Source organism: Nicotiana tomentosiformis, chromosome 1 (assembly GCF_000390325.3).
Source record: "Nicotiana tomentosiformis chromosome 1, ASM39032v3, whole genome shotgun sequence".
In the NCBI taxonomy this organism is placed as follows: Eukaryota; Viridiplantae; Streptophyta; class Magnoliopsida; order Solanales; family Solanaceae; genus Nicotiana; species Nicotiana tomentosiformis.
In genome coordinates, this window is record NC_090812.1 from 24,150,199 (window position 1) to 24,294,377 (window position 144,179).

Genomic DNA, 144,179 nt, shown 5'->3' on the forward strand with positions numbered 1-144,179 from the left:
ACAACAGCTTTATCCATAAGTGAGTAGATCTCTGTAAAAAATATGCATACACCAAATTTCAGCATTAGGCAACGAAGTAGAGACTGTGATAAATACTACTGTTAACTAGTATGCATACACCTAAAGCCCATTAACAACTCCGGAAAATAAAATAAAAAACTAATCTCAATTAACTAATATTTAATAAGACTCCAATGGTCTAAACTTAATTGAAATGGGCAGCCATCCCTTTGGTTCATTAACAAAATCATATATATATAAGTCGAATGAGCAATTTATTAAGAAAAACAGTCACATAAATGAAGATGGAACATCAGAAACAAATTCATTAATACTTGACAAATAGAGCTTGAAACAGCTGATAAAGGGCAGAAATGGAGATGAAGGAAGTTCAACTACGATTTTAATAGCAAACAGCAGAAGAACAACAATGTCAACCTCAACTTCAATCCAAAAACAAATGAGAAACCCATAAATTCTCCAAGTAACACAACAGAAATCAGAAAACCTTTTTAATCTTTTTTTTTCGTTTTTCTTCTTCAGATCCGGATATAGAAAAATGGGAATTCAGGGATTTTGTTTTAACTTTTTTCATAGGTGAGATGTGTGTGCATGATGGTGAATTCTCGGCTTCCTTTTGCGTGAAAGGGAATGGGTGAGTGAGGAAGGAGACCAGGCGGCTAGAGTTTTCAAAGGGGGATCCGTCTGTCTTTTTCTTAGGGTTTGGGAAAATGAGTGTTTTAAAGAGAGGGGAGATCCGGTTAGGCCAGGCGGGTCATGAAAATTGGGCTTCTAAAGGGGTGGGCTTGAAACAATTACAAAATTAGTCACTTCGGATTCAAATTTTAATTAAAACCAATTTGTATGGCTAAACTATTATATATATTTTTGGCGTTAGATAGAGTACTGGAAGTCGAAGAGATAGAGTGTTGGTGGCTACTGGTTGAAATTTAGGCATTAGAGTTTCTAAATGTCTAATAGTAAATTAGTAATAGAGAATAAAGATAGAGTACTGGAAGTGGAAGAAGGATTTTTGATTATTTAATATATATATATATATATATATATATATATATATATATATATATATTCTTAATGGGTTAACGGATTATCCGTTAAGAAAATTGAATAATCCGCCCCCAAACCGATAAGTCGTTAATAAAACAATTTCAATCTGTTTCCCGTCCGTAAAACCGTTAACCCGGTACCAATAAGCCATTAAGCTTCAGTTTTGGTACGGTTTTCGGTTTTGGTTCCTGGTCTGATAAGATGTACCTGGGATAAGATGTACCTGGATCTGCACAAAAAGATGTGCAGAAACGTAGTATGAGTACACCAAATTGGTGCCCAGTAAGTGCCAAGCCTAACCTCTGTAGAGTAGTGACGAGGTCAGGTCAGGCCCTACTGGAGAATAAATAATGACATGGAAAAATAATGGCAATTAATATCTCGTGGAAACAAAATAAATTTTCCTTTCAACTTCAAGAAAATCAAAACAAATAATCAAAGGCAACTGCGACCATAAAATCAATATCAACAAGGGTACTCATGAGGTACCTCCTCGTAGTCCCAAATCATAAATAAATTCAAAATATCTCATTTTCTTATCTCACCGCGGGATCCTTCATAATTTATTTTAAAAAAAATATTTTTTTCGAAATAGCATCCCGCGTTTTAGCCATCCTTTTCACACCGCATGACTTCTAGTAGTTCTCCCTACTAGCCACGCGTATCAAGCTACCCTTATCTCACCGTATGCGTTTCAATACACAGACCTTGTATCGCCGCATGCGTATCAATATAACAATATATCACAATTTGCACCTCAAGTGCTCAAATAATTTAACTTGTCAAAATAATTCAACAACAATATTTTTCCACAATAAAAAGCTCGCGGCTCATGCCAAAATAAATCATCAATAATATTTTTTCACAATAAAGAGCTCACGCCTCCATCACAATGAGTACGAAATTCTTACAAAAATATTCAAGAATAAATAATTCAGGAAAATAGTATTTCAAAATCTTTAATATGTTGCTTCAATATTAAATTTAAAAATGTCAAATACTTCATATTAATAATATTTAATTTTAAAAAAATCAACCTTCAAATAATGCACAGAATAAAAGAAACTAAGTTTCAACTAAACAGGCAAAACAATTATGAGGAAAAGGTCAAACAAATTTAAGGTATATATTTCAGATCAATGATGAAGAATATAACAAGATAAAATAATTTAATAAATGTGCAACATTGATCTACATAATTTAAAAATATAATCTTTCACAGTTAGCCCGTGTACACACTTATCACCTCGTGTACACGACTTTCAACACATTTCAATAATCACATCTATACCAATCCTAGGGAAAATTTTTTCCACACAAGGTTAGACAAGTCACTTACCTCGACTTGCTCCAATTTAACCAAGTATTATATTTTTTCCTCGATTTTCCGACTCCGATCGACTCGTATCTAATCATAATTAATTCGATACAGTCAACAAAAATTATAGGAATCAATTTCATAAACAAATACTACATTTTTCAATAAAATCCGAACTAGTTCAAAAATCGCATGTGGGTCCCACGTCTCGAAATCGGGCAAAACACACAAAATTCGATAACCCATTCAATTATGAGTTCAACCATACCAGTTTCACTCAAATCCGACTCCGGATCGACACCGAAATCTCAAAAATTCATTTCTATTAGATTTCTAAAAGTTTCTCTAAGTTTTTATCTCAAAACACTAATTAAAAAGGTGAAAACAATGATATATTCGTGTATATTGACTAAATCCGAGTTAGAATCACTTACCCCAATATTTTTCCTTAAAAATATATCATAATCGCCTCTCCTCAAGCTCTAATTCGTCAAAAATGGCAAATGGGACGAAGTCCCCTGTTTTTTTTATAACTTACAGATATGTGAGGGAGCCCGATTTTGACAGGGAGTCCGATTTTGCCAGGTAGCCAGATTTTGACAAGGAGTCCGATTTTGATAGGCAGTCCGATTTTGATAAGGAACTCGATTTTGACTGGAGTTCGATTTTGACTGGGATTCCAATTTTGACAGGCAGCCCGATTTTGACAGGCAAACCGATTTTTGACAACATTTCCACTAGAAAAATTGCAGCAACTTTTGTAGCAGCTAAGTCCCAATTTTGATCCGTTAACCATCCGGAACTCACCCGAGGCCCTCGGGACCTCAACCCAATACACCAACAAGTCCTAAAACATTATACGAACTTATTTGAAACCTCAAATCAAATCAAACAACGTTAAAATCACAAATCATACCCCAATTCAAGCTTAATGAAACTCAAGAATTTCCAACTTCTACATTCGATGTCGAAACCTATCAAATCAAGTCCTATTGACCTCAAATTTTGCACACAAGTCATAAATGACATAACGGAGCTGTGAAAATTTTCAGAACTGGATTCCGACCCCTATATCAAAAAGTCAACTCCCCGGTCAAACTTTCAAACTTAAATTCCTATTTTAGCCATTTCAAGTCTAATTTCACTACAGACTTCCAAATAAAATTCCGATCACGCTCCTAAGTCCAAAATCATCATACGGAGCTATTGAAATTATTAAAATTCTATTCCGAGGTCGTTTGCACATAATTCAATATCCGGTCACTATTTGAACTTAAACTTTTAATTTTTCATCAAAATTTCATATCTCGGGATAGGGACCTCGGAATTTGATTCCGGGCATACGCCCAAGTCCCAAATCATGATACGGACCTACCGAAACTGTCAAAACATTGATCCGAGTCCGTTTACTCAAAATGTTGACCAAAGTCAACTCATTTGAGTTTTAAAGCTCTAATTCACATTTTAATCCATTTTTCACCTAAAAACTTTCCGAAAAATTTTACAGACTGTGCACATAAGTCGAGGAATGATAAATAGTACTTTTCAAAATCTTAGAACACATAATTAATTATTAAATTTAAAGATGACATTTTGGGTCATCACAGTCGGGATCGAATCCACAGGGAGTTAATTGATTTGGAATTAGGTTTATATCTAAGTTTAGATGCGTATTTTGTTCCTAATTACGCTTCCACACATTTGGGTTTTTGATTCTACCTCTACTTATATTCTATTGTATGCAATGATTAAAGCTAAGTGCGATATTTTTTATGTTGGTTTTCAAGTGTTTAAAAGGACTAGGGTAGTGACTTCCACCTAGGTGGATATCTAACGGGTAACAAGAATCTAGGGCAAGCTTGATTGATTTGGGATCGTGATATAACTATCTCACCCAAGTACTTACTTTAAACCTCTCGATAGTTTGAGTGATTTTGCTCAATTTGGCTTTCTCAAGTTCAAATGGGTATTCATGCAAGTTCCGTGATATTAGCTCAAGTCGGGTATTACTATCTCTAGGTTTAACCCTTTAATTGGGGCTATCAATTTTTTGAGTTCACCCCAATTCCTTATTAGCCTGGTTTTCCTAGACTTAGTCCCTCTTTCTCAAGAAGAGACTAAGTCATAAAGGCATAAATCAGTGTTTGCCAACCACTAATTCTACAATTCTAGCAAGAACTAGTCTAAATATCACTCACCCATAAACTTTCAAGCCCTAAAATTCAGTACTCATTAAATACCCACCCTAGGATTTGGTCACAACTCTAGCTATGGGTTTAGCTACTCATAGAAATAGCAGAAATAACAGATAAAATGAAGATAAAATCCATAATATTAATTTGGCGAATGAAAATCTAATGTTAAAAAGTGAATCTAGTACAAAGTTGCCCAAAAAGGAAATTATAATCGTTTCACGTGTTCAACAAAATACACCATACCCTAAAAATGACAAAAAGTTCTATTTATACTAAGCTGAGATTTTCGGACAAAAATACCCATGCGGAGGTTACGCGGCCGCGTAATTCTGACCGCGGCAGTATTCTTGCTTTAGCAGCCGCGCAATTCTGATCGCGGTCTGCGTTCTTCACTTCTGGATCTGGGTTGAGCATGGTTACGCGGACCACGTAATTTCCATCACGATCGCGTAGGAGATTCCGCGGCCGCGTAATCTTGACGCGGACCGCTCTTCTTGTTTTTGCTTAAAATGTTAGCTCTCTGAACCTCAGCACCCGCGGTCCGCGTAATTCCAATCGCGGTCGCGTAGGAGATTCTGCAGCCATGTAATCTTGACGCGGACCGCACTTCCTATTTTTGCTAAAATGTAAGCTCTCTGAATCTTCTTTTTGCGGACCGCGAAATAGTGTTCGCGACCGCGTTGTAGCTTTCACGGCCGCACAATATTTGTGCGATCCGCGTTTCACATCTTTTGGCCCAGTCTTGGTGTTTGTTCAAGTTTTGACTCCTTTATGAGTTGATTATGACTCCTTTGGCTCATTTTGAACAATCCCTGCAAGCAATCATATTACATTAGTTTTCGGGAATACCTTCACGCATTTTTGGCCCTAAACACAAGTAAAAGAGAGCAAATAATAGGTTAAAATCCCTACTTATCAACTCTCCCAAACTTAAACTTTTGCTTGTCCTCGAGTAAATAAGGTAATTCCTACCTCCACAAGAAAAAGAAAAAGATATTTCAGCTGGCCTAAGGTGACTCTATTAAGTATCAATTGGGACTAACAATTACCCTCAACACAAATGAAATATCAACAACATTAAGTTATGACCTTTTGAATACTATAGTTCTAATGTAACACTAGAGCATCAAGAGTTGATTTAATTCATCAAGGAAGCTCGCTCTATCACGTAGGTCATTGTGGATCCCAAACTCCTCCTCCTCTACTCTCCATGAGAAAATCTCACTTTGTAGAATGTACCACTCAAAACAAGGTTTGTGAGGAAGTGCACTCATCACTCTCAAAAGAATGCCACAAGTCCGGCTCTAAGTACCATAAGGTTGCCCCTTATGTAAATCACCACTAATGTAAGCTCACTCAACTTGAAATTATATAGTGCTTTAATGGGATGTAATGAAGGCTTTTGGATCAAGGTAGGATTTATCGAACTATAACGGTTTTATCTTTCCTTAAGCACTCCATTTTCTCATTTCGGCACATACTTTCTTGACTCTTTGAGTCATTTTCTTCTTCCTTAGGGGATCTAGAGAGACACACCGTCACTCTTTCTTACTCATGACAATCATTTTTCTCTGTTTCTCATCATTTCATGCCTTTCATCATTGCGTTCTTTGAATCCCTTCAACCTTCACTTTTTTTTTCTTTTTTGACGTATTTCTTTTTGGCTTTTCTTTCTTTGACTTTCCTTTTCATCAACTCTTTTTCTTCTTTGAACCTTTTATCTCTTTCAAACTCCTCATTTCTCCCCAAATGTATGCTTTTGCCAATTGTTCATCATGAATACTAAGGAAAGATTGGGTGTCAAGAGAGGTTCATTATAGAACGGATAAAGGCTTGTAATGTGGCTATTTAATTAAAAAAGGCTTAGGCTCAAAGGGGTTGGATATCATATTGGTAGGCTGCGGAAGCTTTCAAAGTTCAAATTGGACAAAGAAGAGCCTACAATCATTTCTCAAGTCGAGCTACACTTAGAATTTTGCCTAGACAAATATTCAGGGAAAGTTCTAGACTTATTGGCACGTGACTTGGACTTGAAATTCAATACCTTACCTCTCAAGCTGTTGGATTGTTAAAAAGACCAGAGTTGAGGGCCCACAACAACCCTAGCTAAGATTAAAAATCACAAATGGCTCAAGGAAACCACTCGATGATTGTTTTAGTCAACTCAAGAGTCTAAAGGTCACAACTAAAGCTAATCTTTGCCAATCAACTTGTCTTTAACCATGAGGTCGAAGGTAAATGTGTTAGTACCAAGTGAAGCCTACTTGAGACACTTTTATTCATTACTACTACTATATACACCAAAACAAAAAGAAAATGGACTCGATCCCTTAAGAAGTTGTCACGCCATCCATCGTTGGGAAGATCCACCCGGTTCACACAACATCCACTTTTGGAAAGAACCGTGGCATTAAGAAAATCAAAGGATTATTATTCACACAAAATGTAAAAAAAAGCTAAAAAGAAGCTACTAGAGGAAATAAGAAGCTAAGCTATTAAGGAAAAATAATGAAAGAAGTAAACTCCAGAAAGTAAACTGAATATATACAAAATGGAGTAAACGAATATATGCATCGAAAGGTAAAATTATATGCATACCATAAGTAAACATAACGGTAACTAAACATAAAGAAAAATAGTATCATAGTTATTGCATACCAAATGTCATCACAAATCAAATCGAAATGGACCACCCCACAAATAAACAAAATAGCATTATCCTCAATGCTCATAACAAATAAGGACATGAAAAAGGGGTAGAGAGTATAGAAAACTCCCTATGTGGTGTATCCTCTAACTGGATCTCCGCATCTTCTGACTAGGGACTACAGGGTTGCTGAGCATCTGAATCAGCTCTACAACAGTGTGTGTAGTGGTAGCCGGCTCCTCAGTCTGGCCAGTTGTTGCATCTGAAGCCTCATGCTCTGTTTCCTGTGCTGCTGGGGCTGTCTCCTCCATGAGCAGGTCCAGTGGGATATCTCCAGCAGTGGCAATCTTCTCTAACTCCTTTTTCAGCATCTTCACTGACTCCTTTGATGTCTTAGTCTTCCTCATCTTCTTCACCTGCTTGCCCAGATCCTTGATAACCTTACCATGTGTATCCAAAGTCTACAGGATCTTCTTCTGGTTGTCCAGGAGCTTCTTCTGGTTGCCCAGAAGCTCATTCAATGAATCCTCCACTGATGGAGGTACTTGAAGTTGTGCTGGGGTTGACTGTGCTGCTACTGCACTGGATAGGACAGTCAGCTTTGTGGTAGTTGCCTGCATCCAGTTGTTGAGGTTGGATAGCATCTGTGAAACCCACAGTGCAGTCTGAGGGTAGGTGGAAAATGAAGGCACAGATAATGGCAATGTGATGGATGGCCCGGAGGAAGGAGGAGGCATGTCAGCTGAAGAACCTTCAGCTGAGGAAGGCTCTGACCCGGTGACTACTACCCTTGTCTCTTTAGATTGGCTAGTAGAGGTAGTGGCTTTGCCTTTGGATTTAGGGTTGTCCTCTCCTTGGAGGCTATACTGGGAGAAAGGCTTTTTAGGCCTCATCTTCGTATCAAAATGCCTCTTCTCTACCCCTTGGTTTTTGATATACTCAGTGAGGAAGTTGGGGTAGGGATAGGATCTTTCTTCTTTGTTAACCGCCTTAGAGATATGGTAGGACATCAGGTTCCCCACATTAATGAGATACCTGCCATGATGGACGCTATCAAGATTTCCCGTGTGAGTGGGATGACATTATCATGCTGGCAAGGGTCAAGCCGGTTGCATACAAATGTGGTCCACCCTTTGGCTTCAAAGCTAAGGGTGTTTCTGACTATTGGGACTCCAGTTGTGATCCATGCCAGTGTTATCCGTGGAATAGCTAATACCTCCGCTAGCCATGGATGAGCTGCTTCATCCAATGACAGCTTCTCCAAGTACCGCACTACCTCCACATCCTCAAATCTGGCATATGAGTTTAGAGTGTGGCCATCAAACCGGATCTTTAAGTTCCGGACCTTTGTCATAGTGGTACCCTTTTTGATGTGGGCAACATTCGCGTAGAACTCCTTAACAAGGTACTCATTTGCATTCACCACGTTGCCAGTGAAGTACTTCCACCCTTTTCCCTCCTCAAATTGTTTTAGGACATTTGTATTGTAGGGAAGAAGGTCTTTTGTTATGAATTGTCGCTCAAGTGTAAGCGATCTTTGGGGCCACCATTCCCGAAATTTTGCATAGGCCTTCTCACTCACGAATCGATCCGTCCACACCTCAGTTTCCTTGACCTGGCCAAACCTCCCACATTAGTATCACCTCCTCTACCGTCATCCGAGAACTCGTCATCAGCATCAACATTTATTGGGGCAGTTGAGGCAGGTGTTGTAGCAAGTGTGGAAGGTGGCTCTGATGCCTCACTACATCCCTCCGAGCCATCAGACTACCCAGAATAAGAGGTAGGATCGTTGACCAATCAGAATGTTTTTGAATGAGCCTCTGATTGTTGTTGTGCAGATTCCCCCTCTAAAGTCTCTCGGGATGGGAGGTATTCACTTGTGTCCGAGGAGTCGGCAGGAGGTCTAACGAGGGTAGTCTTTTTGCCTACCACCTTTTTGGCTGCTAAGGGTAAGGTTTCCTTTCCTTTACCCCGACTTCGGGAAGATTCTGCCCTCCCCTTTGAAGTGTCTCCTCTCCTACGAGAACGCACCATTTTCTACAACACACAAGTAGTGAAATACAGTTAGAATTGGGGTTCAATCATGTGTTAAAGCAGTAGAGATGATATGAAAAACAATGCTTCTCAGAACAGGGCATTGTGGACCACACAAAAATGAGTGCGGCCGCTAACTACCCATCGCGGACCGCATAAAAGTGAACACGGTCGCGCAGAGGCCAAGTTCAGACTACTGGCTCTCTGAACTTGATCAACCACGGACCGCACAAAAATAAGTGCGGCCGCAAAAGACCAATCACGGATCGCATAAATTTGAATGCGAGCGCGAAGGTAAATGATAGTCTCTAAAGTTCAAACTCGCGAACCGCAAAAATTTGGGTGCGGCTGCGAAAGACCAATCACGGATCGCATAAAAATGAACGCGTCTGCTAAGGCAAATGATAGAGTCTCTGAAGTTCAAACTCACGGACCGCAAAAAATTGGGTGCGGCCACAAAAGACCAATTGCGGACCGCACAAAAGTGATCGCGGACGCAAATTCTAAACAACCATCAGTGCCTTGAAGCTACACGGTCCGCAAAAAAATGATTGCGGCCGCAAAATTCAAAATAAATCGGCACTGCTGAACACTTAAAACTAAGGTTTTCACTAATTACCCAAGAATTGTAGCAATTAACCATGCAAAGTTACTAACCCCAACCCCCATTATGCATACAAACAATACACATATGTTGTTAATCAAAATTAAGCATTAATTTGACATTTTGGCATGATTCTAACCCTATCTAAAAAGAAAAATTAAAACAAATAGAAAAGAAAAGAAAAAGATAAAATCAAGTTATTGAAATGAACATACCAGATGTAAAATGTGGTAGGAAATCGACAATTGATGAGAATAGGCTGATTTTGAAACCAAGTAAGGATGCACAGTGCGCTAGATGAGTTTGAGAGGTTAGGGTTTGTAAAGTGTGAATAGTTTCAAGAACGCCTATTTATACTCAGAACCCAATGACCTCACCGCCTTACCTGGGTGCGGCCACAAAATTTTGTCGCGGTTCGCACTCCTTACCTTTATGTAGATCTGCCTAGGGCTATGCATGGATCAGATCGAATTTAGCACATTTCGGATCGGATTTTCGGATTTCGGATTCAAGAAAATGCAATCTGAATCCGATCCGAATTAATATCGGATTGGATCAGATTTTAAAGTTTGGATCGGATCGAATTTTTGAATTTCGGATCGGATTATTATGCCTCAAATTTGCAAACTCATATGTATATTTTCTTTGTAAAAGAGGAAGTACAGTACGAAATATTCATGTTTATACAATTATAAAAGTACTATGGTTCCAATTGAGCTAAATTCATAAATTGTAAAGGTAATAACTTGAAGAAAAATGTAAAGGAAGTACTAATTATCCGAATTAAAGTTTAGAATTTCTACATGCCCTAATAATTTTGGATTTCGGATCGGATCAGATCGTATTAATAAACACAATCTGAAATCCGATCCAATCCGAAATCCAAAATTGAACGGATCAATTCGGATTTCGAATATCCAGTCCAAATGAACAGCCTTAGATCTGCTTCAAATGTACAGGCACGGTCCGCGAAAAACTGGACGTGATCGCACAATTTGTGCGGACCGCAAATATGTGAACGCGACCACAAACTTTGAAGGAATTTTGACAGGCCAACTTCAGAGAGTTGGCATTTTACCCATTTACGCTACACGACCGCGCGCAAAATTATGCGGCCGCGAAGTGTTCATGCGGTCCGCGAAATTTTGAGTGTTGTCCGCAAAACTTTGCCACTTAGCCAAAAAAAATTCTTGTCAATTTCCTGCACTGGACAACCAAATCCTACATACACTTCACAACCAGTTAGTCCAAAACAATGTCTAATCTAAGAAAAAAATCAAAAGAAAGAAAAACACATAGGTTGCCTCCCAAGAAGCGCCTGATTTAACGTCGCGGCACGACGCATGTGACCATCATCATGTGAAATGGATCAATGCCACGATGTGGATATCATCAATCTTGCCAAGGTAGTGCTTCACTCGGTGCTCATTGACTCTAAAGATCTCACCATTCTTGTTTTTCAAATCTAGAGCACCGAAAGGAGTCACATGTGCCACTTCGAAAGGACCAATCTACTTCGACTTGAGCTTTCCCAAAAACATCTATAACCGAGAGTTGAATAGAAGAACCAAGTCACCTTCCTTGAATTCTTTTGTTCCGGATATACTTATCATGTAAGTACTTCATCTTGTCCTTCTACAAGGACGATTTGGAATAAGCATGGAATCGGAACTCATCAAGTTCATTTAGTTGCTCTACCCTGAGATTGACAACTATAACCCATTCAAGGTTCAATTTCTTCAGCGCCCACATGGCCTTGTGCTCTAATTCAACTGGAAGATGACATATTTTTCCAAATACCAACCGGTACAGAGACATACCAATTGGAGTCTTGTAAGAAATTCTGTAGGCCCATAAAGCATTGTCAAGTTTCCTTGACCAATTAGTCCGGCTTGCATTGACAGTCTTGGATAGAATACTCTTGATCTCCCTGTTGGAGACTTCAACCTGTCCACTTGCCTGGGGGTGATAGGGGGTTGACACTTTTGATTGACATCATACTTGAAAAGTAAAGTGTCGAAGGCTTTGTTGCAAAAATGAGAACCCCCATCACTAATGATAGCTCTTGGGGTGCCGAACTTTGTGAAAATATTTTTCTTTAAGAAAGCCACCATACTCCGTGCCTCATTGTTGGGCAAAGCCACAGCTTCAAGCCATTTTGAAACATAATCCACAGCAACAAGAATATAAGTGTTCCCACATGAACTCACAAATGGTCCCATAAAGTCGATGCCCCACACGTCGAAAATATCAATCTCAAGGATGGTGGTGAGAGGCATTTCATTCTTCTTGGAAATTCCACCGGCTCTTTGGCACTCATCACAACGCCTAACGAGCTCGCTAGCGTCTTTGTGTAAGGTAGGCCAAGAGAATTCACAGCTTAAGACCTTTGTAAAAGTTCTCGCCTCACCATGGTGACCACCATAGGGCGAGGAATGGCAAGCTTCAAGAATACTCAATTGCTCTTCTTCCGGAACACATCTCCGGATTATACCATCATTGGAAATTTTAAAAAAATAGGGCTCGTCCCAATAATAATCCAAGCAGTCTCGTTTTAGCTTCTTTCTTTGGTTAGACGAGAGCTCATTCGGGATAATGCCGGTCACAAGAAAGTTAGCCACATGGGCGAACCAAGGTATCCCAGTCAAAGACACGGAGATGAGTTGTTCATCCGGAAATGAATCATTAATCTCGAGGCCATCATGGGGCCTCCCCTCCTCTTCTAAGCGGGACAAGTTGTCTGCCACTTGATTCTCACTCCCTTTTCAGTCTATGATTTCAAGGTCAAAATTTTGTAGAAGAAGAACCCATCTCATCAACCTAGCCTCGGAGTCCTTTTTACTCATCAAATAACGCAGTGCAGCGTGATCAGTGTGCACAATCACTTTGGTACCCATGAGGTACGGGCGAAACTTTTCCATGGCAAAGATAATGGCTAATAGCTCTTTCTCGGTCACCGTATAGTTTATTTGGTCATCGTTCATTATTTTGCTTGCATAATAGACCGGATGAAATATCTTGTTGATTCTTTGCCCCAATACCGCTCTTACCGCAACGTCGCTAGCATCGCATATGAGCTCAAATGGTAAGCTCCAATTGGGTGCGGTAATGATGGGAGTGGAAATCAACCTATACTTGAGTAGCTCAAAAGCTTTCATGCAATCATCATTGAACACAAACTTGGCATCTTTTTCCAACAACTTGCACAAGGGGTTCACCACTTTTGAGAAATCCTTGATGAACCTACGGTAAAATTCCGCGACCAAGAAAGCTCCTCACTCCCTTGACAGAAGTCGGAGGAGGGAGTTTTGATATCACTTCAATTTTTGCTTTGTCCACTTCAATACCGTTCTTGGAGATTTTATGGCCGAGGACAATGCCCTCCTCGACCATAAAGTGGCACTTCTCCCAATTAAGCACTAAGTTGGTCTCTTCACATCAGGCCAAAACTTTATCAAGATTATCCAAGCATTCTTCAAAGGAATCCCCCACAACATTGAAATCATCCATGAACACCTCAAGTAAGTCCTCCACCATATCCGTAAATATTGCCATCATACATCGCTGAAAAGTGGTCGGTGCATTACACAAACCAAACGGCATCCTTGAGAATGCAAATGTACCATACAAACAAGTGAATGTGATTTTCTCTTGGTCTTCAGGTGCAATGAGAATCTGTTTATATCCGGAGTACACAACCCCTGCATCTAGCCACTTGATGATCTCTTTCTTGACTACCTCTTGCATGGCCTCGTTCAACCTCCTTTGATGTTCCACGGAAGGTTTGTCATCTTCCTCCAATATGATTTTGTGCATGCAAAAGGCGAGGTTTATACCCCGAATATCCGCTAATGTCCAACCTCTTGCCTTCTTCCTTCTTTGAAGTACCGCAAGGGTGAAATCTACATGCATGTTAGTTAAGCACGAAGAAATAATAACAGGTAATGTGGAACAAGGGCCTAAGAACTCATACCTGAGGTGTGAAGGCAAGGGCTTCAACTCCAATGTGGGTGGCTCCTCGATTGAGGGCTTTTTTGGTGGAGTCTTCCGGTTCTCAAAGTCCAAGGAAAGTTTTTGGGTTCCATATGTGTAGGATCTCATTCCTTGTAAAGCATTTGCATATTCTACCAAGCCTTCCTTCTCATCCTCCTCATGATTCAACAACACAGCTTCCAAAGGGTCTTCTACACTAATCATAGCACTTGTGTCAGCAACAATCACCTCAGTCACAAGATCCACAAACGAACATACTTCGTTATTATTAGGCTGCCTCATTGACTTGCACACGTGGAACATAACTTTTTCATCTCCCACCCGGAAGGTGAGCTCCCCAGCTTCCACATCAACTAAGGCCTTCCCTGTAGCTAGGAAAGGTCTCCCCAATATGATTGGCACCTTATAGTCAACCTCACAGTCGAGTATCACAAAATCTGCGGGAAGTTTGAACTTGTCGACCCGAATTAGCACATCATCAATTATCCCCAACGGCCTCTTCATTGTTCGATCCGCCATTTGCAACCTCATGGAAGTAGGTCTTGGTTGCCCAATACCCAATGTCTTGAACACAGAATATGGCATCAAATTAATGCTCGCTCCCAAATCACACAAGGCTTTGGCAAAATCGGCACTACCAATAGTGCATAGAATTGTAAAGGCACCGGGATCTTCTAACTTTGGAGCCATGGAATGCACAATGTCACTCATTTGATGTGTCATTTTTTTCGTCTCACACTTCATTGACCTTTTTTTTGTTACCAAATCCTTCATGAATTTGGTATCCCGACATTTGTTATAGAGCTTCAACCAAAGGTACATTTATGGACAAACTTTTCATCATATCAATGAATTTCTTGAATTGGTTTTCGTTGTTTTGCTTTGCGAGCCTTTGAGGATATGGTGGAGGAGGCCTTGACAAAGGAGCCTTGGCTTTGGTCACTACCGGATCCGGTATGTCTGTCACATATTCCCTAGACGGGTTCACATCATCTTGTGTCTCTTCCACGTTTTCATCAATGTCTATACTCACTTCATCGTTCACATTATCATCATTTCTTGGCTCATCCACTTCTTGCACAACCACATTATCATTCACAATCTTTCTTGGATTGGAGGTACTAGCAACTCCACATCTACCACTTTTTGTAGTCACCACCATAGCATGGCACATATTGTTTCCACCCTTCGGGTATACTACCGTATTACTTGGTAGTGCCCCCTTAAGACGAGTATTCAAGGCTTGAGAAATTTGACCTATTTGGACTTTCAAGTTGCGGATAGAAGTGTTGTGGGAGGGTATTTGGGCATCGGAGTCGGCGTTTCCTTCCATCATTTTCTATCTGTCCCATCTCATTATTGGAAGAACTTTGCCCTTGTGACGGATATGGAGGCGGATTGTTGGGTTGTTGATACATCCAAGGCCTTTGAAAGCCCTACCCTCGGTTCCCTTGATTATTGTTGTTCCAACCCCCTTGGTTTCCATTGCCTCCCCAATTATTATTATTGTTGCCACCCCAATTGCCTTGATTATTTCCTTGATTCCCCCAATTTTGATTGTTGTTCTCCTAATTGTTCGGATTATTGTTGTTGCCACTATTCCAATTCCCTTGGCCTTGGTTGCCCCAATTTTGATTGTTTCCCTGTGATTTCCACTGTTGTTGATTTGGAGCATTGCTCTATTGACCTTAGTAATTGTTCACATATTGAACCTCTTCACTTTGATCGTCATAAGAGTCATCTTGGTTGTACCCACTACTACTTTGCTCAAATTGATCATGATTATGTTGAACTTGTTGACCTCTTTGTTTCCTCTTGTTAACCATTACATTCACTCCTTCCATGGCATGTACTTGCTTTGTCCCCTGAACATACTGAAGTTGTGCCCTGGCTAACTAATTCATAGTAGTTTTCAACTCTGTTATGACTTGTCCGTGATCATGAAGTTCCTTGTGAAGGTGGATAACATTAGGGTCACCCTGAGGAACGTTGGCTCGACTATGCCAAGCTGAAGAGGTGTCCGCCATCTCATCCAATATTTCGCATGCTTCTGAATATGGCGTGTTCATGAAGTTACCCCTTGCGAGTTTGTTCACTATACACTGGTTAGTTGTGTTGATACCCCTATAGAAGGTCTGTTGGATCATAGCCTCGGTCATATCATTGTTCGGGCATTCTTTGACCATGGTGCTATATCTTTCCCAAATCTCGTGCAATGGTTCTTTTGGCTCTTATTTGGAAGCTAAAATTTCATCCCTTAGTGTAGTCATGTGCCCCGGAGAGAAGAATTTGGCAATGAATTTCTTGTCCAACTCATCCCAAGTGTGGATGGAATGATTCGGCAGTCTCTCTAACCAGTCCAAAGCCTTTCCCCGTAGAGAAAAAGGGAAATAACCTTAACCGCAGTGCATCCTCCGTGACATTTGTTTGCTTGCTCCTCCAACAAGTATCAACGAACCCTTGAAGGTGCTTATAGGCATTTTGGTATGGAGCTTCAGTGAAGAAACCTCGCTGCTCAAGAAGTGTAAGCATCACGTTGGTAATTTGGAAGTTGCCCGCCCTAATCCGGGGCGGGATTATTGCACTTGCATAGACCTCATTCGGCAACACCTGGTGCGCTACTCTTTATGGAGGCGGTCGGCCTCGCCTGTTTACTTGAGGCTCGGGATGAACCTCATCCACTTGATCGTCATCTACCTCCTCCCCCGATCGTATATGTTTGAGGGCCTCGTTAAGAGCCATTTGGTACCTAAAAGCAATTACCACACAAAAATTAGAAAACAGAAGGAAAGAAAAACAAAACACACAAATAGTTAGATATATAGCTAAGACTGTCTAACTCCCCTGCAACAGTGCAGAAAATTGATAGGGTCCAAACCTGCACTACTTTTGAGTAGCGAGGATGGTCGATGCAGTTTTACCCGACAAGGTCAGCATCGAATCCACATGGAGTTAATTGATTTGGAATTAGGTTTATATCTAAGTCTAGATGCGTGTTTTGTTCCTAATTACGCTTCCACACATTTTGGTTTTTGATTCTACCTCTAATTATATTCTATTGTATGCAATGATTAAAGCTAAGTACGATATTTTTTATGTTGGTTTTCAAGTGTTTAAAAGGACTAGGGTAGTGGCTTCCGCCTAGGTGGATATCTAATGGGTAACAAGAATCTAGGGCAAGCTTGATTAATTTGGGGTCGTGATATAGCTATCTCACCCAAGTACTCACTCTATACCTCTCGATAGTTTGAGTAATTTTGTCCAATTTGGCTTTCTCAAGTTCAAATGGGTATTCATGCAAGTTTCGTGATATTAGCTCAAGTCGGGTATTACTATCTCTAGGTTTAACCCTTTAATTGGGGCTATTAATTTCTTGAGTTCACCCCAATTCCTTGTTAGCCTGATTTTTCTAGACTTAGTCCCTCTTTCTCGAGAAGAAACTAAGTCATAAAGGCATAAATCAGTGTTTGCAATCACTAATTCTACAATTCTAGCAAGAACTAGGCTAAATATCACTAACCCATAAAATTTCAAGCCCAAAAATTCAGTATCCATTAAATACCCACCCTAGGGTTGGGTCACAACCATAGTTATGGGTCTAGCTACTCATAGAAATAGCAAAAATAACAGATGAAATGAAGATAAAATCCATAATATTAATTTGGGAAATGAAAATCTAATGTTAAAAAGTGAATCTAGTACAAAGTTGCCCAAAAAGGAAGCTCCAGTCGTTTCACGTGTTCAACAAAATACACCATACCCTAAAAATGACAAAGTTCTATTTATACTAAGCTGAGATTTTCGGACAAAAATACCCATGCGGAGGTTATGCGACCGCGTAATTCTGTCTGCGGTCCTACTCTTGCTTTAGCGGCCGCGTAATTCTGATCGTGGTTCGCATTCTTCACCTCTGGATCTGGGTTGAGCATGGTTTCGCGGACTGCGTAATTTCCATCGCGGTCGCGTAGGAAATTCCGCGGCCGCGTAATCTTGACACTGACAGCGCTTCTTGTTTTTGCTTAAAATGTAAGCTCTCGGAACCTCAGCACTCGCGGTCCGCGTAATTCCAATCACGGTTGCGTAGGAGATTCCGCGGCCGCGAAATCTTGACGCGGACCGCACTTCATGTTTTTGCTAAAATGTAAGCTCTTTGAATCTTCCTTTCGCGGACCGCTAAATAGTGTTCGTGACCATGTTGTAGCTTTCGCGGTCGGTCCGCGTTTCATATCTTTTGGCCCAGTCTTCATGGTTGTTCAATTTTTTACTTCTTTATGAGTTGATTATGACTCATTTGGCTCATTTTGAACAATCCCTGCAAGCAAGCATATTACATTAGTTTTCGGGAATACCTTCACGCATTTGTGGCCCTAAATACAAGTAAAAGAGAGCAAATAATAGGTTAAAATCCCTACTTATCACAAGACTAATGAGATAATGGAACGTTGTAACATTCATAACAGGAGAATACGTCTCTTCATAATCGACACTAGGCCTTTGTAAAAATCATTGTGCAATAAGGCGTGCCTTATATCTTTGTACCTTATTTTTCTCACTCCTTTTACGTACCAAGACCCATTTATAGCCAACAAGTTTAACATCATTAGGTGTTTGGACTACATACCCAAAAACTTCACGTTTCGCAAGTGAATCCAACTCAGATTGGATTGTTTCTTGCCATTTTGGCCAATCAGATTGAGATTCAAGATCCTCATTATCTTGCATAATGCTAGATGCAACATTGTATGCAAAGACATAATCCACCACTATATTCATTCGATTCAAATTTGTCTCAATATCGATTGGATTTATTGATAGTTCCTTATTTTCTTAAGTCTCAGGCTCATCGATATCCTCATGAATCTCAGGATTGGTTAAATCATGGGTTTCTTTACGAGACTCTTTCGTAGTGTCATCTTGATCAATTATTTTCCTTTTCTAGGATTTCGATTCTTAGAACCCAATGGTCTGCTACGCTTTAGGCGTGCTTTTGACTCATTAGTTATGACGCTAGAAGATTTTCCAACATGGACATCAATACGGATTGGAACATTCTCTGCAAGGATATGTGATTTCGTTATCCTTTTCAGATCCGTAAATGCATCTAGCATTTGATTTGCTATTTTTCTGCAAATGGATAATCTTTTGCACATGTTTTTCACAAATAGAGGCACGTGAATCAAGATGATACAATGATGGATTTTTTCACACAATTTCCCGTTTGATTTCACCAATTTCTCCCCCTAATTTTGGAGAAAATGCCTCATCGAATCGACAATCTGCAAATCGAGTAGCGAACAAATCTTACGTTAATGTTTCGAGGTAGCGAATAATTGAGAGCGATTCAAACCCAACATATATTCCTAACCTTCTTTGGAGACCTATCTTGGTGAGATATGGCGGTGCTATAGGCGCATATACAGCGCATCCAAAAATATTTAGATGGGATATATTAGGTTCATGACCCAAAACTAATTGCAACGGGGAATATTTATGATACTTTATAGGTCTGAGACGAATTAGCATTGTTGCATGCAAAATGGCATGACCCCAAAGAGAAGTGGGTAATTTCGTTTTCATGAGTAACGGTCTTACTATCAACTGCAGACGTTTAATCAAAGACTCCGCAAGGCCATTTTGAGTGTGAACATAAGCTACATGATGTTCCGCTTTTATCCCAATTGATAAGCAATAATCATTAAGTGATTAGGATGAAAACTCAGCAGCATTATCAAGTCGAATAGACTTAATTGGATTATCGGAAAACTGTGCCCGTAATCGAATTATGTGTGCCATTAATTTTGCAAACGTCAGGTTGCAAGATGACAATAGGCACACATGAGACCATCTAGAAGATGCATCTATTAAGACCATAAAATATTTAAACGACCCACTAGGTGGGTGAATAGGTCCACAAATATCTCCTTGAATACGTTCCGAAAATGCAGGGGACTCAATCCCAACCTTTGTTGGTGATGGTCTACTAGTTAACTTGCCTTGATAACAAGAAGTACAAGAAAACTCATTATTTAAAAGAATCTTTAAATTCTTTAATGGATGCCCATTTGAGTTCTCTATAATTCTTCTCATCATAATTGATCCAGGATGTCCCAATCGATCATGCCAAATTACAAAAGTATTGGAATTAGAAACCTTTTGGTTTACGAAAAATGAGCCTCAATTGCACTAATTCTTGTCCAATACAGGCCACAAGATAAAGATGGGAACTTCTCAATAACCCTTTTCTGACCAGAGACATTCTTGGTAACGATGAGATATTCAAGATTATTCTCATCTATTGTCTCAATATGAAATCCATTTCGACGGATATCTTTAAAACTCAACAAGTTCCTCTTGGATTTGGAGGAGAACATCGCATTATCTATGATAAGTATTATTCCCTTAGGCAGAGTTATATTAGCTCTTCCAGAGCCTTCAGTTAGATTACTACTACCATAAATTGTAGTAACATCTGTCTTACACATACTTAAATGAGAGAAATATTTCTTCTCTTTCAATATTGTATGTGTTGTACATGAATCAATTAAGTAGATATTTTTACAATTGAACTTTGATCCAACTTTGCTTTGAAAGATATCCATATTTGCTTCCCATGGTTTGACATACAAAAGAAGTATATGAATAAATATTAGTATTTTTAGAGAAAAAGGAAAAGAAATAAAGTTAAACCAATAATTCAATAGTGACCTTTTAATGCATTTTCTGACTAATTCTAATTATTATACAAATAATTACGCATCAAAAATAATACAATTATAAGTACATTACACATATGACTAATACAACTATAACAAATTTATTTACATGTATAAGTTATTTGTATTTTCCTATACACTGTGTGAAAAATAATTGATCTGTGTAAGAAAGAACATACTTAGTTGCTTCTCTTTTCTTTATTCATAATATTTCATCCATGTACATGAAAAGAATTAAGGGTAAAGTAACAAAAGTTGTTCCAGGGTGCTTGTAAACATCTTCTTAAAGAGAATTAAAGTAACGTAAAGGAAAATCAAAAAGCGTTAAAAGATTAGTGAGACTAGGATACTAATTACTTAGATATTACTCCTTATTTGTGAAATTTATGAAATTTCGGAAATACATATATTTTTAAAAACTACATAAGAAGTATTATTAAGTGGAATAAAAATTACAAGATGTTTATTCATTAGATACTATGAATAGGAAAACATAAAAATCAAACTACTCAATCATCTTTAATCACAGATCCATCACCGATCGAGTGATTTATTTGTCCATCACGGTGCTCAAAAAAATCGGCCGCATCCAAGTAGGTGATGTCAAATTTATTTTTCTAGACAAAATTAGCGCCATGGGCTTTATTCTATAGAGATGCTTGATAAAGCTCAACTAAATATTTTAGTATGCGACAAATATTTGCCCAATGCCCTTTTCCGCCGTAACGATAACATTCAGTTTCTGAACCATTTTCCCTTGGCCTTTCTACTTTTGGTGGTTATTTTTCTTTGGGGGTGATTAACACCAGAAAAATTTCTTCCTTGGTCACGGCCACGACCTTTTCCACGCATAGAATAATGGGAATACACCTCATTCACTTCAGGTAATGGTGTAGACCCAGTGGGTCGATTTTCGTAATTTCTCATGAGCAAGTCATTATTTCGTTCAGCCACAAGGATAAGAGAAATTTACTCAGAATACTTCTTGAAACCTTTCTCTCGGTACTGCTGTTGCAAGACTATATTGGAGGCATGAAACGTTGTGAACATTTTTTCAAGTATATCATAGTCAGTGATAGTATCTCCACAGAGTTTCAATTTAGAAGTAATTCTGAACATCGCAGAATTATATTCAGAAACAGACTTAAAGTCTTGGAGCCTCAGATGAGCCCAATCATATCGTGCTTGTGGAAGAGTGACCAGCTTTAAGTTGTCATATCTTTCCTTTAAGTCATTCCACAAAATAAGTGGATCTTTGACTGTGAGATATTCTATCTTCAATCCTTCATCAAGGTGATGGCGCAAGAAAATCAAGGCCTTAGCACAATCTTGGGTAGATGCTTTATTTTTGTCTTTAATGGCGTCTCCAAGACTCATTGCATCTAAATGGATTTCAGCATCCAACACCCAGGTCATATAGTTCTTGCCCGAAATTTCAAGAGCAACGAACTTTCTTTTCATAATATCAGTCATAATTAAAAGAGGAGAAAAGTTATACCTTAGTCTTCTCAAAAAGCTTCTTGAGACGGTAGAGTCTTGTCACGACCCCAAATTTCCTCCGTAGGATGTCGTGATGGCACCTAGTCTCTAAGACTAAGTAAGCCTATCAATGCGGAATAATAATAAATATATAAAATAAATAAACTACAATTTCAAATCCCAAAACCCGGTAGAAATAAGTCACAAGCTTCTAAGAATTTATTCTCCATGTCTCTATACATCAGAGTCTAAAACAAATAAGGAAGACAACATAGTAAGATAGAAGGGGACTCCAGAGTCTGCGGATGCTGGCAGATATACCTCGAAGTCTCCTTGTACAGTTAGTTTACTGATGCCTGGTCTGATAAGATATACCTGGATCTACACAAAAAGATGTGCAGAAGCGTAGTATGAGTACACCACGGCGGTACCCAGTAAGTGCCAAGCCTAACCTCGGTAGAGTAGTGACGAGGTCAAATCATGCCCTACTAGAGAATAAATAATGACATGGTAAAATATTTAAACAATATAATAAGATAAAATGATAATGGAAATGAATCAAGTAGTATGTACAATTTAATTACACCAAATAATGGCAATTAGTATCTCGTGGAAACAAAACAAAATTTCATTTCAACTTCAAGAAAATCACAACAAATAATCAAAAGCAAATGCGGCCATAAATCAATATCAACAAGGGCACTCCCGAGCTACCACCTCGTAGTCCCAAATCATAAATAAATTCACAATATCTCATTTTCTTATCTCACCGCAGGAGCCTTCACAATTTATTTGAAAGAAAATATTTTTTTCGAAATAACATCCCACGTTTTAGCCATTCTTATCACACTGCATGACTTCTAGTAGTTCCCCTTACTAGCCACGCGTATCAAGCCACCCTTATCTCACCGTATACGTTTCAATACACAGACCTTATACCACCGCATGCGTATCAATATAACAATATATCACAATTTGCACCTCAAGTGCTCAAATAATTTAACTTGCCAAAATAATTCAACAACAATATTTTTCCAAAATAAAGAGCTCACAGCTCATCACAAAATAAATCATCAATAATATTTTTCCACAATATAGAGTTCACGGCTCCATCACAATGAGTACGAAAATCTTACAAAAATATTCAGGAATAAATAATTCAGGAAAATAATATTTAAAATCTTTAATACATTGCTTCAATATCAAATTTAAAAATATCAAATACTTCATATTAATAATAGTTAATTTAAAGAAAATCAACCTTCAAATAATGCACAGAATAAAAGAAATCAAGTTTCAACTAAACAAGTAAAACAATTAGCAGGAAAAGGTCAAATAAATTTAAGGTATATATTTCAGATTAATGATGAATAATATAACAAGATAAAATAATTTAATAAATGCGCAACAGTGATCTACACAATTTAAAAATATAATCTTTCATATTTAGCCCGTGTATACACTCGTCACCTCGTGTACATGACTTTCAACACATTTTGATAATCACATCAATACCAATCCTAGGAAAAAATTTTCCCACACAAGGTTAGACAAGTTACATACCTCGACTTGCTCCAATTTAACCAAGTATTATATTTTTTCTTTAATTTTTTGACTCCGATCGACTCTTATCTAGTCATAATTAATTCGATACATTCAACAAAAATTATAGGAATCAATTTCAAAAGAAAATACTATATTTTTCAATAAAATCTGAAATTAGCTCAAAAATAGCATGTGGAGCCCACGTTTCGGAATCCGGCAAAACTCATAAAATCCGATAACCCATTCAATTACGAGTTCAACCATACTAGTTTCACTCAAATCCGACTCTGGATCGACACTGAAAGCTCAAAAATTCGTTTCTCTAAGATTTCTGAAAGTTTCTCAAATTTCTTTCTCAAAACACTGATTAAATGGTGAAAACAATGATATATCTGTGTATATTGATAAAATCCGAGTTAGAATCACTTACCCCAATATTTTTCCTTGAAATTACATCAAAATCGTCTCTCCTCAAGCTCCAATTCGTCAAAAATGACAAATGGGACGAAGTCCCCTGTTTTTATAACTTACATATATATCAGGGAGCCCGATTTGTCACGCAGCCCGATTTTGACAGGGAGCCCGATTTGTCACGCAGCCCGATTTTGACAGGGAGCCCGATTTTCACAGGGAACCCAATTTTGACAAGGAGTTCGATTTTGACAGGGAGCCCAATTTTGACAGGGAACAGGGAGTCTGATTTTGATAGGGAGCCCGATTTTGACAGGGAGTCCGATTTTGACAGGGAGTCCAATTTTGACAGGGAGTCCGATTTTCACATAGAGCCCGATTTTGACAAGGAGTCCAATTTTGACAGGGAGTCCGATTTTGACAGGCATCCCAATTTTGACAGGGAGCCCGATTTTTGACAACATTTCCATCAAAAAAATTGCAGCATCTAAGTCCCACTTTTGATCCGTTAACCATCTGAAACTCACCCGAGACCCTCGGGACCTCAACCCAATACACCAACAAGTCCTAAAGCATCGTACGAACTTATTTGAAACCTTAAATCAAATCAAACAACGCTAAAATCATAAATCATACCCCAATTCAAGTTTAATGAAACTCAAGAATTTCCAACTTCTACATTCGATGTCGAAACTTATCAAATCAAGTCTAATTGACCTCAAATATTGTACACAAGTCATAAATGACATAATGGAGCTCTGAAAATTTTAGAACTAGATTCTGCCCCCATATCAAAAAATCAACTCCCCAGTCAAACTTTCAATTAAAATTTCGATCACGCTCCTAAGTCCAAAATCACCATACGGAGCTGTTGTAATCATCAAAATTCTATTTCGAGGTCGTTTGCACATAATTCGACATCCGGTCACTATTTGAACTTAAACTTTTAATTTTTCATCAAAATTCCATATCTCGGGCTAGGGACCTCGGAATTTGATTCCGGGTATACGCCCAAGTCCCAAATCACGATACGGACCTACCAGAACTGTCAAAATACTGATCCGAGTCCGTTTGCTTAAAATATTGACCAAAGTCAACTCAGTTGAGTTTTAAAGCTCTAATTCACATTTTAATCTATTTTTCACCTAAAAACTTTTTAGAAAATTTTACGGATTGCGTACGCAAGTCGAGAAATAATAAATAGTGCTTTTCTAGGTCTTAGAACACAGAATTAATCATTAAATTTAAAGATGACATTTTGGCACTCTTGACATCCATCTAGTGAATGGTGAATTCCATGTAAGCAGCAAAGGCTATGAGGAGTCTTATTGCTTCCAATCTTGCAACTGGAGCAAAGGTTTCATCATAGTCTATGCCCTTTTCTTGGCTATTTCCTTGAACCATCAATCTTGCCTTGTTCCTCGTAACTGTTCCATCCTCATCAAGCTTGTTTCTGAAGATCCATTTTGTGCCAATTACTGATCCGTCCAAGGGTCTTGGTACCAGATGCCAAACCTAACTCCTTTCAAATTGGTTAAGTTCATCCTACATTATATTTATCAAGTATGCATCCTGCGAAGCTTCAGCAATATTTTTAGGTTCGATAAGAAATAAGAAAGCATCAAAAGTACAAAGATTCTTTACTGAAGATCTGGTTTTGATTCCAGAGGCTGGATCAGTAATTATGTTTTCAATGGGATGAGAACTTTGATACTTGTACGATTTCACAACCAACTAGTTTCCCTTTGATGTTCCTTCAGTGTTTTGTTGTTATGGAACAGGTTCATGGACAGGTTCCATTGAGATTTGAGGATCATTTCCTCTTTGTTTTATTCCCCTTATTAGGTTGCTTTGGGTAGAAGGACATGTTCCATCACATGTTCCTTCTTCCAGTGCAGCTTCAGTCTGGGCTGTGGTTTCATTTAAGTTTCTCACCAGCCCAATTGCTTCATCATCATATTCATGTCTCTCAGAAAGAATGTTAGTTTCATCAAAAACCACATGAACACTTTCTTCAACACACGTAGTTTTTTTGTTATAGACCTTATAAGCTTTACTATGTGAAGAATATCCCAAGAATACTCCCTCATCACTTCTAGGATCAAACTTGCCTAGGAAGTCCTTACCATCGTTGTGCACAAAGCACTTGCATCCGAATGCCCTAAGATGGGATATATTTGGTTATCTCCCTTTAAGTAACTCATAGGGAGTCTTCTCAACATGAGGCCTAGTCATTCACCTATTTATGATGTAGTATGCAGTATTTACAGTTTCTGCCCAGAAACTATGGGGCAGTTTACTAGAAAGAAGCATAGTCCTAGTAATATCTTCAAGTGTCATATTCTTTCTTTCAACTACTCCATTTTGTTATGGAGTCCTAGGAGCATAAAAATTATGATTTATGCCATGTTCATCACAAAATTCAGCAAATTTAGCATTTTCAAATTCAGTGCCATGATCAGACCTAATTGATGCAAGTTGATTACCTAGTTGTTTCTGAGTTTTTCTAACAAAAGAAATGAACATGTCAAATCCTTCATCTTTAGATGTTAAAAATAATGTCCAAGTAAACATAGAGTAATCATCAACAAGCACCATCATATATCTTTTACCGCATCTGCTTAATGTTCTCATTGGACCACAGAGATCCATATGGACCAGTTCCATCATTATGGTGGTATTTATCACTTTCTTGCATTTAAAGGAGGATCTTACCTGCTTCCCCCTTGCACAAGCCTCACAAACTTTGTCTTCCTTGAACTTGATGTTAGGCAATCCTATCACCATGTCCTTGGAGGCTAATTTGTTGAGTTGACTCGGACTTGCATGTCCAAGTCTCTTGTGCCAAAGGAGGGGATCATTGTCCAACACACTTAAGCAAATGAGTTCATTTTCTGACAGTGTGGACAAATCTACAATTTATATATTGTTTACTCTTTTTTCCTACAAAACAATCTTGAGTGTGGTAAGATTAATCACAAAGCATATAATAGAGGTGAATACTACCAAGTTATCTCTATCACACAGTTGTGATACATTAATTAGACTGTATTTTAGGCCGTCTATCAAATAAAAATTCTCAATCGAGTGAGAGTCAGTCTTACCTACCTTACCAACCCCAATTATCTCATCTTTCTTCCCATTTTCAAAGGATACATTACCTCATTTGAGGTCCTCGAGTGAAAGGAACTGGTTCTTGCTTCCTGTCATGTGCTTTGAGCAGTCACTATCCATGTACCATATTTGGTTGCTCCCCTTCATTTGGACCTACAAAAGAAAATTAGGGGTTAGTCTTAGGAACCCAAACTAGTTTGGGTCCCTTTCTATAGACAAAATGATGAATCAAATTCTTTTTAGCCCAAACTGACAGCCTATTTTTCCTTTGAACAAACTCTTTATTCTTTTGACTAGCCTTTTTTTTTACAGTGCATTCACTTTTATAGTGACCAGTCTTACCACAGTGTGTGCAAACTTTATTTTCAGGAAGTGTGAGATACTTGCTTTTGGGATCCCATTTAGATGGCAGATTCCCAAAGCCAATTCCTATTCTATTACTACTATGATGATCCTGTAGCCATGACAGTGCATCAGAGGACCTGTTCCATTTACAAGTTCTGTCTAGTTCATGCTTGACCTTGCCTAGATCCTCTGTCAAAATTCTTACTTGCTCATTCTTTTTATACAACTCATCTTTTAGTTTACCTATATTTTCTTCTAGAGTGAGTTGTGTGCAATCAACTGTCTTCTTACTTGTTCCCAATTTCAGTTTTAGGTTTTCAGATCTAAGTTCTAGGACATTTGATTCAAATGCATGAACTTGGTTCTTTAGTGCTCTAGTTTCACTTACAGTCTCGCTAACTCTAAGTTCCAGGTTCTTACACTTTGCTTTTAAAATCACACATTCCTTAGACAATTGTTCCTTTTCATTGTTTATATCCCCAGATTCATCAATGAAATCTAGAAGTAACTCAAATAGACTTTCTTTAGACAAAAACTTTATCTTGTCTTTCAGATAGATTATACTTACTTCAGATTCCTCATCGGATTCTCCAATTGCCATAAATGCTTGTTCATCTCTATCTTCATCATCTGAGTCCTTATTTGAGCTTTCTCCCCAAACAGCAACCATAGCCTTTGTGATCTTGTTCTTCTTGGGATGAACATGTTCTTTCTTTCTGTTTCTCCGTTCAGCTCTTTCCTTCTTCCATTCAATTTTCCATTGAGGGAAGTTTTTGATGTGGTGATCAGTCTTCCCACACTTGTAGCATCCCTCATTGGTATATTTTTTAGGAACCCTTGATTTGTTGTAGCCTCCATGTCACGACAAAATATTCTCACCTTCGGACCGTGATGACGCCTAATATTTCACTTGCTAGGCAAGCCAACGTTAGAATAATATTAACAATTTTTAAATAATTAATAAATTATTAATAATCAAAGAAACAAATGCTGAAACAAAGTTTGAAACATAATGAATAATCCATAAAAACAACGTTGTCTAAATACCATCCCAGAATTGGTGTCACAAATGCACGAGCTTCTAGATAAATACAAATAAAAGTCTGAATAAAATAAAGTTGTCTAGAAATAAATACACAGCTAAAGTAAAATAGATGGGGACTTCAGAACTGCGGACGCCATGCAGTTATACCTCAAGTCTCCTCTGGTAGCTGAAATCCGAGCAAGTCTACGGTACGCCGCTGAGACCAACTCCAAAATCTGCACAAGAAGTGCAAAGTGTAGTATCAATACAACCGACCCCATGTACTGGTAAGTGCTGAGCCTAACCTCGACGAAGTAGTGACGAGGCTAAGGCGGGTCACTTACATTACCTGTACGCAATATTAATAACAATAACAATAATAGAAATAAATCAGGTAACTCATTTATTCAAATTGGGTCATCATTAATCATTTTTTTTTATTTTATTAACTAAAACCTCATTGCAAGGGTAATATTGTAACCTTTGACGAAAAATAAATTAAGAAGGCATAAGATTCAATTCTTCAGTTTGTGTTATTTCACAAAATTTTTAGAATCATAATAAAAGTATAGCTAATTCTATTTTTGTCTTCTCAGAAAAACTTAACAAAAATATTTTCAGAAAAGCTCTTACATCTTCAAGAGTGATGTGTTATTACACAAACTAACAAGAAAGTATAATAACTTGTGAATTTAAGCTGATATAATTATAAAACTGCAACAAAATTTAAGTAGTGAATATAATAGAACGATGATTGAGGACCCTATGAGACATAGTTTCTTGTTTTATTGAGTTCGCAATATAGGATGAATATCTTTCAATTTCTAGAGCTTAACCTTTATTTTATAACTAAAATATGTTTTTAAATAATTTTTATATAATTGTTTTTAAAATATTATTCATTGAGTTAGGATTCGCACGCAAAGCGCGTACTCTAAGACTAGTTATATTAAAAGCATGAAACCCTTAACTTAAAAGTTAAATTAACAAATTATCCCTTTTATTAAACTAAATATCCTAATTAATTTTGAAAAAGACAAAGTATGTGTGAAGAAAAGCCAACGCTGCAGCCTTCAAACACTTAACAGCCACAACGCTTCAGATAAACTTGTCAGGCTTGTGTGCTAAATTACTTTATTGTTTTTCGTTTTTGACTTGTGAAGTTGTGATACAACAAGGGTAATACATCAAGTTGGCCCGAACACCACGGTTATCAAAAAAAAAAAAGGGCAATACATGCCTTCAGGTAACAAAATATTATTGTAATTACTTATGATCTATCCCATATGACTGTTTATTTTTTTTCCTGTTCTTATTTTAACCCATTGCTCTGGGTTAATTCGATTATGTATCCAAATCTTCCAACTATGATTTTCATGTGCAGTCACAATTTTTTTTTGTTTTTTTTTTCAAATCTTTAAACTTTTGATGTAATAACATGTCATTGTATCCATAGTAGCATGAGATATAGTTCTGCTTTAATCATACATAAACATGTACGAGTTTTTGTTCAAAGCCTTAAATTTTTTAATAAATTAAAATTTTTAACCTCGACAAAAAAGTCATTGTACGACTGTCCATATTGATCATTTAATTGGACTTTATTCTTTCACGTATAAATATGAATTACTCAATTTTTTTATTATATTAATTTTTAAAAAATCGTGTACTACATGAGTAACGACTCGGCCGGTCGTTTTGAGAATTTAAGTCTTGTTCGGCAGCATAAGGCCCTGAGCAGCTTCGTACTATGTGTATTGACTTGCGTGCGTGGTTGAATTCAGTTACCGGATGATTCGGAGTGATTTGGGACACTTGGTCCCTAAAACGAAAGTTTAAATCTTAGGATTTTGACCGTAGTTGGAACTGTGTGAAGATGACTCCGGAATGGAGTTCCGTCAGTTTCGTTAGCTCCGTTGGGTGATTTTGGACTTAGGAGTTAGCTTCGTTGGGTGATTTTGGACTTAGGAGCGTGTCCGAATTGTGAATCTGAGGTCTGTAGCTGATTTAGGCTTGAAATGGCAAAAGTCGAATTTTTGGAGTTTTGGACCGAAAGTGGACTTTTTGATATAGGGGTCGGAATGCGATTCCGAGAGTTGGAACAACTCCGTTATGTTATATGGGACTTGCCTGCAAAATTTGACGTCATTCCGGGTTGGTTTGATAGGTTTCAGCACGAGTTTTAGAAGTTGAAAGTTTTGAAAGTTCATAAGTTTGATTCGTGGAGCGATTTGTATTTTCGGCGTTGTTTGATGTGATTTGAGACCTCGAGCGAGTCCGCGTTAGGTTATGAAACTTGCTTGTGTGTTTAGACGGGGTCCCGGATGCCTCAGATGTGTTTTGGATGGGCTACGGACCATTTCCTTCTATTTTTGAACTCCTGGTTCTAATCTGATGTCCTTCTTCGCGATCGCGGAGATACTTTCGCGTTCGCGAAGTGTCTCTGCCGACCGCCTCAATTTCCTTCTTGGCGTTCGCGTAATACGCCTCGCGATCGCATAGCTGTACACATTTCCTTTATCGCGTTCGCGTCCCCCAGTCCGCGTTCGCGTAGTAGAAACCATGCCCTAAGCACTGGAGGTCGTTACTCTTCGCGTTCGCATAACTCCTTCCGCGATCGCGGAAGCCTATCTTCCCCCTTCTTCGCGTTCGCGTGCCGTTTCACGCGTTCGCGTAGCCCAGTTCCTGGGCCATTATTTTTTTCCCTCTTTACGATCGCATCTCCTCTTCCGCGATCGTGATGCTTTCAGGCCTGGGCAGAATATAAGTTTTCCAAATCGAGAGTTAGGCCATTTTTATCACATTTCGTTTGACTTGTAGAGCTCGATTTTGAGTGATTCCTTGTGGGTTTTTCAAGCAAATCGATTGGGTAAGTGTTATTCACCTAGGATTTATTTATTTCCATGATTCTATCTTTATTTTTATCATTTAATTTGTGTTTTGAGTTGAGAAAAATGGTGGTTTTTGAAGAAATATTTAGAATGAAAAATTACGATTTGAGGAACGAAATTGTATCGGAATTTGATGATATTAGTATGGTTAGACTCGTGAGTGAATGAGTGTTCGTATTTTGTAACTTTTGTTGGGTTCCGAGACGTGGGCCCCACGAGAAACTTTTGGGTTAAATTTCGAATTTCTTGTATAAAACTTGTATTTTCATATGAAATTTATTCCTACAATTTGTGTTGATTGAATCGAATTAATTATGACTAGATTCGAGCCGGTCGGAGTCAGAAAATCGAGGAAAGGGTATACTACTTGACTGAATGAGCGCAGTTTGAGGCAAGTATCTTGCCTACCCTCGAGTGGGGGAATTAACTCTTAGGCATTGAGTCTTATGTGCAATTTGTGCAATTGAAAATCATGTACGCGATGTGACTGTCACACCTCCTTTTTCCGAGGGGATAGGGAAGTTTTTCCAATTAAAGTGACATTAATCGAAATAGGATTATTTATTTAATTCAGAGTCGCCACTTGGAATAATTTTAAGGTGTCCCAAGTCACCGGTTTATTTTAAAATCCCAAATCGAGGAAATTTGACTTTTATTTATGGTCTGCGAACACAGAAGATCGGGTAAGGAATTCTATTAACTCGGGAGAAGGTGTGAGGCACTCCCGGATTACGTGATTTTAGCACGGTCGCTTTAATCATACCTTGTTTAGTTGTTTGTTTTAATTACGTATTTTAGAACCTATGTGCATTTACCCTTTTTTACCACTTTTAATTATGGCGTTTTATTGATTTAATCTTTGAAACGGACCACATGTGTGTAAATCCGCTTTATTTGGGGCGTTAAAATTGTATCACGCGTACGTATACACAATTGATCATGCTTTATTAATCTTAAGATTGTTTGGCCAAAGTCGCGCGAACTCGTACTTGGATTTATTTGTGAAAATTAAAATTATGTCACGCGAACGTGTACATAATCACGATAAAAGATTAAAAACGCGCCTAAAGCATTCTAGCGTATTCAAAGATTGTTTATTTTTCTTTCCCTGTTTTCCTAAGGTTTGAGATTGTGTGTGGAGGTCCAAAGTCATGGAATCATTATGATAAAGACACATTGATGCCAATATATAAAACGGATGTATGGGAAATTCAAAAAAATACACTAAACTTGTTCAATATTAACTACGGGAGATATTGGGGAGGAAATGACTTTAATTTCACTTTTTTCATCCTTGATTTCTTAATTCTTTATGGTCAGCGATTGGACAGTAGTGCTAGAGGTCACGTTTAATTAAGGAATTGCACTGGACTTCTATCAAATAACGGGTGAATGCCATTGGGCTTGCATTGAAACTCAGGCGCGGGCCTGCATGCGCCTACAGTAATCCCAAATCAACTTCGTAGGCTTCAAAAGAGTTTGGGCTTCTGGAGCAAGCCCACAGTACTGGGTACTGGCCATGGGCACCAAGACAAACACAATTCATGGTCTAAGAAACTCTATTCAGCACATAATTACGGAGATTCAACAATTGGTATTCGCGAATTATAAGATTTTCTAATCTAAAAACTAATTTCATGCTTCTGTTACATGCTAGATGAAACTCTAGTTGAATTTAGGGAATATACACAAATAGCAACCATTCACATACTAATTTTTGCTAATCAAGAGTCCAGTTCATATTAGGTTTATTTCAAATATTCCATTCGAATTTATAGTTAAACAGTGAAGGAGTATTCAATCGAACATATAGATGACCAAAATTTAGGCAGATTTTATAATGCTATGATATATGTATGGCGGTTACATGATTTGAGATTAAAATCAGTACCTGAACAGCAGCGAAACAGTCCACAATTAGACAAGTAAAGATAGAGATGAAGATGAACAGAACTTAACAAAACAGAAGCAGCAAGTTCAGCAACAAACAGTCCTTTAACAGCTCGATTTAAACTTGAAAATCACAGGGATTACACAGTAGATCAGCTGAGAGAAGTAGTGAATCTGCGTTTCTGTTCTAGATGGGAGTGAAGGGAGAGAGAGCGTGAGGAAGAAGGGGCACCAATCTGAGGGAGTGAGATCAGAGAGTCCCCACTATAAGTGCAGTGTGTATTGTCTATAAAAATCCCTAGAAGTGTGGGCATGGGGGGATATTTGTTGCATATTGGGCTTCAAAATCTGGCCCAGTTCGGTTTGTTAAGCCAACTGGGCAGCCCCAATTCCTCTCTAATTTCAAACTAAACACTTAATTTGTTATTCTATTTTGAGTTAACTTTATAAAATCAAACTAAATATCTGTTTGACACTAACTAGTTTCTTACCTAATTATCACTACAACTAGATGAAGATGAACTAGTCAACTATTTCTAAAGAGACTAAAACGTGCAACAAAAGGATTAATGCATTATTATCTACATTTTTTTTATTCATTTTTATTTTTATATTTTTTATATATATTTTAAGATGCCACTATATGCAATTAAAAACTAGTCACACAATAAAGTTAAGGAATGAAAGACAAAACATATATATATATATATATATATATATATATATATATATATATATATATATATATATATATATATGCAGTTTTATGTTTTAAAGTACTCCTAAATGTGCAAATAAAATGCAAAATCAATTAGACAAAAAATAAAGAAAAAATCTTAAAACTCTATAAAAAATTAAAAGCTATTTTTTGAGATTTTTAGGAGTAATTTATATCGGGAAAAAATTACGTGCTCACAGTGACGAGTACATACTTGGGTTATATGTGCAAATTACATTGATTAAAATCCTTAAACGCCCTTATGTATTAAATGAAAAATTATTGGTACTTATTAAATCATTTAATTGTCTTGCCTAAATTCTTATTTTGTTGGATTTGCTTCTATATGATGTTTTGGTGGGATTGCCACCTTGATTCTTACGTGAAATATTAATTGTTGAGTTGTTCACTTTCTGGATATATTTTTGTGCACTATATGGTCGAGCCATGGGCTCCTTATTATGGAAATTTATGTATTATTGAATTTTGTGGCAAATTATAATATTTGAGCACTTGATGTGCAATCTGTGATAAATTATAATATTTGAGCACTTGATGTGCAAATCTGTGATAAATTATAATATTTGAGCACTTGATATGCAATCTATGATAAATTATAATATTTGAGCACTTGATGTGCAATCTATGATAAATTATAATATTTGAGCACTTGATGTGCAATCTGTGATAAATTATAATATTTGAACACTTGATGTGCAATCTGTGATAAATTGTAATAATTGAGCACTTGATGTGCAAATCTATGATATGTTGTAATATTTGAGCACTTGATGTGCAAATCTATGATATGTTGCAATAAATTATAATATTGGCACGTTATTTTGTTGGAAAGTTTTGTTCGGGTGTTTGCACGAAGTTTCTGTCGTGCTATTCTTACTATTGATTTTATGCACATGCGGCGTGACAAGGCGGTATATATATATATATATATATATATATATATATATATATATATATATATATATATATATATATATATTTGGGTTTGCGCATGTGGCGAGACAAGGTGAGAATATTATAATGCGCGTGCGGCGTGACAAGGCGGGCATTTATATTATTATTGCACACGTGTCGAGACAAGGTGAGTTATATCGGGAATTGAATTGTGATGATTTGTGATAACCTCGGGGCATTGTTGTTGTTGCATATTTACTTTTGGGACTACGAGACGGTATCTCGAGAGTACCCTTTTTGTTGACATCTCTCTATTGTTGCACTTATCGTTGGTTATTGTATTTTCGTGTTAGGACAACCCTTGTGATCTGCTGTGATGTATTATTTGATTTTCACTATGTGTTTGTATTCCTTGTTGTACTATGTTGGCTTGGACTTTTTAGTAGGAGACTCTGAAGATTTATATTCTTGGTTTTTACCGATTTTGACGACCGAGTTAGTATAAATAAAAGAAGTTACTATTATATTTTAAATTAATAAGTTTTACATCCGGAGCAATAGATTATCTGATATTTTATTTAAATTGAAATGCCATTTTTGTTTACTCAAACTATTTCTAAAATAAACTCATTTTTTTGTTGAATTTTTACTTGGTTTAAAATTTGTAACCTTACTTTATTAAAAATAATTAATCGTGTGAATTTTATGTATTAAAATATTTAGCACGAGAGTTGTTCGTGCGGTTGTGATAGGGATATGGGCACGAGATGCCGTGAGAATATGACAAGGGGTTGAGAACCGTACCTTATGATTATGATATAAGATAATTATTTGAACGAGTTTTTATATTCGAAGAATACTTATTGGAAGAAATATATTTGGAGGGTATTCATTTGAAGAGATTATATGTGACAGACTTGTTTAATAGGCTATACTTGTATTTTTCTTATTTGTGAGAGTAATAATTGTGGTGTTCTTATTGCCTTGCTGTTTATATCACTGCTGTTTGTTCTCAATTATTTTAGTATGGCACAGATTATTTGACTAGTGAGTGTCTTGATTGTACCTCATCACTACTCCACTGAGGTTAGTCTTGATACTTACTGGGTACCAACTGTGGTGTACTCATACTACACTTCTGCACATTTTTGTGCAGAACCAGGTAAATGTGGAGTCAGTTGATCATTAGCTAGATGTGCAGATTGTTGTTGTGGAGGCTCATGGTAAACCTGCTGCTGCGTTCGCAAGTTTCGGAGTCACCTTCTGATTTGATTTGTATTCAGACTGTTTACTTTATTTCAAACAGTTGTATTTAGAAAATTGTAATAAATTCTGTAGAGCTTATGACTTGTACTACCGATTTTGGGAATTGTAAATTTTATAGAGATTTCCATTTCAAAAATTATTATTGTTATTTAGTAAATATTAGGCTTACATAGTCCCTAAGATTAGGTGTCATCATGATACCCAGTGAAGAAAAAATTGGATCGTGACAACAAGACTCGACATAAACGTAAAAATTGGTCCCATACGATTATGCATATAGTCGGACCTCTTGTGGATTTGACTATTATTTCCACGTCTAATGCAAGTAATTGTCGATACCCTTCTAGATAATCAAAATACCCAACTTATCCTAATAATAAGAACTAATATCTATAAAAAAAAGAGAGAAGAAAACCGGTATAAGTGTCTCTTCTTGAAAAGTTGTGTTCCTCCAAATTACTTCGCAATAGTTATATTTAAATAAAAGGCATATTCTTTTTCTAACCATGTGCTTTAATACACAAAGAATACGTTCTTCCTTTAATCGACAACAAACGTCTAATGCAAATTTTATTTATGTATATTCAGTTTGCTAGGATAAATGATAGCATAGCCTTCCTCAATGTCGACTCCTGCGTGTTACTTCTAAACATTTTTTGTTGAGTAGAAGTTATTGATAAAATAAAAGGAGGTGAATGACATATAAATTGGAACTTGTAGAAGTTCCTAGAGCATATATATGTAAAACTCACTGGATTATATAACAAGTTCCCATAGCTGAAAAATCATTAAATAAAAAAGTGATGAAACTATAGAAGCACATGCTTAGAATAGTTGCAGTAGACGTATTTTATGTGCAGAAAAATATGGATACATATCATAGAAACACAAGTGTTTGTATAGTTCAACTTTTGATTTGGAAGAACCAAAACCAATTTGAAAATGTTTAAGAAGACTCTGCCCTGAAGTTCATGATTCCCTTATAAATATGTACCACAGTAATATATTAATTATTGTTACGAGACATCTGTTGGATTAAACTTTTTGGACTTGGACATTTTCACTTTCCTTATTGTTTTCTTCATTTTGCGAAATGGTTTCAACTCCTTATTTTCGACATTTTTACTCTATTTTCATTAGATTACAATCATAATCCTTTATGCTTATTTGTGTAATCAGGCATCATTATGTGTGGAAGGTTGAGATCAGGGGCGGCTCTAAGGCTTTGGGCAGTGAGGCCATTGCCTTGGGCCCCCAAATTTTGAATGCCCCAAATTTATTTTAAATTATTATATATTATATAATTTATATAAATAATTAAAATATAGAAAAGTGTTAGGGTATGTTTTTTGTTACTTGATTGAGGTTATTTTATACAATAAATTTATAAATTATGATAATTTTCTTCCCTCATTAATTAGTATATTTGACAAGAGTGGGTTGCTCCAGTGGTGAGCACCCTTCACTTCCAACCAAGAGGTTGTGAGTTCGAGTCACTCCAAGAGCAAGGCGGGGAGTTCTTGGAGGGAGGGAACTGAGGGTATATCGGAAACAACCTCTCTACTCCAGGGTAGGTGTAAGGTTTATGTACAAACTACCCTCACCAGACCCCACTAGTGGGATTTATACTTGGTTGTTGTTATTGTTGTTGCTTCACTCTTCAATTTTAATTTTATCTTTTATATATAGGAATTAAGTTATATATATTGACAACATAATAAATTTCTTTTATAATGTTCTCTGAAACAACATGAACACAAAAGCATTCATCCACCAATTTTCTTTGAGTGTAATTCGACATATTATATTAGGTTATTTACAATTTATTTTAGATATTCACCCATAAGTGCTACTTAATAGAATGAACTACAATCACCATTTAAATTGATAAGACGGAGTAAATATTTTTTATACCGTCAATACTCAAAACTTAAGTTATTACGTTATGTACGTTTATTTTATTTTTTTCTTGTTTGTGATGATAGCCGAATCAAAATTTTCACTTTGAGTTCTGGACCTCAATATTCGATAGTTCACCGTTTTATTTTTTGTGCTCTTTTTCCTAAATTATTTTTTGAAATTCACCTTTTTGTCTTAAATGATTTATTTGTTATTTAAAAAGTAAATTTTATTGTTAGTGTAAATATTTTATAAAATAAATTTAAGGGCCTCCGAAAATAGTTTCGTCTTAGGTCCCGAGATCTGTTGAGCCGCCCTTGGTTGGGATGAATACGTGTTGTATGTTTAGGAAAAACGGAAAATTCAATCTTTGGATCCAAATTATCACTAGGGTATATTGAAGTCAGAAAATAGCAACCAACCTTGAGAAGACAATTAGGCCAAGCCAATTGATATTAGTATGGATGAAGGATATGAAAAATATCACAAATGACAGGAAGAACAGAAATAGAGTTGGTCGAATTAAGAGTATGTTTTTTGACTTTATTCATAAAAGATCTTAAGATTACACGAGAATACTAGTTTTTGGTGCATTTAAATTTATAATTTAGTGTTAAATTAAATTAAATATTTCAAATGTATATAACTAATTTTTAATATATATAAATATTTAAAAAAGTATATGGAATTTACGTGCAACGCACGTGTAGAGAGTATAGTATATATATATATATATATATATATATATATATATATATATATATATATATATATATATATATATATTAGTGTATATTTTCTTTTGGGGTTTTCGTAGGATAATGATTCCTTCAAAGTATCCAATAAACGTTCGGGTCTTCTTAATTTGATTGATTAATTTTCGCACAGATAGAGGAACATGAGATTTTTTTAATGTATCAACATGGTTACGAGAGATATGTTATAGTTCTCATCAATAATTAATAAAATGGAAAATAATTAGAAGCTGATTATGGGATATGTTTCCCCTTTAATAGGAAATATAGCGTATTTGTAGAGTATATTTTTTATACGTAGAATATATTATTTTATTATTAGTTGTAGATTATGAAATATTTTATAAATCCATAAGTATTTATGAAAATTTCGTAAAAATAGCACGGGCTAGCCAGTTTTTTGATTGGTCATTCAAAAATAGTCAGTGTTTGCCAAGTTATTGAAAAATAGTCATTATTTTGCTGCAACAGAGATTGGTACAACATAATATACTGGAGTTCGGTGCACCTGAGTATGAACTTCCAGTATATTATGCTGGAACTCCAACACGCGGAAAGTTCAAGCATAATATACTGGAGATTCGAGCACCTGTGTATGAACTTCCAACATATTATACTGGACCGGTATACTTTGCTGGAGTTCTAGTATACTTATGCTGGAACTCCATTACATTATGCTGGAGTTCCAATATACTTATGTTGGAATTCCAATATAATATGTTGGAGTTCCAGTATACTTATGTTGGAACTCCAGTATAATATATTGGAGTATTTTCCGAATTTTAAGCAATGTTTTCGTTTAAATTTATTTTTACATGAAAAGTGACTAAATTTCGATTACTTTTGAAAGTGTGACTATTTTTGAATTACCACTTGAAAATCTGATTATTTTTTTATTTTTCTCCCCAAAATTTCCCATTTCTTATTGCAAATGATAGCCCACCGGATTAGAAACCCATTAACCGTGTCCGCGTTGATTATTCTTTCAATTGTCAACAAGTTCAATACCTTATTTCTTCTTGCTCTTATTTTCTCTTTCATATTTTATTTATTTATGAGGCTTAAATTCAAGATTCCCTGGTCAATATCTTTTGTGTAGTTCGTTGATAAGAGGTTGGATTTTCTAGGAGTTTAAAAAAATGGTGTTGGTGTTATATTTTAGTAGTAATTTGGTGCATTTAATGCATTAAATATACTCCCTCCGTTCACTTTTATTTGATACGTTTTGACTTTTCACGTCCCTTAAGAAATAATAAATGAAGTGCATAATTTACCATGATATTCATATTAATTGATACATATTTTATTAGATTTGACAAAATGAGTTGAAATGAGTAATAAATACTATGAGTATAACATGAAAAAAAATTTATCTTCTCTTAATATGCGTAAGTGACAAATAAAAAATAATAATAATAATAAATGCCAAGTAAAAGGACAGGAGAAAGTAATAGGCGCAGTACGATCATTACCAAAGTTCTGAGTCCTCTCCCTGTACACTAATCCTCTTTCTTCTTTCATTCTTTAAATTTTTACAAGTTTAAGACGTGTGTCACTTTTCTAGTGATATTAAAGTATACTTGTCCACAGATAAAGTTGTTATACAAGCTAACTTCAAGTTATTTATTTTGTCTTTGTTTTATTTTCTTCCATTTGTTCTCTCTCTATCTCGCTATCAATTCTGCTTCGATACTTGAATTTTTTCGTGATTACAGAAATTTGAGGTGAAAGAACTAGGTTTGGAAAAAGTTACTAACATTTTTATGAGTTTAAATGCTGTTGTCGTTTTTTAGTTTCTTCTTTTTGTGGATTGCAATTTTTGTTGAAGTGGCTGCTTCTTTTTCTTCTTCATCCTCTTCCTCATCTTCTTTCTAGGTTTTAATAGTGTTTGGGAGTTAAAATCTTTTGAAATGGATATGGATTGTGGGTTGAAATTTTAATAGGGGTTGGAAGATGCTTGTATAGTAATTGTGTATATATATATATAATAAAGTTATCATATATAATTGACATTGTGGTTAAGCCAAGTCGTAAGTTAGTAAATATCAATAGTATATTGTAACTTTATTCTATATTTGACTATATATTTGGATTAAAGGATAATTTTGAATTAAAATAAAAAATAAATTTATCTTTTGTTATCATGTAATCACACTTAATTCGGTTAATGATCATATGCAATCATGTTAGGAACTTTTGTTATCTCTTTTAATTATTTAAATATTATTTCGTCTCTCGCAAAAAAGCAAAAAAAAAAAAGACTACTCCATATAAATATAAAACTCTTTCACATTTAAAACCTTATAATTATATTTCTTTAAAACACTATAGCTAGATTTTAATAAAGTAATTTTTTTTTTAAAAAAAATATAATATATAGAGTACACATCTATATTTATCCAAAGAACAAGAAAGAGTTTAAAAATCGAATAAAAGTTTACTTACATATATAATGAAGTAAATCTACATGCCGGAGAAAAAAACATCACAAAATTAGTCAATATTAAAACAAAGTTAATTTTTATTATAAGAAATATCAAATTATGGTGGATGTCTACCCTTCCTCCATGATATTCATCTCAAATGTTTAATGGCATATTCAATGACATATTTTCCATGTTTAATGACATATTTTTTTCACTTTTCATGCTTATATAAAGACCTTGTAATAGATAGAAAAATACACTCAATTGAAGAAGAAATAAGAATCTCTTCTCTCTTTCTCTCTATATATATCTCTTAACTTATTTTTTCCTTGTTCCATATTGTTACTTTGAGTTATATTTTATAACACGTTATCAACACGAGACTTGTGATGACCCAAAATGTCATCTTTAAATTTAATAATTAATTATGTGTTCTAAGACCTCGAAAAATACTATTTAACGTTCCTCGGCTTGCGTGCGCAATCCGTAAAATGAAAGTTTTTAGGTGAAAAATGGATTAAAATGTGAATTAGAGCTTTAAAACTCAATTGAGTTGACTTTGGTCAATATTTTGAGCAAGCAGACTCGGATCAGTGTTTTGACAGTTCCGGTAGGTCTGTATCGTGATTTGGGACTTGGACATATGCCCGGAATCAAATTTCGAGGTCCCTAGCCCGAGATATGGAATTTTGATAAAAAATTAAAAGATTAAGTTCAAATAGTGACCGGATGTCGAATTATTTGCAAACGATCACATAATAGAATTTTGATGATTCCAACAGTTTCGTATGGTGATTTTGGACTTAGGAGCGTGATCGGAATTTTATTTTGAAGTTTGACCGGGGAGTTGGCTTTTTGATATCAGGGTCGAAATTTAGTTCTGAAAATTTTTACATCTCCGTTATGTCATTTATGACTTGTGTGCAAAATCTGAGGTCAATCGGACTTGATTTGATAGGTTTCGACATCGAATGTAGAAGTTGAAAATTCTTGAGTTTCATTAAACTTGAATTGGGGTGTGATTTGTGATTTTAGCGTTGTTTGATTTGATTTGATTTGAGGTTACAAATAAGTTCGTATGATGTTTTAGGACTTGCTGGTGTATTTGATTGAGGTTCCGAGGGCCTCAGGTGAGTTTCAGATGGTTAACGGATAAAAAATGGGACTTAGCTACTGCAAAAGCTGCTGCAATTTTTCTACTGAAAATGCTGTAAAAAATTGGGCTGCCTGCCAAAATCGGGCTCCCTGTCAAAACCAGGTTCCATGTCAAAATCGGATCGGGCTGTCAGTCAAAATCGGGCTCCTTGTCAAAATCGGGCTCCCTGAAAAATCGGGCTCCCTAACAAATATGTAAGTTATAAAAACATGGAACTTCGTCCCATTTGCCATTTTTGACGAATTGGAACTTGAGGAGAGGCGATTTTGATATATTTTCAAGCAAAAATATTGGGGTAAGTGATTCTAACTCGGATTTGGTGAATATACACGAATATATCACTGTTTTCACCATTTAATTAGTGGTTTAAGATAGAAATTTGAAAAACTTTTAGAAATCTCATAGAAACGAATTTTTGAGATTTCGGTGTCGATCCGGAGTCGGATTTGAGTAAAACTTATATGGTCGGTCTAGTAATTGAATGGGTTATCGGATTTATTGAGTTTCACTGAATTTCGAGATGTGGGTCCCACAAGTAATTTTTGAGCTAATTTCGGATTTTATTAAAAAATGTAGTATTTTCTTATGAAATTGATTCCTATAATTTTTGTTGACTGTATCGAATTAATTATGACTAGATACGAGTCGATCGGAGTCGAAAAATCGAGAAAAAAGTATAATACTTGGTTAAATTGGAGCAAGTCGAGGTAAGTGACTTGTCTAACCTTATCTGGGGGAAATTTTCCCTAGGATTGTTATTGATGTGATTATTAAAATGTGTTGAAAGTCGTGTACACGAGGTGACGAGTGTGTACACGGGCTAAATGTGAAAGATTATATTTTTAAATTGTGTAAATCATTGTTGCACATTTATTAAATTATTTTATCTTGTTATATTCTTCATCATTGATCTGAAATATATACCTTAAATTTGTTTGACCTTTTCCTGCTAATTGTTTTACCTGTTTAGTTGAAACATGGTTTTTTTTATTCTGTGCATTATTTGAAGGTTGATTTTCTTTAAATAAAATATTATTAATATGTGTATTTGACATTTTTAAATTTGATATTGAAGCAACGTATTAAAGATTTTGAAATATTTTTTTCCTGAATTATTTATTCCTGAATATTTTTGTAAGATTTTCGTACTCATTGTGATGGAGCCGTGAGCTCTTTATTGTGAAAAAAGATTATTGATGATTTATTTTGTCATGAGCCGTGAGCTCTTTATTGTGAAAAAATATTGTTGTTGAATTATTTTGGCAAGTTAAATTATTTGAGCACTTGAGGTGCAAATTGTGATAATGATACGCATGCGGTGGTATAAGGTCTGTGTATTGAAACGCATGCGGTGAGATAAGGGTGGCTTGATACGTGTGGCTAGTAGGGGGAACTACTAGAAGTCATGCGGTGTGATAAGGATGGCTAAAACGCGGGATGCTATTTCGGAAAAAATATTTTCTTTAAAATAAATTGTGAAGGCTCCCGCGGGATGCTATAAGGAAATGAGATGTTGTGGATTTATTTATAATTTAGGACTACAAGGCGGTAGCTCGGGAATGCCCTTGTTTATATTGATTTATGGCCGTAGTTGCCTTTGATTATTTGTTGTGGTTTTCTTGAAGTTGAAAGGAAATTTTGTTTTGTTTCCACGAGATATTAATTTCCATTATTTCGTGTAATTAAATGTGGCATACTACTTGATTCATTTCCATTATCATTTTATCTTATTATATTGTTTAAACATTACCTTGTCATTATTTAGTCTCCAGTAGGGCCTGACTTGACCTCGTCACTACTCTACCGAGGTTAGGCTTGGCACTTACTCGGTACCGCTGTGGTGTACTCATAGTACGCTTCTGCACATCTTTTTGTGTAGATCCAGCTACATCTTATCAGACCAGGCATCAGTAAACTAACTGTACGAGGAGACTTCGAGGTATATCTGCCAGCGTTCGCAGACTCTGGAGTCACCTTCTATCTTACTATGTTGTCTTCCTTATTTGTTTTAGACTCTGATGTATAGAGACATGGAGAATAAATTCTTAGAAGCTTGTGACTTATTTTTACCGGGTTTTGGGAGTTGAAATTGTTTGAATTGTAGTTTATTTATTTCAGATATTTATTATTATTTCGCATTGATAGGCTTACCTAGTCTTAGAGACTAGGTGCCATCACGACATCCTACGGAGGGAATTTGGGGCCGTGACAAGTTGGTATCAGAGCTCTAGGTTCATAGGTGTTACAAGTCACAAGCAGGTTTAGTAGAGTCTTGCGGATCGGTACGGAGACGCCCGTACTTATTTTCGAGAGGCTACGAAACTGTTAGAAAATATTCACTTCTTTGATTCCTTATCGTATGCCTTTGTTGGTTTCAAAGTTCTAAACAATTGTCTTTATATTCTCTCACAGATGGTGAGGACACGCACAACTGGATCCGATGATCAGACACCCGCGCCCCATGTTGGAGCCGCAAGAGGTAGGGGTCGGGGCAGAGGCCGAGGAAGACCATGTGGTACAGCCAAAGCACCTGCATGAGCTACTGCATCAGAGCCACCAGTAGCTCTAGTTGGAGAGCAGGCACTTGAGACGCCTGTTACTACTCCTGCACTTCAGGAGACTCTTGCCCGGTTTTTGAGCATGTTTGGCACTTTAGCTCAGGCAGGGTTAATTCCACTTGCTCCTGCCACATCTCAGGCTGGGGGAGTAGCACAGACTCCCGCCGCCCGTACTCCAGAGCCACGGGCCCAAGTTAACCATGCCCCAGAGGTTATACCAGTGTAGCTAGTTGTCCCAGTTCGTCCTGAGATTAGGACATCAGTTTCGGGGGGCAGCTCAGGATCGAGAGGTATAAGAAATACCACCCTCCTATTTTCAGCGGTTTAGCTTCAGAGGATGCTCAGGGTTTTCTGGAGGTATGTCACTGTATCCTTCGTACTATGGGTATTGTGGATTCCATTGAGGTTTCTTTCATGGCATTCCAGTTTAGAGGAGCAGCCTACTAGTGGTGGCGGGCATATGAGTTGGATAGTCCGGCTGATGCAGCTTTACTTACTTGGACGCAGTTTTCAAATATGTTCTTAAGGGAGTATGTTCCTCAGAGTCTTATAGATGCATGGCGCGCAGAGTTTGAGCATCTGCGCTAGGGTTCTATGACCGTGTTAGAATATGCGGGCCGATTCAGTGATTTGGCTAGGCATGCACTAGCCTTAGTTACTACTGTTCGAGAGCGGGTTCGCAGATTTATTGAGGATCTCCACCCTAGTATCAGATACAGTATGGCTCGAGAGATAGAGATGGACATCACATACTAACAGGTGGTGTAAATTGCTAAGAGATTTGAAGGTATGCAGACTCGGGAGAGGGAAGAGAGGGAAGCTAAGAGACCCCGAGATTCTGTCACATATAATAATTCTCGTTCCCCAGTTGCAGCCTGGCATGGAAGAGGTTATGTGAGTCGTCCTATTCATTCAACACTTCTAGCTTCCAGTGGTATTGCAGCTACTCTCAGACCTCATGTTCCATAATATGCACCGCTAGTGTCTACTATACCTCATGTACGGGGTGCTTTCAGCGGGTAGTCTAATCGATCAGGCCCGAGCTAGTCTCAACAGCCACATCCTCCGAGGGCTTGTTTTGAGTGTGGTGACACTCGTCATATCATAAGGGATTGCCCCAGATTTAGGAGAGGTGCACCTCCAAGAATTTCTCAGGCCCCACCTATTCCACAGGGCCCTCAGGCTTCTCAGGCCATGATTACTGCACCAGTTAACACTCCAGCTGCACAACCAGCCAGATGTGAAGTTTGGGCAGGTAAAGGTCGCCCTAAAGGGGGAGCCCAGGCCAGATATTATGCCATTCCTGCTAGGACAGATGCAGTTGCATCCAATTCTGTTATCACAGGTATTATTCTGGTCTGTCACAGAGATCCATCAGTCTTATTTGATCGAGGCTCCACTTATTATTATGTGTCATCTTATTTTGCCACGTATTTGGACGTATCACGTGATTCCTTGAGTTATTCTGTTTATGTATCTACACCCGTGGGTGAATCTATTATTGTGGATCATGTGTATAGGTCGTGTTTAATTGTTATAAGTGGTTTTGAGACAAGGGCTGATTTATTATTGCCCAGTATGGTAGATTTCGATATTATTTTGGGCATGGATTGGTTGTCGCCCTATCATGCTATTCTGGATTGCTATGACAAGATGGTGACATTGGCTATGCCAGGTCTACCGCGGCTAGAGTGGAGAGGTACATCGGATTATGATCAAAGCAGGGTTGTTTCATTTCTAAAAGCTCAACGAATGGTTTAGAAGGGACATGATACGTATCTGGCCTATGTGAGAGATGTTAGTAGTGATACTCCTACTATTGAGTCAGTTCCTATAGTGATGGATTTTCCTGACGTATTTCCAACAGATCTTTCGGGTATGCCACCTGACAGGGATATTGACTTTGGCATTGATTTATTACCGGGTACTCAGTCCATTTCTATTTCACCATATCGTATGGCCCCAGCAGAGTTGAAAGAATTAAAAGAACAGTTACAAGAGTTGCTTGATAAGGGTTTCATTCAGCCTAGTGTATCATCTTGGGGGTGCTCCTGTCTTATTTGTGAAGAATAAGGATGGTTCTATGCGGATGTGTATTGATTACCGCTAGCTGAATAAGGCTACAGTGAAGAACATGTATCCGTTTCCACGTATTGATGATCTATTTGATCATCTTCGGGGTGCCTAGAGTGTTCTCTAAGATCAACTTACGTTCAGGCTATCATTAGTTGAAGATTCGGGAGCCAGATATCCCGAAGACTACTTTCAAGACTCAGTACGGTCATTACGAGTTCCTTGTGATGTCTTTTGGGCTGACCAATGCCCCAACAATATTTATGCACTTAATGAATAATGTATTTCAGCCCCATCTTGATTCTTTCATCATTACGTTATTGACAAAATTCTGGTGTATTCTCGGAGTCGAGACGATCATGGACAACACCTGAGGACTGTGCTTCAGGCCTTTAGAGAAAAGAAGTTATATGAAAAATTTTCAAAGTGTGAATTCTGGCTTGATTCTGTGGGATTTTTGGATCATATAGTTTCGTGCGAGGGGATCAAGGTAGATCCGAAAAAGATTGAAGCAGTGCAGAGTTGGTCCAAACCGTCCTCAACTACGGAAATTCGGAGTTTCCTTGGTTTGGTAGGGTATTATCGCCGATTTGTAAAGGGTTTCTCTTCTATTGTTGCATCTATGACCAAATTGACCCAGAAGGGTGCTCCGTTCAGGTGGATCGAAGAATGTGAGGAGAGCTTCCAAAAGCTCAAGACAGCTTTGACTACAGCCCCAGTATTGGTATTACCTACAGGTTTAGGGGCTTATATTGTGTATTGTGATGCATCGCGAATTTGTCTCGGCGTAGTGTTGATGCAAGACGGTAGGGTGATTGCCTACGCGTCCAGAAAGTTAAAGGTGCATGAGAAGAATTTTCCTGTACACGACCTTGAGTTAGCAGCTATTGTTCATGCCTTGAAAATTTGATGGCATTATTTGTACGGTGTCCATTGCGAGGTCTATACCGATCACCGAAGTCTACATCATCTGTTTAAACAAAAGGATCTTAATTTGCGGCAACAGAGGTGGTTGGAGTTGCTTAAGGATTATGATATCACCATTCTCTATCATCTTGGGAAGGCCAATGTAGTGGTCGATGCCTTGAGTTATAAGGCGGAGAGTTTGGGCAGCTTAGCATATTTACCGGTAACAGAGAGGCCTTTAGCCTTGGATGTTCAGGCCCGGGACAACTAGTTTGTCAGATTGGATGTTTCCGAGCCGAGTCGAGTTTTGACTTGTGTGGTTTCTCAGTCTTCTCTTTATGATCGTATCAGGAGCATCAGTATGATGACCCTCATTTGCTTGTCCTTAAGGATATAGTTCAGCACGGTGATGCCAAGGAAGTCACTATTGGAGATGACGGTGTACTACAAATGCAGGGCAGGCTATGTGTACCCAATGTAGATGGCTTGTGTGAGTTGATTCTCCAAGAGGCTCACAGTTCGCGGTACTCCATTCATCCGGGAGCTACAAAGATGTATCAGGACTTGAGACAACACTATTGGTGGAGGTGGATGAAGAAAGACATAGTGGAGTATGTAGCTCGGTATCTAAATTGTCAACATGTGAAATATGAGCATTAGCGACCGGGTGGATTGCTTCAGAAGTTAGAGATTCCAGAATGGAAATAGGAGAGGATCACTATGGATTTCGTTGTTAGGCTCCCATAGACTTAGAGGAAGTTCGATGCAGCTTGGGTGATTGTGGATAGATTGACCAAGTCAGCTACAACTAGACCTTGCAAAACAGGAAACCATAATGATGTTATGATTGTTGAGCTTATTGACAGTGGGGATTGTTAATTACTTAATTTTAGAATCACAAACAGAAATATGTCATATCTGAGTACATATTCCAGCAAACAAAAACAAACACAATCACTCAGTAACATCATATCGAAGGATATCAACATAACCAAGAAAATAAGCTATCTAAAACTATAATCAAATACCTCTTAAAGGCAGATACATTCTTGAACAGAGGAGTATGCAAGCCATGATCATCTCTAACTAGTGGGGCATTCTCAATCTCTCTTTTGGCATATGCAAGTGCCTCATCCGGAGTCAATGATGCTATGTATCTCTGTAATATCAATTACAATATAAAGATCAAGATATAAAAAGGATAAACTAATTTACCAGTAATAATTCTAAGGAATATAACACAAAAAGAATTTTACCGGCAGGTTATTGGACACATTTCTAACAGGTGAAGGAGGGGGAATAGATTTTTCTCCTGCACTCACATGCTTCCTTAGTTTCCTCTGTCTTGAAACCTGCTCTCATTTTTCCAGAACTCGCATTCTTTGACTTAATCCATAAGTAGAGTTAAGTCAACAGGTGAAGGAGGGGCATGCTAACTAATATTGAACCGGTTATCTGGACTCGCCGGAAGTTCCCTTAATTTCTTTTCATGATTTGAATTTCGGTAAGATGAAACTTCTGATGATGGAAAGAGACCCCATTCGGTCAGAGGATGAGGAAGTGTAGAAATTTGAACCACAAGCCTAAACAGTATCAGAATAGCGCCAATGAAGAAGAGCTTTTTCTAGTCAATTCTGAAACAACAGAACAACCAGTATTGGCCGCAACAATTTCCTCATCTTCTTCAGCAGACAAAAAATCTGATCTTGTTGCTAAAATAAGAGCTACATTTGCAGATCCATTTTCAGTCCCTTAAGCAGCCTAAAACAGCCATCCAACACCTCCAACATGTCCAAGGCTCAAACAGGTAGATCTGTGAAAGAAATTGTTAAGTTGAAACAAAAAATACGGGATACTATACAATATAGAAGGTGAAATATAACATATTTTCAACTATGGGCAAAGACAATAATCTAGTGAACCAACCACTCACAAGGCAGAAATAAAAACTAATTTTCAAAGATGTACTCTTTCCGTTCCAAAGAGATTGACACTATTTATTTATTAGTCCATTCAAGAAAGAATAACACATTTCTAAATTTAAAAATAATTTGACCTGAATTTCCCGTTTTACACTTAATTACAAGTTTTTATATCCACATAAATGTTAGGACACATTTAAAACCAAAAAATATCAAAAATCTTCGTTTCTTTCTTAAAGGAGTGAGTAATTAAGTGAATAAGAGTGTCCTATTATAACTTAAGCTTTTAGATGAGGTGCTCACACGGGTCAATACAACAACAACTCAGCGGAATCCCACAAGTGAGTTTTGGGGAGCCTACTATGTATACAGAACTTACCCCGACCTGGTAAAGTAGAGAGTCTGTTTCGATATACGCTCGGCTCATGGTTCAATACATATAATCAAATAAAAGGATTAAAATATAAAAGCCAGGAGTCCATAGGCACACCTCTAGCTTCTTAAGTTTTGAAATTTCTACCAGATTAATGCTACAAAAATTCTTAAAATCCATTGGAATCTTGTAAAAATATCGTCTCTTTGAGGTAAAAAGGAAAAGAAGTAAAAGCCCCAGGAATTCAATTCTGAATAATAATTGAAATTTTCAATTAAAGGGTAAATAATAAAAACTCAATATATACAGAGTAATGTTAATATATACTTACCTTTTGATTTACGATCATAAACGGCAGCAGACCAAACAACGCTAATTTTTGAAAGAAGGAAATTGAGGTTTTGGATAGAAGGAATTGTGATGTGAAAAAAGAAGGGAAAAAGAAAGAAACAGAAGGAAAGAGAAGCGAAAAGGAAAGGTGAAATGCGAAGGTAAAAGAGAAAAAAAGGACACAGTATGCGATATAATAGGTGACTGCTTCCATATTTATATATGTTATTTTTAGTGGTTAGCGCTAGTTGTCCGCTTGGACTTTACTTTTATAAATAATCATGAAATAAAGGTCAGCTCGGTACACATAAAGGTCAGCTCGATACACGACTCCATTGAGCACCCGCTATGGTCCCGGAAATAAGTCGGACCATAATGGTGTATTACACTGTGAAAAATTTATAAATACCCATTTTTATGCCTGATCAATCAAATTTAGTCACATAATCAAAAGTCAACCTTATTTAGCCACTAAATTAGTACGGGAATAAGTTATTGACTAAATTACCCCTACTCTAATTATAAATTTATGCAACACAACCTCACACTCTGTTTCAGCAGAATATTGCGGTGTAATCTACAGATTGAAGTAAGCTCTCAATTATTCTTCTGATTCTTCGAATTTTCTGGTTTGATCTCAATGCTTTAATGTGTGTTAATCTCAAATTTTTTCAATGTGTTAATCTATGCTTAATTATATAACATAGCTTCTCGTTTGTAATTCAGATCGTAACTAATAAAATCTGCATTGTTCTGCTATTATTATAAATTTTAAATGAAAAATATTTACTATTCTGTACTTAATTGTATAATATAGTTGTTATATATCAAGTAATTTAATATATAACTCGAGGAATTACAGTTGTTATATGTCTTACCGGGTGTGATGACCCGATAGGTCATCTCATGTTTTGAAACCTAATTCTGTGATCCAAAATCTTAAAAATTATGTTTTAGTCTTCCTCGATTTGCGTACGCAGTCCGGTCATCTTTCCGAAAAGCTTTTATGTTAAAAAAACTAAGAAAATTAAAAAAAATGCCTAAAAACTTCATTTGAGTTGACTTTGGTCAACATTTCTAGTAAACGGATCCAGATTCGTGTTTTGACAGTCCCGATGGGTCAGTACTGTGATTTGGAACTTGGACGTATACCCGCAATCGAATTCGGAAGTCCCTAGCCTGAGATATCGGACTTTGTCAAAATTTAAAAGTTAAAGGCTTAATGAATTTAACATGTTTGACCAAAGTTTGACTTTTTGGATAACAGGTCTGTATTTTGGTTTCAAAACCTAGTATAGGTCCAATACCGAATTTATGACTTGTCTGTGAAATTTGGTGAGAAATAGAGTTGGTTTGACATGATTCGGATATCCGGTTATGAAAATAGAAGTTTCAAAGTTTTCTTGAAAATTTTATTTGATTTGGTGTTCAATTCGTAGTTTTAGGTGTTATTTTGGTGTTTCGATCAAGCGAGCAAGTTCGTATGATATTTTAGGACTTGTGTGCATAGTTGGTTTAGAGCCCCGAGGGCTCGAGTGAATTTCGAATACGCTACAGAGTGATTTAGACTTAGAACATTTGATGGTATGTGCAATTTCTGGGAACTGGCCTCTGAGTTCGCATTTGCGAACATTCCTATTTTCCGTTAGGTTCGCATTAACGAGCCATTTCTTCGCATTTGCGAAGTGTGCCTGGGCCATCCTAGGTTCGCATTTGCAATCATGAGGTCGCATTTGCGGATGGCCAGTGTCTGTATTTGCGAACAAAGTTTCGCATTTGCGATGAGAGCTGGGGACGGAGATTCTTCGCATTTGCGAAAACATGGGTCGCATTTGCGATCTTCAAGTTCCACATTTGCGAACATTTTGTTCGCATTTGCGAAGGCAGCAGAGATGTGGGAGTTTTGCATTTGCGAAGCTTTTCTCGCATTTGCGAAGCCCAGGTCGCAAATGCGACATCTGCAGCTAAGCAAAATAGGACTTAGACGGGATTTTTGGTTCATTTCTCAAATTTTCAAAACCTAAAACTTTAGAGGTAATTTTTCTAAGACTTCTTCTTCCCCAAATCGTTGGTAAGTGATTCTAACCTATTTCTTTTCAATCTTTCACTACTTTTTCTAAGATTTCAACCTAAAATCTAAGGTTTTCATGGTGGAATTGGGATTTTTAGGGTAGAAATTAGGGATTTGGTAATTTGGGAATTTAGACCTTAAATTGAGGTCGGATTCCAAAATAAATCACATAACCGGGCTCGGGGGTGAATGGGTAATCGAGTTTTGGTCCGAATTTCGGGTTTGGACCAAGCGAGCCCGAGTGTTGACTTTTGTTGAATTTTTGCAAAAATGGCCTAAATTGAATTCTTTACAATCATGGGTAGTTCCTAAGGCTTAAATTGAATTGTTTGGTTGGTAATTGCTAGATTTTATTGGTTCAGAGGCTTGTGTGAAAGGAAAAGCTATGGTTGAGCTTTGAGTTTGGTCGTTGGAACGAGGTAAGTGTCGTGGTTAACCTTTATTGAGGGAATAGGAATTGTTTGCCTATTTTTTACTTGTTTAATTATTGGGAACAACGTATATGTGAGGTGACGAGTACTTATGTGTTGTAGTCGGGTTAAAACATGCGGGTGGGGTGTGGTTTCTTGCAAATATAGCTTTCTTTGCTCATGTTATCCATGTTTAGACTAGTATTGTTAAATCGATCGTTTTTATCATGCTTACGAATCTTTTGGTGATAGTTGAGTATTGATTCCGACGTTGAGGTTGACATTGTGGAACCAAATGTGGAAGTAAGGCTTCTACTTGTTATTTTATCTCCCTTTTGTTATTTGTCCATTGCATTATGGTAAGGGAGAGTGTTAATGCACGAATGGTGATGTCGTGCCGATTCTATTGACTTTATGGTGAGGTTGAGAGTTTTAATGTACGAAGGGCGATGGCATGCCACATTGTGAGTGTAATGCACGAAAGGTGATGTCGTGTCGTTTCTATATGGTGAGGATGAGAGTAAAAATACGAAGGGTGATGCCGTGCATTTTTCCTTTACTGTGTTCATTGGTTCCTATTGGTTCATAGTATATTGGCTGCTAAAGTTATCATTCTGCTGTAGTTCTTTATCTTGTATTCCCCTCAGCATGTTTCCCTCTCCCGGTATTACCTGTCTAGTTCTTCATTGCTATTATTTGTATATACACTGTTAAATTGTACAAGTTGATTTGTAGGTGTCTTGTCTTAGCCTCGTCACTACTTCGTAGAGCTTAGGCTCGACACTTACCAGTACATAAGATCGGTTGTACTGATACTGCACTCTGCACTTTCTGTGCAGATTTTGGTACCGGCTCTAGCTGATTGAGAGGTTGGCTGTCAGATTTGCTGTCATGAGACCCAAAGTAGATCTGTTGGCGTTCGCAGACCCTGGAGTCTCTTCCTAGTTTTATCATTTACTGTTTTTCTACTTCAAAACAGTGTATTTTTCTTTTTCAAACTCTGTTTGTAGTAATCATAGTAGCTCGTGAGTCGTGACTCTATATCCGGGTAGTAGTAAATGTTGAAGTTTCTGTATTATTCTGCACTCGCTGTATTTCATTTTAGTTTATTAATGTTATTTACCGAATTGAATAAGGTTTGACTGAATAAATTCTCTAACATTAGCTTGCCTAGCAAGTGGAATATTAGGCGCAATCACGGTCCCAACGGTTGGAATTTCGGGTTATGACAAGTTGGTATCAGAGCACTAGGTTGCCTAGGTCTCACAATTCTCGAGCGAGCTTAGTAGAGTCTGGGTGATCGGTACGGAGACGTCTGTACTTATCTCCCAAAGGCTATGAAGTTTAGGAACAAATTTCACTTATATTCTTCTTTGTCGTGTGATTTTGTTTTCTCAATACTGATTGAACCCTTCTACCTTTATTCTCTCGCAGATGGCGAGAACACGTACCTCTTCTTCAGCTGAGCAGCAACCAGAGCCTCCAGTGGCAGCTCATACGAGGGGCAGAGGTTTGGTGCCGAGGCAGGGGCAGGACTTAGCCCAGAGCCCCAGCAGTGGAGCCTTAGGTAGAGTTTGACGAGGAGGCTCCAGCCCATACTGTTCTTGTTGGGCCAGCTCAGGTTCCTGAGGGGTTCATTGCCACCCTAGTGCTTCAGGACGCTTTAGTCTGTTTGGTGGGCCTTATGGAGAGTGTGGCCCAAACTGGCGTATTTCCCATGGCACCAACCGTCTCTCAGGATGGAGGAGGAGCAAAGACTCCTGCTACTCACACTCTGGAGCAGATGGCTCCCCAGTATCAGACTCCAGCAGCTCAGCCAGTCAGAGTAGTTCAGCCGGTTGTTGCGGCACAGGCCGGTGATGGGCCAGCTATGTCTTCCGAGGCTTTATGGAGATTGGACAAGTTCATCAAGTTCTTTCCAGTTCACTTCAGTGGTGCATCTTTAGAGGACCCCCAGGAGTATCTTGACAGCTGTTATGAGGTTCTACGGAACATGGGTATAGCGAAGACCAATGGGGTCGATTTTGCTGCATTCCAGATGACTGGTTCCGCCAAGAAATGGTGGAGAGATTATTTGTTGACCAGACCAGCTGGGTCACCTGCTCTTACTTGGGACCAGTTCTCTCAGCTCTTCCTAGAGAAGTTTCTGCCTATTATATTAAGAGAGGAGCATCGCCTTCAGTTCGAGTGTCTTCAGCAGGGCAGTATGACTGTTACCCAGTATGAGACCCGTTTTGTGAATTTGGCCTGTCATGCTCTTCTTCTACTTCCAACCGAGAGAGAGAGAGAGAGAGAGAGAGAGAGAGAGAGAGAGAGAGAGAGAGAGAGAGAGAGAGAGAGAGAAAGAGAGAGAAGGTTTATTGAGGGACTTTCTCAGCCTATCACATTGAAGATAGCTAAGGCGACTAGGAGTGAGATTTATTTTCAGGAGGCTGCCAATGTCGCCAGGCGAGTGGAGGTGGTTCTTGCTCAGGGAGGTCAGGGATCTGACAAAAGACCTCGTCATTCCGGTGGGTTCAGCGGTGCCTCATTTGGAGGCAGGGGTACTTTTGGTAGAGGTCATACTCTCAGGTGGTTTCATTCAGCACTCCAAGCATCCCACAATGCTCCAGGTGGCCGTGGCCCTCATATGCCTTATTCTAATCAGCTAGCCTACATTGCACCACCGACTCCTATTAGTGCACTGCCGCTCTAGAGTTTTCAGGGTGGTTACTCAGGTCGACAGGGTCAGTTTCATGGATAACAGTAACAACAACCGAGGTCTTGTTATACTTGTGGTGATCCGAGGCACATTGCTAGGTTTTGCCCTCATGCATCGAGAAGTTCAAAACATCAGGGTTCTTGTGCCATGGTCCCGGCACCGGGTGTTGCACCGCCTGCTCAGCCAACTAGAGGTAGGGGTCAGGCAGTCAGAGGTGGTGGTCCGACCGTTAGAGGTGGAGGTCAGGCCACTAGAGGTGGAGGCCAGCCATCCATGGGGCATCCTAGAGATGTAGTTCAGAGTGGTGGGCCCAACCCCGATGTTATGCTTTTCTAGCTAGGCCTGAGGCTGAGTTATCTAACGTTATTATCACAGGTACTATTTCAGTTTTCAGTAGAGGTGCTTCAGTTCTATTTGATCTGGGTTCTACTTACTCCTATGTGTCATCCTATTTTGCTTCTTATTTGGTTGTGCCTCGTGATTCTTTGAATGCTCCTGTGTATGAATCCATACCTGTGGGGGATGCTATTATTGTAGATCATGTTTATCGTTCGTGTGTAGTTACCATTGGGAGTCTTGAGACTAGTGTAGATGTTCTACTTCTCGATATGGTTGATTTTAATGTCATATTGGGTATGGATTGGCTGTCACCTTATCACGCTATATTGGACTGTCACGCCAAGACGGTGACCTTAGCTTTGCCAGGGTTGCCTCGATTAGAGTGTAGGGGGACTCTTGGCCATTCTACCATCAAGGTTATCTCTTACATGAAGGCTCGACATATGGTCGAGAAGTGATGTCTAACTTATTTGGCTTATGTTCATGATTCTAGTGCAGAGGTTCCTTCCATGGATTACGTGCTAGTTGTTCGCGAGTTTCCAGAGGTATTTCCTGCAGACCTTCTGGGGATGCCACCTGACAGGGATATTGATTTATGTATTGATTTGGCTCTAGGCACTCAACCTATTTCCATTCCGCTATACCGTATGGCCTTGCCAGAGTTAAAGGAATTGGAGGAACAATTGCAGGATTTGCTTGATAAGGGCTTCATTAGACCTAGTGTATTGCCCTGCGGTGCACCTGTGTTTTTCGTGAAGAAGAAGGATGGATCGATGAGGATGTGCATAGATTATTGGTAGTTGAATAAAGTCACCATCAAGAACAAGTATCCATTGCCGAGGATTGATGATTTATTTGATCAGTTTCAGGGCGCCAAGCTATTTTCAAAGATTGATTTGAGATTTGGCTTCCATCAGTTGAGGATTAGGGCATCTGATGGCTCTAAGACAACTTTTCAGACTCGGTACATGCATTATGAGTTTCTAGTGATGTCCTTTGGGTTGACAAATGCCCAATAGCATTAATGGATTTGATGAACCGAGTATTCAAGCCTTATTTAGACTCCTTTGTGATTATGTTTTTTGACGATATCTTGATATACTCTCGCAGTCGAAAGGAGCATGAGCAGCATCTTAGGATTGTGCTTCAGACTCTGAGAGACAACCATTTATATGCCAAGTTTTCAAAGTGCGAGTTTTGGTTGGATTCAGTCGCTTTCTTGGGGCACGTTGAATCAGCAGAGGGCATTCAGGTAGATCCTAAGAATATTGAGGTAGTTTAGAACTGGCCTAGACCCACTTCAGCCACGGAGATCAGAAGTTTCTTGGGTTTGGCGGGCTATTTACAGTCGATTTGTGGAGGGGTTTTCATCTATAGTAGCCCCATTGACCAGGTTGACCCAGAAGGGTGCCCCGTTCAGATGGTCAGATGAGTGTGAGGCAGGATTTCAGAGGCTCAAGACTACTTTGACTACACTGCTAGTGTTGGTGTTGCCCACAGGTTCAGGATCTTACACGGTATATTGTGATGCGTCACGTGTTAGGTTCGGTGCGGTATTGATGCAGGAGGGGAGGGTGATTGCATATGCGTTGCGGTAGTTGAAGGTTCATGAGAAGAATTACCATGTCCGTGACTTTGAGTTGGCAGCCATTGTTCATGCACTGAAGATTTGGAGGCACTATCTTTATGGCGTGTCGTGTGAGGTATTCATTGATCATCAGAGCCTTCAGTATTTGTTCAAGCAAAAAGATCTCAATTTTAGGCAGAGGAGGTGGTAGGAGCTATTGAAAGACTATGATATCACTATCTTGTATCATCCTGGGAAGGCCAATGTAGTGGCCGACGCATTGAGTAGAAAGGTAGCGAGTATGGGCAGCCTTACATTCATTCCAGTCGGTGAGAGACCACTTGCATAAGATGTTCAGACTTTGGCCAACCAGTTTGTGGGGTTGGATATTTCTAAGCCTAGTCGTGTTCTAGCTTGCACAGTCGCTCGGTCTTCTTTATTTGAGCGCATCAGAGATCGAAAATATGACGACCCTCATTTGTTGGTCCTTAGGGACACAATGTGGCATGGTGGTCCCAAGCAGGTTACTGTTGGTGATTACGGGGTCTTGAGGATGCAGGGTCGTATTTGTGTGCCTAATGTGGATAGACTTCGTGAGTTGATTCTTGAGGAGGCCCACAGTTCCCGGTATTCTATACATCCGGGGACCGCAAAGATATATCAGGACTTGCGGCAACATTATTGGTGGATGGGGATGAATAAGGATATAGTTGCTTATGTAGCTCGGTGCCTAAATTGTCAGCAAGTGAAGTATGAGCATCAGAGACCCGATGGCTTGCTTCAGAAGATAGAGATTCCTAAGTGGAAGTGGGAGCGTATCACTATGGATTTCATTGTTGGACTCCCACAGACTCGAAGGAAGTTCGATGCCGTATGGGTCATTGTGGACAGGCTGACTAAGTCATCGCATTTCATTCCTGTGGTAGTTACCTATTCTTTGGAGCGGTTGGTAGCAATTTATATCCGCGAGATCGTTCGTCTTTACGGTGTGACCGTGTCTATTATTTTTGACCGAGGTATGCAGTTCACTTCGCACTTCTAGAAGGCAGTACAACGTGAGTTGGGTACACGGGTTGAGTTGAGCATAGCGTTTCATCATCAGACGGACGGCCAGTTCGAGCGCACTATTCAGATATTGGAGAATATGTTCTACGCATTTGTTATAGATTTCGTAGGATCGTAGGATCAAATCTTGCCCCTTGCAGAGTTCGCCTACAACAACAACTACCAGTCGAGCATTCAGATGGCTCCCTATGAGGCATTATACAGTAGGCGGTGTCGGTCGCCAGTTGTGTGGTTCGAGCCGGGAGAGGCTCAGTTGTTGGGCACAGATCTAGTACAGTATGCCTTGGATAAGGTCAAGATTATTCAGGATCGACTTCGCATAGCTTAGTCCAGGAAGAAAAGTTATGTCGACTGTAGAGTTTGTGATATTACATTCATGGTCGGGGAGAGAGTATTGCTCCGGGTATCACCCATGAAGGGTGTCATAAGGTTCAAAAAGAAGGGCAAGTTGAGCCCTAGGTATATCAAACCTTTTGAGATTCTCGAGAGAGTGGGAGAGGTGGCTTACAAGCTTGCGTTGCCTCAGGGGTTATCAACAGTTCATCCTGTGTTCCTTGTGTCCATACTCTGGAAGTATCATGACGATCCGTCCTATGTGTTAAATTTCAGTTATGTCATGTTGGACAAGGATTCGACTTACGAGGAGGAGCAGGTGGCCATTCTATCCCGGCTGGTTTGTCAGTTGAAGTCAAAGAGTTATCCTTCAGTTTGAGTGCAGTGGACAGGTCAGCCCGTCGAAACAACTACCTGGGAGTCCGAGTCGGACATGCGGAGTAGATATCCCCACATTTTCACCAGTTCAGGTACTTTTCTATGTCCGTTAGAGGACAAACGATTATTTTAGAGGTGGAGAATGTGATGACCCGATAGGTCATCTCATATTTTGAAACCTAATTCTGTGATCCGAAGCCTTAAAAATCATATTTTAGCCTTCCTCGATTTGTGTACGCAGTCCGATCATCTTTTCGGAAAGCTTTTATGTTAAAAAACTAAGAAAATTAAGCATTTTGCCTAAAAACTTTATTTGAGTTGACTTCGGTTAATATTTCAAGTAATCAGACCTGGATTTGTGTTTTGACGGTCCCGATGGGTCCGTACTGTGATTTGGGACTTGGGCGTATGCCCGAAATCGAATTCGGAAGTCCCTAGCCTGAGATATCGGACTTTGTCGAAATTTGAAAGTTAAAGGCTTAATGAATTTAACATGTTTGACCAAAGTTTGACTTTTTGGATAACGGGTATGTATTTTAGTTTCGGAACCCAGTATAGGTCCAATACCAGATTTATGACTTGTCTGTAAAATTTGGTGAGAAATAGAGTTGGTTTGACGTGATTCGGATATCCGATTGTGAAAATAGAAGTTTCAAAGTTTTCTTAAAAATTTTATTTGATTTGGTATTCAATTCGTAGTTTTAGGTGTTATTTTGGTATTTCGATCAAGCGAGCAAGTTCGTATGATATTTTAGGACTTGTGTGCATAGTTGGTTTAGAGCCCCGAGGGCTCGGGTGAATTTCAGATATGGTACAGAGTGATTTAGACTTAGAACATTTGCTGGTATGTGCAATTTCTGGGAACTGGCCTATGAGTTCGCATTTGCGAACATTCCCATTTTCCGTCAGGTTCGCATTAGCGAGCCATTTCTTCGCATTTGCGAAGTGTGCCTCGGTCAGTCTAGGTTCGCATTTGCAATCATGAGGTCGCATTTGCGGATGGCCAGTGTCCGCATTTGCGAACAAAGTTTCGCATTTGCGATGGGAGCTGGGGAGGAGATTCTTCGCATTTGCGAAAACATGGGTCGCATTTGCAATCCTCATGTTCCGCATTTGCGAACATTTTGTTCGCATTTGCGAAGGCAACAGTGATGTGGGAGTTTCGCATTTGCGAAGCTTTTCTCGCATTTGTTCAAGTTTGCATATTAACCAAGTTAACTCTTAATACTGTACTACAACTGATTTTGCTCTATTTTGTAATTTCTTTCATCACCAATGATCTTTTCGAGAACACAAATTTATGGTCCCTAAGATTTAAGCCAACTTGAAAAATAATTTTAGGTTTATAATTTTGGAAAAGAATCGAATTGCATTCTTTTGCTAATTTAATAACTTCAATACTTAAGTATTTATTTTCAATATTAAAAAGAAATAATTTATTTTTATTGATTCAAATTCTTAATATTATCTCTTATTGAATTGTAAATATTTTATTGTAATCAAATATTTTTAATAAGATTATTTTATTTTAAAATGATCAAAGAATCACAGTTTTGCACTTTGTATTTACTGAAGCATTAGTGTTATTGACTTTTGCCACTCATTTTTTTCTATTTTATATTAATAAAGATATTTCATAGTTATTTATTCCAATTGTTAAGCGTAATTTTTAAATACATACATACACACACACACACACACACACACATATATATATATATATATATATATATATATATATATATATATATATATATATATATATAAGCTATAATTATACCCAAGGAAAATAACACGTAAAGAATAGTTTGGTAAACTTTTATTAATTATTTTGCTCATGTTATCGGCATGGGTAGGTTGCACTCTGAATAAAATATATAGCACATTGTCATTATTTGATTAATATAATTATTTCTCCTATTTCTTGCTTATGGAATCGTTTGGTTCAATCCTATATTTTAGTAGAAGTAAATTGAAGATGAAAAGGAAACTTTATTAAACGTAATATCTTAATGAGTTTTAGGTCCTAGATATTAGGATTTTGACTTAATTCAAATAAGAAAAAGTTTAATAGCTAATTTTTTTAATTTATTTCAAATCCTATATATTAGATGAATATTTAAATGGCAATTTGGTCTAATGTGAAATCTATTTTTAAAGGGTAAAAATACGAACAACATTTCGCTAAGTACCTTCATACTTTTAGTATAGTATTAGTCTCTCTGAACGTGCGTTGCACGTTAATATCATATCATTCTTATATGTTTGTATTGTAAAATATTAAATTTTTATCATATCCAGATTTAAGAATTTTTGTTTGATTTATAAAGGTATTTGAACACACATTAATTGCAAATTAATGTTGATTTTATAATTTTATCTATTATTTCAACGTTACTTTTAAATAGAAATTTTTGAAGCAAAGCGTTTTGTTTGATTATCTCATATGAAGTAATGTTCACTTACAAAAGTTTAGCTTAATTGAAGTGAAATTTATGTCAAACAAAATTTCAAACTTCTTTCCAACTTCAACTTTAACTTCAAATATTGATTTTTTTAAACTTAAACCAAATATTATCTAAAAAAATAGAACCCTTAAAATTACGCATAAATTGTTAATAAATTAAATTTTCAAAATTTATGTGCCAAAGAATGACTAAAAACTTTTTTTTGGAAAGACTAAAATGTTATCAATTCAAAATCAAAATTGTTCGCACTCTCCCTTCAAAGTGGAGTAAATAATTTTATGACTCTTCAAGAAACCTTTAAAGTTATTTATTAAGGCAATAAAAGTATCTTACTTCAGAAAATAAATATAGATAAAATATTTCTTCCCGAAGCTGCAATGCCTCTTCCGAATTAAAATAGTAGTGATTAGTGGATAATATTACCAATATGCTATTATTAAACAACATCCACATTTCTACCACCACTTGCGTATTGTGAAAATATTAAAAAATATCTAAAAGTGAAATTGTGCAAAGCATTTTTATTGGAATGTGAAGGAATGTAGCAGCACTTTTGCCAATGATAGTAATTTCCTTAGACTGTGCAAATAGTGTAACGGAAATTTGATACTCAGAATATAATGCCTATTAAAGAAACTAAATTTGTATTCCTTAGTAATTTCTTCTAACATAAGAACTCAAGAAAAAAAAATTAGAATTGAAATATAAGATTTAAGAATGACGAATAAATATATTCTTCAACGTTAATGAAGAATCACATAATGTGTTTTAAGAAGAAGTATTTTTCTCATATCTTTTATTTACTTCAAATGAAAGCCTCTAACAGCATGGTTAAACAAATGTGAATATAATTTTTAAAGTAAATACAATTATAACATAAAAGTGTTGATTGCTAGCTTTGGATGCTAAAAACCAGTAGTACCTTTTAATTTACATATTAATGTCCGCATGATATCAGTTGTGCCAATACTACAGATACCTATAGACAGGGGCGGACCTACGTTGTGGGTTGAGGGGTTACGGGACTCCGTTAGTCTCGGCAAAAATATTGTATATATATGTTATATATATCTATCCATATATATGTGACCCAATAAACATTTGAGTTGTGTCCCTAAACAGAGAAAGGCTGATGGAGGAGTGGTTGTGTTGGACAATTAAATTTGCTCAATGCCTGGATGACGAGGGTGCGAAACCCTACTTCGGCCTTTTCTCCTTTTTGTTTTAGTTCTTGGAATATAACAGTTTTTATACTTAATAGTTAATACTCTGCAAATTGCTTTATTTTTAACTTTTATCTTCTTTTTGAATTCAACTATAGCTTAGTACTAATATACATAATAGTCAACTTAATTAGTTTTATTCTTTTTCAAATCTCTACCTTAAAATTAAAAGCCTCAAATTGCAACATATCGCTCCACAAATAGAAAAATTAGAATTCTTCTACAACTGCCTTCTTCCACAATCACTTTGACTCTGACTCGGCAATGGCAACTGAGAGTTTGAAACCCTTGTTCAGTTATTTGACTATTAACATACCCATAATCTTGATTTCTTTACTAAATTTTGATAATTTAAAGTTTGGACGCCCTTTTGATCATTGGCCTCTTTTTCATTTATTAAAATACTAATCATACTTAATCAAACACCTTCCCTTCCCATAGCATCCATTTTACGAAGAAATCTCTCTTTGTTCGGTGTTTTCTTTTTCTTTAGAACTTCTTTTTGTTTATATTTGAATGGTAAGTCATCATAATATTAAGTTTTTAAAGAGTTGCACACTAAATTTTATCGCTAGTAATTAACATATTGTGGTGCACCCGTCTTGCTCTAATCCTGAGTCCGCCTCTGCCTATAGAAGAGAGTTGTAAGTTGCATAAAGTTTAATAGTAGAGCAAATACATGCCTATCCGCAAATGAAAGAAAAAGGATACGCATAAGGAAATCCACCTCATAATTTATTCAACTATTCGTTTTCATTTTAGATTGTTTCCATGACGTGTGGTTGAACAAATGTGAAGGAACACATTAGAAAACTCTATTTTATTTATCTGAAGGAAGACACCCCTTCGAATCAAGGCATCGATTAATTTTTTTCTTTTTTTGATAAATAGTCCTTTCCTCTCGGATAAATAATTATTAATGAATAAACACAACTATTTAGAAAAGACACAATATAAATCAATATCATTTTGGTATTTATTTATTTATTTATTTATGTCTAATATAAATATATATTATTAAAAGGTTATTTTAGTAATTTAACTTTTTAGTTTTGGGCTTCCACTTTTAATATAGCATAGATATAGATATAAATATATATATATATATACATACACACATATTATACTGTGTATAGTATATTTTTAATAATATGTTTTTCAAGTTCAATGCTTGTATACTATATATTAATATATAGTATAAATAATATACAATAATTCACTATAAAAACTTGGGGGAAGTAAATACATTTTGCTGATGGAAAGATAAAGAAGAAGCAAACTTGAGGAAACATATATATTTTTAAATGTATATTATAAAATGTATATATTATTAAAATATATAATAACACAATATACATTATATATAATATAAAATAATACATTGCCAATTAAACTTGGGGAAATCAAACACTTTCCGCTACAAAATTCCCAAGCCTTTAGTGTTTGGATGGTTTATGGGTGTTATAAGGGAGAAAAAATGAAAACCTTATATAATTTAAAATTGAAAGGGCATGTTTCTTTTGAGAGTGAATATGCTTTGATTGTATTAATAATTAATACATGGATGGTTGAGACATTATAGGAGTTTAAAAAATTAGATAATGTGTAACTGACTACTTAACAAATTGTTTGTACCATTATCCCACGTTCATGAGAGAAATTTTAGGAGTTTATGAACCTAGTAATCTAATTAAAAAGTTAAAAAATTGTAATAAATTGTATTTGTGAAATATTTTAAAAGTGATTGTAACTTTTATAAATAAGTGTTAAAGAAGTTGTATTACGTGTAAATTGCCCATTGGGGGGCCATTGGGGTGGATATTTTGGGTAGATAATCAAAAGTTGGGCTATTAAAATTTTCTGACGGCCATACAGTGTAGATTTCTTGATATAAAACTTAACGGCCCGGGCCAGCTCGTTAATGGCACGGATCGGCCGGGGCTATTTCCTGGAACAATCCGACCCGGCCCTGGCCACCTTTTGGAAATGAAGATTTCTCAAATCTTATAAGAAAATTGCTCTGAGAGCGCAAACCTGTCAAAAGAGAAAGTTAAGAAGGAAAAGGAAAACTTATTATTCTATCGGTAAAAGTAAAAACCCTGGGTCGGAGTGTCTATACTTCTTCCGTCTCCCTTCTCTTTTTTTTTTTTTGTGTTCTCCTCTTTCCAGTGGCGGCCGCTGGTTTAATTTGCTCTCCTCTATCTATATATATAATCTCTCAGCTGTGGGGAGAATTGCAGCGTAGCGTCGGCGAGCAATGGAGCTGAAGCTAGCATTCCCCGCGGATACTCCGCCTTTGGCTGTTATTGCGGCGGCGAAGATTGCCGGAGTTCCACTCTCTACTGATCCAACTCTTTCTCCTGGTTCTCCTCCTATTATCCTTCTCCCTAATGGGTAATTTCTCAATTTCTCCGATATTTAGCCTTACTTTTCGCAATAATTGACTTGCAAACCTATAGATGTTTGTTTTCTTTTTCCTGCACATTTTTTGATTGCCATTATTTTGTAAATCTTTTTTATGAGTCATTGACTAGGCAAGAATTAGATCATAAAATAATAAAAATGACGTATCTTTTTTGATCCAGATAGGGTAAATTAACCTTGATTGTAGGTTTCAATAGTATTATCGGAACGTAATTATGCATTTAGCAATTATGCATTTAGCAGCAGCTTTGCTAGATCAGTCAGTTGTCTGTACAGAGAATTATTTTCTTCCTTTTTGAGAATGGTGATTCCACATAAACTTCAGCTGAAGTGAAATATTAGAACATTGTTATGGTTGGATCGTGTTTTGGACTGTCTTTTAGGTCAGATAAATGGTCAGAGACGGAAATGGTGCAAATTAGTTGTTGTGATGAAGGTCTCTTGGTGGCTTGTGTTATTTGAACCTATTGTCCAGAGCCAAATAATCCATTGACCACTTTCTCAGGATGAAATTGTATTGGATGGTTCAGTTTATTTCTATGTTTCTGCTGGTGTTCTACTGGCATGGTTTTACATGCAATATCCAAGATCTTCAAGTTCAATTATTCACGTGCTACCATTTAGTTACATTATGCAAAAAGTTATATCAGGTTCCATGTCCACCACCAGGCTTCTACTTCCTTGTTGGTGCATGTGACACCCTCCATTAAATATTAATACGTTGGGACGTTGGGTTGACAAACGTTAAAGAACTGCATTTCTGTAAATTGATCCGTCAATCATGTTATTAGATGAATCTCAATAGTCAATAGTGATATAGCCCCTGATGTAATTTACATATTGATTCCATGTTGTTTAGAATAACCAATTGACCATCTTTAAAAATTGAATTTATGTATCTATTTCCTGTTGCTCTTGGGTGTGTCGTTCTGTGTTTTTGTAATGTGCTCTTCCCCCCCCCCCCAACCAAAAAAAAAAGTATGTCACTTTTTTGCTATGCTAGAGATTTTTGTAGTAATACCAAACGCAAGAAAATGATCTTAAGCTGTTTTCAAAGTCATCGAGCTTTCCTTCATCCAACTTTCCTACTGTATCTTAACTCAGCTTATTCTCAGATTGAAGCTGCAGGGAACTTCTGTGCTTCTGAGGTACATTAGTCGGGTTGCAAACATTCCTAATATGTACCAGCGGGACGCCTTTGAGTCTAGTCAGGTGGCCTTTTAAACTCTGTCGTTCAAAGCATTGACTTAGAGCTATTTGTTGTTCTCCAAAAGTTCAAATGAGACTTTGGAAAACAATCAAAAGAGCTATTTGCCATTTTCAGAGTTACATGTGATTTTTATGCTTCTCTGTTTTCTGTTTTTTCTCTATCATTATTGCAGATAGATGAATGGCTAGACTATGCTCCTATTTTTGCTTCTGGCTCTCAATTTGAGGAAGCTTGTGGCTATGTTGATGGATATCTTCTGCAGCGCACATTTCTTGTTGGATATAGCCTCTCGATTGCGGATATTGCAGTTTGGTCTGGCCTTGCAGGTAAATGATTTTGACATAAATTTTTTTTAGTGCCTTTATGTTAAACTTGTTTAGTGTTTTTGAAGAAGTATTGGCGTTTTATTTGTGATGCTGCTGTTAGGCATGTCAACTAGCTTCCTGTGTTAGACTAGATTTTACTCGGATGGCAGAAAACTGCATGAATTGAACATAGATTGACTATCGAACTCTGCTGTGTTTTAGAAATGAGCACTATGGTCTGTTTTGATTCTTTAAAAGTACTAAAAAACTGTATAGATCTTAATTTGAGGAATTACATGGTTTCATGTTGCATTTTAAGCTTTTCTAGCCAAGTAAGATCTATGTATGACGAGCTTGTTGATGAGTATCATTACTGGTGTACTGAGATTTTTGGTTGCTTACGGAAAGGAGAATGTGCAATGGTTTGGGCAGGAAAAAATGTGTAGCTAGTAGTGGGTTTGAAAAGGATACACATAGAAATCTTTCATTTTTTCCTAAGCTAAGGGAAGTAAAGTTAGGTAGTTAACTTCTTGATCGTTCGAGTGTAATTGAATTCCTTCTGAACTAAGCTAGAGTTGCCCGAGCACCATTGTCGAAACTGTTGTTTCAATATTCCAAACAACAGTTTCGACAATGGTTCTCGGGTTGTTGTTTCAATATTCCCTTTTAGTCATATCTGCCTTTTCATCCTCATTCAATTCATGTTCAAAATTCATGTGATGTTTGATCTTCTGTCGAGTTCTATTTGGAAGGACTGATTGCTTAAATATTCAATTTGGAGGCAAGTTCTGTTTTTGAAAAGGTTCACAAAATTTCTCAGTGTATCACTTTAGGAGACTGCAGTGACTTTGGCCTTTATATTTTTCATTAGTTCCTTTCCACAAGATATATTTCCGTCTCCCATTTGTTGCACTAACCTATGGGCAACGTATCCTTGTTCGTAGCAATAGCCAATTTTTGATCAAATCTCTTTGTTATTTGTTAGGAAATAAAAGAACGACTCTTGCATTTAAGCTAATTATTAAAGCAGTTTTAAAGCAACTGATAGAAATTGAAATTGCAAACTAATCCCACTTGCTGTTGACTAATTGAGAACGAAAAATCAATTTTGAGGTCAAAGATATATTGACGTTGTATTGGATATTGAAATTGCCCCACAGTGTGGGATAATACTGGGTATGTTGTTGTATATTGGATATTGAAATTAATGATTTCAATTGTAAAACAGTGCTATAAGTGCTAAACTCCCATATGGTAGCTAATTCTTGTATTCTGGAAATTATGTGCTTCACTCTGTAAATAATGTTCCTTTTTTGCGCTTTCTGCTGTTAAAGCAGTGCTGGAGCTCTAATTCCAATTGAGCTGGAAATGTCAGTTAACATTGGGAATTTGTTGTCCGTGCTTGGTGATATGTTAGTGCAGGTGGATCTATTTTCAATTACATTAGGAAATTTGTTCTAGGAGTGAAGTAGAGTGTGAGATGCCTGAACTGCACCGAATGGTAACTTTTTAAAAAGGACACAAAGCTGATCAACACTTGGGACTTTTAACCTCTATGCTTCCATTTTTTTGGTTGAAAAAATTAGCCTTAATGCTTTTTGAAGCACATTTTGCTTTGTTTTTTGGGAAAAAATATTGTGTTTTGTTCCATTTTGGGGGCATCACAAGAGCTAGATCATAATTAAGGCCCTGTGAATACGTCATGAATTTCTTACAAGTGGTCTCAACGCTGAAAATCAATTGCTAAGGTTGCATTTTTGCCAAAATCTGTCTATCTTCCGCCTAGAAATCGACCCTTAGTTGGACTAATTTGATATGAATTTGTGCTTGTTTATAATTATTCAGTGCCATGCTCTATTTTGCTTTGTTGGTGCTTAAAACTTCCTTGTGCACAGGTGCTGGAAAGAGATGGGAAAGCCTAAGATCTTCTAAGAAGTACCAAAATCTGGCAAGGTGGTTCAACTCGATATTTGCTGAATATGATGGTGTTTTAAATGAAGTCACAGCAACATATATGGGAAAGAAAGGCTCGGGAAAGCCAACTGTATCTAAAGTGAAAGAGCAACATGGCTCAAATGCTAATCTGGCCAAAGTAAATTGTGATTCCACTGACAAGGAAAAATCAGGTAGCAGACCGACATTTGAGGTAGATCTTCCAGAGGCAGAGGCTGGAAAAGTGCGTTTGAGGTTTGCACCAGAACCTAGTGGTTATCTCCATATTGGTCACTCAAAAGCAGCATTACTGAACCAGTATTTTGCTGAAAGATATAAAGGGGAAGTTATTATTCGTTTCGATGACACGAATCCTGATAAGGAAAGCAATGAATTTGTGGATAATCTACTGAAAGATATTGAAACTCTAGGAATTAAGTATAGGACTGTGACATACACATCTGATTACTTTCCAAAATTGATGGAGATGGCTGGGAAATTGATTCGTGAGGGTAAAGCCTATGTGGATGATACACCAAGGGAGCAAATGCAAAAAGAAAGAATGGATGGAATAGAATCAAGGTGTAGGAACAACGGTGTGGAGGAGAATTTGAAATTATGGAAGGAGATGATTGCTGGCTCAGAGAGGGGAACAATGTGTTGTGTTAGAGGGAAATTGGATATGCAGGATCCTAACAAGTCAGTTAGGGACCCAGTATATTACCGCTGCAATCAGACTCCTCACCACAGGATTGGTGCTAAATATAAAGTATACCCTACTTATGATTTTGCATGCCCATTTGTAGATGCTGTTGAGGGTATTACACATGCACTTCGATCTAGTGAGTATCATGACAGGAATGATCAGTACTATAGGATTCAAACTGATATGGGTTTCAGAAAAGTTCATATTTATGAATTTAGTCGGCTGAATTTGGTCTATACACTTCTTAGTAAGCGCAAGCTGCTGTGGTTTGTGCAAAATGGACTGGTTGATGGGTGGGATGATCCTCGATTTCCGACTGTACAAGGGATAGTGCGCAGAGGGCTGAAGATTGAGGCGCTGATACAGTTCATTCTTGAACAAGTAAGATAGCAACGATGTTGCTTTATTGTTAATTTGAAGTACAATGAATATTGTCAACACAAATTCATGTTTTCTAAATCACTCAGAATATCAATGTGTATTTAGGAAGGCGTCCTTTTGGAACAATCGTTTATTTCATAATCTAATTAAGCAGTATTTTCTGTCATAAGTCTGAAATAAGAGATGGTTCTTCATTTCTTTGTTGTTTTTGTTTTTCATATTCGAACCCCCCCTTCTTTTGGGTGAAGGAGGGGGCAAAAACTTATTTTCCTTTATTGCGTACAGGACTTGCATTTGTAGTCTGAAGCAAGTTCTTGACTAATCTGAGATTCTGAATTAGGAAGCATTCTTTAATATGTTTGATATTGTATCTTGACGCGTAAAGAATGTTCTTCATAAAATCTTTAGGGAGCATCAAAGAATCTCAATCTAATGGAGTGGGACAAGCTGTGGGCCATTAACAAGAAGATCATTGATCCTGTATGTCCTAGGCATACTGCAGTTATTGAAGAAAGACGAGTCCTATTGACTTTGAGTAACGGGCCAGATGAGCCTTTTGTACGTATTGTACCCAAGCATAAAAAATATGCAGGTGCTGGGGAAAAGGCAACAACTTACTCCAAGAGAATCTGGATAGACTATGATGATGCTATATCAATCTCTGTCAACGAGGAAGTAACATTGATGGATTGGGGTAACACAATAGTGAAAGAGATACAGAAGGATCAAGAGGGTAATGTTACTCATCTGTCTGGGATTCTGCACCTTGAAGGGTCAGTTAAAACAACAAAATTGAAGCTCACTTGGCTGCCAGAGAGTGATGAGCTTGTTAAACTCTCTTTGGTCGATTTTGACTATTTAATTACAAAAAAGAAGGTATGACTTTTTTCACTTCAATAGGTTTTATATTCAGATGGGTTTTCAAAGTCCAGCCTATCCTTTTACTAAACTATCTATAGTCTTTTCCTCCACATTTCCAATTAAATTTGGAGTTTTAATGTAGTCAAATTGTTGGAACCTGTGAATGTTTTATGGTATACCATATTGCTGAATTATGTGAAGTAAAACTGTAAAATAATATTGTTTCCTGGTAACAGTAAGAAGGGGCTATTACTCTTTTTTATGGGTAAGAAGGGGCTATTACCTCTTGAATAATAAGATTGATACAAAGAAATTGAAGTGTGCTTTTTTCACTTTTGGATTGAGTTCTGGGAAGTATTGGTAATAGGGATGATTGAGTTCTCTTTCACAATTGACTTCGAACTTGGGAATGATGAGTATCCAATTAGTGTATAGCTAGCTCTGTCAAGCATGTAAAATATCGTAAAGACTATTGTTCACATACTATTACTGCAAAGCATGAAATTCTAGCCTATCCTTCTAGTAAACTAACTGTAGTCTTTCTTTCCAGCACATGGTCAGATAATTTTTTTTTAATGTAGTTGGTTTCTTAGAACTTTTAAATGTTTAAGATATACTATATTGGTCAACAATGTCAACCATTTTAGGAGATTGTAAAATGATACAATTTCCTATATAATGGTAAGGAAGAGCTATTGCTTTTGATTCAATAATAGCATTGATCTTGATATAAGTACATATTATATGGTCTGGATGGAGCTTTAGGAAATATTGGTGATACGAATTCTTTGGGTTGTCTATATGAAAAGTATTACTGTAGAACTTATGAACGATGAGTATATTATTACTGTTGGTATGTCAATCATTTACACAATGGTAGAAATGATATTTTTTGCATACATTGGTAAAGAGCACCCTCCTCAATAATAAGATTGATTTAGATATGAACTTTGTTATATGCTGCGTTCAAATTTCGGGGAAGTATTGATGATAGGGATGGTATGGAAAACAAAAAAGTAATAAAAGTACAGAGAGTACTATGAGCTCTCCCTGCTTGTTTATAATCCATTACAGCGCAATTGAACGAACTAGCCTTTTGGCCCATTAACAATGTACATTTAAAGTTATAGAATACCTTGATTTTCTGTTTTGGACTGTTTATTTGCTTTCCACCTGAACTTGAGAGGACTTAGTAGCGATCATGTATTGAATTGTTAATTTTTGTCTTGCAGCTCGAGGAAGATGAGAATTTTGTTGATGTAGTTAATCCTTGCACAAGAAAGGAGACTCCGGCACTTGGTGATTCCAACATGAGAAACCTGAAGCGTGGAGATGTATTGCAGCTAGAGAGGAAGGGCTACTTCAGATGTGATGTTTCTTTCATAAGACCAACAAAATCCATTGTTCTTTTTGCCATCCCAGATGGTAAACAACAACCAGTGTTGCGGTTTGCAGTCTCAGAGGGCAAAACAAAATGAAGAGTCATTTTAATTCATTACTGCTGGAATAATGGGATGTGACTGAAATCCTTCTAATGCAAGTTAATTAGATTACCAATCCTTAATTGTCTTGTTTTAGAAGTCTTTATTAGCTATCATAGTTTTTTTGTTGTGTCGCGGACATAGTTGTGGCATTCTTTTGTCTGCAGATGTGAAACATGTGATATATACATACCTCTTTGGTCTAGTTTTTCATTTGGATAAAAACTAAGGTTATCTATTTTCAGTTTTTACCTGATCGAGTTCTGTTCTCTTTAATTATGTCGTGCCTTCGCTAAAACTATTATAGATGTTTTCATGCTTCCAGACAGAGGAATCGCATGGTTTTATGTGATTGTCTCGTTTTTGAAACCAAATTTGCATAGGAAGGACTACATTTTCTGTATTATATCACCGGGGCATGAGGATAGTAGATTTTGGGAACTATGTTGTCCCTCGCCTAGGATCATTTGTCCTAGAATGAGGGTTAGAGTCCTCCACAGACACCCAATGTGACTTAAATCTTTATCCACACACCAAAACTCAAATATTTGGCTAACTCCCCAAATTTCAATATATTTCGGCAGAGTCTCCCCTGTAATTGGACATAACCACTTATAAGAGAACCACAAAAACAACTACTAACAACACATCACAACTCAACAAAGCATCAAAATATATATTAATAACACCGACCTCAATATTAAGGGCATTACGTTATCAGAAGTGGTACCTTGACATGAACTGCACTAAATCATAACACATAGAAAGTACCTTTTGAACCACAACTATTTGGCTCTACAAACAAGTGAGAATATTTCCTTTCCACAGCACACTCGGCCTTTGAGACGACCTCCTCGACTCACTGACTTAGCTATAGCACTTTGACGGAGGCAATCCCAACTTCCTGACTTATCTAAGAAGGATGACCATAAGGTACCTCTCACAAGTCAATTATCTACTTTACCTTTAATAACTTTCACTTGAACGATAGACAAAAGGTATTCCAATTACCCTCTTTCATGTAGGTTATGCACCATTTTAGAGCCTTGAAACTATTTAAATATATTGAAGAGTGTAAATTACTCTGGAGTACATTATGAAATTAAAGCACCAGGGTTTATGTTCTAAACATGGTGCTTTATTTCGTAACGTATTTTTGCTATTCAGAATAAGTTCACAGCAATATTGGGAATCACCTCACACTAGGACCTTAACCATCTTTTAACGTTTTCTTTCTTGTACGCTCACTGTAATTTTCGCTATCCAAAGGCCCAATACATTCTATAATTGCCTTAAAAAATCTTTTAAAATGATTTTGTCCAAATCAGAACCTTTCAGATCTGAGTTGTCCAGAAACTTACTCTAACCAAACAATGAACTTTTGCGCATGTTTTCTAGATTAGTTAGGCGTTCAAAGGCTTTTCATTTTACTAAAAAAATGTAAGTTTAGACAACATTATCTGAGTCGTTAAGTAATTATTAAGCAAACCTTATTCGCTTGAAACACAGAGCCAAATGAGGTAGCTCCACCAAGAATTCTGAACAATATAATTCACCTAATCCTCCTTTTTATGTGGAAACTATACCACTTTTTACCGTCATCATCCATATCATAACATACTTGAAAATCTGATTTGAAAAACCATAGTTGTTACATTCGTTCTTCACTCCCATCCCATTATCCTATTTTCATCTGATGATATAATCATTCCTTTTCTGAACATATTTGTCAAATCTAAGTTGCTTTAGACAAAAGTGACTTCAGAACTGGCAATTTATTTATTTAGTTTAATACACTAATTACTTGGTCGCGTAAAGAAATTAGACACGTATGCCATTCATTATTCTTTTCGAAACCCCTTTTGAGGATACGGATTACCTAATTTATATTTGAAGATTATTAAGCTCGACCAGTTACTTGACATCGTTTTCTGCAAATTTCTGTAAGGTACGTACTTTGTCGACACATTTTTGGAAGGACCAAGAAAAGAGTTCCTCTAAAGACAAAAAAGAACTAAAGAATTTCTCTTCCGGAGATATGATTTTTAATTCAATTACACATGTTATTTTAGTTACATGATTCTTTATGCAGAAGATAAGTAAAATCTAAAAAAAGAGATGTGTAAATAATACATAAAAGATCTTTGATATGTTCATTTTCTCATAATCAAATCGTTAGATGAGCGTAGGAGCTAATTTCCTCTTCACCTTTTAGTAAAAGGAAAAAACGCGTACAAAGATAACATTATTGTTGACCAATAGGGAAATTTGGTTTATAGTCAATTACAAATATTATTATAGTTATATGATTCTTTTCACATAAGATAAGTAAAAAATATCAAAAGAAATGTAAATAAAACACAAAAGACTTTTAATATGATCACTATATTCAAATCGTTAGATGAACATAGGAGAAAAACACATAAAGAAATAACATTATTGTTGACGAATAGAGAAACAAAGTTCTCACAAGGTAAATACAACATTATTGGAGATAAATTTGAGAAGGATAACAAACAAATGAAAGTATCAATCCTACCCACAAATCATTATCAATTAACAACCTCACCAAAGAAAATAATTGTCACGAGCAATTAATGAAAAGTCTTATTTTTTAGGTGCAAGCCTTGACTTAATTTTCTCCACTTGTTTAGTACCAATTTGGAATGCTTTAGTCAAGACATGATCAGGAACAGTAGGTGTGGATGCAAACAACGTTGTAGCAATGGACTGAGTCCCCGGCAACTGGCTGTTGAAGGCGGCGACAACCGCTGCCGGAACTTTGCCATTGTTTTGCTGGAAATGAACAAGTCCTTTAGGGAAAACAAACACTTCACCTTTAACAATATGCTTCGAAATCAAAACATTAGATGTTGTAATAAAACCAACATCTAATTCACCCTCTGTAACAAAGATCATTTCTGTAGCACGAGGATGAGTATGAGGTGGATTAATGCCACCAGGAGCATAGTCAATACGAGAAAGTGAGACACCAAGTGTGTTAAGACCAGGGACTTTCATAACATTGGCACCTGTGACTACGGAGCCGTATGTGTTGTTTGTTGCTCCTGGCTTGGCTATGGCCATTGATGAAAAGTCTACTTCTGAAAAGTTTTTCTTGCAAAGGAATCCGTTTATGGTGAAACCTATTTCATGTACAGAAATAGAAAATTTAAATAAGCACCATGCATGTTTTACTTGAATCATAAAGAAATCATTATGTGTGACTTTTCCTAGCCCACAGGGAAATAGTCTGCGCACACACTACCCTTCCCAGACCCCACTTGTTGTTGTTGTTATTTAATGTGTCACTGTTTTTAATCCAACTAGACATTAAACCACCTGAAAAAGCTACCTCTTTTCCTAACTGAGACGAAGATAAATTGTATAGACAAAATTTGGTCCAAAATATTTATCACTTAAGAAAATCAATTTATTAGCCAATTTTCTTTTGATTTTTTTTTTTACTCTTGCGGAAAGGTACTCCCAACATTAATTACTCATTTAAGAAAGAGATAAGAAAATACTATTTAATGATTAATGGTAGTGCTAAATATTTTTCTTAAGTTTGAAAAAACAAACAAATAAAAAGGACAGCATGCAGGAACTATGTTTGGTGGCCATTGTCACCAGTTGCTCAATGCTCATTCAGTTTTCTATTTTTTGCCAGCTAATCAATAGTACTGCCTAGTTAGATTTCTATTCAAGAAAGACTCCTGTATCTTATGTATGGCACAAGTAGCCATTTAATATGGTCGATTTTCTACTGTTGGCCAGCTAATATAGTTGGATCTTGATTCAACACGCCTAAATAATACTCCATAAATTAAGCAAGAAGAAAGAGCATAACTTGGACAAGGAGAAAAGTCAACATCCAGTACAAATGATAACTAAGACAAAGAAAACCAAAAAAATAAGAACGAGCCAAAGAGAACCGAAACCCCCAAATTGAAGCACAAGACACTGATCAAGAATCTACTTTTCTCATTCTCAAAGAAACTAAAATAAATAAAAGAAAAAGAAGCAAAAGTCTGCTAATTAAAGGGAAAATTGAACTTACTGGAAGTAAGATCAGCAACACAAACATCTTGAAGCATGTCTGGATCTCCAGCAGAAGCTTTGTCTAAGTTAATGGCTAATATAGCCATAGCCATAGCCATAATCACAAGATGTTTTCCAAATGCAGACATGGTGGAAGAAGAAAGTTCTTTTTTTAATAGTATAAGCCAAAAGAAAGCAATCAAAGAGGAAAAAAGAGGCACAGAAATAGAGAGGAAGTGGTAGAAATAGAATAGAGGAGCTGCTTTGGACAATGGAGAGAGAAAATTGGATGGCTAAATTTATAAGGGGGAAGACGAAACAAAATTGGAGGACTTTGAAGTCACGTGAGGAAAGCGTGCGGGTTTTAATGTAAACGCACGAAACATGCTCTTTTTTCTCTTCGACCCAAAGCAAAGGCATGAATTGAGGGCCCATATGTGGAGCCCATAATAGCTTCAATTTTGGGCTTACGTGTACCTTGACTTCGTGCCGATGACGAGACCTGACTAATTTATAGTCATTTAATTTCTGATGAGTAACTATCCATAAGTTCATGATTTAAAGTGACAAAAATTAGCTTAGTAACTTCTGTGTAATAGTAAGTTAGTAACTCATACATTGAATGACTTCTATAAAAAATAAAATACTGTAAGTTCTAAGACCATTTAAGAAATTAATTAGCTCTCCAATGTAACTTTGAGGAGCCGTGCCCTTTTTTACGGGGAAACAAATAGATCACATTAATCGCTTCAACGTGACAAAGTTTTTGCATATATAACTTATTATCCAAAAATTAGGAGGAATTCAACAAGGCTGGTTGACCTCAATCAACCCTACGCGGCATTGCATATGTCATGGATGACTTAGGATATAAAAATCACATTAAAGGAAATTTGCAACCATATCCTATATTTGTGTTACCTTTTAACCTGTACCCTATTTTTAAAAGTTATTGATTTGGTACCTGCTTGATAAAATATCTGTAATAATATGACCATCATACCCCTGACAAAACATATAAAAGATGCATCACGAATAAATCACTTTACGGTTCTCCTCCATCACTCCGTCCCTCCTCAGATCTTCTCTCGCATCTGCCATAATTACGAAACCAAAAAGTTGAACCAGATTCAAATTTCAAATTCAAAATTACAAAATACATTGTAAGTATTGCAAATCATCTTCAGAATTCAAATTAGTTTTTGAAACTGATTAATCTTCATGAATTCATCATACTTTTTAAGTTTTAATTCAATCAACCCATATATTTTAATCACACTTGCATGAAGTTATAGAATAAATTTGTTTATGGATACTGTTAAATGCAGGACATATAGTCATTCAACAGTTTTGTCATGAGGACAAACATGCTGAAGTTTTTGGTTTGTTTGCTAGAACATGATACTAAACAAGCTGAGTTTTTACATAATTTGCTAAACCTTCACACCAAAACGCTGAAGTCTTTGTCTTGCAGTATAAACAAGCTGAAGTTTTTAGTTCATTTGCTAACACTTCAGCACTAAAATATGTTGAAGTTTTGTCCTCGATTCAATAGTTTTGTCATGAGTTTTTTCCGAAATTTCAGCAGAAGATGCTGAAGTTGTTTAGTTCATTTGTAAAAACTTTAGGACAAACCTGCTGAAGTTTTTCTCCCGCACTATATAATTTTCTAGTGAATTTAACTAGCTGAGTTTTTACATAATTTGCTAAACCTTCACACCAAAACGCTGAAGTCATTGTCTTGTAGTATAAACAAGCTGAATTTTTTAGTTCATTTGCTAATAATTCAGCACTAAAATATGCGGAAGTTTTGTCCTGGATTCAATAGTTTTGTCATGAGCTTTTTCTGAAACTTCAGCAGAAGATGCTGGAGTTGTTTAGTTCATTTATAAAAATTTCAGGACAAACCTGCTGAAATTTTCCTCCTGCACTATGTAATTTTCTCCTGCATGCTGAAGTTAAATTTAATTCATGCTTAAGTTTTGTCCTGCATTAAACAGCTTTTTCATGAGCTTTGTTTTTCGAAAACTTCAGTATAAACAAGCTGAAGTATTCTAGTACATTTGCTAAAATTTCAGCTTAAACGTGCTTAAATTTTTCTCCTGCAGTGTGTAATTTTCTAATAAATCTTTTATGAACTTCACACTTAAATTCTTTTGTTCAGTTTCCTAATACTTGACACTAAACATGCTTCTGCAGGATGAGTTCGATTTACCTTGTTATTACTTTCAATAGGAGGTGGACTTTTGATTTCAAATACTTGGATCATGATACAAAACTTGTTCTGCTTAATAAACAAGTATCATTCAATATTTTCCAAAAGAAAATTAGCGAAGTTACAGATATTGATTCAATCAAATATTCACTAAAGATATGGTTTGATATCAAACTAAATACAAGCAGAGGGAGGCTTGTAACTTCAGATAAAGAACTCAGAACCTGTATACATTTGCTAACAACTGATTCAGCCTACAAGAATTGCCATTTTATCATCGAAAAAATACAACTCATTTCCGACAGTATAGCTGCTTCAGAATCTGCAACATTCAAACCATCTCTTGGATATACAATAGATTCAGAATAATTTGCTGATTATCAACATGAACTAGAACATCCAATAATGGAAGTAGATAACCAAGATGAAGAAGGACAGCTAATAATGTAAATAGACAACCAACACACGATCCAACAAAGTTTTTGTTACCTTCTGCAATGACAAGCAACAACGAAGATGAAGAAAACAAGGAATCATACCGATAACATCAGATACAATTGAAGAAATTGCTGAAACTTCTACTGCTTCTAAGAAATCAAGAAAAAGAGTGAGGAGAAAGTTGAAAGAATCTCCACCATGTAAAATACTTAGGCACGATGCATTGCATGAGGAAGTAAGAGTAGGATCAATTTTTGACAACAAGAAGAACATGACTAAATTTTCTGCAGCTTAGAGATAAACCAAAAAGTTGAATTCACTGATGTTAGATCATGTTTAAAGAGATACGAGCTGAAATGTATCGTGAGGAAATGTGGTTGGAATGTACGTGCTACCAGAATAAAAAATTCCTCACTTTTCAAGGTGATAAAATATCATAACAACCATGAATGCTCGGTTGATGCAAGAAAATCAGATCAGAAGCATGCTACATCAAATTTTATAAGTGAACAAATTTTAGAACATGTTCGAGATAAAAAGATTGAGGTTACACCAACCTTTATAGAAAGTGAAATGAAAAAGAAATTTGGAATTGACATTGGATATCACAAGGTATGGCGTGCTATTCAAAAAGCTATTGCTTCCATAAGGGGAACACCGGAAGAGAACTACCAGATTCTTCCTTCATACCTACACATGATGGTGCATAGAAATTCAGGGACGTACACTAGCATAAAAAGAGATGAGCAAAATCGGTAAGCAAAACAATACTAACCATCAGCCTGAAGTTTCAAATGTTCCTATTTGAAAAACTTCACAACTTATGATTTGTTTTTTATTTTTTTTTTGTGTTTCACTGTACATATTTGCTTACATGTTCTTTGCTCCTGCGGCATCAATAGTTGGTTGGTGCTATTGTAGCCCGTGATTACAGTAGATGCAACGTTTTTAAAGTTAAAATATCGTGGCGTTCTATTTGTTGCTGTATTAAAGGATGCAAACAATCAAATCTTTCCTCTATATTTTGGTGTAGCAGATTCAGAAAACAATGATGCATACATTTGGTTCTTCGGGGAAATGAGAAAAGCAATTCAAGTCCATCGTAAGCTGGTTTTCTTATAAGATAGAAATCAATCGATCGCAAATGGGATTAGAAAAGTTTATCCTGAAGCTCACCATGGTATCTGCCTCTATCACTTTGAGAATAATTTAAAGCAAAGACATGCAAAAGCCACTGTAATAAATCTTTTTCAAAGCACTGCAAGGTCATACAAACGTGAAGATTTTAATCAGTTAATGTTCCAAATCAAAAGTGTTTACAAGAAAACATACAATTACATAATGGAAGAGCCGCCAGACAGATGGGCTCGATCGTGGTTCCCACAGCGACGTTATGATATGCTGACAACCAACATGATAGAATCAATGAATTCCGTGTTACTAAAAGCGAGAGAGATGCCTATTTTAAGAATGTTAGATTTCATCCAAGAAAAGTTGGGAGAGTAGTTTTACGAACTTAGAAAAAAAGCACATGAAACTTTTCACAAAGTATCAATATGGGCAGAAGAAGAGATGAACAAGAAGATGGACTTGGCTTGCAAAATGTTTGTGAGTATATTTATTAACTTTAGTATTTACTTCAACGTGTTTTCTCTGAAGTAATTAACTAATGCATAATCACTTTAGCTTTTTATATCTGCTGCAGTGATTTACTGGTTACATATAAAAAAACTTCATTCTTTTTTTTTTTTGAAGCAATAATACACTAATATAGTTTTTTTACTTTTTTATTCCTTCTTAGGTGTTCAACCTTGATTCAATGTTGTTTAGAATAAATAGTGAAGGAATGGAATTCATTGTGGACTTAAAGAAGAGAACTTGTGACTGCTTGGAATTTCAACTTGATGAATTGCCCTGTCCACACGCAATTGCTGCTATTAATAAGAGATATTTGCAGAAATCTGATTACTGCTCAAAATGGTATTCAAGGGAAACATGATTCAAAACATATGAAGGACATGTGAATACTATGGCAGATCAAAATGCATGGGATATTCCACAAAATGTAGAATCTGAAATCACAAAACCTCCCAATGTAGAGATTTTACAAGGAAGAAGACAAAAGAAGAGGCATATCCCTGCGACTGAGTCAGTACCATTGAAGTCTACCAAATGCAGTCTCTGTAAACAAATTGGGCATAACAGAACAACTTGCTTGTCTTCTCCAGCACCTCATCCATATTCCAAGAAACACACTGAAAAGTACTCCAACGTTCAATAATCCTTGGTTTGAATTTACACTTTCATTATTGAATGATATATGTGAAATGTGATTATTTTCGTAGAAATAAAAAAAATAAGCTCTTGGATTGAAAAATACTCATTTATATATTGCTTGAAGTACAAACCACTCATTTTTGTTGCGCGGCTTACATGTTTGGTTGCATTTTTAAAAAGTACACAATGACTTCAGCGAGAAAAAACTGTAAGTGAAATACATATCTTTAACACACACACACACACACACAAAAAAAAAAAATATGTATAACAAAACTTCAGCATATTTAGACTGAAGATTTAGAAAATAAACTAAATAACTTCAGCATATTCTCTCTGAAGTTTGGAAAAAATCATTACAAAAATTGCAGAATGCTGGACAAAACTTAAGCATGTTTTGTGTGAAGTTTTATGAAATGAACAAAAAAAATTTCGCATATATAAGTCTGCCTCTTAAAAGATTGCTTATTAACGAGAAAATATATGCAAAAAAATTACAGCCTATAAAGTGTGACTATCAAAAGCTATAAACTTCAGATAAAAAAGGTTCAAGTTTCTAACTTATATTTGCTAACTTCAGCTTATAAGGCATGAAGTTTTATGTTGACATACTATGTTATTACATTAAAATCATAATACAACCTTCAAAATTTAAAAAAATTATACAAAAAAACGTAACAAGATTTTCATTTATATAACAACATAAACATTAACAAAACACGACCATCATCAAAACATTGACAAAACAAAAGGAAGAGCTATAAAAAACATTAACAAAAAACACAAAAGAAAAACATAAAAAAAGGATTACAAAAACTAAGCATCATCACCATCATCAAAATACTAATCTTCAATTTCTCGATATATCTCATCATTATCCGAATCGGAGATAACTATAGGATACTCGGGCAGAAGACGACAAAGTCCAATGAGATCACACTTTAACTTGTTGAATTCATCACGCAACTGACTTTGTTCAATTATTACTCTGTCCATAAGATAAGGAAGACTCTTTAAGTTATTTTGTAGCTTGGCATAGTCGTCCCAAATGGGAAACTTAAAACAATCAAACTATTGGACAACCTTGTCAAACGAGGTTGAATAACCTTCACAACTGCGTTCGAGGTTCAACCTGTTCTGAAATGATTCATCGGCAAAAAAACTGTGGTCCGATTCTTTCCCAATCAACCTTTATTTGATCCCACGCCTGTATAAGATTAGCCATTGGTACGTTACTATTCCAATTAGACTTTAAACTCTCCCACTTCTGCATAAGTTCATCCATTGTAACCTTCCTACTTCCGTTAGCATCAGACATTATTTCTTTTAAAAAGCTAAAAGGCTAAGGATGAATATAAATTTAAAGAAATATGATAGAAGTCTATGGATGACTATGAAATTTTCAAGTGAAGAGATTGTGGATATAGCCAAAGAGTGCACCTAATCAATTTAATATCTATAAATGCAAAAGTAACTTTTCAGGTCTATTTACTGTTTTACGTTCAGAGAAATTGAATATAACAAGATAAGTAGGTGGTAAAGAAAACAAGTAGGTGGTAAATGGAAAAAGAAATGTAACTTCAGCCTAATAAGTCCACAGTTTTTCTATAGTAAGAAAATAACTTCAGCCTGAAAAGTTTTCATTTATTATTTGTAAATTCAAAAGTAACTTTTCAGCTCATTTACTATATGGTCAGACAAATTTAAATATAAGATGAAGTAGGTAATAAAAGACAAAAAATAGCTAGTAAATGCAAATAAGATAAGTATCAAGTTAAAAAAAATACCAAAATATGCTGAAGTTTTGGTTAGCAATGAGTTTCCCATAAAAACTTCAGTCTACAGATGCTGAAGTTATTTAGTTCATGTGCTAAAACTTTAGACTGAACACGCTGAAGTTAAAACTTCATGCTAATATGCTAATATTTATTTTATGTGCTAATATGCTGAAGTTATTTAGTTCATATGCTAAAACTTTAGTCTACAGATACTGAAGATTTTTAGTTCATGTGCTAAAACTTCAGACTGAACATGCTGAAGTTTTTTTGTTCATTTTCTAACACTTCTCACTAAACATGCAGAAGTTAAAACTTCATGCTAATATGCTAATATTTAGTTCATGTGCTAATATTGTCATGACCCAAAATCTCACTCGTCGTAATGGTGCCTATCTCAATACTAGACAAATCGAAAATCTCAATAAACCATAATTTCTCTTAAGTTTGAAAATATAATATTTCAATAAAATCCACAAATCATACAATTACCGATACAACCACTCCCAAAATCTAGTGTCACTGAGTACATGAGCATCTAATCTGAATACAAGTCTGGAATATACGGTCTATAATAGTCTGAAACCAAATACAATAAACAAGGAGATAGGGAAGAAGAGACAAGGTCTGCGAAACACGACAGCTACCTCTGAATCTCCAAAAAAGTCAACTGTGCGAGAGAATCAACACCCGCTATGACCGAGAACACTTGGATCTGTACACGAAGTGCATGGTATAGTATGAGTACAACCAACTAAGTAAGTAACAATAATAAATAAAGAACTGAAGATAGTGACGAGCTACACAACTACAGTCTATACTAAGTAGTTCCAGCAAAGAATAGACATGCTTTCAAATCTGGCAGTTTAATGTCAAATCAACTTTTATACAGTTCATGTTCATGTAATCCGTATATAAAATCTTTCATAGATTTCACAACAATGACAGATAGCAACTAGGAGCAACAACAAATGAAAATCAAGTACAACCTCTCAGGACAACAATCACTCACTGGGCTCCCAGCCCTCATCACTCGTTGGGCTCCCAGCCCTCATCACTCACACTGAATGGGTACCCGCACTCACTGGGGGTGTACAGACTCCGGAGTGGCTCTAACAACCCAAGCGCTATAATCTGCACGGACAACTCATATACCATAATATAAATATCTGGATCCGCACGGCCAACTCACGTTATATAGTATAATATAAGGATCCGCACGGCCAACTCACATGCTGCACGACCAACTCACGTGCTATAGTATAATATAAGGATCTGAACGACCAACTCACATGCTGCACGGATAACTCACGTGCTATAGTATCAATATCTCACAATCAGGCCCTCGACCTCACTCAGTCATAAATCTCTCCAGTCTCTCGGGCTCTCAATAATCATGAAATCAGCCCAAACAACAATGATATGATGTATCAATAATAATAACAGAGACTAAGATAAAATGTGCAAGTAAAAACTGAGACTGAGTACATATAGCATTTAGCAGGCAATTCAACAAGTACGCGACTTCTGTGGGTCCCAACAGTACTATCACATAGCCTAAGCATGATTTCTAATATGATTTACCGTCAAATTTTATCAACACATAGAGCATATAGCTAACAATAAATTATTCAACTTTACCGTTTCTCGGGACAGACCAAGTCACAATCCCCTCGGTGCACGCCCACACGCCCGTCACCTAGCATGTGCGTCACCTCCAAAATAATCACATGATACAAAATTCGGGGTTTCATACCCTCAGGACCAGATTTATAACTGTTACTTATCTCAAACCGTGTAATTCTTTCTTCCGCTATGCCCTTGCCATGAGAATTGATCTCCGAAAGCCTCGTATCTAGCCACAATTAATTCGATTCAGTAAATAACAATTTTTGTAATTAATTCCATAAGGAGATACTAATTTTCCAATAAAATCCGAAATTAACTCAAAAATCGCCCGTGAGGCCCACATATCGGAACCCGATAAAAGTTATAAAATATGAACACCCATCCAACCGCGAGTCCAACCATATAAATTTTATCAAATTCCGACATCAACTCGACCCTCGAATCTTCAATTAAAGTCTTTGAAGATTTCTACCATTTTCAACCCAATCTTTACCCATTTCAATTCAACAATCTTTCCATAAACCTTATTGATATGCATAAATAATACTATTACACCCAAGAATCATACTCTTAATCACCCATCTTTACCCAAACTCAAAATTGAAGACTAGGGGTTAGAACCTTACCTCTTGGGTGAAGATCTTGTGATATTTCCTTGTTGGATTTCAAAGCTTGAACAAGATCTTGATGAACAAAGCACTTGAGCTTCTTTCTCTCTCTAGAACACTCTTCCTTCTCTCTAAAAATGTCATATTTTTGCTCCAAAATGAGTCCCAAAGCCTATTTATCGAAATGGGATCGAATTATGAAAATAGAAAAATTAACCCTCCGAAAGAAGGTTTGCGGTAGCATAATGGACCGCAGAATGAGTATGCGGGCCACAAAGTTGATCGCAAAATTGGTGCCCAGAACTGGGCTCTTCTGGTCCATTCTGCGACCAGTTTGCGATCGCAGAAGCAGTTTTGCTACTGCATAAATATTTTGCGATCGCATAATTGTTCGCAGAATTGTATTTTTCTAGCCTTTGGTAATTTGATCATAACTTCTTGTAGGAATGTCCAATTGATGAACGATTTGAAGAGTTAGAAACTAGACTCAACATTTGATAGGTAATACACCATATAACATTTCGTATCATGAGAGTTATGCTCATTTGAAGTTGGGTCTTGTGCGAACTCACTTGAACTTTAGTCTATTACGAAATTTCCAACTTCCACATTCGATGCCGAAACCTATCGAATCAAGTCCGATTGACCTCAAATTTTGCATGCAAGTCATAAATAATATAATGAACCTATTCCAATTTCCGGAATCGGATTTCGACCCCGATATCAAAAAGTCAACCCCCCGGTCAAACTTTCAAAAAATTTAACTTTTGCCATTTCAAGCCTAATTCTACTACGGACCTCCAAATAATTTTTCGGACACGCTCCTTAGTCCATAATAACCATAAGTCAATATCTGTTCAACTATTTCAACTTAAGCTTCCAACATGAAATTCATTCTTTCAAGCTAACTCCGAAATACCTTAAAACCAAAACCGAATACCACGCAGGAAGTTATGCAAGACCTCAAATAGTTGAAAGGAGAGTAAATGCTCAAAACGATCGGTTGGGTCATTACAATCTCCCCCACTTAAACATACGTTCGTCCTCGAACGTGCCAAAAGTTGTTCCTAAGCCTTTAAATCACTATTCCATCTTACCACGCACGTAACCGTGGGTGATCCCACGTCACCCTATTCCACATAGGTCAGACAACACAATACAACTGAAAATCCTTAATTTAACCTTAGCCCAAAAACCTTGGAATTCAATTCCCAACCTTCAGAATTTCTTTTCAAGACACGAATCTTACATTTACACAGTGTATGAGTCTGAACAAGCTACATCGAGCTATAACTATAATCACGGATATAATCACCCAGCATATTACACAACTCGCCCGCTCGTAGCACCATTCCTGATCACAGTAACTACTTCAAACCAACCAAGTACTAGTATAAAACCCCACCTTCAACAGAACCTCATTCCAAAACCTTTGTACACTGCCAAAGATGAAAGAAACAATCAAAAACTCATAATCACTCATCAGATCAACTAGTCATGGAGCTGTCTCGCGCCAACCAGAACCACAATCCTCTCCTAAGTCGACTTTCAATATTATCCTCCCGAATATACCATAATCAAGCCTGATAGTACCCATTCTAGGTCCAACGACTTTATTTTATTAAATGCAACTATCCCACAAACACGCCATATCAATATAACTTAAGCCACCACTGCGCACTCCGTGTACCCAAATATGGGAGATGTCCCAAGGAAGAGAACCGTATTGCAAGTTCCACAAGCACCACCACAACCGCAATGTTACAACCAACTCCTCAAATTTCGTGAAGAGGATAACCGTAGGTGCATGTGCACAATTGTAGAGGAAGGAAATTAATGAATCAAATATATTATCATAGAAATAAAATTCCTACACATGGCACGGACAACTCACGTGCCAATAATATGAATCGCCCAGCATGGTCACAGGCCTCCAGTCCCAGCATATCATACAAGAGCAATTAAACAAGTACACTTGTATATGATAATGAAATAATATTCTCATGCTCCTGGACTGGTATAAATAGCACGCCATAGTGTAAGTATGTGCAAAGTCTACTATCATACTCCAAATCGACAAGTTAACGCAGAAATTATAACTACCCCGTTTATTCATGGAATTAGCCTCTTTGTAACCTCAATTGTAGCCCAGATAGTTCTCAATAAAAGGTACGAGCACGAGAAACATTATAACTTTACATTTAACAGTCAACTCTAGGCATATCATAGCCTAAGCATTCTTTCGAGTATAAATACTTGCCCCGATGCCCGCACATTGGCTCAAACCTCACACATATGCACACTTATAGCGCGTAACTATCATAAATAATTAACGCAAATAGTGCCTCCATTGAGTTAAAATAAAATACTCGCTTCAAACAGGCTGCAACCTGAAACAATATACTTCTGAGAACTCCCAGTCTCCAAATTTATCAAACACATGAATCATCGTAATTGATCCCAACTCCAGCACTAGAATGACTAACACATACTTGTCACGATCTTTTCATAAGGAATACTTTCATAATTCTTCCATGCCACATAGTAATAATTTGAATATCAGCAGTCTATCAACCAGGTGAGTACGACAATACCAATAAACATTCGTAAGTCAAAACACAATGCGCCTTTTGAAATGCGCACCTTTCTCAGGGATTACCAAGCAGTTATAACACTCATCTAATTATCTGAAATTGACCATTCTATCCAAAATTCATGATCATCCTTTCAAGAATGAATTGCCACCTTGTACAAGTAAATCTCAATCCCACACAATGCACCGCGTCTACCATGCCATCCTGTGAAGAGTACAAGAACCTCATAATCACTCTGAGTCACAAGCAGAATACATACCTAGTCAATCAGAAATCTTCCACTTGATCTCCTCCTGGAGAAAATCCTAATACGCCACATATTCCTCACGCCGGTAGGAAATATACTCCTCGAACCGTGGTAAAAACCATTGAGAACTCTTCGAAACCCATTTGTACACAACCAAGCTATTAGAACCGAATTCTTCTAACTCCACCAAGCCACACAGGTTGCCAAATCCGAGAGTATTGCCACAAAACACCCGTAAAGCCCCACCTCATCTTAAGAACCAAAAGAGCCGAGCATATAATTACCATACTGATCATTATGTTGCCCATTTGTCCTATTTTCTCCGAGTTTCTTCTGGATTATCCTCAAGTTACCATTTCTCCTTGTCAGAACACAAAGCTTGCTACAAGAAATCCTAACATAAAACTACACCGCCCTAAGGCCCATAAACCATTGTATTCTTCTTAAGCACCTTCATAGATACCCAAACCGTAACACTCATTCTGAAAATAACTTATGCGAATTTAAATTTGCTCCTCTTTCCTTTCTTATACTGAAATGTAGAATCCATAGTCAAATAGAATTACCGCACATCCTAATACCATCCAATGTAAGTAACTAATTCTAGTGATATACAAATTCAAAAAAAAATAATTTCAATTTCTACATATACATTTTGAATCCATTAGAACCCTCTCGATAGTCATCCACTATCCTCAAATCTAATTTACTCCGTCCCAAACGGGCCGAAAGACATGTACTCCTTTAGCACTATCAATACTCAAATAAGTAACCTTGCCTTATTACCACCTATCAAATTCATACTCCGTGCACACTACATCATTCACAAATAATAATTCACTCATCCCACGATGTTCATATACTCATAAAGCGCAATATAACCCGTATCCAGAAATCTCCTTACTCGAGTCATTCTCGAACTCCACCTCTGCAAGTCATCATTGATTCCCAAGTATACTTCAGACAAAAAAAAAAAACAAATTTGACACATAACCATGAATTGAATTGTCAATAGTAGGCTCCCCCACTTGGCTCAAAGTTATAGATAAAAATACTTGATAACTCACAATACCCATATTTTATTACTGCCTTAATACCGCAGTCAGTTCAATAAAAATTCTTCTCAAGCTCAAGACACACCAACCATAAAATGCCCCAATCATCCGCTAATCTCGCATTCATTCTCTTAACACTCAAGTAAACTTTCTCAACCAGGTTCAAATTCAAGTCTCAACACATACGCCCCGCTGGCAGAAAAGAAAATCTCTTTTCACATAATAAGGAACACATCTACATAGATTACTGCGCAGGAGATAACCCACCTGCTTAATCTCAAATTGGCATCTTGTTATACCCTTTCACAGCAACAATTACTATGAAATCACTTAATCTTTCTAAGTCCAAACTCATTAACCAGACACGAGAATTTAATTTGCCCCAAAATTTAACAACGTGAAAGATCTCTCAAAACATTCACACTCGAGATTGTACGTCACATAAAAAATAAAATAAAGCACCCAATGGCCTTCCTTTACATTTCAAGGAAACACTTCTCGTCACATTCAAATCGTCTTAACACATCCCGTAGTTACATCATACTCATCACAAAGCCATTCCACCGCTCATCGAGCCACAAATTCCACCCGTAGGGACATTACCGGACATATGAGTCCAAATGTACAGGTTACAACTGAAGCTACCGAGCCTAAGCTGCGGTCTAAACCTGGCCCTAAGTCCTCCAGACTGGCCCATCACCAAAACACAGAACACACATCTTGAACCTCGTTCATAGAATCGTAAGCCGGCGATGCACAATTGATACCGAGCGCTCATGTGCGCATACGAATGCGTGGAAGGAATTCAAAGAATTATGTTTCAAGCTGAATCAATTCAGCACGATAGAATACAAGAAAGTGAAATTTTCCTAAGGGTTCGGCAACCTCTCAAAGATAAGTACAGACGTCTCCGTACCGATCCGCAAGACTCTACTAAACCTGCTCATGACTCGTGAGACCTATGTCACCTAAAGCTTTGATACCAACTTGTCACGATCCAAAATATCACCCGTCGTGATGACGCCCGTCTCAATACTAGGCAAGCCGAAAATCTCAATAAACCACAATTTCTCTTAAGTGTGAAAATATAATATTTCAATAAAATCCACAAATCAGACAATTACCGATACGACCACTCCCAAAATCTGGTGTCACTGAGTACATGAGCATCTAATCTGAATACAAGTCTGGAATATACGGTCTATAATAGTCTGAGACCAAATACAATAAACAAGGAGATAGGGAAGAAGAGACAAGGTCTGCGAAACACGGCAGCTACTTCTGAATCTCCAAAAAAGTTAACTGTGCGAGAGAATCAACACCCGCTATGACCGAGAACACTTGGATCTGTACACGAAGTGCATGGTATAGTATGAGTACAACCAAATAAGTAAGTAACAATAATAAATAAAGAACTGAAGATAGTGACGAGCTACACAACTACAGTCTATACTAAGTAGTTCCAGCAAAGAATAGACATGCTTTCAAATCTGGCAGTTTAATATCAAATCAATTTTTATACAGTTCATGTTCATGTAATCCGTATATAAAATCTTCCATAGATTTCACAACAATGACAGATAGCAACTAGGAGCAACAACAAATGAAAATCAAGTACAACCTCTCAGGACAACAATCACTCACTGGGCTCCCAGCCCTCATCACTCGTTGGGCTCCCAGCCCTCATCACTCACACTGAATGGGTACCCGCACTCACTGGGGGTGTACAGACTCCAGAGTGGCTCCTACAGCCCAAACGCTATAATCTGCACGGATAACTCACATGCCATAATATAAATATCTGGATCCGCACGGCCAACCCAAGTGCTGCACGGCCAACTCACGTTATATAGTATAATATAAGGATCCGCACGGCCAACTCACATGCTGCACGACCAACTCACGTGCTATAGTATAATATAAGGATCTGAACGACCAACTTACATGCAGCACGGACAACTCACGTGCTATAGTATCAATATCTCACAATCAGGCCCTCGGCCTCACTCAGTCATAAATCTCTCCAGTCTCTCGGGCTCTCAATAATCATGAAAGCAGCCCAAACAACAATGATATGATGTATCAATAATAATAACAGAGACTGAGATAAAATGTGCAAGTAAAAACTGAGACTGAGTACATATAGCATTTAGCAGGCAATTCTACAAGTACGCGACCTCTGTGGGTCCCAACAGTACTATCACATAGCCTAAGCATGATTTCTAACATGATTTACAGTTAAATTTTATCAACACGTAGAGCATATAGCTAACAATAAATTATTTAACTTTACCGTTTTCCGGGACAGACCAAGTCACAATCCCCTCGGTGCACGCCCACACGCCCGTCACCTAGCATGTGCGTCACCTCCAAAATAATCACATGATACAAAATTTGGGGTTTCATACCCTCAGGACCAGATTTATAACTGTTACTTACCTCAAACCGTGTAATTCTTTCTTCCGCTATGCCCTTGCCATGAGAATTGATCTCCGAAAGCCTCGTATCTAGCCATAATTAATTTGATTCAGTAAATAACAATTTTTGTAATTAATTCCATAAGGAGATACTAATTTTCCAATAAAATCCGAAATTAACTCAAAAATCGCCCGTGAGGCCCACATATCGGAACCCGATAAAAGTTATAAAATATGAACACCCATCCAACCGCGAATCCAACCATACAAATTTTACCAAATTCCGACATCAACTCGACCCTCAAATCTTCAATTAAAGTCTTTGAAGATTTCTACCATTTTCAACCCAATCTTTACCCATTTGAATTCAACAATCTTTCCATAAACCTTATTGATATGTATAAATAATACTATTACACCCAAGAATCATACTCTTAATCACCCATCTTTACCGAAACTCAAAATTGAAGACTAGGGGTTAGAACCTTACCTCTTGGGTGAAGATCTTGTGATATTTCCTTGTTGGATTTCAAAGCTTGAACAAGATCTTGATGAACAAAGCACTTGAGCTTCTTTCTCTCTCTAGAACACTCTTCCTTCTCTCTCAAAATATCATATTTTTGCTCCAAAATGAGTCCCAAAGCCTATTTATCAAAATGGGATCGAGTTATGAAAATAGAAAAATTAACCCTCCGAAAGAAGGTCTGCGGTAGCATAATGGACCGCAGAATGAGTATGCGGGCCACAAAGTTGATCGCAAAATCGGTGCCCAGAATTAGGCTCTTCTGGTCTATTCTGCGACCAGTTTGCGGTCGCAAAAGCAGTTTTGCGACCGCATAACTATTTTGCGATCGCATAATTGGTAGCATAATTGTATTTTTCCAGCCTTTGGTAATTTGATCATAACTTCTTGTAGGAATGTCCAATTGATGAACGATTTAAAGAGTTAGAAAATAGACTCAAAGATCTTTCATTTGATAGGTAATACACCATATAACATTTTGTATCATGAGTGTTATGCTCATTTGAAGTTGGGTCTTGTGCTAACTCACTTGAACTTTAGTCTATTACGAAATTTCCAACTTCTACATTCGATGCCGAAACCTATCGAATCAAATCCGATTGACCTCAAATTTTGCATGCAAGTCATAAATAATATAATGAACCTATTCCAATTTCTGGAATCGGATTTCGACCCCGATATCAAAAAGTCAAACCCCCGGTCAAACTTTCAAAAAATTCAACTTTTGCCATTTCAAGCCTAATTCTACTACGGACCTCCAAATAATTTTTCGGACACGCTCCTTAGTCCATAATAACCATAAGTCAATACCTGGTCAACTATTTCAACTTAAGCTTCCAACATGAAATTCATTCTTCCAAGCTAACTCTGAAATACCTTAAAACCAAAACCGAATACCACGCAGGAAGTTATGCAAGACCTCAAATAGTTGAAAGGAGAGTAAATGCTCAAAACGACCGGTTGGGTCATTACAATCTCCCCCACTTAAACATACGTTCGTCCTCGAACGTGCCAAGAGTTGTTCCTAAGCCTTTAAATCACTATTCCATCTTACCACGCATGTAACCGTGGGTGATCCCACGTCACCCTATTCCACATAGGTCAGACAACACAATACAACTGAAAATCCTTAATTTAACCTTAGCCCAAAAACCTTGTGCACCATTCCTGATCACAGTAACTACTTCAAACCAACCAAGTACTAGTATAAAACCCCACATTCAACAGAACCTCATTCCAAAACCTTTGTACACTGCCAAAGATGAAAGAAACAATCAAAAACTCATAATCACTCATCAGATCAACTAGTCATGGAGCTGTCTCGCGCCAACCAGAACCACAATCCTCTCCTAAGTCGACTTTCAATATTATCCTCCCGAATATACCATAATCAAGCCTGATAGTACCCATTCTAGGTCCAACGACTTTATTTTATTAAATGCAACTATCCCACAAACACCCCATATCAATATAACTTAAGCCACCACTGCGCACTCCGTGTACCCAAATATGGGATATGTCCCAAGGAAGAGAACCGTATTGCAAGTTCCACAAGCACCACCACAACCGCAATGTTACAACCAACTCCTCAAATTTCGTGAAGAGGATAACCGTAGGTGCATGTGCACAATTGTAGAGGAAAGAAATTAATGAATCAAATATATTATCATAGAAATAAAATTCCTACACATGGCACGGACAACTCACGTGCCAATAATATGAATCGCCCGGCATGGTCACAAGCCTCCAGTCCCAGCATATCATACAAGAGCAATTAAACAAGTACACTTGTATATGATAATGAAATAATATTCTCATGCTCCTGGACTGGTATAAATAGCACGCCATAGTGTAAGTATGTGCAAAGTCTACTATCATACTCCAAATCGACAAGTTAACGCAGAAATTATAACTACCCCGTTTATTCATGGAATTAGCCTCTTTGTAACCTCAATTGTAGCCCAGATAGTTCTCAACAAAAGGTACGAGCACGAGAAACATTATAACTTTATGTTTAACAGTCAACTCTAGGCATATCATAGCCTAAGCATTCTTTCGAGTATAAATACTTGCCCCGATGCCCGCACATTGGCTCAAACCTCACACATATGCACACTTATAGCGCGTAGCTATCACAAATAATTAACGCAAATAGTGCATCCATTGAGTTAAAATAAAATACTCACTTCAAACAGGCCGCAACCCGAAATAATATACTCCTGAGAACTCCCAGTCTCCAAATTTATCAAACACATGAATCACCGTAACTGTTCCCAACTCCAGCACTAGAATGACTAACACATACTTGTCACGATCTTCCCATAAGGAATACTTTCATAATTCTTCCATGCCACATAGCAATAATTTGAATATCAGCAGTCTATCAACCAGGTGAGTACGACAATACCAATAAACATCCGTAAGTCAAAACACAATGCGCCTTTTGAAATGCGCACCTTTCTCAGGGATTACCAAGCAGTTATAACACTCATCTAATTATCTGAAATTGACCATTCTGTCCAAAATTCATGATCATCCATTCAAGAATGAATTGCCATCTTGTACAAGTAAATCTCAATACCACACAATGCACCGCGTCTACCATGCCATCCTGTGAAGAGTACAAGAACCTCATAATCACTCTGAGTCACAAGCAGAATACATACCTAGTCAATAAGAAATGTTCCACTTGATCTCCTCCCGGAGAAAATCCTAATACGCCACATATTCCTCACGCCGACAGGAAATATACTTCTCGAACCGTGGTAAAAACTATTGAGAACTCTTCGAAACCCATTTGCACACAACCAAGCTATTAGAACCGAATTTTTCTAACTCCACCAAGCCACATAGGTTGCCAAATCCTAGAGTATTGCCACAAAACACCCGTAAAGCCCCACCTCATCTTAAGAACCAAAAGAGCCGAGCATACAATTACCATACTGATCAGCATGTTGCCCATTTGTCCTATTTTCTTCGAGTTTCTTCTGGATTATCCTCAAGTTACCATTTCTCCTTGTCAGAACACAAAGCTTGCTAAAAGACATCCTAACATAAAACTACACCGCCCTAAGGCCCATAAACCATTTTATTCTTCTTAAGCACCTTCATAGATACCCCAACCGTAACACTCATTCTGAAAATAACTTATGCGAATTTAAATTTATTCCTCTTTCCTTTCTTATACTGAAATGTAGAATCCATAGTCAAATAGAATTACCGCACATCCCGATACCATCCAATGTAAGTAACTGATTCTAGTGATATACAAATTCGAAAAAAAATAATTTCAATTTCTACATATACATTTTGAATCCATTAGAACCCTCTCGATAGTCATCCACTCTGCTCAAATCTAATTTACTCCATCCCAAACGGGCCGAAAGACATGTACTCCTTTAGCACAATCAACACTCAAATAAGTAACCTTGCCTTATTACCACCTATCAAATTCATACTCCGTGCACACTACATCATTCACAAATAATAATTCACTCATCCCACGATGTTCATATACTCATAAAGCGCAATATAACCCGTATCAAGAAATCTCCTTACTCGAGTCATTCTCGAACTCCACCTCTGCAAGTCATCATTGATTCCCAAGTATACTTTAGACTAAAAAAAAATAAATTTGTCACATAACCATGAATTGAATTGTCAATAGTAGGCTCCCCCACTTGGCTCAAAGTTATATATAAAAATACTTGATAACTCACAATACCCATATTTTATTACTGCCTTAATACCGCAGTCAGTTCAATAAAAATTCTTCTCAAGCTCAAGACACACCAACCATAAAATACCCCAATCATCCGCTAATCTCGCATTCATTCTCTTAATACTCAAGTAAACTTTCTCAACCAGGTTCAAATTCAAGTCTCAACACATACGCCCCGCTGGCAGAAAAGAAAATCTCTTTTCACATAATAAGGAACAAACCTACATAGATTACTGCACAGGAGATAACCCACCTGCTTAGTCTCAAATTGGCATCTTGTTATACCCTTTCGCAGCGACAATTACTATGAAATCACTTAATCTTTCTAAGTCCAAACTCATTAACCAGACACGAGAATTTAATTTGCCCTAAAATTTAACAACGTGAAAGATCTCTCAAAACATTCACACTCGAGATTGTACGTCACATAAAAAATAAAATAAAGCACCCAATGGCCTTCCTTTACATTTCAAGGAAACACTTCTCGTCACATTCAAATTGTCTTAACACATCCCGTAGTTACATCATACTCATCACAAAGCTATTCCACCGCTCATCGAGCCACAAATTCCACCCGTAGGGACATTGCCGGACATATGAGTCCAAATGTACAGGTTACAACTGAAGCTACCGAGCCTAAGCTGCGGTCTAAACCTGGCCCTAAGTCCTCCAGACTGGCCCATCACCAAAACACAGAACACACATCTTGAACCTCGTTCATAGAATCGTAAGCCGGCGATGCACAACTGATACCGAGCGCTCATGTGCGCATACGAATGCGTGAAAGGAATTCAAAGAATTATGTTTCAAGCTGAATCAATTCAGCACGATAGAATACAAGAAAGTGAAATTTTCCTAAGGGTTCGGCAACCTCTCGAAGATAAGTATAGACGTCTCCGTACCGATCCGCAAGACTCTACTAAACCTGCTCATGACTCGTGAGACCTATGTCACCTAAAGCTCTGATACCAACTTGTCACGACCCAAAATCTCACCCGTCGTGATGACGCCCATCTCAATACTAGGCAAGCCGAAAATCTCAATAAACCACAATTTCTCTTAAGTGTGAAAATATAATATTTCAATAAAATCCATAAATCATACAATTACTGATACGACCACTCCCAAAACCTGGTGTCACTGAGTACATGAGCATCTAATCTCAATACAAGTCTGGAATATACGGTCTATAATAGTTTGAGACCAAATACAATAAACAAGGAGATATGGAAGAAGAGACAAGCTCTGCGAAACACAGCAGCTACCTCTGAATCTCCAAAAAAGTCAATTGTGCGAGATTATAAACACCCGCTATGATCGAGAACACTTGGATCTGCACACGAAGTGCAGAGTATAGTATGAGTACAACCAACTAAGTAAGTAACAATAATAAATAAAGAACTGAAGATAGTGACGAGCTACACAACTGCAGTCTATATTCAGTAGTTCCAGCAAAGAATAGACATGCTTTCAAATCTGACAGTTTAATGTCAAATCAATTTTTATACAGTTCATGTTCATGTAATTCGTATATTAAATTTTCCATAGATTTCACAACAATGACAGATAGCAACTGGGAGCAACAACAAATGGAAATCAAGTTCAACCTCTCAAGACAACAATCACTCACTGGGCTCCCAGCCCTCATCACTCGTTGGGCTCCCAGCCCTCATCACTCACACTAAATGGGTACCCGCACTCACTGCGGGTGTACAGATTCCGGAGTGGCTCCTACAGCCCAAGCGCTATAATCTGCACGGACAACTCACATGCCATAATATAAATATCTGGATCCATACGGCCAACTCACATGCTGCACGGCCAACTCACGTTATATAGTATAATATAAGGATCCGCACAGCCAACCCACGCGCTATAGTATAATATAAGGATCTGAACGGCCAACTCACGTGCTGCACGGACAACTCACGTCCTATAGTATCAATATCTCACAATCAGGCCCTCAGCCTCACTCAGTAATAAATCTCTCCAGTCTCTCGGGCTCTCAATAATCATGAAATCAACCCAAACAATAATGATATGATGTATCAATAATAATAACAGAGACTGAGATAAAATATGCAAGTAAAAACTGAGACTGAGTACATATAGCATTTAGCAGGCAATTCAGCAAGTACGCGACCTCTGTGGGTCCCAACAGTACTATTACATAGCCTAAGCATGATTTCTAACATGATTTACAGTCAAAATTTATCAACACATAGAGCATTTAGCTAACAATAAAATATTCAACTTTATAGTTTCCCGGGACGGACCAAGTCACAATCTCCTCGGTGCACGCCCACACACCCATCACCTAGCATGTGTGTCACCTCCAAAATATTCACATGATACAAAATTCGGGGTTTCATACCCTCAGGACCAGATTTATAACTATTACTTACCTCAAACCGTGTAATTCTTTATTCCGCTATGCCCTTGCCCTGAGAATTGGTTTCCAAATGCCTCGTATCTAGCCATAATTAATTCGATTCAGTCAATACTAATTATTGTAATTAATTCCATAAGGAGATACTAATTTTCCAATAAAATCCGAAATTAACTCAAAAATCGCCCATGGGGCCCACGTCTCGGAACCCGATAAAAGTTACAAAATATGAACTCCCATCCAACCGCGAGTCCAACCATACAAATTTTACCAAATTCCGACATCAACTCGACCCTCAAATCTTCAATTAAAGTCTTTGAAGATTTCTACCATTTTCAACCCAATCTTTACCCATTTGAACTCAACAATCTTTCCATAAACCTTATTGATATGTATAAATAATACTATTACATCCAAGAATCATACTCTTAATCACCCATCTTTACCGAAACTCGAAATTGAAGACTAGGGGTTAGAACCTTACCTCTTGGGTGAAGATCTTGTGATATTTCCTAGTTGGATTTCAAAGCTTGAACAAGATCTTGATGAACGATTTGAAGCGTTAGAAATTAGACTCAAAGATCTTTCATTTGATAGTTAATAAACCATATAACATTTCGTATCATGAGATTTATGCTCATTTGAAGTTGGGTCTTGTGCGAACTCACTTGAACTTTAGTCTATTATGAAATTTTCAACTTCTACATTCGATGCCAAAACCTATCGAATCAAGTCCGATTGACCTCAAATTTTGCACGCAAGTCATAAATAATATAACGAGCCTATTCCAATTTTCGGAATCGGAATCCGACCCCGATATCAAAAAGTCAACCCCCCGGTCAAACTTTCAAAAAATTCAACTTTCGCCATTTCAAGCCTAATTCTACTACGGACCTCCAAATAATTTTTCGGACACGCTCCTAAGTCTATAATCACCATATGGAGATATTGGAATCATCAAAACTCTATTCCGAGGTTGTTTACACATAAGTCAATATTCGATCAACTATTTCAACTTAAGCTTTCAACATAAAATTCATTCTTCCAAGCTTACTCCGAAATACCTTAAAACCAAAACCGACAATTCACACAAGTAATAATACCACGTAAGAAGTTATGCAAGACCTCAAATAGTTGAAAGGAGCGTAAATGCTCAAAACGACCGGTCAGGTCGTTATAAATATGCTGAAGTTATTTATTTCATGTGCTAAAACTTCAGTCTACAGATGCTGAAGTTATTTAGTTCATGTGCTAAACTTTAGACTTAACATGCTGAAGTTAAAACTTCATGCTAATATGCTAATATTTATTTCATGTGCTAATATGCTGAAGTTATTTAGTTCATGTGCTAAAACTTCAGTCTAAAGATGCTGAAGGTATTTAGTTCATGTGCTAAAACTTTAGATTGAACATGCTAAAGTTTTTTTGTTCATTTACTAACACTTCACACCAAGCATGCAGAACTTAAAAACTTCATGCTAATATCCTAATATGCTAATATGCTAATGAACTTTTTGTCGTACAATCGACTCTTTTTATCCAAAACTTCAGCCTAAACAAGAAGTTATTGAGTTCATGCTGAAGTTTAGTGTGCTGAATGTTCACAAAAATATACTTAAGTTCATGATAAAAGAGACAAAAGTATTTGATACAATCAAAGATAACTATGTATCAGATTCTTCCAAAAATAATCTGATTATATACGGTCGAAATAGATTTCGGCCTTCGTACGATTGATCGAGGTCGAAACATAATGGATCGAAGTAAGACTTCGAGATGGGTTCCGAAGATGGTACAAACAAGCTTCGAGCCCGAGGGACCGATCAATGTCGAGCTCGATATCATTATCAAGCTCGAATCCAAATCGAATTATGATGCAAAGTAAAGTTATCGAGCTTATGATCTAGAGACCGACCAACATTGACCCCGAATCAATTCAAGGATTCGAGTCAGAATCGAGCTCAAGTCAAGACCGAAAACTCGAGTCAATATCGATCTCACAGACAAGAGCCGTTGCAATCCCACTAGAGGAGAGAATCTTGGAAGGAATTGTGAAAAAGCTGATTTATCATGGGTCTCCCACTATGTATTTTTAATTATATCTAAAGTAAGATCCCTCCACTATAAAGGGGATGATTATTATTTCTGTAAGGACTAAGGTTTTTGCCTCACATTGTAATCCAAGTACCATATTCTCCTATATTGAAGAGTTATTCTTTTAAGCTTCATAAATTGATTCAACTTGTTTAGTTCGAAAGATCATCTTCTTTACAACCTTGTTTACTTTGTATTCTTTGCAATCCATATTTGATATTTCTATTTATCCTTACGGTTTGTATCAAGTTATATCATATATCCTTAGAACTACGTACAAATTCAACTCTATCTGTTTTTTGGGTAAACAATTTGGCGCCTACCGTGGAGCTAAGGATAACAGTGGTTATTTGATACGAATCTGCAAAAACACACCGTTTTGCACTTGTTTTCGAAAGTATCTCGAATTTCAGATTAGCAACGACTAACTACCAATCAAATGGTCTTACTTATCGACAACGAAGTTGGTCTTCAAGATGAGAACAACAACTTGACACCCAGTGCCGAAAGACTACTTGTCAACGCCGTTGGAGCTCGGATCGGAGTATCGATAGATATCAATTCACATGTGGCCATTGAGGCGAACATACATTCTGAACCTGAAAATAGCATTCATGGTGGCACTCAGTCTGCAGCTCGAAACACCCATAACGTTGAGGAAAACGGTGTCAGCTTGCGCATGATTTTTGAAATGTTTCAAGCTCAACATGCAGCAATAGCTCGGTTGTAGAGCCAAACCGAGCCACCGAGCAGGCCGGAGCCCAGTCCACTTCGAGAAATCACCCACAGAACGGAGCCAACCATAGTGAAGTCAAATGAGCAAGAATCGAGGACTACTTCCGAAATTGCTAAAATGCCCTAGGAGCTCACAAAGCGAGTCGAAGCCAACGATAAAAAAGTAGAAACGTATAACTCCAGGGTTGATCAGATACCGGGAGCTCCACCAATGATAAAAGAGTTGGATTCCAAAAAGTTTGTGCAAAAACCTTTTCCCTCGAGCGCAGCCCCAAAACCAATCCCCAAAAAATTCAGTATGCCCGAAATATCCAAATATAACGGAACGACCGACCCCAACGAGCACGTCACTTCTTACACGTGTGCCATCAAGGGCAATGATTTGGAAGACGATGAAATCTAATATGTGTTGTTAAAAAAGTTCGGAGAGACCCTCTCGAAGGGAGCAATGATTTGGTATCACAACCTACCACCAAATTCCATCGACTCATTTGCCATCTTAGCAGATTATTTTATAAAAGCACACGCTGGCACCATAAAAATCGCAACAAGGAAATCAGACCTTTTCAAGGTAAGACAAAAGGATAACGAGATACTGAGGGAGTTCGTATCTTGTTTTCAAATGGAACGAATGGATCTGCCACCAGTCACAGACGATTGGGCTGTTCAGGCTTTCACTCAAGGCTTGAACAAACGAAGTTCGATGGCTTCACGGTGATTGAAGCATAACCTGATCGAATACCCTACCATCACGTGGGCCGACGTGCACAATCGGTACCAATCAAAAATTAGGGTCGAAGATGATCAATTGGGGTCTGAACCCGCTGCTCGAAGGGATATTAATCGAGAATAAGGTCCAATTGGGGATCGATACCGACCGTATAACGGAAATCGCAGAATTAGCGAATCGAGACATAACCTCAGACAAAATAACAAAAGAAGTGATCGAGGTCAAGGGTCCCGGGGGCTGATGAATAGAAGTAGGTTCGACAGGCCTGTCGGATCTAAGGAAGCACCTCGGTTATCGGAGTATAATTTCAGCATCGATGCATCCACCATCGTGTCAGCTATCAGATGCATCAAAGACACTAAATGGCCTCAACCCATGCAGACCAATCCTGCCTAGAGGAATCCCAATCAAATATGCGAATATCATGGCACCCATGGCCACAGAACGGAAGATTGCATGCAACTAAGAGAGGAGGTAGCCTGGTTATTCAACAAAGGTCACCTTAGAGAACTTTTAAGCGATAGGGCGAAGAACCATTTTAAAAACAGGGATTTCGGCAAGCAAATCGAACAAGAAGAATCACAACACGTCATTCACATGATCGTCAGCGGAACCGATATCCCTTAGGGATCGGTGCTTAAATGCACTAAGACATCGATTGTGAGAGAAAAACGGTCTCGAACTCAGGATTACACACCCATAGGAACTTTGTCCTCCAATGATGAAGATGCAGAAGGAGTCATATAACCTCATAACGATGCACTGGTAATATCCGTACTTATGAATAAAACTAAAGTTAAGCGTGTGCTAATTGATCCAGGTAGCTCGGCCAACATCATTAGATTGAAGGTCGTAGAATAACTCGGTTTACAGGACCAGGTCGTACCTGCAACCCTGGTTCTAAACGGATTCAACATGGCATGTGAAACCACCAAAGGCGAGATAGTTCTACTGACAAACGTGGCCGGGACCATCCAAGAAACGAAATCCACGTAATCGAAGGCGACATGAGGTACAACGCCCTTTTTGGAAGGCCAAGGATCCACAACATGAGATCTGTACCTTCGACCCTACACCAGGTCCTTAAATTCCCAACATCGAGAGGAGTCAAAATAGTGTACGGAGAACAACTGGCTGCAAGAGAAATATTTACCGTCGAGGAAGCGAATCCAATATCCTCGCCTTCGCCAGTAAAAGGATCGGGCTCAAAAGGGGAACGAGATACCAAATAGCAATCACATACATCAACTTTAACTCGACCAGACAATCAGAAAATCGACGAAGATGATGATCAAAGGATCCCTCGATCCTTCGTGATTCCCGATGATTCCAATGCTACCAAATCAACGATTGAGGAATTGAAGCAAGTCACACTAATCGAGCACTGGCCTGAACGGAAAGTATACCTGGGAACGGGGTTGACACCCGAACTCAGGAAAAAACTTATTCAATTTCTTATTGATAACATTGATTGCTTTGCCTGGTCCCATTTAGATATAACAGGGATCTCACCGGACATAACGACGCATCAGCTAAGCTTGGACCCTAGGTTTAGACCGGTTAAGAAAAATAAAAGACCCCAGTCCGGGGTAAAGCACGCATTCATAAAGGACGAGGTAACCAAATTTCTCAAGATAGGGTCAATTCGGGAGATGAAATATCCCTAATGGTTAGCCAATGTAGTTGTAGTGCCTAAAAAAGGGAACAAACTTAGAATGTGTGTAGATTATAAGGATTTGAACAAAGCATGCCCCAAAGATTCCTTTTCGCTTCCCAACATCGATCGCATTATCGATGCCATGGCCGGCCACGAGATCCTTACTTTTCTCGATGCCTATTCTGGGTATAATCAAATCCAGATGAACCCGGAAGTCCAGGAAAAGACTTCATTTGTCACCAAATATGGAACATATTGTTATAATGTGATGCCCTTCGGGCTAAAAAATGCAGGGGCTACTTACCAACACCTAGTAAATAAAATATTCGAAGAACAAATAGGTAAATCAACGGAAGTTTATATTGATGACATGCTAGTTAAGTCCCTGCGAGCAGAGGACCATTTGCAGGAAACGTTCGAGATTTTAAGAAAATACAACATGAAGCTCAACCCCGAGAAATGTGCTTTCGGGGACGGTTCGGGCAAGTTCCTCAGCTTCATGGTGTCAAATCGGGGGATCGAGATTAACCCCGATAAAATCAAGGCCATCGAAGACATCACCATCGTGGATAGTGTGAAAGCCGTACAGAGGCTAAAGGGACGGATTGCAGCCTTAGGCTGATTCACTTCGAGATCGTCAGATCGAAGTAACAAATATTTCTATCTACTAAAAAAGAAGAACGATTTCGCTTGGACCCCGGAATGCCAACAAACATTAGAGGAATTAAAACAATATCTATCAAGCCCACCACTACTTCATACTCCAAAAACAGACGAGAAACTTTGCGTGTACTTGGCAGTATCGAAAATCGCGGTAAGCGGTGTCCTAGTTCGAGAAGAGCAAGGTACGTAATTTCCCGTTTATTATATAAGTCGGACCTTAGGAGAAGCAGAAACTAGATATCCGTACCTAGAAAAATTGGCACTTGCTCTGATAAGCGCCTCTAGAAAGTTAAGACCATACTTTCAATGTTACCCCATATGCGTATTAACCACTTACCCGCTTCGTAATATTTTGCACAAGCCCGAACTATCAAGCTAATTGGCCAAATGGTCCGTCGAACTCAGTGGGTACGATATCGAATGTCAACCCCGTACGACCATCAAGTCTCAAATTTTAGCAGACTTCGTGGCCGATTTCACACCAACCCTCGTACCTGAAGTCGAAAAAGAACTCTTTTTGAAATCGGGCACGTCATCGGGGGTATGAACCCTTTTTACGGACGGGGCTTCGAATGTGAAGGGGTTCGGGAAAGGCATCATTTTAAAGCCACCCGCAAGTAACACTATTAGGCAATATATCAAAACTACCAGGTTGACTAACAACGAGGCCGAGTACGAGGCCATGATTGCAGGTCTCGAGCTAGCTAAAAGCTTGGGAGCAGAAGTCATTGAAGCCAAGTGTGACTCTTTGCTGGTGATAAATCAAGTAAACAAAACCTTCGAAGTTCGAGAAGATAAATGCAAAGGTATTTGGACAAACTACAGGTCACTTTGCACCATTTCAAAGAATGGACTTTACAACATGTTCCACGAGAGCAAAACAGTGAGGTTGGTGCACTTGCAAATTTGGGATCATCTGTCGAGGAAGGTGAGTTAAGCTCGGGGATTGTCGTTCGACTCTCGAGATCTGTGATCGAAGAAGGTCATGTCGAGATAAATTCTACGAGCTTAACCTGGGATTGGAAAAATAAGTATATTGAATACTTAAAGAATGGAAAGCTCCCATCAGACCCTAAAGATTCAAGGGCCCTACGAACCAAAGCTGCTAGATTCACGTTAACTACAGATGGAATGCTATACCGAAGGACATTCGATGGACCATTGGCAGAATGCTTAGGTCCAGGAGACACGGATTACATCCTACGTGAGGTGCACGAGGGAACTTGTGGGAATCACTCCAGTGCCGATTCATTAGTCCGAAAAATAATCAGGACAGGATATTATTGGATCGATATGGGCAAATATACAAAGGAATTTGTTCAAAAATGTGACAAATGTCAAAGGTTTTCACCAATGATCCATTAACCCGGAGAGCAACTTCACTCTGTCCTATCCCCATGGCCATTCATGAAATGGGGAATGGATATCGTCAGCCTTCTGCCATCGACCCCGGGTAAAGATAAATTCATTTTATTTATGAATGAATATTTATCTAAATGGGTTGAAGCATAGGCTTTCGTGAAAGTAAGAGAAAAAGGTTATAGACTTTATCTGGGATCATATCGTATGTCGATTCGGGATACCCGCCGAAATAGTGTGTGACAATGGGAAACAGTTTGTCGGCAACAAAGTGACAAAATTTCTCGAAGACCACAAAATAAAGAGGATATTATCAACACCGTATCACCCCAATGGAAACAGACATGCCGAATCAACAAAAAAACTATCATTCAAGACCTAAATAAAAGGCTGAACGACGCTAAATGAAAATGGAGAGAAATCCTACCCGAAGTTCTTTGGGCATATCGAACAACATCAAAATCTAGTACGGGGGCGACCCCATTCTCCTTAGTATATGGCTCCGAAGCCTTGATTCCAGTCGAAGTCTGGGAACCCAGTGCCAGGTTTCGGTATACAACAGAAGAGTCAAATAATGAGGCTATGAACACTAGCCTCGAATTATCGGATGAAAAACGAGAAGCTGCTCTCGTCCAATTGGCCGCCCAAAAGCAGCAAATCGAAAGATAATATAATCGAAGAACCAAGCTTCGCCATTTTAAAATCGGGGACTTAAAGAATGGAAAGCTCCCATCAGACCCTAAAGATTCGAGGGCCCTACGAACCAAAGCTGCTCGATTCACGTTAACTACAGATGGAACACTATACCGAAGGACATTCGATGGACCATTGGCAGTATGCTTAGGTCCAGGAGACATGGATTACATCCTACGTGAGGTGCACGAGGGAACTTGTGGGAATCACTCCGGTGCCGATTCATTAGTCCGAAAAATAATCAGGGCAGGATATTATTGGATCGATATGGGCAAATATACAAAGGAGTTTGTTCGAAAATGTGACAAATGTCAATGGTTTGCACCAATGATCCATCAACCCGGAGAGCAACTTCACTCTGTCCTATCCCCATGGCCATTCATGAAATGGGGAATGGATATCGTCGGCCTTCTGCCATCGACCCCGGGTAAAGATAAATTTATTTTATTTATGATTGACTATTTATCTAAATAGGTTGAAGCACAGGCTTTCGTGAAAGTAAGAGAGAAAAAGGTTATAGACTTTATCTGGGATCATATCGTATGTCGATTTGGGATACCCGCCGAAATAGTGTGTGACAATGGGAAACAGTTTGTCGGCAGCAAAGTGACGAAATTCTTCGAAGACCACAAAATAAAGAGGATATTATCAACACCGTATCACCCCAATGGAAACGGACATGCCGAATCAACAAAAAAACTATCATTCAAGACCTAAATAAAAGGCTGAACGACGCTAAAGGAAAATGGAGAGAAATACTACCCGAAGTTCTTTGGGCATATCGAACAACATCAAAATCTAGTACGGGGGCGACCCCGTTCTCCTTAGTATATGGCTCCGAAGCCTTGATTCCAGTCGAAGTCTGGGAACCCAGTGCCAGGTTTCGGTATACAACAGAAGAGTCAAATAACGAGGCTATGAACACTAGCCTCGAATTATCGGATGAAAAAAGAGAAGATGCTCTCGTCCAATTGGCCGCCCAAAAGCAGCAAATCGAAAGATACTATAATCGAAGAACCAAGCTTCGCCATTTTAAAATCGGGGACAAAGTGCTAAGGAAAGTCACCCTCAGTACCCGAAATCCAAACGAAGGAAAACTAGGACCGAACTGGGAAGGACCTTATCGGGTTCTCGAAAATGTAGGAAAAGGATCATAGAAGCTCGGTATTATAAATGGCAAACAACTATCAAGCAATTAGAATGTGTCGCACCTAAAACGATACTACTGCTAAGGTATGACCCTCCTATATTCGTTTACATTTCGAAACTAACCCCTGCAGGAGTCCGATCAGGAGCTAGGATGGATCCTTCAACACGAAGCCCTAGGTCTGAAAGCACGCGTTGTACTCTTTTTCCCTTAGACTGATTTTATCCCAAATGGGTTTTTTGGCAAGGTTTTTAATGAGGCAACCAGTGATCGTGCTAAACTTAGAAACAATTAGACAATATCCGAGGCCTCTTTATAATCGACCTCAAATACTGGGGGAGGGGGGGGGCATTAGCCCTCAAATATATCAAGTTCTGATGCAAGAAAGTTATTTTGTAACAACAGGGTTCCAATAGAAAAAGTTGTAAGAGCCAAATGGTCAAAACGAACCATGTTCATGTAATTGGCCCGAGCCCCTGATGCAAAACATGAATACATGCATAATGACTTGCAAAGAAAGTTCTCTTCTTTACCAATATCTTATATCCAAGAAAAATTCCTCTATTTCGAGATTTATTATGCAAACAGGATTGAGTTCGAGCAAGCGCTCACTCGAGTATTACGCCTACGGGCTACATTACTTCGAGTTCGAATCATTCACTCGACTACTAAGCCTACGGGCTACTTTTATTTCGAGTTCAAGCAAGCACTCACTCGACCATTATGCCTACGGGCTACATTACTTAGAGTTCGAATCATTCACTCGACTACTAAGCCTTCAGGCTACTTTTATTTCGAGTTCGAGCAAGCGCTCACTTGACCATTATACCTACGGGCTATTTTTATTTCAAGTTCGAGCAAGCACTCACTCGACCATTACGCCTACGGGCTACATTACTTCGAGTTCGAATCATTCACTCGGCTACTAAGCCTACAGGCTACTTTTATTTCGAGTTCGAGAAAGCACTCACTCGATCATTACGCCTACGGGCTACGTTACTTTGAGTTCGAATCATTCACTCGACTGCTAAGCCTACAGGCTACTTTTATTTCGAGTTCAAGCAAGCACTCACTCTACCATTACGCCTATGGGCTACGTTACTTCGAGTTCGAATCAATCACTCGACTACTAGCCTATAGGCTATTTTTATTTCAAGTTCAAGCAAGCACTCACTCGATCATTACACCTACGGGCTATATTACTTCGAGTTTGAATCACTCACTCAACTAATAAGCCTAAGGGCTACATCACTTCAAGTTTGAGTAAGCCTATGTTCAAACAATCACTCAACTCGACTACTAAGTATATGAGCTACCTTATTTCAAGTTTGAGTAAGCGCTTACTCGGTTATAAAGGCTACGAAGTCCAAATTTGATTAAGTTGCCTAAATCCTTGTGAAAATATTCATAAGGCGTGAATAAAATATTCACAAGATAGGAAACAGAACAGAAGCAAGTCGGCAAAAAGGGATATTTTTTATATATACAAAATTGTTTACATGATTGATTATAACATAAAAATTAAGGACTAAGCTTCCTGGTTATCCCCAGGAGCGATCTCTTCTCTATCGGGCTCTCCCCCATTCTCGGACCCGCTCTTCATCATCATTATCATCATCATCGGAAACCAAGGCTTCAGTATCGACTTCGAGTTCTTTGGCCCTTTTTATCTCTTCAGCGAGGTCGAAACCTCAAGCATGGATATCCTCGAGGGTCTCCCTCCGAGATCGACACTTAGCAAGTTCAGCAACACAATGTGCTCGAGCATTGGCGATCTCGGCTGCCTCTCTTGCTTGGACCTGGGCAGCTTCAGCATCGGCCTGATAGACGGCCACAAGTGCATCTGCATCGGCCTTTGCCTTTTCGGCGTCAGATTCGGCCTTAGCAAGTTCAGAGGCCAACCGAGCCTCGAGCTCCTCTATTCTTCTTGCTTGGACCGAGCTTTTCTCCTTCATTTTTTGATGTTGGTTTTCGGCCGATGACAATTGGGTTCGAGCAGTTTCTTTCTCTGCAGCAAAGCAGTCCATTCCTTCTTTCCACTTCAAAGACTCCGCTCTTATCACATCGACTTCTTCACGGAGTTTTCTGATCATCTCGATGTTCTACTATAACTGTGAGACCGAAAAATTAGCCATCATTCCGGTATCAAGCCCATAGGCTTTCAAAAGTATTATTACCTGCTCGGATAGATCGATCTGATCTTGGCGAGCCCTGGCCAACTCAGCTTGGAGGCCTTTTATTTCCTCTCCCCTTAGGCCTAAGAGGAGTTTTAAGGAGTTCCTCTCCTCCGTAACCCGTTGAAGCTCGGTCTCGTATCGACGCAGCTCGGTTCGGGACCGAGAACATGATTCTCGATGAACTGCCGCGGCCTGCAAAGAAAGAAGAAACGAAGTCAGAAAAGAAAATCAAACTTAAAGGTAACTCCATATAATTTAAGGCTTACCTGATTCAAAGCCTGCTGCACTCTGTGAAAAAGATCCGATGCGTCATTTGTACCGGCAGTGTATTCGACACCGATAAAAAGGTCACGAAAAGGATCCTCTCCATTATGAGGCCTATCTAATTCGAGGGCTCCCAAAGCTTGGGCTTCCCGAATTGCCCCTGAGGAAAAAGCAGGGAAGGTGGGCGAGTCTTCGATTGCTACTGTCCCAAATGAATCACCTGGGGAATTCTCTTCGGTTCGACAAGATTCGGGAAGAGCCCCTTCAGACATATCCCCCATCCGTCGGCTTCGATGGGAAGCATCTTCGATCTCCAGCAACTCGGGGACTCTACCCGAATCTCTCTCCGATATATCCTCAGTTCTAGGCGGAGCCTTATGAACCACCATCGATCCAGCTACCCGTGGAACGTCAGTGGTCTTCTTTGTTCGGGCCTCCAGCGCAGACCCATCGTTCTCTTCTTCTTCTTCTTCTTCTTCTTCTTCTTCTTCTTCTTCTTCTTCTTCTTCTTCTTCTTCTTCTTCTTCTTCTTCTTCTTCCCTCAGACGCAGAACTGATTCTACGGTTAAAGGAATGATATTCTTGTTCGGCTTACGAGCCATCCTCTTCTTCAGTTTTTCATCTTTGAGGACGAGGGCTCTTTTCCTCTTATTATCTTTCACCGGCTTTGGGACAGAGGCCGAAGCCTCTTCCTCGACAGTTGAGGGCCTCAAAACCGTATCTTTGCCCACACCTGCATACGGAAAATTTTATTGAAGTGTGTGAAAAACATCTTATTTGAATTACCAAAAGATACGAGAAAGGTACTTACCGTGATTTTTGGCCTCCTATCGGTCCTTTGAAAAGTCGCGCCATGAGCGCTCGGCGTATGAGGAGGTCGAAACCAGATCACGTACCCAGTTCTTGAGATCGGGCACTGCGCCAGGCATCCAGGGAGCCGCTGCATCACAAAAGGAGAATATTGGTAAGAAAAGAAATGAAAGAACAAAATAATAGGAGATAACAACAGAATTACACTTACCCTTCATGTTCCATTCCTCGGGAAAAGGCATTTTTTCGGTCGGAATCAGGTCCGAAGTCCTTACTCGAACGAACCTGCCCATCCAGCCTCGATCCTTATCCTCGTCTATACTCGAGAACAGAGCCTTGGTAGCTCGACGTTGGAGTTTTATTAACCCTCCTCGAAAAAGGCGAGGACGGTATAATCGGACAAGATGATTGAGGGTGAAAGGCATCCCATCGATTTTACTTACAAAATATCGGATCAAAATAACGATCCGCCAAAAGGAAGGATGTATCTGGCCTAGGGTTATTAGGTATTTAGGATAAAAATCTATGATAACAAGGTCGAGGGGACCTAACGTAAAAGGGTAAGTATACACTCTTAAAAACCCTCTCACGTGAGTGGTAATATCCTCTTCAGGAGACGGCACTACCACTTCTTTGTTCTCCTAGTTACAATCTTTTTTTATCCGCTCGATGTGCTCCCGGGTTATCGAACAAATATATCTCGATACAGGCTCACATCGGCCAGGAACCGGCGAACCTTTATCGAGTTTGAAATCGGAGGTAAGAACACACGCCGTCGGAACACACTCCTCAGGACGTGGATCCACCGGTGTTTTGTCGGTGACGGATTGGGAAGAAGAAGCTTTTTCTTTTTGGGGGACGGTTTTTGATGTCTTCACCATTTTTGATTTAAAGAAGGTGACAAAGATTTGGTAATTTAGAAGAAGTATTTTTCAAAGAGGAATCACAGATTTGCGAATAAACTCAGAGAATACGAAAAAGAACTTGGGAAATTTGAAAGATTGAAGATGTAAAAGTGGTAAATGATAAAAGGAAGGGCTATTTATAGGTTAAAGCAATGGCGGTTCAGTATCAGCGGTGGCCGACCACCGTCTGACATGCATTAAATGTCTTGAAAGACTAAATCGACGGGACAGCTATCACGTGCGTCATGGTCGAGCCCAATATAAACGTCAGCTTATAATCCGATCGAGCCGTTGAAAAATCATGTCGTTTTTCACCACATCCTTCCCGAGAAACAAGGGGACTATCTGTATACGGTCGAAATAGATTTCGGCCTTCGTACGATTGATCGAGGTCGAAATATAATGGATCGAAGTAAGACTTCGAGATGGGTTCCGAAGATGGTACAAACAAGTTTCGAGCCCGAGGGACCGATCAAAGTCGAGCTCGATATCATTATCAAGCTCGAATCCAAATCGAACTATGATGCAAAGTAAAGTTATAGAGCTCGAATTAATTCAAGGATCCGAGTTAGAATCGAGCTCAAGTCAAGATCGAGAGCTCGAGTCAAGACCGAAAACTCGAGTCAATATCGAGCTCATAGACAAGAGCTGTTGCAATCCCACCAGAGGAGAGAATCTTGGCAGAAATTGTGAAAAAGCTGATTTGTTATGGGTCTCCCACTATGTATTTTTAATTATATCTAAAGTAAGATTCTTCTACTATAAAGGGGATGATTATTATTTCTGTAAGGACCAAGTTATTTGGCTCACATTGTAATCCAAGTACCATATTCTCCTATATTGAAGAGTTATTTTTTTAAGCTTCATAAATTGATTCAACTTGTTTTGTCCGAAAAATCATCTTCTGTACAACCTTGTTTACTTTGCATTCTTTGCAATCCATATTTGATATTTCTATTTTATCCTTACGGTTTGTATCAAGTTGTATCATATATCCTTAGAACTACGTACAAATTCAATTCAATTCGTTTTTCGGGTAAACACTGATAAAATAACTAAAGGATAAGATTTAAAAGATATCGTATACGTATAAAGTTATTATACAACTCGACTAATCTCGATCAATTTCATAGAGATTAATGTTTTTTTTCCCTTCATTCTGACGGAATAGAATAATGCTTCCACCGTTCCTTTTCTTTCTTCCTTTAGACGAAATAGATCTGGCAGCGATATCTAATATATAGTCAATGTCCATCATTCGTTGAATTTTTACACGGCAAGTTGTATACTCGAACAAATGAATTTAATAACATTATTTCTGCATTCTTTCAGCTTTCGTCTTGCCCCTTCACAAATAAAATAGCCATCTGTCATAAATGAAACTTAATTAAAGAAGCTTTACATCATTATAAAGAAGCTCTTCAATTTTACTCACTCGTTCTCAACTTTCAATAACAATGGTTTCCACAATTAATGCTTTATCTTTGTTTCTTTCTTTGCTCCTCTTATATATTCTCCCTCTCCACAGCCAAAACACTCCTCCACGACCTCGAGCTTTTTTTCTTCCAGTAACCAAAGATGCAGCCACTAAACAATACGTCAGTGTCATTCGCCAAAGAACACCTCTTGTCCCTGTCAAATTAACCGTAGATCTTGGTCAACGATTCTTGTGGGTTGACTGTGAAGATGACTACGTTAGCTCATCTTACAAACCTGTCCCTTGTGGTTCTATCCCTTGTAAACGTTCATTATCCGGTGCTTGTGTTGAGTCATGTTTAGATCCTCCTTCACCAGGGTGCAACAATAATACTTGTTCACGTATTCCTTATATAACCCCTTTAATTCAACAAGGCTGGTTGACCTCAATCAACTCTACGCGGCATTGCATATGTCATGGATGACTTAGGATATAAAAATCACATCAAATTAAATAACCGCTCAGTCTCATATATAAAAGCCTTTGTTTTCTGCAAATACACGTACGCATCACGTTATACATTTCAAATTAATCCATACGTGGGTGGAAGTGGAACTTATTGCTTGGCATTCGTTTTCAACTTGTCGCGGAGAATTGATCGCCCATCTCGAAGTGAAAATCTACCTATAATTTATTGTAACGTACTTCTTTAATTAGGATAATATTGTTATTCCTTCCGCCTCACTTTTAGTCGCCAACTTAATTTTGATGGTCATTTAGACCATTGTTACCATGATTCTTAACCTCAATTAATTAGAGTTTTATGCAATAAACAGCAGGCATCTAAAGTAAATGAAATAAATTAGTAGCACACCATTAAATGATTAAATACTTGTAAGCGCCGAATAACTTAAGAATAATCTGATAGTTAAATCCCAAAGTCTTGCTTCAGTGTTTATCAAAATTGAGTTATGCATCTTTAACGATTGGATGGTCAAATAATTAAGATTTTTTGCCCAAAGGGTGCGTTATTTTGTCCCAACATAAGAACAACGACAAATTAGAAAACCTCACACTATATTTATTGATGACAATAACAACAAATAGTACTTACTGGTTAAGATGCTTTACATTTGTAGCATTTGTTCTTTCCCTACACTAAATATTCGACGAATAAATAAAAAATAGGTTGAAACAAAAAATAGTGTCAATGTTGAAGGAGGTAGGACTTTAACGTTATGGATTAGCGAAGACATTTACTTTTACGGTACGTGGCGTAGTGTAAAACGTAAATAAAGACGTCGGTTGTTATGTCGTTTTCCTGTTATCCTTAATATATTGTATATTATATGAAGAAAATGACAGCGTAAAGTTTTTACTAATCAAAATCCGACAGATGCCCAGCAAAGAGTCATTGTTTGGTGCTGCCATCCTGCCATTCTTGAAGTTGTTCACTAAAATATTGCTAGAATTTGCCTTGTCAATTCCATAATTAGATACTCTGCCTCAACTTGGAACATGCCCAAATTTGCTAGTAACTATTTTCTTTTTTGTTAAAATTGTTTCTTCTTTTCCAATGGACTTGTTTTGAGAACAAATTCAAGATTTAAGTTAGTAAGTTTAGAATATCACTACATGAACCCACCATTATTAGCAGTACGTGGACACAAGTTTAGTGTAACTGCATTTATATTTCTAAAATTGTTGAATTTTGTACATATAGTACAAATACAAAGTAAAAGTAATGGATCCGGCCAGGCCATTTGTTGTATTATACTTCTAATTGCGCTCCGTCCCCTCTTGAGTTTTGGTTTCGGGATGGGAAGTTTGTGCACAAAGTATTTAGCAAAAAGAGTTGCAACAAATAGAAAAAAGACGGAAAGGAAAAGAAACGGCAGACTCGACTCTTAAATAGTTTAGTGATGCGTCACTATCCACAATAATGCTGGTCCGAAAGACATAATGGACTTTTGTCTCCACAATTTTAGCTATTATTGATAGAGAAGTAAACTTTTAATTTGTTCAAAGTACGGCTGCTAATTAAGGAACAGGATTCGTAATAGTTACTTTCGGATGTAATAACTAAAAGGTCCGGTTTGATTTTTTTGGTTTCTTTTCCGACGTTCTCTATTCACTTTCGAAGTCGACTATTAAAGTGTCAAGAATGGTAACCTTTTATTCATACTGTTCTAAAAATATAATGAATACAAGATGCTGTTTGTATAACATATACAAAGGATTTATGTAATAACTACTGTACATAAGTTTAGGCTATGATCTTGGAATCTATAATTTGAGACAAATAAGAAAGAATTCCTGTAATCTCTCCCTAAAATCTCTGCACAAATCTTCTGTTACCGCTCATACCAACATTAAGGACATCAATTTAAAATATATTTAAAATACGTAAAGCGTATTGCCATATCTCAAATGAGAAATGGAGAAAACCATGTGATATAGGCAAAACATATTTATTTTTTCTTGGGGTTAGTGAAAATACTAAGACATATAAGGTTGAAAAATCATACTATTATCGAAATAATTGCGTCTGGTCGAGTTGTGTTGCATTGATAAAATTAAGGAAGCTTGATTTGATTAGATGAACTTTCGAAGAAAGTAGCAGGCAGAAAATTCCGATAAGATATTACCGTAAAGTAAATATATAAGAAAAATTAAACAAATATATAAGGTTTTAATTTGTAGACCATTGGCTAGCTATTTATGATGACGTGATTTTATATATATATATATATATATATATATATATACTCTTATTTATTTTTCTTTTCTTGAATGAAACGAAGTCAAACGAATCTTTTATCTGTACCGGCCATTAACATCATAATAAACATTTTGGAGAAACAAAAAGCATATTGGAGAGCAATAAGTTCTCATAGATTTATAACAATAGGCGAATAAAAATTCTCTTATTGAGATTGCAAAAGCATATGGAAACAAACAAAACAGATTAAACTAGAAGGCAAACTCACCTTCTTATCATATTAACAGAACAAAATCAATCAACACACCCAAATTAAACAAACAAACGAAAATAGAACTCTTCTATTTCTTGGGTGCAAATCTTGATTTAATCTGCTGAACTTGCATAGTACCAATTTGGAATGCTTGACCCAAGACATGATCAGGAACACTTGGTGAAGCTGCAAACAACGTTGTTGCAATAGACTGTGTACCAGGCAACTGACTATTGAAACCAGCGATAACAGCTGCTGGAACTTTACCATTGTTCTTTTGGAAATGAACAAGTCCTCTAGGAAAAGCAAATACTTCTCCCTGTACAATGACCTTAGAGACCAAGACATTGGCTGTTGTGATAAAGCCAACATATAGTTGACCAGATAAAACATAAACAATCTCAGTGGCGCGTGGGTGGACGTGGGGTGGGTTAATGCCACCGGGGGCGTAGTCGATACGAGCAAGGGACACACCAAGTGTGTTAAGGCCAGGGATACTCTGAACATTGGCACCAGTGACAAGGGAACCAAATGTGTTGTTGGTGGCTCCTGGCTTTGAAATGACCATTGACGAGAAATCAGCCTCTGTGAACATGGTTTTGCATGCAAATCCATTCACTTTCGTGGCTGTTACAGATATGCAAACACAAGGGGTCATATAGTAACCATTGAAACACAAAATAGAAAGGATTAATGTTAAGGAGCGATTATAATATCAGTATAATTTAGCCTGTTGATTTTATTTTGCTTGCGGTAGAAAAAGCATCATGATTTTAAATAAGGGGTATACTAGCTAGTAATAGACAAGCATGTAGGTATAAAGTAATTAAGAGGGAATTAAGAATTGTTAGATCAAGGACAAAAATCAGGGTCAAGGGGTAGGGCAAAAGCGAGAAGTAGTAAACCTGATAAAAGAACAAAAAGAAGAAGATATAAAAGTTTCCAAGAGTCTTGCATTCCGAGTTTCAATTTCAAATAACCATAGGTTCATCCAATAGGAAAAAAGAAAATGTAAAAGTTTAGTTAGTTCAATTCAATTACTTGAGGTGAAATCAGCAACACAAATATCCTGGAGCATATCAGGGTCTCCAGCACAAGCTTTATTTGAGTTGATGGCTAATAATGCCACAGTTATCACAATTAACGAAAGTATCTTTCCAAAAGCAGCCATTTGGGATCGGATTGGACTAAGCGAAGCAAGTAAACAGGGAAACTAAAGGGAATTAAACAAATAGAAGAGGAGAAGATTCAATGTTGTGTTTTTTATGGATAATGAGAAACTAGCTAGGCTGTTTATTTATAGGGAAAACTTGAAAAGCTTGAGGTGAGAATTCGTAGTTGGCCAAATCAAAGTGATGTACTTGGGAATTTAGTTGACTTGAGATAATTTGCGTGTAAGAGCACGAAACATGCCGTTTGCTAATTCTTAATTTGACCATCGATCATTAACTGGGCATATCGTCTCATTTGGTGCTTTGAGGTAAGTTGACTCGCATTAATCTAACTTTTATCAGGTTTTATCCATTGTGTTTTTAGTTAATTTCTTTAAGGAATTCAACTCCTATACTAAACAGAATATAAATAGAAAAAAGAAATAGTCTCCATTTTATCACAATTTGACATGTTCTAACTGGCTTGATGCACCATTTGACTTGCACAAAAAATGGTACTATAATTTAACAGTGTGAATATGTTTAAGAGCTCATAGTTAGAATAAGGTCTAGTTGGCAACTACCTAAAAGAAGGGAAACTAAACATAAAAAGAAAAAGAAAGAACCTTAATAATACATACTGAATTAAAAAAAAATTCTAAAGGTATCTGAGTTTTGAATGTTCACTTCACTCATCAAAGAATTATGATCGTTTATTACTGAGGATATAATATTTTCTAATATCCTTCCCACTCTTTAAGAAAAGTTAACAAGCAGGAGAATCTGAAATGGTCCATTAATTTTTTAAGAGAGGAGAATGAAGGATATAACCAAATCCATCCAAAGATGGATGCCGTCCCTATTGAAAATATATTACTCCAGTTTTGTAGTTTATAATATAGCTCTTTAATTTGACACCAAACAAATGGCCGGTGCGTAATTCACCTGATAAAAATATATTATAGGAATAGCAGAATCATATTTTCAGAAACTTGTTCTTTTTTAAATTTGAGATAGAGTTGGAACGTGAAAATAAGAGGTTCATAGTATAACTAATCATGATATATCATATATATTGCCTATATCACATTGTTCTTGATATAAAATAATACAGAAATTGACATATAAGCTATACATATATTAACTAAACTGTAAATTGCTACCAGAATAAACATTACCCAACACACACACAAAAAAACAATGCAAATAAGCATTAGTGGAGACTTTAATTGGCCTTAATTAGTAAATAACATGCATTCTCTATATATTGAGTACACTCGGTCGTTATGCAAAGATGATTGAATGTGTCACGACCCAAAATCTCACCTGTCGTGATGGTGCCTATCTCAATACTAGGCAAGCCGACAACCTCAATAAAACACAATATCTTTTAAGTTTGAATACATAATACTTGAATTCAATAGAAAGCCTCACAATTACAGATACAAAACACTCCCAAAACCCGGTGTCACTGAATACATGAGCATCTAAATGAATACAAAGTCTGACTGATAAAAACACTGTGCGAAAGTATAGAACAATACAATAACTGAAAGAAAGAGAGTCAAGGTCAGCGGACGCCAGATAACTACCTTGATAGTATCCAATTAATAGCACTCTAAAATCTAGCAGTCGCCGTGTTCGAAAGCACCTGGATCTGCACATGAGGTGCAGAGTGTAGTATGAGTACAACCAACTCAATAAGTAACAAGACTAACATCTGGGCTGAAAGTAGTGACGAGCTCCGCAGGTACAGTCTAGTATATAAATAACGGTACAGAAATGTAGGCATACTTTCAAGTTCAACAGTTAAACTCAGTACAAGTAAGATAGATCAATACTGCATGATATGAGGAATATGACATCTCAGTGGAAAACCTCGTGTACTCCTGATCACTAATCGCTCGGTCACTTAGTACTGTTTATGGACAATCCAGCCCAGGGATATTCCATCCTATATATATACACACATCGACTGACAGTCAGGGTACCGTATGAGGCCAATCCAGCCCTGGGGCAATTTATCCCCAAATGTAAATGATTCGGACAAGATCCATGTCTAGAAAAATTCATCACAAATATAAATAAGTAAGGCAAGTCCATGCCCTGGGAAGTCCATCCCGTATATAAATCATTTACGCTCACTGTGGGGGGTACAGACTCCGGAGGGGCTCCTTCAGCCCAAGCGTGATATAAGCCTATATGGCCTGCTGTAGGCGGGTAGCCCCGATCCATATAATAATAAAGCCTATAAGGCCTACTGCAGGCGGGCAACCCCGTTCCATATAGTAATAATATATATAAAGCCAATATGGCCTACTGCATGTGGGCAGCCCCGATCCCATAAATATCCTCACAATGGATGAACATGAATGAGTATGAAATATATATATTTTTTAAAATAATTAAATTCAACAGTAACACAATCCTAGGGGTCCCAAAATATCGGCACATAGCCTAAACATGATCTTTAATAAGAGTCTCAACTCAATTTCCTAACACGTGGAGAATATTCAGATAATAACATGATTCTTTAAATTTACAACTTCACAGAATTTATTTAAGTCACAATTTCTATGGTGCACTCCCACATGTTCATCACCTAGCATGTGCATCACCTTCAAACAATTTATATAACACCAAATTTAGGGATTCATACCCTCAGAACCAAGTTTAGAAGTGTTACTTACCTCAAACCGTATAATTCTTTACTCTGCTATGCCTTTGCCTCATGAATTGGTCTCCGAAAGCCTTGTATCTAGCCACAATTAATTTGATTCAGTCAATACAAATTATTGAAATTAATTCCATATGAGAATATCAATTTTCCAGCAAAATCCGAAATTACACTCAGAAATTGTCCGTAGGCCCCATATCTCAGAACCCAATAAAAGTTACAAAATATGAACGCCCATTCAACCACGAGTCCAACCATATAAATTTTACCAAATTCCGATATCAACTCGACCTCCAAATCATCAAATCTTACTTTTTAATCCCTAGGTCAAATTTTTAAAATTCCCGATTTACACCTCAAAAATACGTAATCTAGTCGGATTATCCAATGATAATTCAATATTATGGAGTAGAAATGATCACAAGTGACTTACCTCAAGTTTTACCGTGAATTCTCGCTCAAAATTTGTCCAACACGTGCTTGAAATGTCCAAAAATGAGAAAAACTCTCGAACCCTTCGTTTATATTCTGCCCAGGCATTTTTCGCATGTGCGATGCACTTAGCCGCATCTGCGATCTCGCAGATGCAAGGGCCTTTACGCTTCTACGGTCTGAGGTGCTTCTGCGAAGAAGCTGTCCGCTTCTGCGATGAGGCTTGGCCCTTCCCTTTTCCGCTTCTGCGATCGCGAAGCCGCAGGTGCGACTCCGCTTTTGCAGCCACTGCCCTTCCTAGTCCAGGCCGCATCTGCGACCATTTTGTCGCTTTTGCGGTCGCGCATCTGTGACCATTTCCATCGCAGGTGCGATTGCACCAGAACTGAAAAAAGTTTAGAATTGCTCCAAGTCCAAATTTGATCCGTTTAACCATCCGAAATTCACCCGAGGCCCCCGGGACCTCAACCAAATATACCAATAAGTCCTAAAATATCATACGAACTCAGTCGAAACTTCAAATCACATCAAACAACGCTAGAACCACGAATCATACCCCCAATTCAAACTTAATGAAACTAAAAACTTCAATTTCTACATTCGATGCCAAAACCTATCAAATCAAGTTCGATTGACCTCAAATTTTGCATACAAATCATAAATGACATAACAGACGTATTCCAATTTCCATAATATGATTCCGACCCCGATATCAAAAAGTCAACTCCCCGGTCAAACTTCCAAACTTAAATTTCTATTTTAGCCATTTCAAGCCTAATTTAATTACGGACTTTTAAATAATTTTTCGGACCCGCTTTTGAGTCCAAAATCACCATACGGAGCTATTGAAATCATCAAAACTCTATTCCGAGGTTGTTTACACACAAGTCAACTTCCGGTCAACTATTTCAACTTAAGCTTCCATCTTGGAGACTAAGTGTCTAAATTCATTTCAAAACCTCACCAGACCCGACCCAATTACCCCGGCAAGTCATATAACAATTGTAAAGAATAAATTGAGAAGTAAATGGGGGAATGGAGTTGTAATACTCAAAACGACCGGTCGGATCGTTACAGAAGGCCTCCAAAGGGACCACGTCCAAGTCAAATCTGAATGGAACGAGTAAAAATTATGATTTTACATAGATAATTAATAAATCAACAAGTAAATAACCTATTCGAAAAGAGGATTTCATTATACCTGGCTTTCCTAACCTTATAACTGGCACTGAGATGACGATCTATCTTCAGTAGGGGCCTTTAAGTCTTTTGATTAGAGTAGGGGGCGCGAGAGAGCAGAGCGTACCGCCCTGCCATAGTCACGATATTTGTTGATAAACAGTAGTAAGACGAGAGAAAGAATCCAAAAAGTCACAAAATCATTATAACCCGATAAAGAAAGAGTAGGGGCAGTTAGATTAGTTAGAGGACTTCCAAATTTTCTGCTTTGTGGAATCAACTCGTCTTCAAATATAAGTAGTTATTTGGAACTGAAGACATACATTTTATTCTTATGAACATCAATCATATAGTATACAAATGGTCCCTATACAACTATTCATGAATATTTGAATTTGGGCCTCTATCGAATTTATCAAAACTGTTAATAGACTACCCCGATTCTTAGAAAATCCGTGTTTGTTGCTGGGAAATTTTTTCTTAATTTGGTTTAGTCTTCTCCTAATGTGAACAGAAGCAACAGTTAATTATGCCATCTTCTAAGTTCTATCCTCCCCAATTAAAAAATATCCAAGTAGTTTAGATTCTAAATTGACCTTAAAAACAGGGAGAATATATAATTTAAAAAGACAAATTAATCAATTACACAATTCAATTCCGAATCCAATCAACTAACGTAATTCCGCTCCTATCCAAGTCCATCCTGCGAGAAAACAGAAGAGAATAGAGAGAGAAACTCATCTTGGAGACAACCTCCTTTACATTAGGCTCGCGAATGAGAGCAGGACGCACATATACGTGTGTTAGGATCTTTATATAAATAGCCGACTATTTAATATTTAGTTTTTGTAGCCAATATACATAAATTATACAGTAATTATATATGATTATACACATATTATATATTAGGGATCTTTACATAAATAGCTGGTCATATTCATTATTTATTTTTTCTAGTCATATACATAGATTATACATTGATTATACTCATATAGTATATAAATTATGCATATATTATACATCACCAGCTATTTTTAATTTAAGTGATCGGGTGAGTGGCTATTTGGGTTAATTCTTCTATGAATTATGCACATATTATATATATTCACCGTCTATTTTTATTTTAAGCATTGTGTGAGCGATTATTTAGGTTAATTCTTCAATATTGGGCTTCAATATTTAGTAATTTGTGTATAACAGACTTTATTTTTAATCACCGCATACACAATTCATGCATTATAATTTTCACATAACTAACATGTGAAGTATGGCAAAAAAATCTATACAAGTTATTTTAAGCTTAAACTTGAATTATAATAAAAAGATTCTATTAACCTAAAAAGAGAGAAGGGGATGTTACGCATTACCAAAATTTTAATTTGTTGTTTAAAAGACACCAGAGATGCGTTATAGAAATCAAAACAAAACAGTAAAAATCTACAATCCTTTATATAGGACTTGTGCCTTTGTAGATAGAGACAAAGAGATGGACCGTACAAATAAATATAAATAAATAATTCATATCCACCATATTTATTTATTATGTTTACAATATTAATTGACTACATAATTGCATGACTATATTCCATGGTCACATTCGTAGGTACAAGTCTTTCCCTTATCTTCTGAACTTCCTCAACACTAGTTTGGAATGCCTTAGCCATAACATCATCTGGAATACTAGGTTTAGTTGCAAACATGGAAATTACAGGCTGAACGCCAGGTTTCTGGCTATCGAATGCCACAAGTATACTTGCGTTACTTTTGCCGACATTAAACTGGAAATGGATGAGACCTCTTGGGAAAACAAAGACTTCTCCCTTTGTAATCAACTTGTTAACAAAAACATTGTCCGTAGTGATGAATCCAGCCCTTAAGTCACCGTCAAGCACGAAAATTATTTCTGTGGCTCGTGGGTGAGTATGTGGAGGGTTTAAACCATCATGTTCGAAGTCTACTCGAGACCATGACATTCCCAGTGTGTTAAGGCCAGGCATGTTGTCAACGTTGGCTACACCGACTTTAGTGCCAAATATATTTGGTTCTCCTGGTTGTGCAATTGCCATTGATGCAAAATCTTCTGGTGTGTATGTGTAATTACTTTTGCATGCATATCCATTCACCGTTACAGCTGTTTATAATTAATTAATATTATGGTAAAAATAAAATATTTAAGTTATATAGTACCATATGATGTAAGTAATATTATTACGCTATCAAATTACCTAAAAGATAAGGACAAGTATAAAATTGACCAATAGGCTGAAACTAACTACATTTGTTTGCCAAAAAGAGTATAAAATTTATATATTATATTTCTACAAAACACATATATCCAAACAAAAAAAGAAATTCATTGGTTATTATTTTCGGGAGCGGCAAACAATATACATTATAACCGTCGGTGTCATTAGTAACCTGTAAACCTGGAAAATAAAGTTGGTTAATTATACCAAGCTACTGCAACAAGTTAATTTAAATTAGTTGTGAAATACGATTTCACATTATCGATATATAGTAAATATATATAAATGATCATACATACATATGTGTCGTTTGCATGTTAAATTGCTCCAAAGACGCTTTAAACTAGCTAGACTTTTTGCTTATACTAATTTCCATGTTTACATAAGAAAATAATTTTGATAGATGAAGAAGTTGTATATAATTGGTAGAAACAACAGTAAGGACATTGAGAAATTAAAAGACACATACATTAATTCTCTATCAATGAAAAACATAACTGTTTGTTAGTATAAGTAAAACCATGGAGAAAATGCATGGGATGATAAGAAATTGATTATTGAAAAAAATACTAACATGAGTTATAATTAGCGACACAAACATCCTGGAGTGGATCTGGATCAGACGCAGAAGCTCTGTTAAAAGTAATACTTAAAATGGTGATGGCTACCTTGAAAAGGATCATGTAAGCCATGGATAGGATTGGAGGAAGTTAGAGAAGGAGAGAAAATGGTAGCTTTATTTATAATTAAGGGGCGTCATATATAGGAGTTTAATTTCTCTTGATCATTATTGGTCTAGCCATGGCTCTACAAGTAATTCTGAACGCAATCTTTCACTTTAATGATTCCAACACGGAAGGAATGATAGTAACAAAATTTTGCAAATCATGTCTCAAATCTCTTATGTGTGCGAGACTAGCTAGTCCCCTTTAAAGTAATATAATTGCACCATGCCAATTATATTACTTCCATGTCTAAATCAAATTAATGTAATCATCTAGAAGACCACCTTCTCCCATAATTTGTTACCTAGTAAAATGAAAAATTAAAATGATGAAAAACGTATAGAGTTTCCACTCACAAGACAAATTCCTTCACTAGTAGTAAAGATGTGTACAAAGAAAACCGATAAAGCGCATTAAATCGGTAATTCGAGTCAAACTAGAAAAAAAAAATTTGATTGTGCTTCGGTTTGATTTCGTTTGGTATTGGAAAAAAAAAAACTCTGATCATAATCAGTTTGGTTTAGTTTGGTTTTAACTTAAAAAAGTCAAACCGAAACCAAACCAACCCGATAGTACATCTATATAATTTTTAAAAATATTTTATACATATAAATATTTATTGAAATGTAATTTATAAATATTTTTTAATTTTTTTTTACAGTTTTATCTTTTAATGTATTATTTCAAATTTGGACTTAGCATTTTTGAATAGTATAATTTTTTATAGCCCAAAAATGTAGTAACTCAAACAAAGTTCAAATCAATACTAATGCTAACAAAAGAATTCAATTCAAAACTAGGAATGACGATAGTGTTGGATATCTATTTTTTAATTTTATATTGGTTTATAATGAAAATGCAAAACTTAGTTTATCTTTTTCTTTAGTGCTTAGTTATGTAACTAATAGTACTTATTAACTATACTTATTTTGGAGTGATCTATATAGTATTTTTAGATTATGTTAATTTTTATTATGACTTATTATTTAGCAATATTTGCTTTATGTGCAATTTTATTATCTTTTTTATTGAATATTTTAGTATAATGCTATGACTTATCCTATATTATTATTTTATTTTCTATCTTACTAAGACTAAAGAAATATTTAGAGCACAAGTTACACATTTTATGTTATGAAGACTTTATCAGAAAAAATCCGAAAATCCAAGAAAAACCGAGATTGAAAACCCCGATTTGTTGGTTTGATTGGTTAATAGATTTAAACCCAACACCATTAATTTGGTTTGGTAATTAAAAAATTTGAACCAACCCGACCTATGTACAGTACCTCTAGCTAACGGTGTTTCATTTAGTGCAAAAAAAGTTATGTACTCATTTCTTTCTCCAGAAAGGAAATAAAAAGCAAATGAAATGTTGAGATTGCTGTAAAACTAGTAGTGTAACATTGAATACAAACTAATGCTAAATCACTATACTCATTCCTTTATCCAGGTAATATTCACGTCTGGTATACTAATTGGTGTAAAAGCTGCCTATTGAATTAAATAAAGCCTTTGATATTAACATCAATTTCCTATTAAGTAGTAAGCTCAAAATTGATGCTTTTTCCAAATGTTTGGAGAAAGCGGAAATATGTAAACTCAAGTGGCAAATGCATCTTATATAATATATGTATTATCGATATATAATATATGTATAACTATATGTAATCAGTCTGATTAATAAAAAGAAATAGTGAATCCGATTCGCTAGTTATGTAAAAATCCCCAAATATGGAATTTTACACTGTATGTCCCTCTCTTTGTACGTCTTCTCCTTTTTGTTCAACGCGATCTTTTTTTTTCCACAGCCCCAGAGTTAATCCAATTCTTGACTCATATTTGTAGTGAATTTGTATTTCCTAAGTTGCTTTTAACATGAAAGGAAGATTACAATGTAAATAATATATATATACTGTTCTCTATATATTTCTAGTTTATTGTTTCTACGTTCCTTAATTTTTTAGGTTTTCATTTATGAATATTAGCTTCCAGTGAGTAGAGTTTTTGACTGATTTAATCATTTAGGGTCGTTTGATTGATGGTATATGAATAATTAATTTTAGAATAAAATCTCGTATAACCTAGTACAATGTCCGCTTGGTCGCATAATTAGACAAATAATATATGCATAAATAATCCATAAAATAATCTTCAATGCATAAAATAATCATGTATAACAATGTCTTAACTTCTTATTATCACAATGTAAACAATCATGCATTATAATTAATCATCACATAACTAATAGTATGTAAACCAAACGACCCATTAACATATAATTTCTGGATAATTTGTGAAATTCAATGATTTTGAAGTACGGAAAAGATTTTTACACAAGTCTTCTTTAAGCTTAAACTGGAATTGTTATTGATCAAAGTATTCTGTTTAACCAAAAGGATAACAAAAGACATTAAGAGTCACCCAATTTAGTTCGTTATTTAAAAGACACCATAGATGCATTCTGAGAAATCAAAATCAAAAGCTGAGAAATTATTCATATATATCCACCATTTATTTATTATTACGATTACAATATAATTTCTAGTCATTACATAATATTATATCGTGAGTACATATTACGGTCCACACATTTATCATATTATTAGTGCATATTACAGTCGTCACATTTATCAAATCGTGAGTACATATTAGAATCATCATATTTATCATATTGTGAGTTTATATTACGGTCGTCACATTTATGGTATTGCGAATGCATGTTATGGTCGTCATATTTATCATATTGTGAGTGCATGTTACGGTCGTCATATTTATCATATTGTGAGTGCATGTTACGGTCGTCACGTTTATCATTTTTTATTTAAAAAGAACTACTCAGCTGTATCCTAAGTAGGAGTATTATATCTTAGAGATAACTATTGAGGGGGCTAGACCTGACCTCTAAGATACAATATTACAATTAACAAATTGGTATGGCTCAATCTGTTAAATAGAGCAAAAAAAAGGCTATATTAGGGGAGAGAATTCCCCTACATTATTCTAAACCTCAGATCAGTACATCAAAAAAATAAATAACTGACATAGAAGTTAGCTTTGTCATATCTTAGTCTTATGCTGGGAAGCTGGGTTTTGTCTAACTGGAAAATTCCTTTAGCTTCTTTAGGCAGACTATAATAAGATTGGTAAAAGGACTCCATAGCTTGGTCAAATGCTTTTTTTGCCATGAAGTCTGCGACTTTTTTAGCTTCTCTGTAGCAGTGAGAGATCTGTGTAGTTGCATTCTCTAGCAACTGTAGAGTGCACTCTATAATGGTCTAGCTTCAAGTTATTCGTGACCCTATTCCTTAGCATATCCGAGATAATCTTAGAGTCCAGTTCCAGCCAAAGATTGGTATATCCATTAATAATACACCAGCTAATCCCATACATAACATCTAATGCTTCTACTTCATTGTTACTATTACACTGGACAGGGATTGAGAAAGCAAAGATAATTAATATCTCCCTGTTCATCTCGCACTACACCACCCATTCCAGCCTTGCCCGTATTGGTGTTATAGCTTCCATAAGTGTTTGTCTTGACCGTGCCATTAGGAGGTTCCGTCCAGAGTACCTCCAGCCATTAGGTACAAGTTTAAGATGTTCCGCTGCTTCACAGAGCTTTATTCAAGGCAAGTTGAAATCATTGTTGGTGTATTTTTTTTCAAGTATTGTCTTTATACTCCATGAAACTTGATGCTCCATTCTGTATGTAGACATCTTCCTTTGCTTGCCATATTTGTATGCACATCTATCCTTCCACATTTCTCATATTATCACAATAGGGGTAACCTGCAAAATCAGTTTATGGATAGTGTTAGTAGGTCTCATGTCGCATCAATATTTTATGGTTCTATTTACCTGCCAACATTGATGTTTAATCCCCAACGGAGATCCAAATTTATTCCACATATACTGAGCAACATCACTCTCCATAAAGACATGTTGAATGGACTCTACGTCAGGCCTGGTGCACCGAGAGCATCTAGATACTAGCTGATTCTCAAACCTGCTAATAGTATTATCAAAAGGAAGTTTTCTTTTAAGCAGTCTCCAACAAATGAAGGACATTTTAAAAGGCATACTACTATACCAGATTTTAGCGAGAAAAGGATCCTATTGTCTCTTGTTCCTATTAATTTTCCATGCAGAATTGTTAGAATAGTGTCCGTTGTGGGAAAGATTCCAAATGGTGAAGTCAGGTTGGAAGATAGGACCAATCTCAACTTTCAATATCTGTTGAACCATGTGAGTAGGGACAATTCTTTGAAGCTTATCAATATTCTACTGATTGTTCTGAAAGAAGTTCTTAACATGAGTTTTGGCAGGGGTACGAACATTATGACATAGATTAGTTAATGCACCTTTTCCTGTCCAATTATCCCACCAAAAACTACAAGTAGCGGCTTGAAGTTTCCAGATCATATTAGGCTCTGCTTTCTTCTTGATCCTTATAAGGTTCTTCCATTCATGAGAGGTATTAGCATAACCTTTCCTAGTAACAAGATGTTTCCTAGAGTAGGACTTAGCTTGTAGGAAGGAAGACCATAACGAAGGTTGAGTCCTGTACCTCCACCATCTTTTCATAGTTAGAGTATCGCTGATCTCCTTCATAATCCTAATTCCAATTCCCCCCTCATCTTTAGGATAACAAAGGTTCATCCAGGAACTCCAATGATATTTATTCTTGTCCCCCGAAGAGCTCCAAAAGAATCTAGTAAAATATTTTTTCATAAGATTTAGGATCCCTTTAGGAGGTTTCGTAGCAGTGAGGGTATAAGTAGGTATGGATTGTAATACATGCTTGATGAGAATTATCCTGCCACCACTGGATAACAATTAACCATGCTAACCATTAAGCCTATTGACTACCTTGGCCAGATTATTATCAAAATATTCAATATTTTTCTGCCAATAGAAATCTGACATCCAAGGTAATTGAAAGGAAAATCCTTGTTCTTAAAACCAGTGATACCAATGATCCTATTGATTCTGCAAGCACTTGCTTTAGGAGAGGTTTAGAAATTTTTTTGTCTACATTAACTCTCTAGCCAGAGCTCTTCTCATACTTATGAATTTGCTTCATAATCAGCCCCAAAGACTTACTATTCCCACTACTAAAGATTACAATTTCATTAGCATAAGCAAGATGATTAATATAAGGACCCTTTATACTCGTAGAAAATGAGGTAAAATGGTCATTGTGTTGCAGGTTATTTAATATCTTGCTCAACACTTCAGCACCTAATATGAATAAGGATGGTGAAAGAGGATCACTCTGTTTAAGAATCCGAGCTGAAGTGAAAAATCCCATTCTCTTGCCATTGATAATCACTGAGTAACAAACATCTGATATAAGCTTCCAGATGAGATCAATCCGACCCTCTGAGAAACCAAATCTTCTAAGTGCCGAGATAAGGAAAGACCTATTCATCCTATCATATGCCTTGGCCATGTCTAGCTTGATCACGTTTATCATATTGTGAGTGCATATTGCGTTCGTCTCATTGGCGGCCTGAAGGTAAGCCTGCAGTAGGTAGTGCAAGTCTTGCCCACAAAAGTTCCTCTCATTGCGTTCGTCTCATTGTGTTCGTCTCATATTGTGAGTGCATATTGCATTCGTCTCTGGTATGAATTTAAAGTTCCTTTTGCATGAAAATCCGTTCACCGTTATAGCTGTTTTACGTATATATATTAAAAAAGGTTATATGAGTTATTAAATATGAATAATCAGCATTACGATATAAATAAAAGATTCAATATTGAAGACTTTAAGTCAGTCCACAAAAAGTGAGATTAGTAAACTAGAAAATAAAGTAGGTTGTACCTAGCTACTACAATAGATTAATATAGACTGATTGTGTAAAAATATTTTACATTATCCATATGGAAAAAAAAGTGTTTAGAAATGATATAAGTGCTCTATAATAACATATACATATAGATATGTGTATGTTTGGGGAGGGGGTGGGGGTTAATGTTAAATTGCTCCAAAGTTAGTCTCAACTAGACTTGAACTTTTTATGGACTTGCACGTATATCGTATTAAGAATAATCATATGTTGGCTGCTATCATTAAAAGGTTAACCCAAATTAAAAGTTATCTGCTAAGATTTTAAAGTTAAATGAGTCTATTAGATACCTTGAAAAGTACAGGGTCTTATGTGTAGATACCTGAATGTAGTTTCTAATTTGATGATGGGTTATATTAGCAATACATAAACTTGTGCATCTATTAATAGGGATATGGTTAGGGGTGAGCATAAAATTCGAAAAACTGAATACGAACTGTCACGATCCAATTTTTCCCTCCGTAGGATGTCGTGACGTCATCTAGTCTCTAAGACTAGGTAAGCCTAACACTTACTGAATTAATAGAAGAATTTGACCAACAATTAATAATTATGAAATAGAACTTTATTACACAACTTACAATTCTCAAAACCGGTAATACAAGTCATAAGCTCTACTGAGTTTGCTACAAAAACCTCTAAATACCTCTGTTTCGAAATAGAGATAAACAGTGCAAGTACAATAACAGAAAGTGACTTCGAGGCCTGTGAACGCAGCAGCAGGTTTACCTTGAGTCTCCACAGCAAGATCCATACAGCTTGCTAGCGATCGTCTGACTCCGAATTACCTGGATCTGCAATAAATGTGTAGAAGTGTAGTATGAGTATACCCCAGCGATACCCAGTAAGTATCAAGACTAACCTCAGTGGAGTAGTGACGAGGGACAGTCAAGACACCTACTGGACTAGATAATCTGAACAAGTATAGATATAGAACTAACAGAGTATGATATCTCTACGGAACTACGCATAATGACAACAATAATACAGTGCTTGCAGTAGGAAATAGAAACTACAATTTGCAGTGGGACACCACAAGTAATAACACAGTAGAGTAAGCTGGACACAGTTTAAATCCGATCAAAAAAAAATAAAGGAAAGACGAGTAGCAACTTGATAAGAATAACCGCTTTCGCACCAGGTTTATTCAATAATCCCCACGAGGTACCGAACCTCAAAACTCACACAATTCACGGGTCCTAATTCATGAACCCTAATCACTTGGCATCTTGTGCCCTCATTACAACTAATAACTGCACGGACGACTCACGTGCCAATAGAACAAATTTCACATATAAGACAGGTAGATGGAGTACGTATAAATGATCGGTAGCATCAATGTTCATCTTCTTAAACCGATAGGGTGATAAAGTACATGTATGCTTGTGCAAGTGTTTTATCACAGTTCGGACCAAAGAATAAGGGTAGAGAAAAATGAACGGCACATAAGGAACGATCCCCACAATTTGCACCAAGTAAAACTCACACAGGTTAGGCACGCCACTACACAAATATCAACAACAACAATGCCCCCAGGCCATCACAAGTCATCACAAATAAATCCCCGACATAGCCCACCTTGTCTCGTCACGTGCGCAATAATAAAGTAAAAACCCGCCTTGTCTCGCCGTACGCATATAATAATATTCCCACCTTGTCTCGCAACATGTGCAAACCCACATATATAGCCCACCTTGTCATGAAGCATGTGCATATATCAATAGTAACAATAGCACGATAGAATTCTCGTGCAAACACCCGAACAAACCTCCCAACAATATCACGTGCCAAAAACACAACATCACGATAGAATGACTTTCACAACATGTAATCATATACCACAACATTTCATCTAAACAGTATCAATACCACAACCGCACAAAGCCCTTTGCTCAACAAACTGAGTACAATAACGACAACAATAATAATAGCACAAGAATACGAAAAGTAAATCAACTCAAGAGCTTTGGATCACAAAGAAGTGGTAGAACGAGCTCACAAAGAAAAAACACAATAGGGAATACTAGCCTCAATAAGAATGGCTCAACAAGGGAGAAATAATATGTAACAAGTTATACTAAATACGGATGAGGCAACTACGACAAAGGATAACTAAACTTCATTGAGGGTTGAGCAATTACGAAGAGATGCAACAAGTTCAATTTAGGATAAGCAACGAAAATGATATCATGGCAATCGAAGAGGCAATGACTTCATTTAAGGGACACAATAGCCAAATAGGCAATAAAGGTTGAACATGAAGCAATTAATTCCAACTAAGACATGTAGAGTGAAACTAGTAAATGGGGAACTTAACATAACAAAGCAACTTTATATCTAATGAACATAAGAACCTAAGAGCCCTAAAGGTCAACTTTCCACAAATTAGCTCGAGCACGTACTCGTCACCTCGCGTACGCGGACTTCACATGACACAATTTGCACCAAAGACTCAATACCTAAGGAGTAGTTTACCTCACACAAAGTTAGGCAAAATACTTACCTCAAACCACACTCAATCAATTAATTAGAAGGCCTTATCCCTCGATTTTCAACTCTGAATGGCTCGAATCTAGCTAAAACAATTTCATACTATAAATATAACTGTAGAAAACTAATTTAAATAATAAAATAATGATATTAGCTAAGAATTGAAAAATCTCTCCAAAAAGTCGACCCAGGCCCGCGTCTCGGAACCGGACCAAAATTACAAAAACCAGACACCCATTCGATAACGAGTCCAACCATGCAAGCATTACCAAATTCTGATAACAAATTGACCTCCAAATCTTGAATTTCTGTTTTTGAAGAGTTTTACAAAATTTTCAATTTCTTCCATTAATACTCGAATTAAACGATGAATATAACCATGAATTTATGAAATATAATAACTTTTAGATAGAGGACACTTACCCCAATCAAGCTTGTGAAAACCCCCTCCAGAAACGCCCAAAACCGAGCTCCAAAAATCCAAAACGAAAATGGAAAAATGACCAAGTTCTATCCTTAAGTTTCTGCCCAGTTTCGCACCTGCGGAAATTGCAAGCGCACCTGCGAGCTCGCTTCTTCGAGAAAAATCACGCTTCTGCGAAGCACACTGGCCACTGCCCTCTCGCACATGCAGAATTCCTCACCACTTCTGCGTGGCAGGTGCGAGACTTCCCTCGCTTCTGTGTAACATGTCACTTCTGCGAACACGCAGGTGCGGGACATTCTTTGCACCTGCGTCCTTTGTCCAGTCCAGCCATTCTCGCTTCTGTGATCAGACCTCCAAAGAAGTGATTGTACCAGCAATCAAAATTCCAGCATTTCCTTAAGTCCAAAAATCGATCTGTTAACCATCCGAAATCCACCTGAGGCCCTCAAGACCTTAACCAAATATACCAATACGTCCCAAAATACAATACGAACTTAGTCGAGGCCTCAATCCGCATTAAAAAATGTCGAAACTATGAGTCGCTCCTCGAATCAAATTGTGAGTTTTCAATTCTTCCAACTTCTATAATTTGCGCCGAAATGTATCAACTCAATCCGGAATGACTTCAAATTTTGCACACAAGTCATAAATGACGTAATGGACTTGTTCCAATTTTCGGAATTGAAATTCGACCCCGTTATCGACAATTCAACCTTCGGCCAAACTTATAAATATTTTAAAACTTTAATTTTTTCAAATTTCGCCAAAATGCGCTGAATTGTCCTACGGACTTCCAAATAAAAATCCGGACATACGCCTAGGTCCGAAATCATCATACGAAGCTATTGGAATCATCAAAACTTCATTCCGGAGTCGTTTGCTCAAAAGTCAAACTTTGGTCAACTCTTTTCATTTAAGCTTCAAAACAAAAATCCTTCTTTCACATCAATCCCGAATCATCCGAAGTCCGAACTCGGCTATGCACGCATGCCATAACACCAAATACGGAGCTGCTCGAGACCTTAATCCACTGAACGGAGTGCTAATATTTAAAATGACCGGTCAGGTCGTTACATTCTCCCCCTCTTAAATAAACATTCGTCCTCGAACGTGCCAAGAATCGTCCAAAAGTCATCAAAGCACTGAATGTATTTATCCTACATACACCCGCGGGTGATCCCACGTGACCCGAATCTACATAGGCTCGGCGACACCATCTCAACTGACATTTGTCCCTTCGGCCAATACCAATAAGCCTTAAAACCAAGTTTCTCATCATCCCATCATTCCCAAAAGACCCGATTCCTCCATTAACACATAGTACCAACCTCAAACAGTTGCGACAATTTATGCCTACGCACACAGGGCACAACCACATGTCGTAACACATCACACATATGCTCTTAACAATAACCCTAGCCATAACAGCTACCCATAATCAAATCCAGCACCGACAATTAGCCTTACATCTGTTTGAAACCTGTTTGAAACCTTCACAACACTGACAATGATGCAATAAATATGAAGACCTCAGAACTATTCACCCGAATCAACAAATTACACCTAATGCCACCTGGGCACATACTTTGCAAGCTAAACCCTAATAAGCACAACGTGAATATGACTGAATATGTAAAGAGAACACATGAGAGAACTATCAAACAAGCCCGACAGGCACAACTCCATATCAGTACCATTATACGAATCAATTTAACAAGGAAGAATCAAAATATATGAACAGATCACAAGGATCTCATCCTGATATAAATCCACCACGGCACACAGTCCGGTTCAAACGTATCAAATCGCATGAAGACGCGAGGTTCTCATCATCAGCTCTGAATTGCAGGTAGCGTACACATCATAGCAACAGAAATCTTCCACTAATTCCATTCCACTGACAAAATTCACAACACATACTGAACTCTCATATTGGTAGAGCATCCAAATCACAACTCGTAACTTGTCACCCAGAAATCACATCAAAACTACAGAAATGAGGAACAGAAAGCCACTCAAAATCTCATAACTCTCAATAATGAAATAAAAAAATAGTATACACGGGCTACCACTATTGAATCTACCAGCAGGGATAAACACATAAGCATAGTACTGGATCACGAAACTCACTCATATGTGAAGCAAAATAGGAGGACTTATCCCAATAAGCAGAACCGAAATAAAATACGGATGATGCTCCTCTATAACAAATCAAAATCATACCTGTACGACATTGTCTGGTTCAGGGGCCTCAGGACTATTATAGGAAACATATCAACGGGCCAGGCCTTCCTATCTTGGGTGCCCTCTACTCGCCTGACCTGTACCCCAAGCCGTCAGTGCAGGGATATCGGTAGTCGGAACCAAACTCATAGCCTGAATACCTTGCCGTAACAAATCTTTCCAGAGTTTGGGATAATCTCTCACCATGTGGCTGGTATCTCCACACTCAAAGTAACCCCTCTGCTGACGCAGCTTTGGAAACTGTGCAGTACGGGTACTTTGAGATCCATGGGTACCTGAAACACCGTGCGAAGCCTGAAGTGCAAACTGAACTGGCTGACCCATAAAACCTATACCATGTCGTACCCTGCCTCCAAAATAGGGACTAGTAGGTCTCTCCGGTCTGCGAGACCTCTTAGCCTCCCTGTCCTCTCTCTCCTGACCTCGCCTGTCCTCTCTTTCCTGGCCCCATCTGTCCTCTCTCTCCTGGTCCCACATGCCCTCTAATCAGTGGGCGATCTCCACTACGTGCTAAAATGGAACATCTAACTCTAACTCCCGAGCCATGCTAAACCGGATATCATGTCTGAGCCCCTCAATGAATCTACGGACTTGCTCTCTAACTGTAGCAACCAAAGCAGGTGCATGTCTGGACAAATTACTGAATCTAATGACATACTCTAATACGAACATAGTGCCCTGATACAGCAGCTCTAACTCCTCGCGCCATACATCCCGAAGGGTCTGAGGAACAAACTCTCCCAGGAACATCTCTGAAAATGGAACCTATGAAAGTGAAGCTGCATCGGCCGGGCTACCCAACTCATACGCTCGCCACCACTGATATGCTGATCCCTTAAGATGGAACATAGTAAAAGCAACCCCACTCGTCTCCACAATACCTATAGTGCGGAGAATGCGGTGTCACTCCTCTAGAAAACCCTGTGCACCCTCTGAAGCCAAACCACTGAAAGTAAGAGGGTCATACTTCTTGAACCTTGTAAGTCTAAGCTATTCTTCCTCAGATGCTGCGGCCCTAACCATGGGCTGAACTGGGACCACAGGCTGAGTCGCCATAACACCTAGAACCTGACCAATGTGGACTCGCTGCTCTGGAGTACGGGCGGCGGGAGTCTAAGTCCCTCCCCCGATCTGTGAAGTAGCTGGTGCAATCAGAATCAACCCCGCCTGAGCTAATGTGCCAAACATGCTCAGGAACTATGCTAAGGTCTCCTGAATTCCGAGGGAAACAACAGGTGCCTCTGGTGCCCGTCCCCCAACATGAGCTACTGACGGCTCCTCAACTGATGCTCTGACAAGTGCTCTACCTGTAGCACGTGCTCCTCCTTAGCCCCTGCATCTGCCCATAGCAAACCTTCTCTAGGGGCAACGTCATCAGTAACTGCAGCTAATGTCCTTACCATCTGTGAGAGAATAGAATGATAAAAAAAACTCAAACTCCGGGATCAATAAACTCGCACGATATGAAATGAAGAAGTGAAACTGTCCTAATAGTTCCATAGCCTCTCGACGATAAATACAAATGTCTCCGTACCTATATAGCCTGCCTTGTCATGCCGCATGTGCATATATCAACAGTAATAATAGCATGGCAGAAACCTCATGCAAACACCCGAACAAACCTCCCAACAATATCACGTGCCAAAAACACAACATCACGATAGAATGACTTTCACAACATGTACCCATATACCACAACATTTCATCTAAACAGCGTCAATACCATAACCACGCATAGCCCTTAGCTCAACAAACTAAGTACAACAGCGACAACAACAACAATAGCACGAGAATACGACAAGCAAATCAACTAAAGAGCTTTGGATCACAAAGAAGCGGTAGAACGAGCTCACAAAGAATAAACACAATAGGGAATACTAACCTTAATAAGAATGGCTCAACAAGGGAGAAATAATATGTAACAAGTTATTCTAAATACGGATGAGGAAACTACGACAAAGGATAACTAAACTTCATTGAGGGTTGAGCAATTACGAAGAGATGCAACAAGTTCAATTAAGGATAAGCAACAGAAATGATATCATGGCAATCAAAGAGGCAACGACTTCAGTTAAGGCACACAATAGTCAAATAGGCAATAAAGGTCGAACATAAGGCAATTAATTCCAACTAAGACATGTAGAGTGAAACTAGTAAATGGGGAACCTAACATAATAAAACAACTTCATATCTAATGAACATAAGAACCTAAGAGCCCTAAAGGTCAACTTTCCACAAATTAGCCTGAGCACGTACTCATCACCTCGCGTACACGGACTTCACATGACACAATTAGCACCAAAGACTCAATACCTAAGGAGTAGTTTCCCCCACACAAAGTTATGTAAGATACTTACATCAAACCACGCTCAATCAATCAATTAGAAGGCCTTATCCCTCGATTTCCAACTCCGAACGGCTCGAATCTAGCCAAAATAATTTCACACTATAAATATAACAATAGGAAACTAATTTAAATAATGAAATAATGATCTTAGCTAAGAATTAAAAAATTGCTCCAAAAAGTCGACCCCGGCCCGCGTCTCGAAACCCGACAAAAATTACAAAAACCAAACACCGATTCGATAACGAGTCCAACCATACAAGAATTACCAAATTCCAATAACAAATTGACCTCCAAATCTTGAATTTCCGTTTTTGAAGAGTGTTACAAAAATCCCAATTTCTTCCATTAAAATTTGAATTAAACAATGGATATAACCATGGATTTATGAAATATAATTACTTTCGGATATAGCATACTTACCCCAATCTAACTTGAGAAAACCCCTCCAGAATTGCTTCTGTAACGAGCCTTACGCTTCTGCGATCACGCAGGTGCGGTACATTCTTCACACTTGCGACCTCTGTGTCCAGCCATTCTCACATCTGCGATCAAACCTCCGCAGAAGCGATTGCATCGTCTATCAAATTCCAGCATTTCCTTAAGTCAAAAAATCAATCCGTTAACCATACGAAATCCACCCGAGGCCCTCGGAACCTTAACCAAATATACAAACACGTCCTAAAATATAATACAAACTTAGCCGAGGCCTCAAACCGCATTAAACAACGTCGAAACTATGAATCGCTCCTTGAATCAAATTGTGAGTTTTCAATTCTTTCAACTTCTTTAATTTGCGCCGAAACATATGAAATCAATCTGGAATGACTTAAAATTTGCACACAAGTCTTAAATGATGTAATGGTCTTGTTCCAATTTTCGGAATCGAAATCCGACCCCGTTATCAACAATTCAACCTTTGGCTAAACTTATAAATATTTTAAAACTTCAATTGTTTTCCAATTCCCCCAAAATGCGCCGAATTGTCCTACGGACTTCCAAATCCAAATTCGTACATACGCCTAGGTCCGAAATCATCATACGAAGCTATTGGAATCAATAAAACTTCATTCCGGAGTCGTTTACTCAAATGTCAAACTCCGATCAATTCTTTTCATTTAAGCTTCAAAAAATAAAATCCTTCTTCCACATCAATCCCGAATTATCCAAAATCCTAACTCGACTACACACGCACGTCATAACACCTAATACGGAGATGCTCGAGATCTTAAGCCACCGAACGAAGCGCTAATACTCAAAATGAGCGGTCGGGTCGTTATATTCTCCCCCTCTTAAACAAACGTTCGTCCTCGAACATGCCAAGAATCGCCCAGAAGTCATCAAATCATTGAATGTATTTATCCTATATACACCCGCGGGTGATCCCACGTGACCCCAATCCATATAGGCTCGGTGACACCATCTCAACTGACATTTGTCACTTCCGCCAACACCAATAAGCCTTAAAATCAAGTTTCTCATCATCCTATCATTCCCAAAAGACCCGATTCCTCTATTAACACACGGTACCAACCTCAACCAGTTGCGACAAGTTATGCCTACGCATACAAGGCACAACCACATGACGTAACACATCACATATATGCCCTTAACAACCCTAGCCACAGCAGCTGCCCATAATCAAATCCAGCACTGGCAATTAGCCTCACATCAGTTTGAAACATGTTTCAAACCTTCACAACACTAACAACGATGCCCTCACAACTATTCACCCGAATCAACAAATTACATCTAATGCCACCTGGGCACACACTTCGCAAGCTAAAACCTAATAAGCGCAATGCGAATGTGACTGAATATGCAAAGAGAACACACGAGAGAACTATCAAATAAGCCCGACATGCACAACTCCAAATCAGTACCATTATACTAATCAATTTAACAAGGAAGAATCAAAATATATGAACAAATCACAAGGACCCCATCCTGATATAACTCCACCGTGGCACACAGCCCGGTTCAAACATATCAAATCACATGAAGACGCGAGGTTATCATCATCAGCTCTGAATTGCAGGTAGCGTACACATCATACCAACCGAAACCTTCCACTAATTCAATTCCGCCGATAAAATTCACAATACATACTGAACCCTCACACTGGTAGAGCATCCAAATCACAAATCGTAACCCGTCACCCGGAAATCACATCAAAACTATCGAAATGAGGAACAGAAAGTCACTCAAAATCTCATAACTCTCAATAATGAAATAAAAAAAATGGTAGACACGGGCTACCACTATAGAATCTACCAGCAAGGATAAACACATAAGCATAGTACTAGATCACGAAACTCACTCACATGTGAAGCAAAATAGGAGGACTCATCCCAATAAGCAGAACCGAATAAAATACGAATGATGCTCCTCTATAACAAATCGAAATCATACCTGTACGACATCATCTGTTGCAGCGGCCTCAGGCCTACTGTAGGAAACACATCAACGGGTCGGGCCTACCCATCTTGGGCACCCTTTACTTGCCTGATCTGTACCCCAAACCGACGGTGCAGGTATATCGGCAGTCGGAATCGAACTCATAGCCTGAATACCCTACCGTGACACATATGTCTGGAGTCTGGGACAATCTCTCACCATGTGGCTGGTATCTCCGCACTAAAAGAAACCCCTCTGCTGATGCGACTGCGGAAACTGTATGGTACGGGTACTCTAAGACCCATGGGTACCTGAAGTGCAAACTGAATTGGCTGACCCATAAAACCTCTACCATGTTGTACCCTGCCTCCAAAATAAGGACCAGTAGATCTCTCCGGTCTGCGAGACCTCTTAGCCTCCCTGTCCTCTCTCTCTTGACCCCGCCTGTCCTCTCTCTCCTGGCCCCATCTGTCCTCTCTCTCCTGGTCCCACATGCCCTCTAATCAGCGGGCGATCTCCACTACGTGCTAAAATGGAACATCTAACTCTAACTCCCGAGCCATGCTAAACTGGATATCATGTCTGAGCCCCTCAATGAATCTACGGACTAGCTCTCTAATTGTAGCGACCAAAGAAGGTGCATGTGTGGACAAATCACTGAATCTAACGGCATATTCTAACACGGATATAGTGCCCTGACGCAGCTTGTCAAACTCCACACGCCATGCATCCCAAAGGGTTTGGGGAACAAACTCTCTCAGGAACATCTCTGAAAAATGAACCCATGAAAATGAAGCTGTATCGGCCGTGCTACCCAACTCATACGCTCGCCACCACTGATATGCCGATCCCTTAAGTTGGAACGTAGTAAAAGCAACCCCACTCGTCTCCACAATACCCACAGTGCGGAGAAGGCGGTGGAAATCCTCTAGAAAACCCTGTGCACCCTATGAAGCCAAACCACTAAAAGTAGGAGGGTCATAATTCTTGAACCTTGCAAGTCTAAGATGTTCTTCCTCAGATGCTACGGCCCTAACCATGGGCTGAACTGGGACCACATGCTGAGTCTCCATGACACCTCTACCATGTTGTACCCTGCCTCCAAAATAAGGACCAGTAGATCTCTCCGGTCTGCGAGACCTCTTAGCCTCCCTGTCCTCTCTCTCTTGACCCCGCCTGTCCTCTCTCTCCTGGCCCCATCTGTCCTCTCTCTCCTGGTCCCACATGCCCTCTAATCAGCGGGCGATCTCCACTACGTGCTAAAATGGAACATCTAACTCTAACTCCCGAGCCATGCTAAACCGGATATCATGTCTGAGCCCCTCAATGAATCTACGGACTAGCTCTCTAATTGTAGCGACCAAAGAAGGTGCATGTGTGGACAAATCACTGAATCTAACGGCATATTCTAACACGGATATAGTGCCCTGACGCAGCTTGTCAAACTCCACACGCCATGCATCCCAAAGGGTTTGGGGAACAAACTCTCTCAGGAACATCTCTGAAAAATGAACCCATGAAAATGAAGCTGTATCGGCCGTGCTACCCAACTCATACGCTCGCCACCACTGATATGCCGATCCCTTAAGTTGGAACGTAGTAAAAGCAACCCCACTCGTCTCCACAATACCTACAGTGCGGAGAAGGCGGTGGAAATCCTCTAGAAAACCCTGTGCACCCTATGAAGCCAAACCACTAAAAGTAGGAGGGTCATAATTCTTGAACCTTGCAAGTCTAAGATGTTCTTCCTCAGATGCTACGGCCCTAACCATGGGCTGAACTGGGACCACATGCTGAGTCTCCATGACACCTAGAACCTGACCAATGTGGACTCGCTTCTCGGGAGTACGGGCAGCGGGAGTCTGAGTCCCTCCCCCGATCTGTGAAGTAGCTGGTGCAATCAGAATCAACCCCGCCTAAGCCAATGTACCAAATATTCTCAAGAACTGTGCTAAGGTCTCCTGAAGTCCGAGGGCAACAACAGGCACCTCCAGTGCCCATACCCCAACATGAGCTACTAGCGACTCCTTAACTGCTACTCTGATAGGTGCTCTAGCTGTAGCACATGCTCCTCCTCGGCCCCTGCCTCTGCCTCTGCCCCTAGCGACACCTGCTCCGGGGGCAGCGTCATCAGTAACTATAACTCGTGTCCTCACCATCTGTGGGAGTATAGAATGATAAAAAAACTCAAAATCCGAGATCAATAAACTCGCAAGATAAGAAATGAAAAAGTGAACTGTCCTAATAGTTCCGTATCCTCTCAAAGATAAGTACAAACGTCTCCATACCGATCCGCAAGACTCTACTAAACTCGCTTATGACTCGTAGCACCTATGAATCTAGAGCTCTGATACCAACTTGTCACGACCCAAATTTTCCCTTTGTAGGATGTCATGACGGCACCTAGTCTCTAAGACTAGGTAAGCCTAACACTTACTGTATTAATAGAAGAATTTGACCAATAATTAACAATTATGTAATAGAACCTTATTACACAACTTACAATTCCCAAAACCGGTAGTACAAGTCATCAGCTCAACTGAGTTTGCTACAAAAACTTCTAAATATCACTGTTTCGAAATAGAGATAAATAGTGCAAGTACAATAATAGAAGGTGACTCCGAGGCATTTGAATGCAGCAACCGGTTTACCTTATGTCTCCACAGTAAGATCCGTACAACTAGCTAGCGATCGACTGACTCCGAATTACCTGGATCTGCACAAATATGAGTAGAAGTGTAGTATGAGTACACCACAGCGGTACCCAGTAAGCATCAAGACTAACCTCAATGGAGTAGTGACGAGGGTCCCAATTCATGAACCCTAATCACTTGGCATCTTGTGCCCTCATTACAACTGATAACTGCACTGATGACTCACGTGCCAATAGAACAAATCTCACATATAAGACAGGTAGACGGAGTAAGTACAAATGATCGGTAGCATCAATGTTCATCTTCTTAAACCGATTGGGTGATAAAGTACGTGTATGCTTGTGCAAGTGTTCTATCACAGTTCAGGCCAATGAATAAGGGTAGAGAAAGATGAACGACACATAAGGTATGGTCCCCACAATTTGCACCAAGTAAAACTCACACAGGTTAGGCATGCCACTATACAAATATCAACAACAACAATGCCCCCAAGCCATCACAAGTCATCACAAATCAATCCCCGACATAGCCCACCTTGTCTCGCCACGTGCGCAATAATAAAGTAAATGCCTGCCTTGTCTCGCCGCACGCGCATAATAATATTTCCACCTTGTCTCGCCGCATGTGCAAACCCACATATATATCCTGCCTTGTCACGCCGCATGTGCATATATCAATAGTAATAATAACATAACAGAATCCTCGTGCAAACACCCGAGAAAACCTTCCAACAATATCACGTGCCAAAAACACAACATCACGATAGAATGTCTTTCACAACATGTACCCATATACCACAACATTTCATCTAAACAGAGTCAATACCACAACCGTGCATAGCCCTCGGCTCAACAAACTAAGTACAACAGCGACAACAATAACAATAGCACGAGAATACGACAAGCAAATCAACTAAAGAGCTTTGGATCACAAAGAAGCGGTAGAACGAGCTCACAAAGAATAAACACAATAGGGGATACTAGCCTCAATAAGAATGGCTCAACAAGGGATAAATAATATGTAACAAGTTATTCTAAATACGGATGAGGCAACTATGACAAAGGATAACTAAACTTCATTGAGGGTTGAGCAATTACAAAGAGATGCACCTAGTTTAATTAAAGATAAGCAACGGAAAGGATATCATGGTAATCGAAGAGGCAACGACTTCAGTTAAGGCACTTAGTAGTCAAATAGGCAATAAAGGTCGAACATGAAGCAATTAATTCCAATTAACACATGTAGAGTGAAACTAGTAAATGGGGAGCCTAACATAACAAAACAACTTTATATCTAATGAACATAAGAACCTAAGAGCCCTAAAGGTCAACTTTTCACAAATAAGCCCGAGCACGTACTCATCACCTCGCGTACACG

General features: G+C 37.7%; 4 protein-coding genes and 1 long non-coding RNA gene across 7 annotated transcripts; 1 reads left to right on the forward strand and 4 right to left on the reverse strand.

Annotated features, from left to right (window-relative positions):
* Nucleotides 1–28,457: 28,457 nt before the first annotated feature.
* On the reverse strand, nucleotides 28,458–50,770 carry LOC104114207 (uncharacterized). Of its 3 annotated transcripts, none has more exons than XR_011409111.1 (4): nucleotides 50,573–50,770; nucleotides 49,203–49,759; nucleotides 48,975–49,105; nucleotides 28,458–28,729 (listed from the first exon to the last, which is right to left on the reverse strand). It is a non-coding gene; the product is annotated as an uncharacterized lncRNA (long non-coding RNA). The 3 variants fall into 3 exon arrangements; XR_011409112.1 differs by lacking the exon at nucleotides 28,458–28,729 and adding an exon at nucleotides 33,199–33,275; XR_690335.3 differs by lacking the exon at nucleotides 28,458–28,729 and having other exon boundaries at nucleotides 48,894–49,105.
* Nucleotides 50,771–65,165: 14,395 nt separating this feature from the next.
* LOC104114208 (glutamate--tRNA ligase, cytoplasmic-like) lies at nucleotides 65,166–72,682 on the forward strand. The gene is made up of 6 exons (XM_009624594.4): nucleotides 65,166–65,520; nucleotides 66,666–66,762; nucleotides 66,933–67,086; nucleotides 68,961–70,084; nucleotides 70,493–70,960; nucleotides 72,178–72,682. Exons 1-6 carry the CDS (start codon nucleotides 65,384–65,386, stop codon nucleotides 72,421–72,423), a joined length of 2,226 nt encoding a protein of 741 aa, XP_009622889.1. The 5' UTR covers nucleotides 65,166–65,383; the 3' UTR covers nucleotides 72,424–72,682.
* A 2,110-nt stretch (nucleotides 72,683–74,792) lies between these two features.
* On the reverse strand, nucleotides 74,793–76,757 carry LOC104114209 (nectarin-1-like). The gene is made up of 2 exons (XM_009624595.4): nucleotides 76,487–76,757; nucleotides 74,793–75,572 (listed from the first exon to the last, which is right to left on the reverse strand). Exons 1-2 carry the CDS (start codon nucleotides 76,614–76,616, stop codon nucleotides 75,034–75,036), a joined length of 669 nt encoding a protein of 222 aa, XP_009622890.1. The 5' UTR covers nucleotides 76,617–76,757; the 3' UTR covers nucleotides 74,793–75,033.
* Nucleotides 76,758–115,914: 39,157 nt separating this feature from the next.
* Nucleotides 115,915–117,268, reverse strand: LOC104108029 (nectarin-1-like). The gene is made up of 2 exons (XM_009616984.4): nucleotides 117,023–117,268; nucleotides 115,915–116,608 (listed from the first exon to the last, which is right to left on the reverse strand). Exons 1-2 carry the CDS (start codon nucleotides 117,150–117,152, stop codon nucleotides 116,070–116,072), a joined length of 669 nt encoding a protein of 222 aa, XP_009615279.1. The 5' UTR covers nucleotides 117,153–117,268; the 3' UTR covers nucleotides 115,915–116,069.
* Nucleotides 117,269–122,920: 5,652 nt separating this feature from the next.
* LOC104108028 (nectarin-1-like) lies at nucleotides 122,921–124,399 on the reverse strand. Its single transcript, XM_009616983.4, has 2 exons — nucleotides 124,241–124,399; nucleotides 122,921–123,551 (listed from the first exon to the last, which is right to left on the reverse strand). The coding sequence occupies exons 1-2, from the start codon at nucleotides 124,356–124,358 to the stop codon at nucleotides 122,983–122,985; spliced, it is 687 nt and encodes a 228-aa protein (XP_009615278.2). The 5' UTR covers nucleotides 124,359–124,399; the 3' UTR covers nucleotides 122,921–122,982.
* Between the last annotated feature and the right edge of the window lie 19,780 nt (nucleotides 124,400–144,179).

Excerpts from the sequence above, each read along its gene's own strand:
- LOC104114208 (XM_009624594.4), top strand. The coding sequence starts at position 65,384 with ATGGAGCTGAAGCTAGCATTCCCCGCGGATACTCCGCCTTTGGCTGTT. Across the intron at positions 66,763-66,932 it reads ACGCCTTTGAGTCTAGTCAG|ATAGATGAATGGCTAGACTA; the intron begins GTGGCCTTTTAA and ends TCATTATTGCAG. Across the intron at positions 70,085-70,492 it reads TACAGTTCATTCTTGAACAA|GGAGCATCAAAGAATCTCAA; the intron begins GTAAGATAGCAA and ends TAAAATCTTTAG.
- LOC104114209 (XM_009624595.4), bottom strand. The coding sequence starts at position 76,616 with ATGTCTGCATTTGGAAAACATCTTGTGATTATGGCTATGGCTATGGCT. Across the intron at positions 75,573-76,486 it reads TGTTGCTGATCTTACTTCCA|GTTTCACCATAAACGGATTC; the intron begins GTAAGTTCAATT and ends TACATGAAATAG.
- LOC104108029 (XM_009616984.4), bottom strand. The coding sequence starts at position 117,152 with ATGGCTGCTTTTGGAAAGATACTTTCGTTAATTGTGATAACTGTGGCA. Across the intron at positions 116,609-117,022 it reads TGTTGCTGATTTCACCTCAA|CCACGAAAGTGAATGGATTT; the intron begins GTAATTGAATTG and ends TATCTGTAACAG.
- LOC104108028 (XM_009616983.4), bottom strand. The coding sequence starts at position 124,358 with ATGGCTTACATGATCCTTTTCAAGGTAGCCATCACCATTTTAAGTATT. Across the intron at positions 123,552-124,240 it reads TGTCGCTAATTATAACTCAT|CTGTAACGGTGAATGGATAT; the intron begins GTTAGTATTTTT and ends AATTATAAACAG.